Source organism: Mesoplodon mirus (assembly GCF_964341445.2).
Source record: "Mesoplodon mirus genome assembly, chromosome: 6".
NCBI classification, from domain to species: domain Eukaryota; kingdom Metazoa; phylum Chordata; class Mammalia; order Artiodactyla; family Ziphiidae; genus Mesoplodon; species Mesoplodon mirus.
The window spans coordinates 19,633,421-19,777,599 of NC_138982.1; the positions used below are offsets into that span (position 1 = coordinate 19,633,421).

Here is a 144,179-nt window from a genome sequence, read left to right on the forward strand (position 1 = left end):
AAAATTTACATAAGTGGTTTCACATACTGATGTATTTTTCTACAGCTTGCTTTTTTCACTCAACATTTTGAACTGTATCCATTTTACTGCTGCATTATGTTAATTTGCTTGAATGCATCACAAGGTATTTATTTATCCCCCTCCCATAAAATTTAGATTACTTACAAATCTTCACTATTGCCAAGTATCGCTGCAGTGAATATTCATGATCATAGCTCCATATGCTCTCGTGGGAAAGCCTCTGCAGGGATTTGCTAGGTAATAGGGTATGCCCAACAGCCACTTTTCTAGACACTGGTAAAGTTGCTCTTCCTGGCAGTTGTGAATGTTTTATTGAGGGCTGCCAACTTAAATAGATACAAACATAAAAATGTTTTGTTTTATTTTTCTTCAAATCAGTGCTCACAACTATGCTCCTTTGAATCCCCAATGGAATTCCTTTTTCAATAATACAAGTTTTCCAACTTCTTTATTATAATAAGTTTATTCAAATTTTTGACTTATTCTTAACGTCAAATTTAGTAATTTTATCTTTTGCTAGGAAATCATCCTCTTCAAGAAGTTTATAAACTTACAGAGTTAACATACAATATTTTTTGTTTTTATTGAAATATAGTTGATAGTACACTATTTTGTTAGTTTTATGTGTACTACATAATGATGTGACATTTGCGTACATTATGGATTGATCAACATGATAACTCTACTAACCGTCTGTCCCCTCACAAACTTATTACGGTGTAATTGACCATATTCCTTATGCTGTATATTCATTCTTGTGACTTATTATATGCACCTTAATCCCCTATAACTATTCACCCACCCAGTCATGCCTCACCTTCTAGCAACCACCCATTTGTTCCCTGTATCTATGATGTGTTTTTGTTTTGTTTTGTTTGTTTTTGCTCTTTAGATTCGACATGTAAGTGAGCTCATGCGGTATTTGTCTCTGTCTGACTTATTTTACATAGATTAATACACTCTAGATCCATTCATGTTGTCCCAAATGACAAGATTTCACTTTTTAATGGTTGAGTATTGTACTATTTTGTGTGTCTGTGTACACATACATACATATATGTGTCTGTATCTATCTATCTATCTCACAGCTTCTTTATCCATATGTCTAGTGATAGACACTTAGGTTGCTTCCATATCTTGGCTATTATAAATAATGCTGCAGTGAACATGGAGTGCATATATCTTTTCAAATTAATGTTTTTGTTTTTTTCTGATAAATACCAGGAAGTGAAATTACTGAGTCATATGGCAGTTCTATTTTTAATTTTTTGAGGAAACTCCATATTGTTTTCCATAATGTTTGCACCAATTTACAATCCCACCAATAGTGCAAGAGGGTCCCTTTTTCTCCACATCCTTGCCAACACTTGTTATTTGTTGTCTTTTTGATGATAGACATTCAGACAGGTATGAGGTGATATCTTACTGTGGTCTTAATCTGCATTTTCCTGATGATTAGTGATGTCGAGCATCTTTTAATGTGTTGGTTGGCTGGCTGTATGTCTTTCTTGGAAAAATGTCTTGGATATTAACCCCTGATTAAATATATCTTTTACACATATCTTCTCCCATTCAGTAGGTTGCCTTTTGGTTTTGTAAATGGTTTCCTGCACTATGCAAAAACTTTTTGGTTTGACTAGGTCCCATTTGTTTATTTTTGCTTTTGTTTCCCTTGCCTGAAAACACAGATCCAAAAAAATGTTGCTAATACCAGTGTCAAAGAGCATACTGCCCATATTTTTATGTAGGAGTTTTATGGTTTCAGGTCTCACATTTAACTCATTAATTCATTTTGAGTTTCTTTTTGTATATGGCATGAAAAAGTCATCCAGTTTAGTTCTTTTGCATGTAGCTGTCCAGCTTTCCAAACACCACTTACTGAAGAGGCTTTCTTTTCCCCATTATATTCTTGCCTCCTTTGTCATAGATTAATTGAACATATGAAATATGGGGTCATTTCTGGATTCTATTCTGTTCCATTGATCTATGTGTCTGTTTTTGTGCCAGTACCATACTGCTTTGATTACTATAGCTTTGTAGTATGGTTTGAACCAGGGTGCTTGATACTTGCAGCTTTGTTCTTTCTCAAGATTGTTTTGGCTATTTGGGGTCTTTTGTATTTCCATTCAAATTTTAGAATTATTTGTTCTAGTTCTGTGAAAAATGCCATTGCTATTTTGATTGAGATTGTGCTGAATATGTCGATTGCCTTGGTAGCATGGTCATTTTTAATAATATTATTCTTCCAATCTATGAGCATGGTATATCTTTTCATTTGTTTACGTTGTCTATAATTTCCTTCATCATTGTCTTATAGTTTTCTGAGTAGAAGTCTTTTACCTCCTTCATTAAATCTATTTGTAGGTATTTTATCATTTTTGATGCAGCTGTAAATGAGATTCTTTTCTTATTCTTTCTGACAGTTCATTATTAGTATACAGAAATGCAACAGATTTCTGTATAATAATTTTGCATCCTGCAACTTACTGAATTCATTGATGAGTTCTAATAGGTTTTTTGTTGTTGTTGGCATCTTTAGGATTTTCATATCATCTGCAAACAGCGACAGTTTTACCTCTTCCTTTCCAATTTAGATACTTTTTATTTCTTCTTCTTGTGTGATTGCTGTGGCTAGGACTTCAAATACTCTGTTGAGTAAAAGCAGTGAAAATAGGCATCCTTGTCTTGTTCCTGATCTTAGAGGAAATGTTTTGGCTATTCACCATTGAGAATGTTAGCTGTGGGCTTATCATATTAGGCCTTTATTACACTGAAGTGTATATTTCCTCTATACCTACTTTTTTGAGAGTTTTTATCAAAAATGAATAGAATTAAAAGCTTTCCTCACGTCTACTGAGATGATAATATGACTTTTATTCTTTAATTTGTTAATGTGGTGTATCACATTGATTAATTTGTGGATATTGAACAATCTTTGTATCTCTAGGATAAATGCCACTTGATCATAGTGTATGATCCTTTTAATGTGTTGCTGAAGTCAGGTTGCTAATATTTTATTGAGGATTTTTTCATCTGTGTTCATCAGCAATATTTGCCTGTAATTTTCTTTTTTTGTGTGATATCTTTGTCTGGTTTTGGTATCAGTGTGATATTGGCCCTGTAGAATAAGTTTGGATGTGTTCCTTCTTCTTCAGTTTTTTGGAGTAGTTTGAGGATAGATGTTAACTTTTCTATAAATGTTTAGTGGAATTCACTTGTAAAATTCTCTGTTCCTGGACTTTTGTTTTGGGAATTTTTAAATTACTGATTCAATTTCATTACTGATAATCTGTCTGTTCATATTTTCTATTTCTTCCTGATTCAGACTGTACATTTCTAGGAATTTGTTCATTTCTTCCTGGTTGTACATTTTATTGGCTTATAGTTGTTTGAAGTAATCTCATATGATCCTTTTTATTTCTGTGGTGTAAGTTGTAACATCTTTTTTATTTCTGATTTTATTGATCTGGGCCCTCTTTTATTCTTGGATGAGCCTGGCTAAAGGTTTATCAGTTTTGTTTATCTTTTCAAAGAACAAGCTCTTAGTTTTGTTGATCTTTTCTGTTGTTTTCTTAGTCTGTATTTCATTTATTTCTTCTCTGGTCTTTATGATTTCTCTCCTTCTACTAACTTTGGGTTTTGTTTGTTCTTCATTTCTAATTCCTTTAGGTATAAGGTCAGGTTGTTTATGTGAGATTTTTCTTGTTTTCTGAGGTAGGCTTGTATCACTGTAAACTCCTCAAGTCCCTTAGAACTGCTTTTGCTGCATCCTGTAGATTTTGGATCATTGTGTTTAGATGTTCATTTGTCTCCAGGTATTTTTTGATTTCTTCAGTGATCCATTAGCTATTTAGTAGCATATTTTTTAGCCTCCATATGTTTATGAGTGTTGCAGTTTTTTCTTGTAGTTGATTTCTAGTCTCATAGCATTATTGTCAGAGAAGATGCTTGATATGATTTCAGTTTTCTTAAATTAACTGAGATTTGTTTTGTGTTCTAGCATGTGATCTATCCTGGAGAATGTTCCACATGCTTTTGGACAGAATGTTCTATGTATGTATCTATTAAGTCCATCTGCTCTAATGTGTCATTTAATGACAGTGTTTCATTATTGATTTTCTATCTGGGTGATCTGTCCATTGATGTAAGTGGGGGTGTTAAAGTCCCCCTACTATTACTGTGTTATTGTCAATTTATGTTACTGTCAATTTATGTTCCTTTATATATGTTAATATTTGCTTTATGTATTTAGGTGCTCCTATGTTGGGTGCCTATGTATTTACAATTGTTACATCTTCTTGAGTTGATCCCTCTATCATATGTAATGTCCTTCGTTGTCTCTAATTATAATCTTTGTTTTAAAGTCTATTTTGTTTGATGTAAATATTGTTATTCCAGCTTTCTTTTGATTTCCATTTGCATGGAATACCTTTTTCCATGCCCTCATTTTCAGTCTCTGTTTATCTTTAGATTTGAAGTGAATCTTGTAGGTAACATATCTGTGGATTTTGTTTTTATAATCCTTTCATTTATTCTGTGTGTGTTGATTGGAGCATTTAGTCCATATATATTTAAGTATTGACATGTATGTACTTATTGCCATTTAAATTGATTTAGAGTTGTTTTTGTAGTTTGTTTTGGTTCCTTTCTTCTTCTTTTGTTCTATTCCCTCATGATTTGATGACTATCTTTAGTGTTATATTTGGATTCTTTTCTCTTTTTAGTGTGCGTATCTATTACAGATTTTTGTTTGTGTTTACCATGAGGTTTATAAATAGCAATCTATATATAAGTGTGCTTATTTTAAGTTGCTGATTACTTAATTTCCCTGCATGTTTATTCCCTTCTCCCATGATTACTGTTTTTGACATCATATTTTACATTTTTGTTTTGTGTATCTCTTAACTACTTATAGCAGATATAAATGATTTTACTACTTTTGTCTTTTAACTTTTCCACCAGCTTTGTACATGGTTGATTTACTACCTTAACTGTGTATTTGCTTTTACCAATGAGATTTTTCCTTTCATAATTGTCATGTCTATAGTTCTGGTCTTTTGTTTTTCACTTTGAGAAGTCCCTTGAACATCTCTTGTAAAGCTCATTTGGTGGTTCTGGACTCTTTTCGCTTTTGCTTGTCTCTAAAACCTACAACCAAGAATACTCTACCCAGCAAGGCTTTCATTCAGATTTGATAGCAAGATCAAAAGTTTTAGAGACAAGCAAAAGACAAAAGCAGTAAAATCATTGTACCTTCAAAACTTATCTCTGCACTCTTTCTTTCTGGGACTCCAATTACAGTGATATTAGAATTTTCACTGTGTGCTATATATACATATGGCTTGTACCTTCTCTTTCTGTAATAATTCTTAAATAACTCTCTGATGTTTTAGTATGTTGTATTTATTCACTCTTGTGTTCATCCTTAGTCTTCATTTATGAAATAATTTTTGGTTCATTTCTAATTCTTCCCAGAGTCTGTCACCTCTCTTTTCAAATTTTTCCTTTCTCTAATCACTTTGGTTTTGACTTAAAAAAAATTCTAATCTATATTTTTCTTTTATAATTTTTTAAAAGTTTCTTTATTCTCATTTTGAAATATTAGGCTATAAGTTTACTTATAGTTTTCATCTGTTTTGTGGGTATATATGCAGAAACATCATTCTGTTCCTTATTTTTTTTTCCTCAAAACTGCTTTGCCTTGATTCTTTCATATTGCTTATCTTTCATCTACTTTTAGGAGGAAGAGTAGTCAACATAGCATTTATAGCTCCATTCTGCTAGAGCAGGGGTTGGCAAAAGTTTTATATAAAGGGCCACATAGTAAATATGTTATGCTTTGCTGGCTACATAAGGCCTTTGTCTCCTCCTCCTTCTCCTCCTCCTTCTCCTTCTTCCCTTCATCTCCTCCTCCTCCTCCTCCTCCTCCTCCTCCTTCTTCCCACTCTTACCTTGTGGGACCATAGAAAAAACAGTCCACAGGATACATTCACCCACTGGGCTATAGTTTTCTGACCCCTTGTTAAAATATTTCTTCTGTCATTTTTGCAAAGTGATTAAAATATGCCCTCATATTTTCAGAGCTCTACCTCCTTTGTGTCTCTCCTGCAGTTGTATGGATCTCTTTCTTTGTCCATATTTCCCTGTCTTGTCTCTTTGTCCATTTTTACCTGTCCTGTTCAATTTGTATCCTACTAAAAGCAATTTTTCTATAGTGTAGGGTTTTCTATTGAAAAGAAATTTTGATTTGTCAGTATCAAGCATTTATAAGGCCCAGACTGTTCTGGCACCATTATAGTACAGTCCATTGTAGTTTTCTTCGCTCACTGTGAATTTAAAAAGTTTCCACTGTAACTCTTGGATTGGTCCCTTGCACTTCCTAGAGGGTACTTATTCATGATTTTAGGGCTTCCCTGCTCAGGACTAACAGAAGCCTATGTGCTTTCTCTCCACTTCTTCCCACATAAATGCTGATACCACATGAATTTCAGTGGTTTTTATCACCTCCCTATACTTTGTGATTTGTGGATATCTTGTCATCTAGTTTTATTATATACCTTATCTGTGGGTCTTTGTTTTTGCTTTCCTAGTTGCTCTCTCTGTTTTTATGAGGAGTCTTGGGAGATTCACAAACCAAGCCTGTGCAGCCAAAATCTTCCACAGTGCCTCCTCTCTGACTTGCTTTTTCAATAAAAAAATCTGGCTTCTGTGTGAAGAAGAGACAATAAGGAGAACAATAGGAGGTATTGCAATAACACTGACAAGAGAGGATGGTGACATAGAATATGGTAATTGTGGTGGAGGTAGTGAGAAGTACTCAAATTTTGGAATCTCTTTTGGTGCTCTTATTATTACTTTTTAATTCAGGGTTACTTTGTCTCCTCCAGCAGTTCTGTTTCATTGGGAACTTGTTAAGTGATTCTTTTGGCTGATGGCCTCTTTTAGATGTAATTTTTCTTTGTTGGCTTACTACAGCTCAGGTCTTGCTGTGCGGATATTTTAAACTGTGGGATTCCAGAGGTGGTGGGACGTGGCTGATTCGTTTCCATCCCTGTGGTCTTCCATTTTAGGGGTAGGCAGGCTGTCAATTGCCTATTGAGGGACCTGGCAGAGCCTCTTTGATGTTGTTTTCCTCCAAACCTCAAGTGCAAGAAAAATTCAGTTTCCTATTAACTCCTTTTTGGTCTTTCTAAGGTCAGGAACACCCACCACAGTCTTAAGGGGCTCATGGCAACTTTGCCTTTGGAACCCTAAGTGGCAAAATCTTCCCAGTACCTGTCGCTTTCCATTCTTTGTCCTTGGCCTGACACTTGGATTAAGTCCCACATTATTTCCTTATGCAGAGTGAGCTCAAAGTCTCACTTAAACCTGTAGATCCAAGGAGGTATTTGGACAGAAAGACATATAGCTTAATGTCGAGTGGAGGGGGAAGGAACTCTATTTAGGTCACTATGCGCCAAGAATTTCCTCTTGAAAATGATCTTTCTATCTCCAAATAGCTTTAAAATCATAAGACCCTGATTAATCTTATCTTGATATTCATGTGAATTCAGTAGATTTAGTTAATAAATTGCCCTTATTGTAAGTGTTCAAATTCATTAATAAAACTATAAGATTATAAGAGAATAAGTATACTTTGGGAAGAAAGTAGAACTTTATGTTTCAATCTGAGTTTATTTCTTGAACTTTGTGCTTTATAAGAATGTTTGGGATTATAAAGAAACATATGACAGAGCTCCTATTCTCCAGGTGTTTAGAGTCTCTTTAAACAGATGGCATATATCAGATTTAAAAAGAAAGAAAAGAAAAAAAAGAAAAATGTATATAATTTAAGGCAGTGCAGAGTTTCCTATGTGTTTTCTAGGCAAGTGCTATAGAAATTCAGAGGAAGGGCAGCTAGCAGTAACATTAACTTCAGAACTCAGGATATTCTTCATATTTTATGTTGATAAACTTAACCAATGGTTAAGTTTTATTCTACAAACATCTGTTTATCAAAACTATGTGCCAGGCACTGGGGATTCAACAAAAAAGGCAACAGTGTTCCTCCTTGCCAGGAATTCATGATATAGGAGGCTCTAATCAGGAGGGCATCTGTCTTGAGTTGATTTTCTTTAAGGCTTTGTCACAGATTTAGTTTATGACCAACAGCATACATATAGATATTATTGGTCATGTTTAAGTTGCAATGAGGCAACAGAGCAACAAAACTGGTCACTACATAATAATGAAAGAAGCACAAAATAAAACCTTTGGTGTTATAAGCAGGTGCTTTGACCAGTCTATGGAAAACAGTGTCCCAATGGCTGGTGCTTCCAATGAAATCAGCAAATGCAAAAGCCCAGATTTGTCAGTGATTCTTCATGAACGTGTTAGTATTAAAACATAAATTTCTCAATGTTTGGCAATACTAGATATAGAGATAGAACTTCCACTCACTCATTTTTAGAGCTAATCTTGTTGTTAGAGAGTATGTGGGAAATGTAAAACAATACATTTTGAGTTAAAAGTCATGATTCATCCTTCACTGGTACTTAGACATTTTATTTAGATGCAACCTCAATCATGTTTCAACTGAATCATTTTCTAAACTTATTTCAAACAATTGATTTTCCAATAATAGTACATTAATCATTGTGATGTCAAAATCATTAATTATAATAAAATCTTTGTACATAGTGCTCTGAACAATATATAATTCCATTATGGAGCTAGATGACATACATACATTTTGGCTGTTGATAAAAAACATAAAGACAAATATGTGTTTTTTTCCCTTTTCTTTTTTTAAAGGTAAATGAATTCTGTCTTTTTATTCTGTTTAAGAATTTACTCTTATTCTCCTTCAGATGTGAATAAATATGACAAGAAAGGTCACTGAAATAATATTAAGCAGTAAGTTATTAAATCCTAGAGAAAAGATGTACAGAAAGGAAATTTATTTCATTTTTTAGTTTCAGTCATGAAAGCATAATACTGCTGCTTCTAAATCGATTAGTGAATCCTGAAAAATGTTTTTTAGTAAACTCATGCAGCTGTTTTGAGGCCATTGGCCATGGTCTGTAAAAATCAAGGACTGAAAAATCCAGATATTATTTTCAGAGAGGTAAAAAGCTATTCATTAATGTGGTGATTTGTCTTATTCATGGCTTATATAAAGGTATGGAATAAAATAAAGTATAATGTTGTTTTTACCTTTCAACATAATAAATTTTATAAGAGTTTTTATATGTGCAAATTCAGAATACCAGACACGAAAAAAAATATGTCAAGAAATCAAACCTTCTATTTCTACAATTGTTTCATGGTTGCCATGGCTTTAAAAGAAATATTAAAGTATTTCAAATCCCTTCTGCCAGTGGTCTGTGGCTTTTCTAAGAAGCCAGTGTTGCTGCTATAATGGAACCAGGGGCTCTCGGTGGTTGTAGGAGCTTCGTTATTCCTGCCACAGCACATAGCAAATGAAGGTCATGTCTGAATTTATTTACAGAATCCTATCTGCAACAGATCAACTATTGAATGTTTATTCACAGAAAGTGTTGGGAACTCAGAAAAGATTTCTCTGGGGCTTACTTGAGAATTGATGTTTTCCCCGATTTGCTCAATTTTAAAATCCCAAAGAATAATGCATGGATATTTGCTTCAGGAAGACTGTTCTGACTGCCCTCTTTCTTGGGCCTCACTGCATCATAACCCCTGTGCCACTTGGATGCATGCCCATCACCACTGACTAGTCAGAAAGCTCCTCCAGGCAAGAAGCCCTGTCACATTTATCTTTGTACTTTCACTGCCTGGTCAGTGCCTGTATTATAGTGAGGGAAAACATATGTATAGAATAAATCAATCCCAGGTTTATATTCAGGAGGGACAACAAGCAGATTAAAAAGAGGGGTAAGATAATCTTTTGTGTAATCATATACTATATCAGCTTACTTGGATGTATCAATTACTTGTCCTCCATTTGCTCTTACAACTATTTTCATTCCCTTTATGGATTACAGTTTTCTACCAATGTTCTAGAAATACAGAAGACTGAACAAAAGTCCCTAGGGGCTGGAAGCATAGGCTGAAAATTGCAATATTTTTATATTTCTTATTTTAAAAATGTGAAAATTCCTTTCTATTATACATGTTTACTTTATTACATTGTATATAAACATATAATCTCTCCATATTTATTTGATTATAAATATGAATTTTTTTCCTCAAAATCTTTAATTAAATAAGATAGTCCAGGCCTATTCATTATATTTATCCTATGGTTTTTTTAATAACCTTTGACTGATAAATGTGGCCCTGGTATATCTCTCTTCAACAACCAGCCATTTCTAGAAACAAAGGTCACTTTCCAACTGTGAGCATCTTGAATGCTTCCTCACACAACACATCTATACCCTTAGGCTTTTACTGAGTTTGGAGTTGTACTGAAATATTATATTAAAATGAAATTTAAATGACAATAAATCAATTTAGATTTCTTGATTGATCAGTCAGGATCAGGAATATTCTATTTGGAAGACAGAAATTATTAAAAATATAAAACAAAAAACAGCTGAGGGAAAAACAGAAGTATTCTTTCTATTGCATTTGTTAAATGATTCCTTTGTTGTTTACCTCATTCATTCATCATATTATCAGGCATCTAAGGAGCTTATGACTCATTAGGAAAGATAGGCAAGAAAATGGCTTACCATGGTGTAAAACAGAATGTCTGTGCTGTGACAGGGGTGAAAATCCTAGTGTGGGTGTGCAGGGGGAGTTGAACATACAGATGGAGAATGGGTAGGCCTTATGGAGGGAGGTATGTATGCATGCAGCTAATTGGAATGCCAGGATTTAAAAGTTCGGGGTAAAATAATTGCCACCAATCTGCTAGTGAAGGTCTACCAAACCAGTTTATGGCAGCAGATAAAGGGTATGAAATTAGAAAGAAGTGTCTACCATATGTGGGTCCTAACATTATGAAAAATGGAATATTGCAGAGTTTGAGCAGCCTTCAACAGAGCAGTCCAGTATTTAGCTGTCTGGGCCTCTTTTTTTTTTTTTTTTTTTTTTTTTTTTTTGTGGTACGCGGGCCTCTCACTGTTGTGGCCTCTCCTGTTGCGGAGCACAGTCTCTGGATGCGCAGGCTCAGCGGCCCTGGCTCATGGGCCCAGCCGCTCCATGGCATGTGGGATCTTCCCGGACCGGGGCACGAGCCCGTGTCCCCTGCATCGGCAGGCAGACTCTCAACCACTGCGCCACCAGGGAAGCCCTGGACCTCTTTTAAAGTAGCAGTTTTATTATACCATACCTCAAACTTGTGTATTTAATCTTAAGAGGTACAGGCCTTGGCTGGAAGAAATCAGGAACTAAGAGATTATATTGGCACAATCAGTAATGTTCCATCAAGATTTTGAAATAAGTTAACACCTTGTTATTATCTAATAGGCATTGTTCCTTACTGATACTGTAGCTATGCCTGATCTTACTGACATGGCCATCCATCTGTTCCTCATGACACTCAGGGGCAACAATACCAGTAGACTGTTCTGTCATTCTAGGTGGAGCTTTATGGAACCATCTTTGGCCATTTCTAAGGGAGCAAGGGAGACTTATAATAACCAGAGATGAATAGAAGTGGAGTAGGCTGAATGGTAAAATAATAAAGAATGAATTAAATTATGATAGCACATTTTATAGATTTTTCAGAGGTTATAAAGAGTTTTACACAAGGGTCTATGTAAATGGATAATGTTTTTATTTATTTTTATTTTTATTTTTATTTTTTATTTTTTTATATTTTTTGCGGTACGCCGGCCTCTCACTGTTGTGGCCTCTCCTGTTGCGGAGCACAGGCTTCGGACGCGCAGGCTCAGCGGCCATGGCTCATGGGCCCAGCCGCTCCACGGCATGTGGGATCTTCCTGGACGGGGGCATGAACCCATGTCCCCTGCATTGGCAGGCAGACTCTCTACCACTGCGCCACCCAGGAAGCCCAATGTTTTTATTTTTATTTGACAAATAAATAGTCAAGTGATTATGTCATAGTCATTCAGTTAGCATGCAACATAGGCTGCCCATAAACTAAATCTTGCTCCCTCGTCCCTTTGTTGCAATTGTTTCTGCTGAGACAGAGTGGCTGTCAGTCAGGGATACTCTAGTATAGAGGGAATTTATATCCTGGGTTGATTTAGATGCCATTTCATGTCCTTGAAATTTTAAGAATCTTTGGTTCTGTGATAAAAGTTTCAACTCAGGCAGAGGCCTGTGAGTTATGCAGAAAAAGTTTATGGATTTGGAAAATGCTCTGTCTGCAGAAGCAATAGTACTCAGATAGAGACTGGCTATACAAAGTAAAGGAGGAAAATAAGTGGAACATAATTCAGGAATTTATCCTTTTGTAAATTAGTTTAGGAGAGAATTAGAGATGATTCACATTTTAAACATCAGTTAATGATTAAAATAGGGTCTGAAGCCCCATTTGGCAAGACATTAAATAATAGAATTTATTTAAACCTCTCAGCAATGTCCCACTGTAACTCTTCCTCTTTTTTTTTAATGTCTGAAACATTTATATTAACATATTTCCATACAAATAACCCAAAGAAAGTTTACTATTAGTTGTTTTGTTTGTTTATAGTGCAGGTTCTTATTCGTCATCAGTTTTATACACATCAGTGTATACATGTCAATCCCAATCGCCCAATTCAGCACACCACCATCCCCACCCCACTTCAGTTTTACCCCCTTGATGTCCATATGTTTGTTCCCTACGTCTGTGTCTCAACTTCTGCCCTGCAGACTGGTTCATCTGTACCATTTGTCTAGGTTCCATATACATGCGTTAATATGCGATATTTGTTTTTTTCTTTCTGACTTACTTCACTCTGTATGACAGTCTCTAGATCCATACACGTCTCAACAAATGACTCAATTTCGTTCTTTTTTATGGCTGAATAATATTCCATTGTATATATGTACCACATCTTCTTTATCCATTCATCTGCCGATGGGCATTTAGGTTGCTTCCATGACCTGGCTATTGTAAATAGTGCTGCAATCAACATTGGGGTGCATGCATCTTTTTGGATTATGGTTTTCTCTGGGTATATGCCCAGTAGTGGGATTCAGTAGCTGAATAATATGGTAATTCTATTTTTAGTTTTTTAAGGAACCTCCATACTGTTCTCCATAGTGGCTGTATCAATTTACATTCCCACCAACAGTGCAAGAGGGTTCCCTTTTCTCCACACCCTCTCCAGCATTTGTTGTTTGTAGATTTTCTGATGATGTCCATTCTAACTGATGTGAGGTGATACCTAACTGTAGTTTTGATTTGCATTTCTCTAATAATTAGTGATGTTGAGCAGCTTTTCATGTGCTTCTTGGCCATCTTTATGTCTTCTTTGGAGAAATGTCTATTTAGGTCTTTTGCCCATTTTTGGATTGGGTTGTTTGTTTCTTTAATGTTGAGCTGCATGAGCTGTTTATATATTTTGGAGATTAATCCTTTGTCCGTTGATTCATTTGCAAATATTTTCTCCCATTCTGAGTGTTGTCTTTTCGTCTTGTTTATAGTTTGCATGCTGTGCAAAAGCTTTGAAGTTTCATTAGGTCCTATTTGTTTATTTTTGTTTCTATTTCCATTACTCTAGGAGGTGGATGAAAAAAAATCTTGCTGTGATTTATGTCAAAGAGTGTTCTTCCTATGTTTTCCTCTAAGAGTTTTATAGTGTCCGGTCTTACATTTAGGTCTCGAATCCATTTTGAGTTTATTTTTGTGTATGGTGTTAGGGAGTGTTCTAATTCCATTCTTTTACACGTAGCTGTTCTGTTTTCCCAGCACCACTTATTGAACAGTCTTTCTCCATTGTATATTCTTGCCTCCTTTGTCATAGAATAGTTGACCATAGGTGCGTGGGTTTATCTTTGGGCTTTCTGTCTTGTTCCACTAATCCGTGTTTCTGTTTTTGTGGCAGTACCATATTGTCTTGATTACTGTAGCTTTATAGTATAGTCTGAAGTCAGGGAGTCTGATTCCTCCAGCTCCGTTTTTTTCCCTCAAGACTGCTTTGGCTCTTTGGGGTCTTTTGTGTCTCCATACAAATTTTCAGATGATTTGTTCCAGTTCTGTAAAAAATGCCATTGGTAATTTGATAGGGATTGCATTGAATCTGTAGATTGCTTTGGGTAGTAGAGTCATTTTCACAATGTTGATTCTTCCAGTCCAAGGCATGGTATACCTCTCCATCTGTTTGTATCATCTTTAATTTCTTTCATCAGTGTCTTATAGTTTTCTGCATACAGGTCTTTTGTCTCCCTAGGTAGGTTTATTCCTAGGTATTTTATTCTTTTTATTGCAATGGTAAATGGGAGGGTTTCCATAATTTCTCTTTCAGATTTTTCATCATTAGTATATAGGAATGCAAAAGATTTCTGTGCATTAATTTTCTATCCTGCAACTTTACCAAATTCATTGATTAGCTCTAGTAGTTTTCTGGTGACATTTTTAGGATACTCTATGTATAGTGTCATGTCATCTGCCCCATGTCATCTGCAAACAGTGACAGTTTTACTTCTTCTTTTCCAGTTTGTATTCCTTTTATTTCTTTTTCTTCTCTGATTGCCATGGCTAGGACTTCCAAAACTATGTTGAATAATATTGGTGAGAGTGGACATCCTTGTCTCTGATCTTAGAGGAAATGCTTTCATTTTTTCACCATTGAGAATGATGTTTGCTGTGGCTTTGTCATATATGGCCTTTACTATGTTGAGGTAAGTTCCCTCTGTGCCCACTTTCTGGAGAGTTTTTATCATAAATGGGTGTTGAATTTTGTCAAAAGCTTTCTCTGCATCTATTGAGATGATCATATGGTTTTTCTTCTTCAATTTGTTAATATGGTGTATCACATTGATTGATTTGCATATATTGAAGAATCCTTGCATCCCTGGGATAAATCCCACTTGATCATGGTGTATGATCCTTTTAATGTGTTGTTGGATTCTGTTTGCTAGTATTTTGTTGAGGATTTTTGCATCTATATTCATCAGTGATATTGGTCTGTAATTTTCTTTTTTTCTAGTATCTTTGCCTGGTTTTGGTATCAGGGTGATGGTGGCCTCATAGAACGAGTTTGGGAGTGTTCCTTCCTCTGCAATTTTTTGTAAGAGTTTGAGAAGGATGGGTGTTAGCTCTTCTCTAAATGTTTGATAGAATTCACCTGTGAAGCCATCTGGTTCTGGACTTTTGTTTGTTGGAAGATTTTTCATCACAGTTTCAATTTCATTACTTGTGATTGGTCTCTTCATATTTTCTGTTTCTTCCTGGTTCAGTCTTGGAAGGTTATACCTTTCTAAGAATTTGTCCATTTCTTCCACGTTGTCCATTTTATTGGCATAGAGTTGCTTGTAGTAGTCTTTTAGGATGCTTTGTATTTCTGTGGTGTCTGTTGTAACTTCTTTTTCTTTTCTAATTTTATTGATTTGAATCCTCTCCCTCTTTTTCTTTTTTTTTTTTTTTTTTTTTTGCGGTATGTGGGCCTCTCACTGTTGTGGCCTCTCCCGTTGTGGAGCACAGGCTCTGGACACGCAGGCTCAACGGCCATGGCTCACAGGCCAAGCCGCTCCGCGGCATGTGGGATCCTCCCAGACCAGGGCACGAACCCATGTCCCCTGCATCGGCAGGCAGACTCTCAACCACTGCGCCACCAGGGAAGCCCTCCCTCTTTTTCTTGATGAGTCTGGCTAATGATTTATCAATTTTGTTTATCTTCTTAAAGAACCAGCTTTTGGTTTTATTGATCTTTGCTATTGTTTTCTTTGTTTCTATTTCATTTATTTCTGCTCTGATGTTTATGATTTCTTTCCTTCTGCTAACTTTGGGTTTTGTTTGTTCTTCCTTCTCTAGTTCCTTTAGGTGTAAGGTTAGATTGTTTACTTGAGATTTTTCTTGTTTCTTGAGGTAGGCCTGTATAGCTATAAACTTCCCTCTTAGAACTGCTTTTGCTGCATCCCGTAGGTTTTGGATCATCGTGTTTTCATTGTCATTTCTCTCTAGGTATTTTTTGATTTCCTCTTTGATTTCTTGAGTGATTGCTTGGTTATTTAGTAACGTATTGTTTAGCCTCCATGTGTTTGTGTTTTTTACGTTTTTTTCCCCTGTAATTAGAAATGTAATTCATTTCTAATCTAATAGTGTTGTGGTTGGAAAAGATGCTTCATATGATTTCAATTTTCTTAAATTTACTGAGGCTTGATTTGTGACCCAGGATGTGATCTATCCTGGAGAATGTTCTGTGCACACTTGCGAAGAAAGTGTAATCTGTTGTTTTTGGATGGAATGTCCTATAAATATCAATTAAATCTATCTGGTCTGTTGTGTCATTTAAAGCTTCTGTTTCCTTATTAATATTCTTTTTGGATGATCTTTGCATAGTTTTAGTGAGGTGTTAAAGTCCCCCACTATTACTGTGTTACTGTCGATTTCCTCTTTTATAGCTGCTAGCATTTGCCTTATGTATTGAGGTGCTCCTATGTTGGGTGCATATATATTCATAATTGTTATATCTTCTTGGATTGATCCCTTCATCATTATGTAGTGTCTTTCCTTGTCTCTTGTAACATTCTTTATTTTAAAGTCTATTTTATCTGATATGAGTATAGCTACTCCAGCTTTCTTTTGATTTACGTTTGCATGGAATATCTTTTTCCATCCCCTCACTTTCAGTCTATATGTGTCCCTAGGTCTGAAGTGGGTCTCTTGTAGACAGCGTATAGGTAGGTCTTGTTTTTGTATCCATTCAGCAAGCCTGTGTCTTTTGGTTGGAGCATTTAATCTTTTCACGTTTAAGGAAATTATCGCTATGTATGTTCCTATGACCATTTTCTTAATTGTTTTGTGTTTGTTTTTGTAGGTCCTTTTCTTCTCTTGTGTTTCCCACTTAGAGAAGTTCCTTTAGCATTTGCTGTAGAGCTGGTTTGGTGGTGCTGAATTCTCTTAGGTTTTGCTTGTCTGTAAAGTTTTTGATTTCTCCATCGAATCTGAATGAGATCCTTGCCGGGTAGAGTAATCTTGGTTGTAGGTTCTTCCCTTTCATCACTTTAAGTATATCATGCCACCCCCTTTTGGCTTGTAGAGTTTCTGCTGAGAAGTCAGCTCTTAACCTTATGGGAGTTCCCTTGTATGTTATTTTTCATTTTTCCCTTGCTGCTTTCAATAATTTTTCTTTGTCTTTAATTTTTGCCAATTTGATTACTATGTGTCTCTGTGTGTTTCTCCTTGGGTTTATCATGTATGGGACTTGCTGTGCTTCCTGGACTTTGGTGGCTATTTCCTTTCCCATGTTAGGGAAGTTTTCAACTATAATCTCTTCAAATATTTTCTCGGGTCCTCTCTCTCTCTCTTCTCCTTCTGGGACCCCTATAATGTGAATGTTGTTGCATTTAATGTTGTCCCAGAGGTCTCTTAGGCTGTCTTCATTTCTTTTCATTCTTTTTTCTTTATTCTGTTCCACGGCAGTGAATTCCACCAATCTGTCTTGCAGGTCACTTATCCATTCTTCTGCCTCAGTTATTCTGCTATTGATTCCTTGTAGTGTAGTTTTCATTTCAGTTATTGTATTGTTCACCTCTGTTTGTTTGTTCTTTAATTCTTCTAGATCTGGTCTTTGTTAAACAGTTCTTGCATCGTCTCAATCTTTGCCTCCATTATTTTTCCGAGGTCCTGGATCATCTTCACTATCATTATTTTGTATTCTGTTTCTGGAAGGTTGCCTATCTCCATTTCATTTAGTTGTTTTTCTGGGGTTTATCTTGTTCCTTCATCTGGTAAATAGCCCTCTGCCTTTTCATCTTGTCTATCTTTCTGTGAATGTGGTTTTTGTTCCACAGGCTGCAGGATTATAGTTCTTATTGCTTCTGTTCTCTTCCCTCTAGTGGATGAGGCTATCTAAGAGGCTTGATGGGAGGCACTGGTGGTGGGTAGAGGTGACTGTTGCTCTGGTGGGCAGAGCTCAGTAAAACTTTAGTCCACTTAACTGTTGATGGGTGGGGCTGGGTTCCCTCCCTGTTGGTTGTTTGGCCTGAGGCAACCCAACACTGGAGCCTACCTGGGTTCTTTGGTGGGGCTAATGACAGACTCTGGGAGGGCTCACGCCAAGGAGTACTTCCCAGAACTTCTGCTGCCAGTGTCCTTATCCCCGTGGTGAGCCACAGCCCCCCCCGCCCCGGCCTCTGCAGGAGACCCTCCAACACTAGCAGGTATGTCTGGTTCAGTCTCCCCTGAGGTCACTGCTCCTTCCCCTGGGTCCCGATGTGCACACTACTTTGTGTGTGCCCTGCAAGAGTGGAGTCTTTGTTTCCCCGAGTCCTGTTGAAGTCCTGAAGTCAATTCCCACTAGGCTTCAAAGTCTGATTCTCTAGGAATTCCTCCTCCCGTTTCCAGAACCCCAGGTTGGGAAGCCTGACGTGGGGCTCAGAACCTTCACTCCAGTGGCTGGACTTCTGTGGTATAAGTGTTCTCCAGTCTGTGAGTCACCCACCCACCAGTTATGGGATTTGATTTTACTGTGATTGCACCCCTCCTACCCTCTCATTGTGGCTTCTCCTTGTCTTTGGATGTGGGGTATCTTTTTTGGTGAGTTCCAGTGTCTTCCTGTTGATGATTGTCCAGCAGCTAGTTGTGATTCTGGTGTTCTCACAGGAGGGAGTGAGAGCACGTCCTTCTACTCCACCATCTTCCATATATCACCTGTAACTCTTCCTCTTGACTCCAAACTTCTGGAATGATTTTTTTTCAGTTTTCATATATATGTACCTGCACATACACACATGCATACATATTTTGACAACTCTACAAAACACATTTTATCCTTGACTTACTGTGATTCTTTCATTCAATTATAGAAAAAGTATTGTAACTATTGTACCATAATCACTGAGAAATTGTCTGCTTCTATTAATTTTTCAGGGCTTGCTTTTGCAGCCTTCTCTAACCAGTGACTTCAAGGACAGCAGCTCCAAGGACAGTTGCCAGCTGCTATTTAAGTGAGTTTAGCACTACCCTGAATCGAATGACTAAAATGCATGGTCTCAACCAATAAATATTGTGGATCTCAAGGGCTTCAGTCTTCTAAATCTCAGTTTACATGGCAACCATTTGAAGGAGAGGCTGTGGAAGAAAAACGTATATAAATATTTGTATAGTAATTTAAACACTATTAATTATAAACTGTTCATTTTTTTCTTCTTAGTGTCTCATCCCTTTACCTGTGTGATTCCCATACCCCTTCTAATCCACTGTCATGGAATAACCAGTGCTATGGAATGAATGTTTGTGTCCTCCCCCACCGGCCCCAATTCATTTGGTGAGAGATCCTAGCCCATAAAAGTGATGGTATTAGTATTCGGGCCCTTTGGGAGGTTATTAGGTCATAAAATAAAGGTAGAGTCCTCATAAATGGGATTAGTATTCTTTATAAAAGAGTTACCACGGAAGTCCCGAGACCCTTCCACCACATGATGTTACAGAGAGAGGTCGGCACTCTGTAACCCAGGAGAGGACCCTCACCCAACTATGCTGGCACCTGGATCTTGGACTTTCAGCTTCCAGAACTGTAAGAAATAAATTTCTGTTGTTTATAAGCCACCTAGTCTGTGGTATTTCGTTATAGCAGCCTGAATGAACTAACACAACTAGTAATCATTAATTCTGAAAGCAATTGGGATGGTGGAGGTGATAAAAATGCTACTAATTTGTAGTTTTCTTTTTATTAAAAGTACAAATTTAAGGCATTTATAAAACTACTTTGTAGGAAAAGTTAAATACACCCATATAGTCACTTATTTCTGGAGTTCTAGAAGAAAAACTCTTCCTGGTAAACCAGCTTATCTTTTTGTTTTATTCCTGATAAATCTTTTTGGCAGTTCATTCAATCCATGGCCAGAATGCTGGCAGCCTAATCATAACCAAAGCAAAATTCCCATGCCTTTCTTGTTTCAGCACCACCCCTGCCACCTTGCTGCTGGGCTCCTGAATATCCCCCAAGGTCTAAATAAAAGTTGGATAATGGGGTACCAGGTCTGAAAGCTTCTTCAGAAATCATTTGGAAAATCCATTGTTCTGGCAAATGCATCTGTCTATATCTATTTCTAAGACAGTAAATCCAATTCTGGGCCTTCCAAATGAAAATGCTCTATTTCTGATACCAACTGAGAACATCTGTGATAAAATCTTACTCCCCAGGGACGTCACATTGAATGCTGGATAACAATACCTAGCTAGACAACAGATAAAATTATTTCCCCAAGCTATTCATGCAAAGTTTATTTTAAAAACTAGGTTTCCTAGGCCATGCATACCAAACTTGGTGATGCTGTATGGTAATTAGGACAGTGCCTGTAAAGTGTTATTCATGTAAGGATAGCTTCGGTAAAAAAAATCCAGTGACGTTCAACTGAATTTCTTTTATGTTGAGGTTGAGAAGTGAAACATAGGTTAATCTGAAGGGGGAACTCGTGACTGGCAAAGTGGCTTGTCCACTATAGAAGGACTTTAATTTAGGCTTTTTCAGTATAGCGTTTTTTTTCTCATAGAAATTTAGATTGAACTTTACAGGTCAACACAAAAGATTTTAAAAAAATTCTCTATTTTCCTGGAAAAAATTGATTATCTTTTATCCACAAAGCATGATTTTTCACTGAAACGAGTGCTTTTCTCCACATTTCCTAAAGGAAATATCCAAAAGAGTTCATGTCTCCCTTTTATTAACTTACCAACTTGAGGAAAAAATTATTTCCTCCAAAATCTTTGTGACTGAGATCAGTGGCTATGGAAGGAGAATTTAAATCAGGGAAACTTTCTTAGAAGTTGTCTTGAGGTCAAACCTCCATGTCAGGAAGCAAGTACCTGATATTATAATTTTACATGTGGCACAGGGGGCGGAGATACTGGATTATCAATCCAGAGATGTGAGAAAATTATTCTTTAGTGTGTTATCTGAATATAACCCCTGTAATAATTCTAAGGCTATTTAAAATGAAGGGATCTGGAATGCCAGAAAAGAGATGTGTTTAACATATTAGAGCTTGCATTCTGAAAGGCTGGCTTTTGTGCCAAAAGAGGATTGACTTGGGGATTCAGACAGCTGACTCAGGTGAAAACAGAGTAAAAAATTCCAGTGGCTAAAAAGGTAACCTCTTCTTCTCTCTCTCTTTCACTGCCTTTCTTCTCTGTTTTTTTTTTCTCACTGTTCCTGACTGCCCTACCTTATTCCATAAAAGATTGAAATATTTGACAATGATCATAAAGCACGTGCTCTTTAAGAAAAATGTAGTTTACATTCTTTCAACAAACCCTTTTTGAGAATTCTATCAGTCAGGGTCCCAGTGGGAAAGACATAACACACTCCAAAGAGCAATTGAAATAATTTTAATGAAGAAGTTTACAAAGAGTAGGTAGGGCTGAAGGAACCAATCAAAAATAGTGAAAAACCAGGGACTGGCTAGCAAGAGCAGGAAGGTGTTATCATCCTTAGGCTTGAAAGGACAAGGAAAAATAACTGTTACTGGAATCCAGTGGGTGGCTATAGGTACAGGAGCTTAGCAGGAGCTGAGGCCTCAGGAGCTACTCCTAAGGGAGAAAGCTAGTACCAAACTTTGGACAAGCAGACAAAACACAGAGAATAAATGCCATAACCTCTCTGTCTCCTTCTACCCTCTCTCTCCCCTACTGGCATCTCTCATTGACTGAATCCCACTAGAAATCAGAATGTAATAGAGCCTGGCTGAAGCCAGTGCACAAAGCAGAACAGAAAAGGCTGCAGAATTAATTTGCAAGGGCAAAGAATATCCAGCACACGAGTGTGCCAGACAATATGTTAAACTTAGCATCATTTTTTTCTTGGTAGTCTAATTAAAGGAGTAGATTAGGAGGTCATAGAGAGAGTAGACTCTAGTTTCAGGAAAGAATCTACAAATTTTTGTGAACAGAGGTGTCCACGCTCTCTCCATCTCCTCATCTTCATTGTCTGTTCCACCTATTTTAAATGGGTGTGAGTGGGCTTCACTCCCTTACTCTACCCTAGTCAGTCAAGACTGCCAGTGACTCTCATCTCACCAGACCAAATGGCCATTTCTTTATCTCCTGTTGGGATTACGCACAACTGATCATTTCCACCTTCTTGGAACCCTCTCCTTTCTTGTCTTTTGTGACACTTCACACTTCTGGTTTTCTTCATACTTAACTATCCACTTCTCATCCCCTTTGGCTCATGCCTCCTTCCTACCTGATTTCTAAAGACTAAAGGAAGCAGAACTTGGTTTTTGGTCTTCTTCCTTTCCCTAGGTGATATTTTCTGGTTTGATGCTATAAATATTCTAATTCATATCTGCATCCAAAATTTTTCCCGAGAACTCTAATGCCTGACACCCACACTTGGGGGTCTGATAGGCATCACACACACACACAAAGTATATCCAATACCAAACTCTTGATTTTACTCTCTAAACCTGTACCATCCTCAATTTTCCCACCTCAGTAAAAGATACCACCATTATTCAAGCCAAATTCCTAAGAATCTTGATTTTGTTTTTCACTTTCCTTTCCTCATCCATTGGCAAGTCCTGTCAATTCCACCTCTAAAAAGGTTTTTGAATTTAGCTACTTCTCTCTGACTCCATTTGCCACCACTACCTTAGTCCAAGCTGCCATCCTTGTTCAGCTGAATGACTGCATTATCCTCTAATGGGTCTCCCTGCTTCCACTGATTCTTTTGGAGTCTATGTTCTACATAGCTGCCAGAGTGGTCATTTAAAAATCTTCATCTCTTCAGAGAACAGCCTTTTCCTACTCAGACCCTTCATAGAATACGTGCCAAATTCCTCACTCCAGCCCCCAAAGACCCAATGATCTGGCTTTTTCTTATGACTTCAGCCGTGTCTTTAACCATTCTCCATGCTGATGACTCCTGCAGAATGTTTTTCTTTTTTTTCTGGGAACATATCAAACTCTTTCCCACTATAGAGTCTTTGTACTTGGTGTCGTATCTGCTAGAAAAACTCATTAATTAAGCATCACCTAAAATTTCACCTTCATGTGAAACTTTTTTGTTTCACTCTGAGTCAGGCTTAGTTACTCTATCTTTTGTACTCCCACTGCTCTCTGTTCTGATCTAGCATTAAAGAACGTCTTTAGTCACTCTTTTATACAGTGTTCTCCTATTCTAGAATATAAGTTATTAGGGAACAGTAACTTCCTTATTTTTTTTCCTGTTGTTTCTTTAGTGCCTGGATCACAGAATATACTCACTAAACAGATGCAGCGTTTATGAAAGAACTTTAAAGATATTTAGTGTGAAGAAAAAGTTACAGGGAAATACTCAAGATAGTTATTTTGAATGATCTATGTGCCTGTATATAGAAGGGATAGTACATTTGTTTCCTTTTAGGACACACCTAGGTTTAATGGGCAGAAGTTACATGGAAGAGGGGGATTTGTGCAACTTAAGAAACTTCTAAAGATTAGAACTCTCCAGCTGGAGTTGGAAGGGTATGTGAAATAGGAATGACTCTGTCACTGGAAATATACAAAAAACCAGGCTGGCTGTATGCAAATATCTTTAGGGAAGAGATCCCTGCATTGGGTATGAGGTTTTGTTTTGGTTTGGTTTTAATTTACCATTCGATTCTATGTGACTCGTATCACCCTTATTGCTATGTAAACTTCTTTTTTTAAAACATTTTATTGGAGTATAGTTGATTTACAATGTTGTGTTAGTTTCAGGTGTACAGCAAAGTGAATCAGTTATACATATATATATATATATATATATATATATGTATATATCCATTCTTTTTCAGATTCTTTTCCCATAGAGGTCATCATAGAATATTGAGTATAGTTCACTGTGTTATACAGTAGGTACTTGTTAGTTATCTATTTTATATATAGTAGTGTGTATATGTTAGTCCCAATATCCTAATTTATTACTTCCCCTCCACATTTCCCCTTTGGTAACCATAAATTGGATTTCAAGATTGGGTTAGTCTCTTTCCATTTTGTAATGTAAATAAGTTCATTTCTATCATTTTTTATTAGATTCTACAACTTCTTCAGTCTACTGTTATTTTAATTTCTGACAGCCTACTTCCTATGTACTCATGTAGCAGCTTGATTTCCTCGAATTTACCCTTCAATTCTATACTGATCTCTTTACCTATGGAAATAGTTTTGAACTATTCTGTATGTCAAAGCATTTATATTAATAGCTATTTTATCACTGAAATATATTCATAATTATAAATTTCTGCCTGATCTGGCTATTCAAACCTCATCTAAAATTTTTAAATCAATATACAATGTGATTCCTAACAAACAATAGATTCCTTCCCATTTTCAAATAGGTCTTATTATTTCATTTAGCATTTTCAGTGTGAGTCTCTAGGTTTTCTACATGTTATATTCCCAAATCACTGTTGGACTGGCAACCCTCAACACAAAATCTAAAATGTGGTATCCATTTCTAACATGAAAGTGAATTTCTAGTTAAGATTTTAAAATATTTTTATGTCATCCCTTGAGGTTATTTTAAGTCCAACTGAGATGATGTATGATCATAGCTGGGATCCAGCTTCAGACCTTTCTGTTTCTTGGTGCGTGTGGAAGGTGAAATGTAAATTACAAATGCTGTTGAAATTCAGATACACTGCATTTCTGCTGTGTCTGTCTGACTGGGGCAGCTAGCCACTGGAGGCAAATTTTGTTGTATTTAAGTCTTTGGAAATGCAAGTTGATCTTTACAAATCTAGAAGACTGTAAAGTGGTTTCTGGATGAAATAGGTTTCATTTATCCCTGTTCTTGCTTTGAGCATATCAAATCTTATATTCTTAACACTTTAAATTCAAATATAAAGGCAAATATCACTTTGAGACATAGGCCAATTAAATCTATTTAAAAGCATTTTTGAGTAGAATAAAATTATTCTCAAACACTTTGTGCAATTCATAAATTTGGTTATCATACCATTGGATCTTTCTTTTTATTTTCACTTTGACCTTTTTATTATTCTTTAGTTGTGATTATTCAACTTCTGAATTCATTTGAATTGCCAACAAAATTCAAGTTTCCTTAAGCCATGTTTTTCAATAAAGAATAGGCATTGAATATACTAGGAAGAGCCAAAAACTTTATACTTTCACAATTATAATCAGACATGAACTTAACAAAGACTTGTTGAGTTTTTACTAGGTGTTGGGGGTGGTCCAGAAATGAAATAAACTTCTTCCTTTTAAGGGATTGAGAATGAGGGAAGAAAGATAGTTATGATAACATGTAATGAGTTCTCTACCAGAGATTTGCCTAAGGTTTGATTGCAGCCTAGGAGACTATCTGATTCAGCATCAGGACTCAGAGGGCTGGGCCATGAAAAGTGTACGTGGTATGAAAAGTATATAGAGTGATAAAGCTGCACGAAAAGATAACATTTCATTCCTGAAAAATCTTGTATGATGTTGCATTTCTTTCCTCCTGAAATTAAAGCATAGCTGTGAAAGATGTTAAGCAGTAGAATGATGTGATCTGGTTTGTGCATTTGGATATCACTCTGTCAGAATTGTAGAGGGCTGATGAAGAGGGAGCTAGGACATTGTGTAGCAATTCAGTCAAGAGCTGAGAATGGCTGAATTCCTATGTTGGCTATAGGAATGGAACTTTGGGAGTTGGTTTGAGAGGTATTAAAGAAATAGTAAAGTTAGGATTTAGTGACTAATTGGTTGTAGCGGGGGTCAGAGCAAGAAAGGAGAAAAAGGTGGTATCCAGATTTCTCACTTGGGTAACTGGATAAATGATGAGCTGTGTTCAGAAATATGGAACACAAAAGTAGAGCAGATTGATAGGGATGATGACAAATTCAGATTGAATATGCTGAGTTTGAGATGTCAGTTAAACATTCAGGGAAGGTGTTTTGTAGGAAGCTGGGAATATGGATTTGATAGTCAAAAGAAATTTGGGGTAGAATATATTCTGGAGATATAGGTGACATAGTGATCTATATTTTGGTGGTGGTTGAAACCATAAGTGGGAATGAAATGGCCAAGGAAGAAAGGGTAGAGTAAGAAGAAAAGAGTGTTGAGAAGGAAGACTGGAAGGTGTCAATATTTATAAGTTTGGTAAAGGAGCAGAAGTTTGCAAAGCAGGCTGTAAAGGAGTCACTAAAGAGATGGGAAGAATATTGTAAGAAAGTGATTTCATAAAGGGGAGAAAGGAGGGTGGGATGAATTGGGAGATTGGGACTGACATAAATACACTACTACGTATAAAATAGATAATTAATGAGAATCTACTGTATAGCACAGGGAACTCTACTCAGTGCCCTGTGAACTAAATGGGAAGGAAATCTAAAAAAGAGTGGATATATTTATACGTATGACTGATTCTCTTTGCTGTACAACAAGAAACTAACACAACATTGTAAACCAACTATACTCCAGTAAAAATTAATTAAAAATACACACACACAAACACACACACAAAGAAAGTGATTTCATAGACTTAAAACTGAGAACTGAAATTTATCAATTGAATTGCTTATATTGAAGGTCATGGCCAGCTTGGTGAGAACAATTTTGTGGAGTAGTGGGGTTGGGCACTAAATAGACCGGACTTCAGAGGTTATGGGGATGAAACAATTAGTAATGAATTATCTCTTCAGGATGTCTGTGCAGTACTGATGTTTCCATGGAGACTGAAGATCATTAATTTGAAATGCTATCAAATTACAGGTTTAAAAAATTTTTTTAAGTAATCTTCAGTCTCCAAGGTTAGGAGTAGAGAAATGTGGTAGGGAATTTGTGGCATAAGCTCATCAAAAATATGTCTGTAAGGAAGTTGAGGACATTGACATTTTAGATACTAAATGAAACAGAAAACAATAACCTAATATTGGCATAAATGCCCCTCCCCTCAAGTTAGACTAGGACAGGATGAAACCACATTGTTTGGGTTCCAGACCTATGCCTTAGACAGGAAGACTGTTTTTTAATTCTATATACAGCCTTTGGTAAATGCACAAATTCTCAGAAGGTAATGAGGAGGTGCTCTCGGTATGTCAAGGACACCAATACAGTTGACAGCATAAAGGATCCATGGTGTGCTTGCTGAATGATTAAAGTGTGTTCTTCCTCTTTGCTCTTGGGTTTTATCCAGAGAAGCAGACCACTCAATGTGACTTAGGGGTTTTCTGCCTCACTGTTAGATGGGAAGCCCCATCTGTTAGAACATAAATGTCAAGGCAAGCATGTCAAATATCAGTGATGTGTACAAGAGGAGTCACTGTCTATAAATTACAAGGCTCTGGGGCTTTTGTCACAACATAAGACTCTGAAATTTAGCGGCAGAAACAGCTTTCAATTTATTAGCATTTCTTTGAGAGAGGAAGAATGAACCTTCATGAGACACACCAATAATCAAACTATGGATTCAGATTGATGAAAATAACCTACAGGAAGATAGGCAAGTAGCCAATACATAATTTAAGAATGGGGAAGCATCTGAATAACTGAAGGTAGCTAGCAAGTGAATGCAGAAACACCATTTCAGCAGGACTAAGTTGATTGGATGGAAAAGATCTCTCTGCTGTATGAGACAGATATGGCCAAATCTGGATTTGAGATAAATATCTTCTTCATTTTTTTTCTTGAGAACATTATTTTTCAATATGAACAAAAACCCTGATAGCTTTCTTTACTCCAGAGTTCTGTTGTGACAAGCTTTATTACAGCTTATTAAACAACTCCAGGGAAAGGGAAAAGAGAATGTTCATTAGTGGTGAAAAAATTATATATATAATAAACCCAACAGCAAATGCACAGTAAATTGAAAGCCAAGGGCTTAATAACTACTATAACTATAATATATGATATTCTCTTTTGGTTACTTGGACAATTATAGGAGTAATCTGGTACCTATAATTCTGGTTTGTTAAAGTTCATAAATTATGGATAACTTATCTGTCCATCCCTGTTGGTTAAAACAAAATAGCATCACCAAAGCACAACAGTAATTGTTACCATAAGGTCTGAATGGTAGAGATGAGAAATTTTATAGTTCAGAATAAATTAGCAAAGAATTATAAGACCATACAAAATACATAAAAATTAGAAACTGAGAAAAAGAATATAGCTGTAGGCTGCTACATTTATGTATAGGATGTACATTTGGCATCTGCAGTCATTTAGAAAGTAGCTAGAGATGAAGCAGAAACTAAAAGAAAATCCATTAAGGGGACTAAATAGAAAACTCAAGTCAATACATTAAAGCTCATGTGTTGAACTCAGTTAAAAGCAGTACTCTTATTTATACATGATTGTGTATCTCTTTCCCAGCCAGCAGAAAAATTAGAAGTATTAAATATAAAGGAAAGATGTCTGTTGAAGAAGCATTAAATTTTGGTAGAAAAATAGAGAGCAAGACATGGTTGGGAGTAGGCAATAGAGAGGAATAATTCATACACATCTAGTCAATAAGGATAACTTGAGATTAAAAGGAGTTAAGCCCAATGTTACATCTATTGAGTACCACCAGATGTGGGATCTGAAACACAGCATTTTGTGAGACCTAGGTTTGAGCCCTGGCTTGACCACTTACTGGTAGTGTGATTTTATGGTCAATAAGAGATTTACAGATTCTAATTTCCTACCCATAATGTGATGATACCAATGCTACATTTTGTTGATGCCAAGGAGCATTTGTCTACATTTTAACACCTCTGAAATGAAGATGGGTGTCTCAGTTGACGACATCTTGCCACTGCAGCGAGCCAGGCAGCTTTTGTGACATAGTTGTTATTACCTGCCTATGCACAAACTTGGTTCCTGCTCTCATGATTAGACAACTACAACCCATCAATGATTCAGGCAACAAACCACTTAAGGACCACATAAAGAAGAAACATGCATTCTGATTGTTTGTCTAAAACCTTTTATTATCATCTTCTTGTAAGATTAAAAAAACACCTGCATTAAAACTTACAAAATGGGGGGCTTCCCTGGTGTCACAGTGATTAAGAATCCGCCTGCCAATGCTGGGGACACGGGTTCTAGACCTGGTTTGGGAAGATCCCACATGCCACAGAGCGACTAAGCCCATGCGCCACAACTACTGAGCCTATGCTCTAGAGCCCGCAAGCCACAGCTGCTGAAGGCCATGCACCTAGAGCCCGAGCTCCGCAACAAGAGAAGCCACCACAATGAGAAGCCCGAGCACAGAAACAAAGAGTAGCCCCTGCTCGCCACAACTAGAGAAAGCCACATGCAGCAACAAAGACCCAGCACAGCCAAAGATAAATAATAAATAAATAAATAAATTTATATTAAAAAAAACACAGCCTTACAAAATGGGTGTCAATGACTAGGAAGAAAATTCTAAAGACAGAAAGAAGGCGTGCCTCTATGACATGCTACATCACCTATGCGCATGGTGGTACAAAGGGCACATCCAGTGGAAAAACGGGTATTTACAGTGCTGAGTTGGAAAGTGATTCAGAAGAGTCAAGCCAATCATGAAAGTAATTGAAAAAATGCTTTAGCTGATTTACCTAACTTTTATTATCCTTTTAGAATATGCACAGGAGTGATATATATGATAGAAATTTATGCATAAATAATTTTATAGAAACCCTTTGAATAAAAATTGTAAGCGATAAATTATTGTTAGTTTAACTGTCACCTTTTTGTTTCTTAGTGCTACATGAAATAGTAGTTTCTTAAAATCAGTGGTATTTTATATTTAATAAAATATGGTATTTGAGAGATTTGAAGAGATTATAAGAAAAGAAAAAGTGGTTTACAGGACTGAAAAACAATGAAAACATCTGGGGCGATTACAGTGAAAAGAGGTGGTTAAAAGCTGGTTGAGGGAAAAGACAAAAATGAGCTCTTAATTTAGGTACATCTGTACTAAAATACCCAAAATTCTATGCTGGACTTTTATTACATTGTTTTGTACCTTGCCAACAGCTGCTGACATATGAAAAGATATTAAATGTATGTGCATCTGCAGAATGTATATTTATTTTCAGGAGTTCCATATGAAAGGAAATGTAAATCATTATTTGTGTTTTACCTTAAGTAAGATTATACATTTGAATATTAATGTTCACTTACTTTTTTTTTTTTTTTTTTTTTTTTGCGGTGCACGGGCCTCTCACTGTTGTGGCCTCTCCTGTTGCGGAGCACAGGCTCCGGACACGCAGGCTCAGCGGCCATGGCTCACGGGCCCAGCAGCTCCGTGGTATGTGGGATCTTCCCAGACCGGGGCATGAACCCGTGTCCCCTGCATTGGCAGGCGGACTCTCAACCACTGCGCCACCAGGGAAGCCCTGTTCACTTACTTTATAAGTGCAATCAGGTTCAACCTAAAAATTAAAAAATCAATTAAATTTTGTTAAAAGTAAATACCATCTATACTACAACACTTAATAAATCATTTAGTGTTTACATTTTGGAAATAGCATATACAAAGACCTTTATTTCTAGTATAATTTTCTTGGTGAAGTCTAGGCTACATTTATGATTATCAAGATAAATATATATATATATCACAGTATATAAATATATACTATTTTGCAATCTGCTTTTTGAACATGATATATCTTGGCTATTGTGCCATGTCAGTATATATAGAACTATTTATCCCTTTTAATGGCTTTGTGTTCCATTGCGTGGATACGCCATAATTGATTTAACTAATGTTTTACTAATAGATATAAAGATGTCCACCTGCTTGCTCTCATAAATGTTACAATGGACAGTTTTCGCAGCTTCTTTTTTTGCACACACTTGTTTAATTTTTCCTTAGGGTAAATTTATACATATGAAATTGATACACCAAAAGGTATGTAGGCTCATTTTGTACTTGGGAATACAGAAATTTTTTTTCTCCAGAAAGGGCATATTTGCTTACTTAACAGTATACTGTAGAAGTAGAAATAATTTCACGGACTGATTTTGGGTGAAAAATTGTAAATGACAATGAACTTAGTATTGAAGCCTTGTGGATTTAATGTGGAGTAGGTGAAATTGTCTTCGTTGGGTAGACAAGTAGGAGATGGTTAGAAGTTTCTCATGGGGGAACCGCTGGCATTTTGGTTAGAACACTTTTGCGTTGTGGAAGTTGTCTGTGCCCTTCAGGAATATATCATCCTGAACTCTGAATATTAAGTGCTCTGGGCCTCCTAGGACACAGGAACTGTGTGAAATGAGAACATTATTTTAGGACAAAACAGGTGGGGAAAGACCTTATTAAATTAAAAAAAATACAGGATCGGTCTCTTGCTATGCTTATAGAGCAGATTCATTCTGGATAGCTCATCCTGAGCTATTCAGTGCTTAACTAAAAAGTTTTTTCTAATCTTTCAGAAATACAGCTTTTTAATCACAAAGGATAGGAATGCCCAAAGCTTATAAAATATCATAGTGCTCTTTTTAAATCTTTAGGATATAAATTTGTTGTAGAAAATGAATTTGTTTACTTTAGCTGTAAAAGAATTTAACTTTGATCCATCACAATATAAATTGTGTAGGTGGAGTTTTTCATTGTTTGTTTTGCTTTGTTTTTGGTTTTGTTTTTGCTTTGATATTCAGAAAACCTCAGGTCACTCCCAAATCTTATTTTCACCTGTGTCCTGCTTGAAATAGATAGTGCTTCTGGCAAATTTAAGTGCAAGTGTGACTCAGAGCCTCCTTCTGCGATATGAAAGTTCTTCTTTGCCCACACCCTCATAAAATCTTGTTAATTATAGAGTAGTGGTTAAAAGTGCAGCTCTAAAATCAGATTGCCTTCGTTCAGACATTGTTTAATCTTTCTGTGCCTCACTTTCTGTGTTGAAAGTTTCAAGGGTAATACTAGAATTACCTCAGAGGACTGCTGTCAAGAAGCAGACTTGTGCTTGTCACGTAGAAAGCACTCAGTACCTGTTTGTTATCATTATCATTATTATAGTTATCTGTGGTGGTTTTGCAGTGTATCAGCTGAACTGAAAATAACACTGCCGAGAATCCCCTTCCCTGCATCATGTGGGTTCTCTTGGAAATCTGCAAGCCTTTTGAAAAGGGAAGGTGAAGCAGCAAGCGTGTTTGAGACAGAGGCTCTTGCCGTGCACGCACGTGGTCGGGACTCTGCTGGCTCACTTTTTTGGAGCAGGGCACCTACCTTGCCTGTAACCTCTCCAGCTCTGGCTTACATGACTCCTGGGCCCACTGCCACGTTTAGCCCCAGGAGGAAATGTGCTAACATTTTTTTTGTTATGCCATCATTGAAGTCGGAGGTTTGGAAGCAGTTAAAGACCTACATGAGTTATTTACTAGTTGTAGAGAGAGCCATGTGTTCCTGCATGTCCTCATGGATTCCAGTTTTCCTACTGTCACCTCCATCTTCCTTCTGATAGCCCTGCTGACTGCAGACTCTAAAACAGATTTGGGGCAACTCACTCAGCCTGTTTAACCAGCTTGCATAATCACGAGTCCAATCCCTTGTAATAAATTCCTTATAACTCTCATAGAGATTCTGCTTCTTTGATCAAACCCAATACACTGTTCATATAATTTTACTATTGTGATGGGTAAAAATCAAAAACCTAAGACTCCTTTTGTTTAAGTTTATACTTCTTATTAGAAACTCTCAAATATCTTTTAGAGTGTTCACTGGTCATTAGCGTATCATCTATAATTTGCTTATTTGTAGGTGACAAATTTTCTATTAGATTGTTCCTTTTATATAGCTTTATAGGAATACATTATAAATGCAGAATATCAAAACTTTGTAATATGTATTATATGTGTTGTTTTTCTTTTAATTTTATTTATATTTTTTGCCATACAGAGTTTAAAACGTTTTGTAATTAAATTTATCATATTATTTAACTTTGTAAGTTCTAGCCTTGATATTGTGCCTTCCCCCCAAAATGGAGAAATATTTATATATTTTCTTTTTTCCACCAGTCTTATTGCAATATAATTGACATATAACATTGTATTAGTTTAAGGTGTACAACATAATTATTAGATATATGTATACATTGTGAAATGATTAGCACAATAAGTTTAGTTAACATCCATCACCTCACACAGTTACAATTTTTTTTCTTGTGATGAGAACTTTTAAGATCTATTTTCTTTGCGACTTTCAAATACAGTATTGTTGACTGTTGTCACCATGCTCTTCATTATATCTCTAGAACTTATTTATTTTATCACCAGAAGTTTGTATCTTTTGACCACCATCACCCATTTTGCCCATCCTTCACTCCCCACCTCTGGCAACCACCAATCTGTTCTCTTACATCTATGATTTCATATTGGCTATTGTAAATAATGCTGCAATGAGCATGGGAGTGCATATATCTTTTAGACAGTGATTTTGTTTCCTTCAGATAAATACCCAGATGTGGAATTGCTGGATTATATGATAGTTCTATTTTAAATTTTTTTGAGGAAACTCCATACTGTTTTCCACAGAGGCTGCACCAATTTACATTCCCACCAACAGTGCACAAAAGTTTCCCTTTTCTCCACATTGGTGCCAACACTTGTTATTTCTTTTCTTTTTGGTAATTGCCATTCTAACAGGTGTAAAGTGATATATCATTGTGGCTTTCATTTGCATTTCCCTGATGATTAATGATGTTGAGCACCTTTTCATAAATCTGTTGGCCATTTGTAAATCTTCTCTGGAAAAATGTCTTTTCAGGTCCTCTGCCCACTTAAAAAATCAGATTGTTTGATTTTGCCTGTTGAGTTGTATGGGTTCTCTATGTCTTTTGGATATTAACCCCTTATGAGTTATGTGATTGGCAAATATTTTCTCCCATTCAGTAGGTTGCCTTATGTTGCTGATGATTTCCTTTGCTGTGCAGAAGCTTTTTAGTTTTATATAGTCCCACTTGTTTATTTTTGCTTTTCTTGCCTTTGCTTTTGGTGTCAAATCCAGAAATATCATTGCCCAGACTAATGTCTAGAAGCTTAACCCTTGTGCCTTCTTCCAGGAGTTTTATGATTTCAGGTCTTATGTGCAAGTCTTTAATCCATGTTGAGTTGATCTTTATGTAAGTTGTAATATAGGGGTCTAATCTCATTCTTTTGCATGTGCTGTCCAGTTTTCCCAGTACCATTTATTGAAGAGACTATCCTTTTCCCATTGTATATTTTTGACTACTTTGTCATAAATTAGTTGGCCATATCTGTGTGGGTTTATTTCTGGACTCTCAATTCTGTTACATTTATCTACGTGTCTGTTTTTATGCCAATACAAAACTTTTGATTACTATAGCTTTGTAGTATAGTTTAAAATCAGGAAGTGTGATGCCTCCAGCTTTCATCTTCTTGCACAAGATTGCTTTTGCTACTAAGGGTATTTTGTGGTTCCATACAAATTTTAGCATCATTTGTTCTATTTCTGTAAAAAATGTCATTGGAGTTTTGGTAAGGATTGCATTGAATTTGTAATATATATTTTCTAATTTGGAGAAAATTCATCACCAAGCCTTTGATGTGTGATTTATATTATTGTAGGAACTCTTATTATTTGGATAAAATGGTTAGATATTTTGTTTACTAGATGTTTTGTTTACTATATTATTAGATGGATTTCACTCATAATGAATGTACACAGATCTGAAAATGATAGATGAAGACTACACAAGTATTGCCAGCTTTTCAAAATTAGAACAGCAGGTTTAGTAATCGTCTGAAAAAATACTGGGAAACAAATTTATTCTTTGAATTTATGGAGTCAAGTTTGGAAAAAATATTAAAAGTCATATAATCTAAACTCTCAGTCAAAAAAGGAAACTTCTGATTTCTTGATAGTTCATTCTAACTTTATTTATTAGAGATTCTTCTGTAATTCCTATCTGTTGCTTCCAGTTTTGCTGTCTGAAGTTCTGCACGATATGCCTGATATTTTCTCTTTCACCTCATAGCTTTGAAATCTTTGAAGATAGCTTTTGTAGTCCTGTTAAGTTATATCTTTTCTAGTTCTTAATTCATATTCATTTGTTAACTTATGCAACATATATTTGTTGAGTACTTGATACATGCCAAGTAATGTTCTAGACATTGAGTACACTATCGTGAAAAATATAGCCCATGTCATTATGGGGCTTACATTCAAATCATTAAAAATTCATCATATTACATAATTTTTTCACTCTTTATCACTTTACTGAGACTTCCATTTTTGTCAGTTTCCTCTTTTACTGCTTTGTTTAGAATAAGCACAACATGATAGTTACATGATCTAACAAGTGTAGCTATGGTCATGATCCATGTATTCTTTGTTCACATAGAAACATTTTTTTTATTGAAATCAATTACATTCCAGCAATTAAATTCAAATATAGTAGCATGATGGGTTTAAATTTTTAAGCAGCAACATGAAAAAATGTCTGATAACAATTCATATTCTGTCAGGAATTTGCCTAGGAAAAGAATTTGAGATCAGAAGTTATAAGAGAGATGGTTAAACTGTAGAACTTTCTGGAATATTTTTTAGCAAACCAGTTATTAACAGAACTACTGTCTAACTCTTCAAGTACATACAATCTTCAAGAGCCTAGGACAATTACTGGAGGGGACTTGTAAATTGGATGTCTTGTAATTGGATGTCAACCTTACAGTTGACCTGTTTTCTGTCCATGTTTTATGTGCCATTTATATAACATCATGCTGTTTGAGGTTGTAGCCTTTGCATTAAAATGATTCACACAGGTAGGATAGGAATGTGATGAATGTGAATGTGATGTCTTCAGTGACTTGGGTATGAATGCTTATCAATAAATAAATAATGGGCAGTTGTAGTACGAATGGAATTTCCCATTCCATATTGCAACTAGGGCTGTAGTTACATATTGTATTACAAAATTTTTCTTACCTTATTTTCCTCTGATTATGATATTGAAATTAAATTTTAAAAGTCATTAGTTTAGAATGAGTTAAAATGAGAGGCTCATTGGATAAGAATTTGGATGCCTGCTGCCTATCTCTGAAGAGGAAAATAGAGGGCAGTTAACCATAATTGGCAGTTCACTGACTTAGGTGGTAGCTTTTTTGTAATAAGAAACTTCCTTGGGAAACAAATGAAAGCTTCCTCATGTCTACACAGATTCACGACATGCTGATGGAATCTGCTTATATTTCTGTAGAAAGGCTGTGTAATAGAGCAAGCAGTGCTTAGTATTCCCTCAAGAGGCTGTTTTTTACCTCTTGAGCCAGTAACTCCTTTAAATTTCTTATGAAGGAAGCAAAAAATTTTCCTCTATAAAACTGAATAGGCAGTGGTTTTGTTCAATTATGCAGTTATATAAATGTCCATACCACATGCATTTTATATTTTATGTGCCAAAATAAGTTATCCTGAAACTATTTAAGATTGTTTTACAAAGAATAAAATTGTACATTCTCTTAGTAATAGATTCTTAATAAGAATATGTTACTATTTTTTATATTTTTAAACCTATTTAAAAATATAACATTAGGATGATCATTTTAACATTTATTTCCCATTCTTTATTATTATAAAATATTTTTCAATCCTTCATTTTTTATATTTGAATTTAAATTTTTACAATGGCTTGTCTTGTTTATAAAGATAGCCATTTTTGCTCATTCATTTATTTAACAATTACTTATTGAACACTTATGTGCCTAGAACAGTGTTCGGCACCATGGATGCAATGGAAATTTCCAAGTAGGAATAAATAGAACAGAAAAGTATGCAAAATTGTAGAATGCACTGGTAACAGATGGAGTTGTTAAGATCTGGAACTGGAGAGTTTAACAGGAGCTAGATCATGAAGGGGCAGCTAAGAGTTTGTGCTTCATCTTGAGGGCAATGGGGAATTCTTAAGGACTTAATCAAAAGATTGACATGATTAGGTTAGTATTTTAGAAAGATCACTTTTGGCTACCATGCAGAGAATGGATTGCAAAGAAACTGGAAGTATAGCAACTAGTTATGAAGATGTTATAGTAATTCAAGGAAAGATGATGGTGTCCACAGTAGGTAGAGGCAGCTTATAGATGAATCTGCTCATCAGAGAATATGTGTAGAGTTAGAGGGAAGAGAATCTGAAATTCATAGCAAAATAACATGTGAAATTTGGGTTGAGGAGGGAGAACCCAAAATGAAAAGTAGAAAGAGTGGCTAGAGAGATGGGAGTAAAACTGGGAAATGGTTTTGAGGGAGCCTAAAACTAAATGATGCACACATTACTTATGTGCCTGGGAAGAAAAGTGTTTTGACATTTGTATTAGGTGAAAATAGACGAGTGGTTCCCTTTTTAAAACAGCAAAAGCATAGCATCTAATAAGTTACCACTGCTACTTGGTCAATTGTCAAGAGGTTGATAGATTTTTCAGGAAAGGGAATTGGAGCAAACCTCCTTGATGGGAGACTCTCTATGAGACTTCTTGGGATTTGAGTGGGTAATGAGGCTAATCTATCAGCATCATTATGCTATTTCAGGGATGCAGTGATGATAAATGTGAATATGGGGTAGTTCCAGAGACTCTCTAAATTAATTACCACCTTACAGTTATCTTCAGACATTTATTAACAGCATTTAGATTTAGTTTTAACAATCTATCATAGTCCTTTTAAGTAGGAGGCTTCTAAATCCCAGCAGTTTTTTTTTTTTTTTTCCGGTACGCGGGCCTCTCACTGCTGTGGCCTCTCCCGTTGCGGAGCACAGGCTCCGGACGCGCAGGCTCAGCGGCCATGGCTCACGGGCCTACCCGCTCCGCGGCATGTGGGATATTCCCGGACCGGGGCACGAACCCGTGTCCCCTGCATCAGCAGGCAGACTCTCAACCACTGCGCCACCAGGGAAGCCCCCAGCAGTTGTTTTTATTAGCTGACAAATAAAGAGGAATATGACCACGAGCTCTGTGCAAGTCAGAAAAGCTAACAGCACTTCTCCTTTCCCACATATTCCCTTAACTGCAGGGAAAAACAACAATAACAAAATTCAAAAAAGACTACTTTTCATTCAGATCTGTATTTCAAAGAACATTTTAAATATCATCTTTACATTTTTCATTAATATGTAATTGGTATGATCAGATTTTGATTTTTATAGTATATATATAGTGAAATTACAACAATTTAATGAAGTCGGTATTTGCAGTAGCTCCAGTTAACCACTAAGGGGCCAGAAGCCCCAAGCTGTTCCCTTTACACATCTACAAGTGGAAGGACTGGTTTTCAAACTGGTATTCAAATTGGTATTCAAATGGTCTAGTCTTTTGTCATTCGACTTTTCCAATGGTTTTAAAAATGTACTTGTTTGTCTTTTAAATCCACTTCCTGTGTATAAAAAGCCTAGTCTGTAATAGCTCCTGTCTTCATTCCAGGGCCTCTGATGTGCCTTCTCAGATTCTTACAGCTCCACAAAGCTAATTTAAATTATGTGCCAGCAACAAGCCAGCCTCCTAGTTAGAGGAATTGGGGCTCTAGTGTAGGAAAGATGGACAGAAGAAAAAAAATTAACTTAATATTTGGATGATTTTTAAAAATGATTTCTCTTTATTGGATACAATTCAGTATCCAATACTGGAAATTTTTTGAAAAATATGATACTTCTGCCATCACTTTTAAAAATAACATTTAAGGCTTCCCTGGTGGCGCAGTGGTTGAGAGTCCGCCTGCTGATGCAGGGGACACGGGTTTGTGCCCCGGTCTGGGAGGATCCCACATGCCACGGAGCAGCTGGGCCCGTGAGCCATGGCCGCTGAGCCTGCGCGTCCAGAGCCTGTGCTCCACGATGGGAGAGGCCACAACAGTGAGTGGCCCGCGTACCACAAATAAATAAATAAATAAAAATAACATTTAATTTTGAAATAATTTTAGACCTAAGGAAAAGTTGCAAAAATGGATCAGAAAGCTCCTATATTCTCTCACCTGTGTTAAAATCTCTCATAACCATAGTATATTAGTTGAAACCAGTAAGTTAACATTTCTGATTACTATTAAGTAAACTATAGACTGTAGTTTTGCGCGTTTTACCCATCAACATCCTTTTTCTGTTCCATAATCCAGACACACATCCCACAGTGCATTTACTTGTTTGGTTTCCTCACTTTCCTCCAGTCTGTGATGGTTCTTCAGTCTTTCCCTGTCTTTCATCATCTTGATATTACAGAAAGAACTGGTCAGTTATTTTGTAGAATATCTCTCAATTTGGGTTCGTGTAATGTTTCTCATGATTAGATTGATGTAATGTTTTTTTGGCAAGAACACCACTGAAATGATATTGTGCCCTTCTCAGTGAGTCACGTCAAGGAGTGCATAATGCCACTGTCTTATTGGTGATATTGACTTTGGCCACTTAGTTAAGGTGGTGTCTGCCAAGTTTCTCCACTGTAAAGTTACTATTTTTTCCTTTATAACAATAAATATCTTGGAAGGGAGAGCACCTTGAGACTATGCATATATCCTATTTCTGCTGAAACTTTCATCTACTAATTTTAGCATCCGTTGGTAGACATTTCTTGAAACAATATTACTGTGTTGGCTTCAGATGATTTGCATTACCCTTCTACATTTATTAATTAGAATTCTTCTGTATGGAATAGGTGGCTTTATTTATTTATTCAATTATTTATATTTATCAGTATAGATTTATGTATATGTATTTTATTCTATAAGTTATAATCTAGTATCGCTGTTATTGATTTTATTGATCATATGGTTCTAGCTTTGGTCATTGGGGGCTTTTTCAGGTTGACTCCTGTGTCCTTTTGATATGCCCTCATTCCTTTCCTTTTTGAGCACTTTTTTTATTTCCTGAAACCACAAAATGCCCCAGGCTTGTTTTTCATTTTCCCTGCGTCAGTCCTGGACTCAACCCATTATCCAAAGAGTTCTGGTTCCTTTTTTGGAGAATGGTATTTAGAAACCAGGATCTGGGTGACAGGTGTGTGTCATTGTTCCTCGGCCCTCTCAATGGACAAAGCTTGGAAATATATGTATGTGTGCTAATCCACATATGCACACATCTGTATTTCTTTGTGTATCTATCCATTGAACAAACAAGCAAACGAACACAAGTTTATACTGATACCTCAACCATCTGGTGGGCTGAACTGATCATAAAACTGTCCTAATTGACGTCCTTGAAAAATTAAAATTTCAAGTTTTCCAGCTCTAAGAACACTAGGCCCTAAATGAAGAATTTGTGTTTTGTTTCCAAATTTGCCAGAAAGCAGTTGTATCATCTTGATTTCTCCTTTTCTGCCTCCTGACCTGGAAAAGTGGAATAACAATGCCTACCCTACCAGGTTACCCGTTGGTTGCAAGGATTTTATGAAAGTCTTCATTTTGTCTCAATTTCTTTGTTGGTGTCTCTCTGCTTTCCTTCATGGCCAGTCTTCCACCCTGCCTCCAGGCTGGTTCCTTGGAAAGTCCTTCACACTGTGGTTAGAATGACCAATCAGAAATAAAAATTGGACCCCATTTCTCTTCATGTTTAAACTTTCAATGGCTTTTTATCTGCTAAAAAGTAAGATCTAAGGACATGACATGGCAAACAAGACCCTGTATGGGTCTGTCATATCTATGAGTCTCATCTCTTATTTTCTATCCTCTTATTCTATGCTCTAATATTACAAGGTTGCTTGGTATCATCTTCCCTTACTAACAGAAGTTTTTCTTCCAACTCTTTGCTTTTGTGATACTCTTTGGCCAGATTGGGATTGGCATGTTCTTGACAATTTCTTCTAGCTAACTCTTATGTAAATTTCAAGGATCAGTTTGGTGTCATATACCCATCTACCTTGTCATGTGTTTGGTACCTGATACTTGGTCAATACTTGATGAGCTTGAAGAGTTGTCTGCTTTTTCTGTTAACACTTCCTTATTACTTCTGATGCCAGATACCTGAGGCCACTGTAGTGTGCTTTCTGCCTTCATTAGTTATCTAAGATTGCTCTTGATAAGGTACTAATTGCCAAATTCATAGGCACCTTTTAGATCTTATCTAACTTAACACCTAAAGAGTACTGGATATTAGGGGTTACTCATTGTGATTGCCATGCAGAGGGTTATAATAGTGATGAACGAGTGGAGGTGGATTAGTTGGGAGAAGATCAGTACTGAGAAATAAGGCTGGAGAGGTAAACCAGGGCCACTTGTTATAGAAGTCAGTAGGCCATGTTAAGGAGGTCAAATTTATCCTGAAATCAATGGAGAGCCCTGTAAAAGGTTTAAATAAGGAAGGTCGTATTTTAGAAATATAACTGTGCATGAATTTGTCAAGACTGGAGAGCGTGTCAAAAAGAAATAGGGCAATCCTGGAAAGAAGAGAAATCAGGTTGTTGCATACTTCTCGAATAATATCATGGTTTAAATAAACTATGGCAGCCAAAGTGTGAGAAATTGGAAGTATTCAAAAGATATAGTAGATAGAATCACCATGATCTGATGATGAATTGGAAGTGGAGGGTGAGTGGGAAGAAGAAATAATAGATTTTTATTTTCTTATTAAATGATAGAGGAATTCCCTGTGATTGGGATTTTGGAGTAGGAGTGGCTTTGGGAGAAGAAGATGGTGAGTTTACTGGGAAATTTTGAGTTCAAGATGCCTGTGAAACATCTAAATGGAGCTGTCCCATTGGACATATGTGTCTAAAGCCTGACATACACGTAGGCAAAAGATGCAGGTTTTGAAATCAATAGCATGTTGATGGTAAATGAACTGATGACTGTAGATAAGATATCCCAGGATATCTGTGAAATGAAAAGGGACTGAGCACCTTCCATTGCCTTTCCCTTTTCACCTTAGTGAATAGATCCACCACTCACCCATTCACCCAGCTGGAAACCAGGGAGTCGTGTTCAACGACATCCTCTCTATCACCTATCCAGCTCATGCTTAAGTCACTCTCCTGCTTACATCCTCCTTATTCTGACCATCTCTGCCTTTGCTCAGGCTCTTGAATTTCTCTTATGGACTAATTATTATTGTTCTTACTGATCTTCAGGCTGTCAGCTTAACTTCTTCAAAACCACCTATTTTATGCATTGTGTACCCCTAGAATCTACACATTATTTATAAAATATTTGAATGAAGATATTTTTGAAAAGTATAGAGTGATAAAGAAATAGAAACTAATACACTTTAACTGAGGGTGAAATCTCAATTATCTTTAGAAGCTCTGTTCTATAACAATTTATAGGTGAGACTAAACAAGAATATTAATATTTATTTCCTTTGTGGGTACTTAATACCACCTATCACAGGTAAAAGGAAAACTATCTTTCAGAGTAATTTTCAAGAAACATATAATTATTTTGTGGGGGTGTAATATGGAAAGTGATCTGGATAAGGGAATAAAAAAGCTGTTGTTTTAAGGCAAGAGGAATAAAGGAAGAAAGTCAAAGAAAACCTATCAGAGTAATTTTGTCTCACCCCAGATACCTGACATGATCTTAAAGGTTCTAAGCCAAGGAGTTATGATGGCCAGTTTGGGTCCTCTTTAGCTTGCAGCCACTGAAAGATGGTAGGGAGCCTCTGGTACATACCACTTTGCCACACACCAGTACCGGTGATGACACTCACAATAGTCTTTTGATGATATTAATGGCTGATGGTTTTAAGAGAATAGATTAAGCAGTAAATGTAGATGTTCTTAGATACTTAACATTATGCATAGAGAAGGCCAAAGAAGGCCTTCTACCATAGAGAAGATAAATTCTAAAATGGTATACCTGAATCCTTTTGAGACTTTGTTGAAAAGCAGGACCAAAACAAAGGTAAGGGCAAAGAAAATATCAAAACTGATTTTTATTTGAAAACATTTTTTGTGAATAAAATTTCTTAACCAATTGAATAGATTTTCATTTTTCCTGCTACTTTACTCCTTTTCTTTGTTTCAAATGCCCAGAGACAATTTGTTGTTTTTCTCTTATACTGAGAGTTTAGTTTTCATACCATCGGAGAGAGAACACTCTGAAAAGCAGTAGAAGATGGACATTTAATTCAGTCTCTAAATTGCAATAATACTGTGAGTTTTACGATGCTGAGGCCAGTAAACCACCACAGTAGAGTAGTGAATTTGAAGTAAAGAATCATAATGTTTTCCATAAAAGTAGTATTTGTTTGCTTAATGAATAGCATATATTTATTGAGAAATAAATATGCACTGATACTATTACTGATGGAGGAATACAGCAGTGAATAAAGCAAAGTCCCTGTACTTCAATAAGCTTACATTCTACAGAGGGAGCTTGAAAATAAGGAAGTAAACAAATATATATTATAATGTCAGCTAATGATGGGTGCGAGGATGAAAATGAAGCTAGCTTCTGACATAAAGAGTAAAAAGGGAATTATTTTGGAATGGAGTCAGTGTAATTCCCAGTGGAACATCTAAGACCATTTAAAAGTCTCTTAACGTATTTTATCTATATACATGGAGGGGATATCATTTGGCTGGTGACACTGTATTTGGGAATCTATGTAAAAATGAGATACCTTAAAATGCACATTCTAAGATAGTTGGTCCCTGATTTTTCAGAGACCTCATAATTATCCTTTTTGATCTAAACATAATATAAAAGGAGAGAAATTCATTCCTTATATCTTGGAAAAGTCCTCAAAGAGTTCATGATAACTATATAAATTACTCATGGAGTTATGTCATTTTTATTATTAGTAGTAGAAAGACTTTAGCCCAAGGATTAAAATGCTAAGTGCACCCTTAGGGGAAGAAGGGCTAAGACAGGAATTTGTCCCCACACTGACTGCTTCAGGAGAGGCTGAGTTCTAAATTCAGTATGCATATTCAGCTTGGCTACATTTTCCAGCACTTTGCATTTGTAATCATTTAATAGCTATACTAAGGAAGTCTTAGGACTCAGAGCTGTCCATTTTTCCTTTAAATAGGATTATATCCTTTCACAGAGCCTAAGAGGCAGACTAGGCTGTTCAGCAGAGATAATGTGAACCTGGGCCTTATAAGTAATTTTAAGTTTTCTAGTGGCCACATTCAAAAAGTAAAAAGCAAACAAACAAAAATCAGGAAAAATTAATTTTAATAACATATTTTGTGTAATCCAACATATCCAATACATTATCATTTCAGTATGAAATCAATATAAAAATTATTGGGACTTTTTCCATACTAAGTCTTTGAAATCTGGGGTGTATTTTATACTAACAGCACATAATTTAAATCAGCCACACTTCAAGTGCTCAATAACTACAGGTGGCTAGTGGCTACCCTACTGGACAACACAGGGCTAGAAGTGTACAAAAAACACAACTGAGATTTGTATGTTTATCTTGTGCCCTGCTACTTTGCTAATTTGTTTATTAGCTCTAATAAATTTTTTGTTTGATTCTTTGTGATGTCCTGTGTATAGAAACATGACAGCTGTGAATAGAGATATTTTACTTCTTTCTTTCCAATTAGGGTACCTTTTATTTCTTTTTCTTGCCTAATTGCCTTAGGTAGGACTTCCAGGCTGGTGTTGAATAGTAAGGGCAAAAGTAAGCATTCTTGTCTTATTCCTGATATAAGGGAGAAAGCTTTCAGTCTTTCGCCATTTAATATGATGTTATCAGTGGCAAAATCAAGCAATATAAAAGATTCCCACTAGTTTAAATTAGAAAGTGAAGTTTTTTGAATAATACTAGGGTATCTCCTGGAACCAAAAAAGAGATGGATAATGAAGAATCAGGAAGTACATTACCTTACAGACCCTATCTGAACAATTGTCATTTAAAATGACTCAGCTGTAACACTGTTCTGCTTCTGGATCCCTTTATTATGAATATCATAGTCCTGAGAAAGAAAAAGGAATCTAATTGGCTCGGTTCACATCAGGTGTCCACTGCTGGCCCATTCAGCTAAAGTAAGGTATAGTGTGATGTAGTAAGGCAGAGCTATTAGCAGTCCAGCCCTGTTTGCCAGGAATTGTTCTCAGAGAAAGAAGAATTACTGTGGGCTAACAACTTTCTGCCCCAAAGAACAAGAGCTATAGGAAATGCTAACATAGAAACAATGTTTGTATTGCTAACTTCATCCTTCAAATTTTACTTACTATGCCACTAGCCTTTGCCTCATCATCTGTGCCGTCAAGAGTACTAAAAATGGTGGCATTTTTTGTGTTGAAGTCTCTTTGCATTGACTTATTAGACTTAGTTCCTCTGAAGGTGTTGAGCTAATTACATGTCAGAATAATTGAAGTGGAAACTCCATTTAAAAACAGATGTAAGATGCCAAAGAACTGGTATAACTCTAAATAATAAACAAAAATCTCAGGCTATAACAAGTGTAAAATTTGAAAGACTATAGAAATAATACAGATTAAAAATAATTCTAAAAAAGAGGTGTTTGAGATATATTGGAGTAGATTCTTACTTCCTCCTTATCCTGCTAAATATTTTTAGTAGTGATTATGCAACTTGACATTATAGTTATATTAATTTGTGTATTTATTGTCTTCCTACTCCATTAGCACTTAAACTCTATAACAGTAAAGCCTTCTGGTTATTGCCATAACCTCTGCACCTAGAACAGTGTCTGGCACACAGCAGGAGCTAAATAAATGTTTGTTAAATGTCCTAAGTGGTGAAAGAAAATGTTAAACTCTCTGACTACTTTCTTGTTGCCAGGACCAAATAAAAATGATGTGTGGAGACTTAGATCTGAAAATGACCTTGGGAATTATTTCAGTTTTTTTTTGTTTTTTTTTTTAATTTACAACTGAAATCATTGAGGTCCTTATAGATGTATCCTTGACCTAGGAGTCTACAGGAAAAGCTATGGGGTCAGATTCAGAGTCACCTATGATTGGATTTCCTTTAAAATGTACTATGCTAATGTCAAGTGAATCATAAGACATCTATTCATTGGCAAGAAAATTGAATAACCACTACTTCCGTGGCTTCAACTCCCCCCAAAGCACAGTTCTGCTCCCAACCCCCCTGAAGTTCTGAATATAAATGTAAAATATAAATATAAAATGTTCACCAAAAATTAAAATTTGTAGTATCTGAAATGTACTCTATAGAGACTTCAAATATATATTAAAATATTAAATATATACATCAGCATTTTATATGCCTAAGTTTTATTCAGTGCAATATTATGTGAAGCTTCCAAAAGATCAAGACATGATATCATCCTGGACACTGGGTCCATCTGGATAATCTGGGCTAATTAATCTTCCCATCTCTTAATTTAGTCACATCTGCAATGTGACTAAATGGAAAGTAATGTATACCAGGTTTCAGGGAAGGTAATATATACCAGATTTCAAGGATTAGGACGTGGCCATCTTTGGGGGCTGAGAGGCATTATACTGTTTATTTCACATCTCTACTGGGCAAAAGTCCACAGATTAACCTCTTTCTCTACAGATTTGTAAATGGCTCAGTCCATAGAAAGTCTAGCTCAGTACTGTGTTTAAAGAATACTTAGCAATCTCTTTCATCTATTTCTGAGTTTCAGATAATTTGTCTAGTCATTTAGAATCAAGTTGGTTTCTTTTTTTTTTAGGGAAAGGCTGCAAAAGTCACTGAAAACAACAGAAAAGAGATACATTTTTGGAGGATAAGCCTATCAGTTGGAAGAGGAGCTCTGGCTTTAATTTACTAAATAATTTTGTTTAAAAGACCTCATGTGATTCTGCTATGGAGATTTTGTAGCTACCTTTGTTTTACTCCAACTTCAAAAGATAGGATAAATGAGCAAAAAGAGTGAGCAGCGCGTATACAATCCCATGTCTCACACCATCTGAAAAATTATCAGCATATCACAAAGAGAATGCTCATAACAATTGCTCAAAAATATAAAAGGAGTAAATCATACCAGATATTTTTAAAGAGCTTTCTATTTTTGAAAGATTTCTTTAAAAAAGTTTTTTTTTTAAAGTTAAGCAGTTGTGATATAAAGATCCACTATCAATTAAAGCGTTCATTACTCAATGCTGGGTGAAAATTTGACAATTGTTTTGGAAAACTACTACTAAATTTCTAGGATGTGTGACTTTATTTGTGACCTGGCTTGGAATGTTGGCCTTGATTTATATGGTTTATTAACTGCTTATTAGAACATGAGCCATTTGTTAGGTGGAAACTATTCTGTATTTGCACACATAAATATTTTTAAATTGGAATTAAGTGATTATGAAAAATGGGCATTTTATAGTGAGGTTTTATGGATGATAACAATAAAAACCTCATGGGACAGCAATGTATCCTAGTACTTTGTACGTATGTTGTTGGTTTACTGTATTCATTGTTAAAGCCAGTCTTGTGGATCCTGCTACGTTGCATCTACTTATTTATTAATAATTTTCAGCTGATGCTTGGTCTAGTGGTCCCAGGTGTGAGCTTTGCTGCTTTCTCTGATTCTGCTGGAAGTGAGAGAAATGAGACTGGATCTAGGATAGCAGAAGGAACCAATGGAAATGGTCTCTTTCTTTTTTATGATATTCCAGAATCCAGTGTGCAGGATTGTGTGCCCAGCCTTTATGCATGCTTCTCAAGCTCTTGTTAATGGCTGCTGAATATCAGACACTCTAAATCCCCCTAACATTCCTACAAAAAGTAGCTTGTTAGCAATGTAAATGTTCAGGGAGCCATGAAGTAAGTACACAGGGCACTGGGTTTTCAGGCATTTGTTCATTTCAGCTGATGAATATTTAATACTGTTGAGTACTTGGAAAAAATTTAAAAGCTTTGCTAAAAATCCAATTTTAACAATTAGGGCTTCTTGTGCATTCTTGTCCTGAAAGTCTGAAATTTATAATATTGAATGTCTAAAGAGGGAAAATAGGTTTTAAGTCTGTTACTGGAAATTACTTGGGAGTATTTTGGAAGGTGGTGAATAATAAGTGAATAATAAGGCTTGTCTCTCTGTGGAAACAAGAGCCTCTTGGGTCTGCCACTGGCCACTGGCAAAAAGTGCTCTAATGTTCTTATTTTATTCCCAAGTCTCTGATAGTGATGGTAATGGAGATTTTGTAATGAACAGACTAAATGACATCTCTTTTAATCTTCACAATTCTTTTTCTTACTCACAAGAATCTTACAAATCTATTAGTCAGAATTACCAAAATTGTGGACATATAATGGTTTTGAGAGTTCTTCATATATTCTCGATTCAAGGCCTTTGTCAGATATATGGCTTGCAAATATTTTCTCCAGGCTGCAGCTTGTCTTTTCCTTCTCTTCACATAATCTTTCACAGAGCAAAAGTTTTTCATTTTGTTGAGGTGTAAATGATCAATTTTTCATTTTATGTATTGTGTTTTTGGTGTTATAGGAAAGTTTTTAATGTTAAGTATAATTTCTTTATAATCCTCTGAAAAATGGAAAAATCCATGTGAGACATAGATGGACACTGGATGAATAGCAGATTAACCAGAATGCACTTTTCCCTCACTATCTTGAGTAGGTGGGAGCATATGAAGAAATATTTTAAATTATAGAAGTTTAGTATGATATTGTGCTCATTCTTTTTAAAAATTTTTTTCTTGAAGTATAGTTGATTTACAACATTGTGTTAATTTCTGCTATACAGCAAAGCAATTCAGTTATATATATATATATGTATACACATATATATGTGTGTATATATATTCTTTTTTTAATATTCTTTTCCATTATGGTTCATCATAGGATATTGCATATAGTTCTCTGTGCTATACAGTAGGCATTCTTAACTGAATCTTTCAGGAGCATAAAGGAAGAATAATTTAGATATTATTAAATAATATCTGCAAAATCACCATGCTGATTCACTGGCAAAAATGGTAAAAGACTATTTTACAAAAGTATGATTTTTGTCTAATTGTCTATTGAAGAATTATAATAAACTGGTTGAAAAAGTATTAGTTAGGGTACCTGATAAAATATGGAATTCTCAGTTAAACTTGAATTTCAGGTAAATGGCAAATACTTTTTTAGTATAAGCACGTTCCGAACACTGCATGAGACATACTAATACTAAAAAGTTATTTGATGTTTATCTGAAATTCAAGTTCAACTGAATGTCTTGTATTTTTATTTGCTAAATTTGGTAACCTTAATTGTAGTACACATTCTTTAATAAAATAGGTAGTAATGAACTATTTAGTGAAACCCTCACAAATTAGATATGTTGAACAAAATACCCTTTCTATGAATTTAACTTTTCTTCTTATTGTTACATTTTGGGTTTACTCAATAGAAGTGGCATCTAAAAAGCATTTACATGAGAATCAAAGAATAATAAAACTGGAATGAACCATAGAGATCACCTAGTTCAGTCCTTTCAATTTATAGATGAGAAAACTGAGACCTATAGGGCTACTGTAATTCCAGGGAGAGAAGTGAGAATAGATGTCCCCTTCATGACTTCCATCAGAGTTTCACAATTCCCCATAATATCAGAATATATTAAAAGTACAAGAATTTTACAACCCATGCCACTTAAGGACCTAATAATTTTAAACAAAAGGAAATTTTTCAAGAGTTGACGTAACTCATTGTGTGTTTACAGGCATCTGCATTAACACATTAAGTAGAAAAAATACAAATACTAGCCTACATGAAGTTAATGTTTGTTTTACGAGGGGGATAGATATTTAATTGAGAAGAGTTGAAGAAATTACTTGGGGGTTCCAAATATGAGGGCAGAAAACTAAAGCCTTTTTAGTTAGTTTCACCTATTACTATCAGTAAATGGGAGCCCAAATCACCAGAAATAAGGATTCAAGGAAGAATACATACTAAAGATATTTTTTATAGCCAAGGGTATTCTGGGTGGCATATCTACATCATGCTTTGTTATGGGTTTGTCTCTTCTTTTCTTTCTCTTCATCTAATATCTGTTCATTCTTTCTCTTTTCTTCCTTAAATATTAAAAAATCTCTCCATTCTCATGAAAAGCATATTGCCAGAGGACTTCAGAGACATACACAAAATCTCTAAGAAGCACACATATTCTTTTAATATATACTTTAATTATTAAGTCCACCAAGTCTCAGTTCATTAAATGTTCTTTGAAAATACACATAGGTTCACAGCTATGTGGATAATTTGAGAAAGTATCAATTATGTGCAAGAAGAATGCAGTTTGATGGAATGTAGAACTGTAAAATAAAGGCAGCCAGACATTGGAGAATAAGAGGTGATAAAAGAAGCAAAGCTGTAAAGGTCAGATCAGATTGTGAGATGAAGTAATGATGGGTTATTGAGCCTGTGTAAATGTGCAGAGGAAAAGCTCTGGCTGTCTAGTGTGGGAGGCAGTGTTTTCTGCACTTAGCACTCAAAAGAAATGTAAACGTTTACCTCACAGCAAATGCTGAACTCATTTGTATTTATTCACATGATCTTCCCCTGTGTATTTCTATTTTGCATTTACATTCTTTGCACAGAAAATAAAGAACTGTGCTCTCTCTGTGTCATTCAGTGTCCCCTCTCTCCCCCTTTATTTAAGGTAGGAATTTAGCTTTTCCAGCACTTTGGGGAATATATATTGTCCTTGCAGACTGCGACCTAGGTAGCTGAAGGAGCAGTCAGGGTTTTGCCTTTGGCTGATGAAAGGGCAGTTGAAACGCTCAGCAGTTACACCTCTGTCTCTGGGGAGCTGCTTCTCATTCCAATCCATCCTCTTCCTCTGTGTTTTGATTTTTTTAAATTGGAGATTCAGGGGGCACAGAGACACAAAGTTGTTAGGATTCCCAACTCTACAGGGCTTTGGCTATCTGGCCCTTCATCATCTGGATGTTTAATTCCAAAAATGAGACTGGAAAGGATCCTAAAAAAGTCACCTTTCAAATTTGCATATCACCTCTCTCTCTATTCCTCAGTTAATATGAAGCCCTGGGCAAAGCCACCTTTTATTTATTTCAGTGGCAAGAAAGAAATTACTTTATTTAACTCTATCACTAATTTTTCTATCCTGTGGAAAATCACTGTGTGTTTTTAAATGTGGGTGCTGAACATGAAAAGAAAACAGAAAAAAATACTCTTATTATTCCTCCTTTTTCTTTAACTTTCAACATCATGTTTGTTGCCCTCACCACTGCTAAACTGAAAATAAAACTATCAGGAGGGAAGGGAAGGGATTCTGAAAGTAAAAGTTATTTTTGTTTAAAATCATTTTGAAAATTTATTTGACTCTAAAACTCATTAAGCATAATATAAAATGGATTAGCCATAGAAACCACTGGCATGCCTACTTTTCCAGTCTAAAATCCATTTTTTGAAAAAATCAAAATTGTACAAAATTATTGCAAAAGAAATATATCTGGGAGCAGAACATGATTATATTGAAAAGGTAATAAGTGATGAAGAACAAGAGTCAAGAATCCCCTGAAATATGTTTATCTACATAGAGCCACATTAATTGAAATACTAATTATATATCAGCTGAAGTCTCAATTTTGTCTTAATAGGCAAGTAGTACATGATTCAGCTGATTGATGCTCAAAGCACTTATAATAAAACACAGTTATTCTGCTGGCTATGCTAATTTTCTGTTATTTCAAATAAATAGATAAAAATTAAAAATAATATGAGTATTAGCATAAAAATGTGAAAGAGTCCTATCTGGACAAGATATAATCTTATTTTACTAAATTTAGAGTGGATAGTGGGAGAGAAGAGTCATCTAACCCAGTCTTTCTCAATCTTTACTGTGTATACAAATCTCTAGGGATCTTGTTAAAACACAGATTCTGATTCAGTCTGGGGTGGGACCTGAGATTCTGAATTTCTGAAAAGCTCCACACTGATGTCTACACTTCTGGTCCCTGGACCATGCTTTGAGTGTCAAGCATCGAAAATTTAAGATATTTATATAATACCACAAATGTAAAGAAGAACCATAATACAAATAGGCTAACGTTAATACTTGTTTTATTTTAAAGTAACTAAGAATAGTTTAGAAATTCTTCTGTTATAAAAACATTAAAAATTATTACCTAGGGAGTTATTTATTTAGATCAATTTTGCATTGATTGCTCTCTTTAGCAGCTAGAATATTTTGTTCCTTTAAGAACATTGACTGTGAAGAGCAAGCAGCCTTCCAGTATGTTTTATTAGGATTCCAGAGATCCGAATCTACTTCATATGTGTATTGATTGTTGACTGAATAAATTTGACTGAATTATCTAAAAAGAATGTTTACTTCTACTCCAGACTATAGCATATGGTATAGGGCAATAGTTTTTAATCAGGAGTGATTTTTGTCCCCCAAGGGACATTAGGCAATATCTAAAGATGTTTTTGGTTGTCACAACTTGGAGGGCTGTGGGGTGGGAAGATTTGCTACCGGCACCAAATAGGTAGAGGCCAGGAATTCTGCTGAACATCCTACAGTGCACAGGAAAGCCCCTCACAACAAATAATAATCCAGCCAAAATGTCAGTAGTGCCAAGGTTAAGAAATCCTATTGTAGAGGATAAGAGAGGTATGAATATGTCTCCTGCTTATGAGGATGAAAGATTAACCTAAATGAAATAACCGGTGAGTAAGTCTTGAACAGTGTTGTAGATAGGCAAGTAGGAACAGGATAGTGGAAGACATCCATTTGCTGTACTACTGTCAGAACAATTTGTGGAAGAGACAGCTCAGGAAGAAAAGTAGGCAGGATTTAGTTTAATAAAGACTAGTGGAAAAATAAATTGGTGGATATAACGAAAAAGAAGCAGACCCACAGACATAGAGAAAAAAACTAGTGGTTACCAGGGTGGGAGAGGAGAAGGAAGGGGGAGAGGCATGAAGGGGATAGGGGACTAAAATGTATAAACTACTATGTATAAAATGAGCTACAAGGATATACTGTACAACACAGGGAATATAGCCAATATTTTATAATAACTATAAATTGTGAAACACTATGTTGTCCACCTGAAACTTATATAATATTGTACATCAACTATACCTCACTTAAAAAAAAAGACTACTGGAACAAAAGATTTATACTTTTTCTTTTTAACAAAATAAAGATGCTTCTCATCTTTCAAACTGAAATTGTTAGCTTACTTGATAGGCAGTTTTGGAAATAAGCTTTCATAGAATTTTTTACTTGAAGGCAATTGAAGTCCCAACTTAATGAGCATGAAGTTACTGACTACGAGGGTGTCACGAACACATTCAAAGCATTTAACAATATTGCAACTTTCTAAAGAATGTTATTCATAGCAGAAACACCAAACAAATCAAAATATTTACTAGAAGTAGAAGACTGAAGTTTTTAAAATTATACATCTAATTGATTAGTTTTTCATTTTATTTCTAATACCTCCGTGGAGGTATGAAAATCCCAGGAGGAAAAAGAAAAAAAAAAACTGATCATGGTGAATGGGTGGGTTGGTAAAGCTGTACTTTCTTTTTATGTAGTAATTTGTTATTCCTGGGAGATATCATATTGTTCATAATATTGATAAATATTATAAGTAATGAATATTACATAGGATATATAAGAATGAAAAATCCATTTAAAATAATAGATTCATATTGTGATATTATATGTTACTCTCTAAGATATTTCCAAAACATGGTGTGCACTAAGAAGTACATTTAAAGGAATACAGTTGATCCTCCTTATTCACAGATTCCATATTTGCTAATTCACCTACTCACTAAAACTTATTATACCCTGAATCAGTACTCACAGTCCTGGTCATTTGTGGGTGTGTGCAGAGGAGAAAAAATTTGGGTCACCCACCACACATGTTCCCTTCCTAGTCTATTTAGTGTCATGTTTTTTGAGATGTTTTCTTTTTGTTGGTTATTTCACCACTTCAAATGTCCCCCAACATAGTGCTGAGGTGATGCTGGGCAGGCTTCTAAGCACAGGAAGGCTGTGATGTGCTTTGCAGATAAAATACGTGTCTTTGTTAAGCAGATTTCAGGCATGTGTTATAGCACTGCTGGCAGTGAGTTCAATGCTAATGAATCAACAATATATATTAAATTAAGTATTTATAAACAGAAACACAACGTTAGATACTGCTCAGTTGATGAAAATGTTATGAACAGAGGCTCAAATAAATCTAACCCTGTATTTCCTCAAGGGGCAAAATTTCATTACTCACTAATTCAGTACTTGACAATCTTCATCGAGACTTTACAGAATATAACTAACCACAAATAACAAGAATTAACTGCATTAATATTATCTATAAAACCATTTTAGCTAACTGAATATTTTTACTTGATGTTTTCTTTTCATAGAAAAAATGACAAGTTCCATCACGTCCATCATGGACCAGATGATATCATCTTTTGACTGGGTTATTGCAGTAGCCTCCACCCTGGCTCCCTATGCCTGTTCTCTGCACAGCAGATTGTAAGTCATATTCTTTCTTTTTTTTTTTTATTCCCTTTCAATATATCCAGACTTGGGTTTGCTGGATCATGTGGAACTTTTATGTTAAATTTTTTCAGGAAACTCCATACTCTTTTCCAATATTTATTTATTTTTTAAAAACATCTTTATTGGAGTATAATTGCTTTACAATGGTATGTTAGTTTCTGCTTTATAACAAAGTGAATCAGTTATACATATACATATATCCCCATATCTCCTCCGTCTTGTGTATCCCTCCCACCCTCCCTATCCCACCCCTCTAGGTGGTCACAAAGCACTGAGCTGCTCTCCCTATGCTATGTGGCTGCTTCCCACTAGCTATCTGTTTTACATTTCATAGTGTATATACGTCCATCCCACTCTCTCACTTCATCCCAGCTTACCCTTCCCCTTCCCCATATACTCAAGTCCTTTCTCTAGTAGGTCTGCGTCTTTATTCCCATCTTGACTCTAGGTTCCGCATGACCATTTTTTTTTTTTTTTTTAGATTCCATATATATGTGTTAGCATACTGTATTTGTTTTTCTCTTTCTGACTTACTTCAATCTGTATGACAGACTCTAGGTCCATCCACCTCACTACAAATAATTCAATTTCATTTCTTTAAATGGCTGAGTAATATTCCATTGTATATACATGCCACATCTTCTTTATCCATTCACCTATTGATGGACACTTAGGTTGCTTCCATGTCCTGGTTATTGTAAATAGAGCTGTAATGAACATTGTGGTACATGAATTTTTTGAATTATGGTTTTCTCAGGCTATATGCCCAGTAGTGGGATTGCTGGGTCATATGGTAGTTCTATTTTAGTTTTTTAAGGAAGCTCCATACTGTTCTCCATAGTGGCTGTATCAATTTATAATCCCACCAACAGTGCAAGAGGGTTCCCTTTTCTCCACACCCTCTCCAGCATTTATTGTTTCTAGATTTTTTGATGATGGCCATTTTGACTGGTATGAGATGATATCTCATTGTAGTTTTGATTCGCATTTCTCTAATGATTAATGATGTTGAGCATTCTTTCATGTGTTTGTTGACAATCTGTATATCTTCTTTGGAGAAATGTCTCTTTAGGTCTTCTGCCCATTTTTGGATTGAGTTGTTTGTTTTTTTGATATTGAGCTGAATGAGCTGCTTGTAAATTTTGGAGATTAATCCTTTGGCAGTTGCTTCATTTGCAAATATTTTCTCCCATTCTGAGGGTTGTCTTTTCATCTTTTTAATGGTTTCCTTTGCTGTGCAAAAACGTTTAAGTTTCATTAGGTCCTATTTGTTTATTTTTGTTTTTATTTCCATTGCTCTAGGAGGTGGGTCAAAAAGGATCTTGCTGTGATTTATGTCAAAGAGTGTTCTCCCTATGTTTTCCTCTGAGAGTTTAATAGTGTCTGGCCTTACTTTTAGGTCTTTAATCCATTTTGAGTTCATTTTTGTGTATGGTGTTAGGGAGTGTTCTAATTTCATTCTTTTACATGTAGCTGTCCAGTTTTCCCAGCACCACTTATTGAAGAGGCTGTCTTTTCTCCACTGTATATTCTTGCCTCATTTATCAAAGATGACCATATGTGCATGGGTTTATCTCTGGGCTTTCTATCCTGTTCCATTGATCTATCTTTCTGTTTTTGTGCCAGTACCATACTGTCTTGATTACTGTAGCTTTGTAGTATAGTCTGAAGTCAGGGAGCCTGATTCCTCCAGCTCCATTTTTCGTTCTCAAGATTGCTTTGGCTATTCAGGGTCTTTTGTGTTTCCATACAAATTGTGAGATTTTTTGTTCTAGTTCTGTGAAAAATGCCTGTGATAGTTTGATAGGGATTGCATTGAATCTGTAGATTGCTTTGGGTAGTATACTCATTTTCACAATATTGATTCTTCCAATCCAAGAACGTGGTCTAACTCTCCATCTATTTGTATCATCTTTAATTTCTTTCATCAGTGTCTTATCATTTTCTGCATACAGGTCTTTTGTCTCCTTAGGTAGGTTTATTCCTAGATATTTTATTCTTTTTGTTGCATTGGTAAATGGAAGTGTTTTCTTAATTTCAATTTCAGATTTTTCATCATTAGTGTATAGGAATGCAAGAGATTTCTGTGCATTCAGTTTGTATCCTGCTACTTTACCAAATTCCTTGATTAGCTCTAGTAGTTTTCTGGTAGCATCTTTTGGATTCTCTATGTATAGTATCATACATAGTCATCTGCAAACAGTGCAGCTTTATTTCTTCTTTTCTGATTTGGATTCCTTTTATTTTTTTCTTCTCTGATTGCTGTGGCTAAATCTTCCAAAACTATGCTGAATAATAGTCATTAGTCAATAGTCAATAATAATAATCATTGTCATTTGTTTCTAGGTATTTTTTTATTTCCTCTTTGATTTCTTCAGTGATCTCTTGGTTATTAAGTAGTGAATTGTTTAGCCTCCGTGTGTTTGTATTTTTTACAGATTTTTTCCTGTAATTGATATCTAGTCTCATAGTGTTGTGGTCGGAAAAGATACTTGATACCATTTCAATTTTCTTAAATTTACCAAGGCTTAATTTGTGACCCAAGATATGATCTATCCTGGAGAATGTTCCATGAGCACTTGAGAAGAAAGTGTATTCTGTTGTTTTTGGATGGAATATCCTATAAATATTAATTAAGTCCATGTTGTTTAATGTATCATTTAAAGCTTGTGTTTCCTTATTTATTTTCATTTTGGATGATCTGTCCATTGGTGAGAGTGGGGTGTTAAAGTCCCCTGCTGTGATTGTGTTACTGTCGATTTCCCCTTTTATGGCTGTTAGCATTTGCCTTATGTATTGAGGTGCTCCTATGTTGGGTGCATAAATATTTACAATTGTTTTCTCTTCTTCTTGGATTGATCCCTTGATCATTTTGTATTGTCCTTCTTTGTCTCCTGTAATAGTCTGTGTTTTAAAGTCTATTTTTTCTTATATGAGAATTGCTACTCCAGCTTTCTTTTGATTTCCATTTGCATGGAATATCTTTTTCCATCCCCTCACTTTCAGTCTGTATGTGTCCCTATGTCTGAAGTGGGTCTCTTGTAGACATCACATATACAGGTCTTGTTTTTGTATCCATTCAGCCAGTGTATGTCTTTTGGTGGGAGCATTTAATCCATTTTCATTTAAGGTAATTATCGATATGTATGTTCCTATTACCATTTTCTTAATTGTTTTGGGTTTGTTATTGTAGGTATTTTCCTTTTCTTGTGTTTCCTGCCTAGAGAAGTTCCTTTAGCATGTGTTGTAAAGCTGGTTTGGTGGTGCTGTATTCTCTTAGCTTTTGCTTGTCTGTAAAGGTTTTAGTTTCTCCATCAAATCTGAATGAGATCCTTGCTGGGTGGAGTAATCTTTGTTGTAGGTTTTCCCCTTCATCCCTTTAAATATGTCCTGCCACTCCCTTCTGGCTTGCAGAGTTTCTGCTGAAAGATCAGCTGTTAACCTTATAGGGATTCCCTTGTGTGTTATTTGTTGTTTTTCCCTTGCTGCTTTTAATATTTTTGCTTTCTATTTAATTTTTGATAGTTTGATCCATATGTGTCTTGGCATGTATCTCCTTGGATGTATCCTGTATGGGACTCTCTGTGCTCCTGGACTTGATTAACTATTTCCTTGCCCATATTAGGGAAGTTTTCAACTATAATCTCTTCAAATATTTTCTCAGTCCCTTTCTTTTTCTCTTCTTCTTCTGGGACCCCTATAATTCGAATGTTGATGTGTTTAATATTGTCCCAAAGGTCTCCGAGACTGTCCTCATTTCTTTTCATTTTTTTTTCTTTATTCTGCCCTGCAGTATTTATTTCCACTGTTTTATCTTCCAGGTCACTTATCCATTCTTCTCCCCTCAGTTATTCTGCTATTGATCCCTTCTAGAGAATTTTTAATTTCATTTATTGTGTTGTTCATCACTGTTTGTTTGCTCTTTATTTCTTCTGGGTCCTTGTTAAATGTTTCTTTTATTTTCTCCATTCTGTTTACAAGATTTTGGATCATCTTTACTATTGTTATTCTGAATTGTTTTTCAGGTAGGCTGCCTACTTCCTCTTCATTTCTTAGGTCTGGTGGGTTTTTACCTTGCTCGTTCATGTGCTGTGTGTTTCTCTGTCTTCTCATTTTGCTTAACTTACTGTGTTAGGGGTCTCCTTTTCACAGGCTGCAGTTTCGTAGTTCCCATTGTGTTTCGTGTCTGCACTCAGTGGCTAAGGTTGGCTCAGTGGGTTGTATAGGCTTCCTGGTGGAGGCAACTATTTTCTGTCTTCTGGTGGATGAGGCTGGATCTTGTCTTTCTGGTGGGCAGGGCCACGTCTGGTGGTGCGTTTTGGGGTGTCTTTGGCCTTATTATGATTTTAGGCAGCCTCTCTGCTAATGGGTGGGGCTGTGTTCCTGTCTTGCTAGTTGTTTTGCATAGGGTGTCCAGCACTGGAGCTTGCTGGTCGTTGAGTGTAGCTGGGTGTTGGTGTTGAGATGGAGATCTCTGGGAGATTTTCACCGTTTGATATTATGTGGAGCTGAAGGTCTCTTGTGGACCAGTGTCCTGAGGTTGGCTCTCCCATCTCAGAGGCACAGCCCTGCCACCTGGCTGGAGCACCAGGAGCCTGTTATCCACATGGCTCAGAATAAAAGGGAGGGAAAAAAAAGAAAGTACGAAAGAAGAAGATAAAATAAAATAAAGTTATTAAAATAAAAAATAATTATTAAAAAAATTTTTCAGTAATAAAAAAGAGAAAGCCTTAAAGAAAGAAAGAAGAGAGCAACCAAACCAAAAAACAAATCCACCAGTGGTAACAAGCACTAAAAACTATACTAAAAACAAACAAACAAACAAATAAAAAACACAGACAGAACCCTAGGACAAATGCTAAAAGCAAAGCTATACAGACAAAATCACACACAGAAGCATACACATACACACTCACAAAAAGAGAAAAAGGGGGAAAATATATATATCTCGTTGTTCCCAAAGTCCAACTCCTCAATTTGGGATGATTCATTGCCTATTCAGGTATTCTACAGATGTAGGGTACATCAAGTTGATTGTGGAGATTTAATCCGCTGCTCCTGAGGCTGCTGGGAGAAATTTCCCTTTCTCTTTGTTCACACAGCTCCCGGGGTTCAGCTTTGGATTTGGCCCCACCTCTGCTTGTAGGTCGCCTGAGGGTATCTGTTCTTCACTCAGACAGGACGGGGTTAAAGGAGCAGCTGATTCGGGGGCTCTGGGTCACTCAGGCTGGGGGAGGGTTGCGGTGGGAGGGGCACGGAGTGTGGGGCAAGTCTGCGGTGGCAAAGGGCAGCGTGACATTGCAGCAGCCTGAGGCGCTCTGTGTGTTCTCCCAGGTATGTTGTCCGTGGATCATGGGACCCTGGCTGTGGCGGGGTGCACAGGCTCCCGGGAGGGCAGGTGTGGATAGTGACCTGTGCTTGCACACAGGCTTCTTGGTGGCTGCAGCAGCAGCCTTAGTGTCTCATGCCTGTCTCTGAGGTCCGTGCTGATAGCTGCATCTCTGCCCGTCTCTGGAGCTCCTTTAAGCGGTTCTGTGAATCCCCTCTCCTCGCGCTCCAGGAAACAAAGAGGGAAGAAAAAGTCTCTTGCCTCTTAGGCAGCTCCAGACTTTTCCTGGACTCCCTCCCAGCTAGCTGTGGCACACTAGCCCCCTTCAGGCTGTGTTCACGCCACCAACCCCAGTCCTCTCCCTGCGATCCAACCGAAGCCTGAGCCTCACCTCCCAGCCCCCGCCCGCCCCAGCGAGTGAGCAGACAAGCCTCTCGGGCTGGTGAGTGCTGGTCGGCACCTGTCCTCTGTGCGGGAATCTCTCCGCTTTGCCCTCCGCACCCCTGTGGCTGTGCTCTCCTCCGCGGCTCCAAAGCTTCCCCCCCTCCCCGCCACCCCCCCCGCCCCGTCTCCGCCCGTGAAGGGGCTCCTAGTGTGTGGAAATCTTTCCTCCTTCACAGCTCCCTCCCACTGGTGCAGGTCCCGTCCCTATTCTTTGTCTCTGTTTTTTCTTTTTTCTTTTGCCCTACCCAGGTACGTGGGGAGTTTCTTGCCTTTTGGGAGGTCTGAGGTCTTCCACCAGTGTTCAGTAGGTGTTCTGTAGGAGTTGTTCCACTTGTAGATGTATTTCTGATGTATTTGTGGGGAGGAAGGTGATATCTGCATCTTACTCTTCCGCCTTCTTGAAGCTCTCCCCCATATTACTTCTTGTTTCAAAGCCCTACAGTGGTTTTATCGTTTTATTCAGAGTAAAACACAAATTCCTTAGAATGAATGCTGAAGCCACACACCATTGCCTATCCCCCCCTCCCAACTCTACCTATCTGACTTTATCGCCTATTATTTTCCCCCTTGCTATGCTATCTCTGCTCCATCCTCACTGATTTCCTTGCTTTTTGTCTGGAAACATCTAACCCTGATATCTACATGGCTCACTCCCCCACCTCCGTGAAATCTTTGCTTGAAAATCTTCTAAGTAAGACCTCCTCTCACCACTCTATTCAAAATTACAACCCCTCCTCTCCTACCCCACATTCCTACTCTCTTTCTCTGATTTTTTAATAGCACTTAGCCCCTTCTAATGTTGCAAGCTTTTAAAATTTGTTTACTATCTGCAGCTGAAATATAGAAAGAATATATCTCTGAAAAGAAAATAACTTTTAGTGTTTTCTTAAATTTTAGTTTTCTTAATTTTTGCCCAGTTTTGGTAATCTGAGAAAAATTAGACTCTTTAATGTACCAGCTTGTAGCTCTAGCAACAATCACAAATAATTGTTGCAGTATTCAAATAGCAAATATTTATTGTTCAAATTATACTTTTGCACCAACTGTATTTAAAATACCATATTGTTGTAATGCACAAACCATATACATAATAGGTTTTTGCCTTCCTGAAATAATCATGTGATGTTAGATTGGTGAATAGAATAATCACCAGACGTATATTAAACACGCCCAAATCCGTATTTCTAGGTAAGTGACCTCTGTTGCACACTAGACCTGTATATTAAGCTGTTTAATGGATGTTGTCATTTGGAATCTCAGACTCCATACCACATTCCTAACCGCTCTATTTTTTCCTCTTGCCACCTTGAACGAGACATGGGCTTTCTTGACCACACACCTCTGCCTGGAACACACATTTTCCTTTGCCTGGAATACAATCCAGAAATCCCTCAACACAGATTGTTATCTCCTACTTATCCTGCAGGTCTCAGCTTCAATGTAGCCTGATTGTCCTAGAGTAAGTTAGGTGGGCCACTGTTTCCCTAGCATCCTATAGCACTCATTGCACTTTACCTGCACCATTTGTTGAATGTAAGCTCTCTGCAAGAGCAAGTATTTCATGAGACTGGGTCTAGCGCTTAACGTATTATCTAGCATATAGTAGGTACTCAGTATATATTTGATCAACTGAAAACAGTAGAAAAATGGTAGCACAAATGCAGTAAAACACATCTTCAGAAATATTTAATGACATGGGAAAATGGTCAGATATGATAAGTAAAAAGTATATGCTATGAGATTATATATAATATAATTTCAATTTTGTAAAATAAGAAATATGCAAATTTTTACACTGAAAAAAGTTAGAAATATACCAAAATGTTTTGTTGGCAAAAAATTATGTAATTGAAAAAAAAACTTCATTTTTATAATGAATGTATATTTGGTTTATGATCAGATAAAAACAAAGTCTTCAAAAAGGGAAATCACGGCTTCCCTGGTGGCGCAGTGGTTGAGAGTCTGCCTGCCAATGCAGGGGACACAGGTTCGTGCCCCGGTCCGGGAAGATCCCACATGCCTTGGAGCAGCTAGGCCCGTGAGCCATGGCCGCTGAGCCTGTGCGTCCGGAGCCTGTGCTCCGCAACGGGAGAGGCCACAACAGTGAGAGGCCCGCATACTGCAAAAAAAAAAAAAAAAAAAAAAAAAAAGTTGAAAAGAGGGAGAAAAGAAATTATAGCCTTTATAGAAAATCTGTTTTCAATCAATTTGTACTGAATTCATGCAGTCAGTAAAAGAAAAGCTGATTTCTAGCTGAAAAGCCCTGCCTAAGATCTTGACAGTTATTTGTTGGTATAATTATATGTTACTAAAGTAATAAAATTTAATTTTTAAAAATTGGTGAATTCTTTAGATGAACTAATTTTGGAGTAGTCTCAGCTAATTGCTCTGCATTCAAGATAATTACAATAATATTAAAAGAAATCATATAAAATGGAATGTTACAAGGATATAGTCTTTAGTTTCATAAACTTCTGACATTCTAGAAATCTTTGGTTCCTGATGGAAGGCACTAATAAGAGCCTTTAGTCTCACTAATAGCTAAAGCATGTTCTGTTGGAAAGATACATTAGAGACACATTAATTATTTGAGGCAACTGGAGCACTATTATTTCACTGAAACATTTCAGTGACCTTAAAAAAGGGAAATGGAAACAATGGACTAGTAACAAAACCCTGTGGCATTAAATGATTTCTGCAAAGTCTGGAAGAATTAATGGGTGCATAAGTGTTCAGTAGTCATATAAGTTTGGTTCCTTCTCAAAATTAATTCAACGTGCTGCATCCACCAAGTATGATCCTGAGCTCTCTACCGAGGAATCAGCATTCACGGTCAAGACGGCCGTAGCTCTGTCTCTCAGTGACACTTAAAGAAGTTAACTTTGTTAAGGAAAAAAAGGCATAAATGATGATGATAATAAAGATCTATTTGGAATTTTAAAAGACCCAGGGCTCCTCCCACTCTTCCCTGGAGAAGTTATCCAACTGCTAATGTGATTTGCAAAGGAGTCTTTCAAACTGCCTGCCGCCTAATTAGCTTTATGAAAAATACACATCAAACTTGTTTTGAGTGGTGGGTTTATTGTGTGGAAAATGATACAAATACACAACTACTGAATGAAAACAAGTAAACTTATCATCAAAGATGTTAGAATTAATCCAAAGAGCAGATGAGTAAGCTGGTCTTTCCTCTCAAATTGCCAAGCAGGTGGGAGGTATGAATTGGTGTCTTTTATGAGCGCTTGGTTGAAATGAAGAGAGTGTGAGCTCTCCGCCCCCGATTATTTTATGTTCATTTTAATTTTCAGTTCTCAAAGATATTTCAAAGTGAGATACTGTTCTTTCCTTTCCTCTTACAGAGTGTCATCAATTAGTGTTTGACGTGTGTATGAAACGATAAGCATTAGCTAACATAATAAAGAAGCAGGAAAGCAATTTGTCTTTTATAGCCATATATTTGAAAAAGTAATCAGTGCTTATAAGTTCTTCCCAACTCCTTTTTTTCCCTAACAAATGAGTTTTTGTTCTGAAATTGTGAGATTAAAGAATAATTGGAGTATAAACTGAAAATGGTGCATATGGAAGGGTTTGGCTGAATTGATTCTATTTAGCATTTGGCCTCCTGTTTCCATCATTGCTAATTAAATGAACTCAATCTAGGCTGGAGATGAGCTAGTGTATGCAACATTGCTGTGGTATCTTTAAGATGCTCTAAATTGGAGAGAACCTGTACAGTAGGAAGATCCCCTCTGGAGAGACTGGGGATCATATGCCAATTCTGTCACTTTTTGTGTGGCATTGAATAAACAACTTATCTTTTCTGAATCTCTGTTTCCTCATTGTAGCATGGATATGATATAACATTAGAAATGACTGGAAGGATTATGGAGTATTGTTGCATGATGCTTCATAATATTAGGACTTCATCTTGATCTTCTCCTCTTCTATATCTGTTTCATCCTCCAAAGGACCAACACTGACATTTTGATGCAGATCAGGACATATAACAGCTTCTCTCTAGTGTAATTGTCAGATAAAAAGTATAAACGCTGGTGTCTGATAAATGCAAAATGTGCAGTTTTTGTGTGGTTATATCTTTGAAAACTCTGTTTCTTTTGTCTCTATGGGATTATTCTTACATAAATCTGAGTTCACTTGAGGAAAGTTTTCAAAAAGCAACAGGAATATTTTTCAATTTAAGGTAGTCAAAGCTCTGACTAAATCATAAAAACAATAATTTTCTTCCCTAAGATATTAGTGTGGTCGGAAAGGCTGGTTGGACTACTTGGATGAATATGAAAAAGCTTAAATGAAAATATGAGGAGAAAACACTGTCATACATATGTATTCTAGTTTACTTATAAAATGTTAGCCTTCCCTAGCTTCATAAAGAGTAAATCCTCTAAACTGAGAGTAAGTTAGCACAAGATCCAAACAACAAATACCATTGCTTCATTAATATCACAATTCTCCCATTCTTCCTGTATGTTCACAAGTCCTTCATACAACCCCAAAGTAAAGCAAAGAAAAACAAAACAAAACAAACAACAAACTAACCTCCAATGTAAATAACGAAAAAAAACCAAACTACTACCAACATCATCACCACCAACTACACCAAAAAGCCAAGTCCAAACCATAACTAGCAGATATTTAGAAATAATTGAGATCATTAACATTACCATGTCTCAACAGCATAAAGACTCAGTTCAACTCCCTAACACCATACACAAAAATAAAATCAAAATGGATTGAAGACCTAAATGTAAGGCCAGACACCATCAAACTCTTAGAGGAAAACATAGGCAGACCACTCTATGGCATCAATCACAGCAAGATCCTTTTTGACCTACCTCCTAGAGAAATGGAAATAAAAACAAAAATAAACAAGTGGGACCTAATGAAACTTAAAAGCTTTTGCACAACAAAGGAAACCATAAACAAGATGAAAAGACAACCCTCAGAATGGGAGAAAATATTTGTAAGTGAAGAAACTGACAAAGGATTAATGTCCAAAATTTACAAACAGCTCATGCAGCTAAATATCAAAAAAACAAACAACCCAATCCAAAAATGGGCAGAGGACCTAAATAGACATTTGTCCAAAGAAGATATACAGATTGCCAACAAACACATGAAAGAATGCTCAACATCATTAATCATTAGAGAAATGCAAATCAAAACTACAATGAGATATCATCTCACACCATTCAGAATGGCGATCATCAAAAAATCTAGAAACAATAAATGCTGGAGAGGGTGTGGAGAAAAGGGAACCCTCTTGCACTGTTGGTGGGAATGTAAATTGAAACAGCTACTATGGAGAACAGTATGGAGGTTCCTTAAAATCTAAAATAGAACTACCATACGACCCAGCAATCCCACTACTGGGCATATACCCTGAGAAAACCATAATTCAAAAAGAGTCATGTACCACAATGTTCATTTCAGCTCTATTTACAATAGGCAGGATATGGAAGCAACCTAAGTGTCCATCAACAGATGAATGGATAAAGAAGATGTGGCACATATATACAATGGAATATTACTCAGCCATAAAAACAAACGAAATTGAGTTATTTGTAATAAGGTGGATAGACCTAGAGACTGTCATACAGATTGAAGTAAGTCAGAAATAGAAAAACAAATACCGTATGCTAACACATATTTATGGAATCTAAAAAAAAAAAAAAAGAAAGGTTCTGAAGAACCTAGGGGCAGGATAGGAATAAATATGCAGATGTAGAGAATGGACTTGAGGACACGGGGAGGGGGAAGGGTAAGCTGGGATGAAGTGAGAGAGTGTCATGGACTTATATATACTACCAAATGTAAAATAGATAGCTAGTGGGAAGCAGCCGCATGGCACAGGGAGATCAGCTCAGTGCTTTGTGACCACCTAGAGGGGTGGGATAGGGAGGGTGGGAGGGAGCCGCAAGAGGGAGGAGATATGGGGATATATGTATATGTATATGTATAGCTGATTCACTTTGTAATAAAGCAGAAACTAACATACCATTGTAAAGCAATTATACTCCGATAAATATGTTAAAAAGAAAGCCTCAGTTCATATGTAATTAGACAATATTAGAAGAAAAATAGGAAGAATAAAATTCTAAATGCCAAGATTTAAATTTCTTATACACTTCTGCTATGGCTTTCATATACTACTGAAAGTTTTGAGGGCGCCAACATTCATTCCTTAACTGAAAATTGCATTTATTGAGAACTGTTATTTAAAATTCTTCAGCACATCCTTATAAGTCAACTACCATTTTGAAGAATATCTTTACTTTATTCTTATAACATCGCATAAAAAAGCATACTTTGTTTGACCAATGAAGAAATCTAGTTTCAGAGAATTTAAGTTATATGCCCAAGGATCAACTACCATTTTGAAGAATATCTTTACTTTATTCTTATAACATCGCATAAAAAAGCATACTTTGTTTGACCAATGAAGAAATCTAGTTTCAGAGAATGTAAGTTATATGCCCAAGGAGTCAAGCTGATAAATGGTAGGACCAGCTTCGAACCCTAATTTTAAAACTGGTGTTCATTTCATTCCACTATGGATTTCTCCCAATAATAACTACCTTGCTTACTGTATAGGATTATTGTAAATAATGTGTTTTAAAGCATTTTACAAAACTGTGAAATTCTGTGCATATATGTTAAATATATATGTGAATTCTCTGTTTTGGGGAGATTTGATGAGAAACTAAGCCACATGTAAACAGTGTGGTATAATGGAAAGAACTTGATTTTTAGGATCAAATAGGGGGTTAAAATATGGTCCTTCTGGGATGTTATTTTACACCTTATATCACACTGGAAAGGGATTCATGGCTTTGCCTTTGGTATTTTCTTCATTCACAGCATAATCTATGACAGCCATTTCCTCTTTGTGATTTATATCCCAGCCCTAAATTCTCAGAGATCCCTTTCCTGAATACCCTATTTAATATCCTCATTTGCATTATACTACTCCCTACCATCTCCTTCAATTTCGACCTTTTAATCACGTTATTATTTAAATTACTGTTTTTTGCTATTGTTGTTTGCTTGCTTATTGTCTTCTGGGAATCTTGTCTTTCTTCACAACACTGTAACCCTTGGTTTAATAAGTACCTGTTAGAAGAGTATTAGGGTATAGGAAGTCTTCGTTCCATTTTAAGGCTGGCCACCAGCTAGCTATGTGACATAGCAAGTTACTTAACTCCTGTGGACCTCAGAATTCTCATCTTTTAAAATAATAGCAAAACTATAGAATCCACAAAGTTTTCAGATACATTATTGTCTTAAAATAAGGAAATGAGAGAGTCAGACTAAAAAAAAAATTAAATTCTTTTCAATTCTAAAGTTTGATGTATCTCAGTCTTTGATGTATAGCTTATACTCAATTGGCCTACATGTAATCACATAGAAATATGTACAAATATGTACAAAAATATATTGGGATTTGGAAAACTTATACGTTGTTTCTTTTCTTCTACTGACTATTCATACTATCTATGATCTAGGTATTCCATGGCTATTATATCTGTATATGCTAGACATTGCAAATTTTTAAAGTTGAACAATATAATATTTTTTAAATAGTATTTTTTCTTAGAATTTTAGTCAAGACCTTGATTGGAATTATGATCAGCGCTCCACAGTGTAAGCCTCTGAAGAATTCTGCCCTTTGGCTGCCTTTGTCATTGCATTTCATATTTCTCATGGCTTGGAGTCTATTCAGATAGTAATCATCAACTCCTCATTATTTCTTTCAGTCAGAATCATTTGCATATCACCCTCCCTTTCATTTTTTCTTTTTTTTCTAAAATAGCAAGTTAGGCTTCTGTAAGGATAACACTGTGTTTAAAACTAATTAAATAAAGTGAAGAACATGAGATTTTTGGTGATGACCCTGCTGAAATGATTGCTAAAATGTATTTCATTATTGAATTAAAGGATCATGCCCTAGAAGAACAGAAGGACCAGACAGGAAACTCAGTGAATCTAATTTCATTAATATTTACTTTTCAAGTTTCCACTGCTAAATTATTTTAGGATTTAGAATGTTATCAAGTAGCCTTTGGAGTAAACTCAACTTTTTCTCCTTTAGGTGCTGCAACAATTTATCTAAAAGAAGTCCTTGGAGGGATTAGTTGAATAGAAAATTGCATTTTTGTTTTCAGTCATTTCCTAATTTAAAATTTTCTTTACAATTCCTACGTCTCCAAAAATACTATTTATTTTAAGTGTACAAAATTAGGATAATCACAATTCTTGTTTCATCACACATTTGCATCACTGGTCTATGACTTAAGGTATTTATTTATTTATTTGTTTGTTTTTTTATTGGGTTGGCCAAAAGTTTCATTTGTTTTTTTCTGTACGATGGCTCCAGTAGCACTTAGTTGTCTTTAACTTCATTTGAAACAATTTTGTTAGATTGTATGTGATAGCTGTCATATCAGCATGCATTTAAAAAAAGACATCAAAATTAGTGAATTTTTGTGTAGCCATTTTAATATTGAAGATGGAAGAAGACAACATTTTAAGCATATTATACATTATTTCAAGAAAGGTAAAAACGCAACTGAAACACAAAAAAAGATTTATGCAGTTATGGAGAAGGTGCTGTGACTGATCAAATGTGTCAAAAGTGGTTTGCAAAGTTTCATGCTGTGGAGATTTATTGTTGGACGATGCTGCACAGTTGGGTAGACCAGTTGAAGCTGATAGCGATCAAATTGAGACATTAATTGAGAGCAATCAATGTTACACCATGCAGGAGATAGCCAACATAACTCAAAATATCCAAATCAGGCGTTGAAAATCATTTGTACCAGCTTTGTTATGTTCACCGCTTTGATGTTTGGGTTCCACATAAGTTAAGCAAAAAACCCTTCTTGACTGCATTTCCACATGCGATTCTCTACTTAAATGTAATGAAAATGTTCCATTTTTAAAACAAATTGTGACAGGCAATGAAAAATGGATACTGTACAATAATGTGGAACAGAAGAGATCGTGGGGCAAGGGAAATGAACCACCACCAACCACACCAAAGGCCAGTCTTCATCCAAAGAAGGTGATGTTGTGTATAAGGTGGGATTGGAAGGGAGTCCTCTATCATGAGCTCCTTCTGGAAAACCAAACGAGTAATTCCAACAAGTACTGCTCCCAATTAGACCAACTGAAAGCAGCACTCGACGAGAAGCGTCCAGAATTAGTCAACAGAAAACACCTAATCTTCCATCAGGATAACGCAAGACCTCACGTTTCTTTGATGACCAGGTCAAAACTGTTACAGCTTGGCTGGGAAGTTCTGATTCATCTGCCATATTCACCAGACATTGCACCTTCAGATTTCCATTTATTTTGGTCTTTACAAAATTGTCTTAATAGAAAAAATTTCAATTCCCTGGAAGACTGTAAAAGGCACATGGAACAGTTCCTTGCTCAAAAAGATAAAAAGTTTTGGGAAGATGGAATTATGAAGTTGCCTGAAAGATGGCAGAAGGTAGTGGAACAAAAGGGTGATTATGTTGTTCAATAAAGTTCTTGGTGAAAATGAAAAATGTGTGCTTTACTTTTACTTAAAAACCGAAAGCACTTTTTGGCCAACTCAATATTTATGTTGTATTTACTTATGTGTGTATGTATTTACTTATTTTAAAATAAGCATTCGAGAACCCATCATTCAACACAAAAACTAGAATATTGATAATAACTAACATCCACCTATAAAGTCGTCCCCTAGCCTGTCCCAAATGATCTCGAACCTGCTTGTATCATAAATTTATCTAACTCCTCTACCCACCTACTCTTTGTTACCCTGATTTTTATCCTTACCATAAACTTCAGTCTCATCCACTACCCTTGGTCCACAAGCTATATCTTGCTAAAATGAATGATCTTTTAAGGTTCTTTGGTTCCAAACAATGGAAATTGATGCTAGTTAATCAGAATTAACTAGAATTAAGCAGATTTAATAGAATTTAATGGAATTAAACAGAATTAACTAGAATTAACATCTAGTCAATCAGAAAAAATATTGTTTTGAATATGAGAGAGTTTAAGCAATGGAAGGAGAGTTTAGGAATCAAGCTTTAAAGGACAGGAACTAAAGTAACAACTGCAAAAATGCATAGACAGGTTTTGTTGGGGGTGGGGTGGGGCATGAATCAACTCCAATGCTTTCAAATGTGTGATTGGTCTGGCTTGAATCATGTACCACCCTTCTCTGGGAAGACAGAAAAAAACATCTTAATGAACTGTCCCACCAGACTGTATCCAATGGAAGAACAGATCTCCCAATGCAAATTTAGGTTATTTCATAAAGAAGGAGTTAAACACTGGGGCCAAAGGTAACATAGGTTCATACCAGAAGTACTTTCTTCACTCCAGACTTTGGGGCTAGGCATTTTAATACATGTTTATAATCCCCAGCTGAATGTAACATTGCAATCTTTGACCTAGAACTCAGGTCCCCTTATGGCACGCCTATTAATGTTGAATTATATGTCATTACCTATATCTATTTGTGACCTTAAAAAATGGACATTTCACATGGTTTAACTAAACATAGCTGCATAAGGAGCAGAAGTGACTCCCACACAGAAAGTTTCCTCTTTCTAGTTACTACAAGAAGAACTCATTGTTATTTTTTTTTTTTAATTTTTGAATTTGTAACTTCTGTGGTTAGAGTTTCCATTATGATGTACAGCAAACAACCTCAGATAATAGGATAGCATGGGCTATTAGGCAGAAAGATTTGGGTCTCAGTGCCCATAATGTTTACTAAGTGTGTGACCTCAGGGAAATTCCTTAACTTCTCTGAAACTTGATTTCTTTATCTACTAAGCAGGAACAGCTAATGTTTCTTTTCTCACATTGTCCTGCTGACTGAATGGAGAATATGCATTTAAAATGCTTAGCATAGAGCCTGGCGCAGAGAAAGCATGACATCAATGTTAGTTATTGCCATTTAATAATGACACATAACTGCTGCAATTGAAGCTTCAATCAGCTCAGCTAATCTAGGTTAGACAACAGAATTTATTTTGGGGACAGACATTCTCTTTTCTTCAGGTGAGTACATTTTGGTTGAAAGTATAAATTATAAACACTGCTTTGGGGAATCCTCCTTCAGACTGAGAATTTAAATATTTTGTTAAACAAGAAGAATAGTTCTATTCACAGGGCAGTGCCCTTGTAAAATTAGGGAAATGTGTGCACCTGTATGAGACACCTGAGAGACAGCATTTTCTAGTTGAGAGTTTATAAGGGACCAGCTCTGAAAATTATTGATTGTGGTTGGGAACTGTGCCTGTGCTCTGTTCAAATAATGCCCTTAGGAGATCAGGGACAGATCTTTACTTTACAGATCTTTACATTACTTTATTAATCCCATACATCTTTTATTTCGCCTCACGTGTGGAATATTTTTTTCTTGCCTTTGCTTATCTAAAAATTCAAAACTTCTTAACTGTAACACAGGAATAACATGGTCATGTGTAATTCACAGAGTAGTTGTAAAAGTCTGCAATAAGGGAATGAATATAGTGACATTTTGTGCACCATAAATCACTTTATACAACTAAGGCACTATTATTTTAATTATGTTTATATTGTTTAGGGCAAAGGCAACATCAAGTAGTAGTTAACAGCATGAACTCCAGAGCCACACTGCTTGAATTCAAATCCCAACTCTACCACCGTGGGCAAGTGACTTGAACTGTAAGTGGCTTATTTTCCTGACCTATAAATTGAGGATAATAATGCTGCCTTTCTCACTATTGTTTCTAGAATTAAATGTGTTCATATATGAAAAGTACTTAGAACAATGCCTGGCACAAAATAAATGACACAAAATAATGATAACTATTATTATTATTGTTGTCTTCCTTGTTAAAGCTGAGGCAAGTTCTACTTTTCACATTTATTTCAAGACTTGTACGTACAGCTCTAATCACACTTCTAGGCCTTATTTATAAGTTGTCCTGGAATTATATTGTTGAGTGAATTATTCATATCTTTATATCTTGTTTTTGCATCTGGATTATTTGGTCCTTTGGGGGTAGGGCACATTGTCTGAACTTTGTTATTTCCCAAAGGGACTAATAACTCTCACGTGAATTAAACCCCTCTTCCATTCTTTTTCATTTACATATTGGTTTCTCTCAACCATTTTGCATTTTTTATTTTGGCAGAAGAGCATGGAAAGCTGCTGGATTACACTGAAAGCACTTTTGGTATCACTTCCCAGTTCAGTTTCTTTGCACAGTGAATAATAGCTAGGGCTGTTGGGCCAACGTGAAAAGGTGCTCAAATTGGGTTCTGTTAGGACGAAGTTGGCTACTGCTTTCATGGATGAGGTTATCAGAACATATTTTAAAAGTCTGTACCTCAAACATTCACTGTGAGGAGGACTCAGTTCTTGGCAACATACAGTCTCTCTCTCTGCCTCTCTTTCTCCCTCCCTCTCTCTCTCTTTCCCCTTCTCTCTCTCTCTCTCTCTCTCACGGACACACACACACAAACACACACACAACCAAGAACAAAAAGGTATATAAATGAATTTTCAAACAATTATTTCCAAATAATAGCTGAAAAATTTGGCCTGAAGTGTTTGTCATTAACAAGGCATATTATCAAGCTAGAAAGGTATATTATATATTAACATTTTTACCTTGTTTAATAACTCTTAAATGTTTAGACATATGACAAGTCATCCTCCATTTGTACTCTTTTATTGTGTTTAAAATGCTTTAATTCTTTAATGACAGATAAATGGGTTATACTTAATGTAGATATAATTTGTAGGGAACTGATTTCAGAGAGAAATGTCATGCTACATCTGTAGGTTGGAGTTTCATAAGTATTAATAAGTGTTTCTATTTACAACAATGAATTCATTCATCTAACAAATATTTATCAAGTTCCAACTGTGTCCAGGTATTCTTATAGGTACTGAAGTCACAGTAGTGAGCAAAATAGACAAAAAGTCCTTGCTTTGGAGGAGTTTATGTTCTAATGGGGGAGGAAGATAATAAATAATAAATATATTATGGGATCATTTAGTAATAAGTGCTATGGAGAAAAATAAAGCAGTGAAGGAGAGTATAGGGCTGGCAGAGAGTGTTGCTAGTTTATATGGTAGCCAGGGAAGACCTTCATGGGAAGATATCATTTGAGGAGAAGCCTGAAGGAAATGAGGGAAAGCTGCAGATATCTGAGCAAAGAGCATTCCAGGCAGGTAGAGGCAGTGGTGAGTGCAAAGGTCCTGAGATGAGAGTGGAAGAGGCATATTCAAGGAACAAGGTGCTGGAGAAGAGTAAGTAAGGGGGAGAGAGGTAGGAGTTGAGGTCAGCAGGGGGTTGTGAGCAACAAGACTCCAATGGTCTTAGTAGGGCATTCTAAAGACTTTGGCCTTTATTATGATTGAGATGAGAAGTTACTGGTGTTTTGAACAGAGGAGTGACATAATCTGAATCAGGTTTAAACAATACCTCTGGCTAATATTGCACTGAAGGATGGGAAATCTACAGGCTGAACTATCTGAATGGTGGAGTTGGGCAGGTATTCAATCTGAAGACATTAGTCCAAGCAAGAATCATCATTTTAGACAAATCTTAAGGAAAAGCTAAATCTTTCTTAAAAGGCAAACACTTAGATATTAGAGTATGAGCTACGGCTCCTCAAAGTATTTCATATTATACCAACATCTTTATAAAAAATTATATTTTCCCTCAAGGAGAAAAGATGCTGGATATAAAAGGTTTGAAATAAAGGTTTCCTGATGTTCTAAAACACAGTAGTAACATGTCGAGTCACACAAATTATCACATTCAATTTTTCTGATGAAACACAAACTGTATATACTCTAGCTTTTAGAAAATAGATATATTCTGTCATAGAAGCCAAAAAATAAAATATTAATGAAAACACTTTAAATATGGATTTTGTAAAAACATAATTGTGAAATTGGGACAGATTTAAATCCAAAATTAAAATGACGGTTCTGTGGTTTTTATAGTGTCAGTATCACAATATAAAAAAGAATATTCAAGTTAAGTCAATAAAGAGTGACTCACTGGTAGCTGTAAATATAACTTTGGCTTACATTGTTGGCAAATCCGAATCAATATGGAAGACTTCTGACAAAATCAGAATTCCCTTTTCCTGCCCATTCTTACCCCAACCCTTTCTTTTTGCATTTTGAGAATAAATATTGACATATTCATTTACCATTTGTCATAAAAACTGCAGTCTCTTGAGCAGATTTCAGTTTCTTTATTATGATCCTAGAGACTGTGGCTCATTGATTCTGTATGTTATTGTCTGTTATGTGTAAAAATTGTGATGCTATTTAAGATAATAATGCACTAAATAAACAGAAGTCCTAATTATATGCTCTCGTATAGTGGATGCTGACCTATAATTCTTCAGGTATATATCTGCTTAGCTGAGCAAGCAGATTACTATTTGCCTTGAAAAATAGAATGATTTTAGATACATACTCTTTTTCTCATATTTAATAGCATTTAATTCTGTTTCTTATTGTGCATCCATGGGCCAAAAAATAAACTTTTATTAAATTTCTACTGTCAGGCACAATGCTGGGTGCTTAAGAGAAAAAACATGACTCAAAGGTCCTTGCTCTTAGGGTTATTGTATAATTTTTTTATCTTTATTAGAGTATAATTGCTTTACAATGTTGTGTTAGTTTCTGCTGTACAACAAAGTGAATCAGTTATATGTATACATATATCCTCATATCCCCTCGTGTTATTGTATAATTTGGAGGAACCATTTTTCTGACAAGATTTAAGGTTTTTCTCCTTACTCTTTATAAGTTATAAATATATTTATAATTTAGAAACTCTGTTGTAGAATTAAATTTAATTAGCATTAATAAGAACCCATTTTTGCTCAGGGACATGCGAGGTGCTAGTTATAAAGACAGGAGATTCCTGTTCTCATGAAGGTTACCATGACTGACTAGAGAACCACATAGGGCAACTATACCGGAGTTTGTGAGTGGGTTGTCTGATTCTACTGTAGGAGCTCAGAAAGGGGTGAGACAATTATGGACTTGGTTTGGTCAGGAGTCATGAGGGCATGGTTCTGGAACTATGGCCTGAGGTATGAAAAGTCTGTGAAATGCAGGAAAAGTGTTTCAGAGATTCAGTCCATTGAGAATAAGAAACTATGGCTTATGAATTAGAATTAAGGATTTGAGGAGAACAGAGAAAAACGCACTTGGACTTAGGTTGCTTTTGAAAAGAAAACAACAACAAAGAATCGATACATTCGCAGGAGCAGTAACTGACTATTGACTGGAACACTGGATGCGGGTGCCTTAGGAGGATTTGTACTCCAAAACAAAAAAAAAATTTTTTTTAACTGCACGTTGATAAATATTGAGTGTTTTTGAGTAATATCTTACAGAATGTATTTAGTGTCTTCATTGCGGAAATTTCTTAAATGTTCTTCAGAAGACAATGAGGTCATTCAACCAGGTTTCATCAGCCCCAGGCGGGGCAAGCAAAGGTGGTGAAGAGCCCGGGAAGCTGCCAGAGCTGGCCGAGGAGGAATCCTAGATTTTGCATGGAACTGGCCACTGTAAGTGGTTCAACGTGTGAATGGGATTTGGATTCATCTCCATGATAAACCGAGAGGGAAGCCCCGTGGATATTCTAGTTGATGTATTTGTACACCAAAGCAAATTATTCATGGAAGGATTTAGAAGCCTAAAAGAAGGAGAACCAGTGGAATTCACATTTAAAAAATCTTCCAAAGGCCTTGAATCAATATGGGTAACAGGACTGGTGGGAGCCCCTGTTTAGGAAGTGAAAGAAGACCCAAAGGGAAGACACTACAAAAAAGAAAACCAAAAGGAGACCGATGCTACAATGGTGGTGGCCTTGATCGTCATGCTAAGGAATGTAGTCTATCTCCTCAGCCAGAGAAGTGCCATTGCCGTCTGAGCATCACGCCCGTGGTGGCGAACTGCCCTCACAGAACTGGGTGCAGCCGCCCGCCCGTTCTCAGGGAAGACCGGAAGCAGAGCCCCAGCCACGCACTTCGACGTTCCCTCGAGAGGTGGGGGGAGGGCACGGCTCTCCGTCACCACCGTTTCCTCGGGAGGCGAGGTCCAAGGTCTCAGAGTGGCCAGGCACGTCACCTGCAGAAGCTTCCTCCACAAAGTCATCTGCAACACCAGAAGATCAAAGCAAAACGGGGCCTTCCATTCAAAAATGGAAAAAGACATGACCCTTTTTCTTAACGTATCGTTTTCTCTCCCCGGTTGGGAAGTCTACCTCATGCAAATACAGGGGAACAGTATTGCACGAACAGCAGCTGACCTGGGATTTTTAACTCCTGTTGAGGAACAGTGAATTTTTTTAAACAGACAAATCACTCTAAGCAAATTACCTTTGAGCAGGGTGTCATGTGTCACGTGACTCAGAGGATGCGATGCTCTGTGTATCTGTATGTGCATGTGTGAGAGGGAGAGAGCCTGAGTCTGTGTCTGTGTAGGAGGATTTTCTATAGAACGTAGACATATATATAAAGAGGGTTTGTCTTTATATATGTGTGTATAGAGATGTAAGCACACACCCTCCCTCGCAGAATTGGACATCCCCAAGAATTGAAAATTCAGGTGAAGCATTTTAGATGGTTTTGAAAATAACCCTTGGAGTTTTTCTTGAAATACCATTCCCTTTAATTGCATTAGGGAAAAAAATGACTGTTACCTTCTGTGTGAACAAAAGGATACTTCAGATCTCAGAGCTGCCAATCATATGGTACTAAAGGTTATTAAGACATCAGTTCTCCCAAATTTGGGATTGCCTCTTTTTCTTAATATCTGTAGAATGTGTCCCCCACCCCACCCTCTTTGAAGGCAGTACCTTAACTCCATATGCCTCTGACTGCCATAAGCTTTTTTGAATCTGGGATACATAACTCCAGAAAAGACAATGAATGTGTAATTTCTATGCCGATATTTCAGTGTTTTTAATTCATATGTTTTGATTGTAAATTAGATGCCTATTCAGAGAAATGAAGGGGAGGGCAATGTATAAAGGTAGTGACTTGATTGTTTTCAATGGTATTTTGATACTCGTTATAATCTTTTACCTGTTGTGAGGTTTTTGAGGGACTGTGGCAACAGCAGCTTCCCTTGACTGAGTCAGTCCTTCCAACCGTCGCTTCGAGCGGAGGCCTCCTTGTTTACAACTGAAGACCTTGGAGGAAAACTGCAGTTGTTTGGTGTATGTTTTTGGTGGCTGTTTTTATTCTCCCTGGAGAGTTACCTAACTTGTTTCTAAAACAAACAAACAAAACAGCACAGATGTGAGTAAAATGCCAGGGTTGAGAATGGAAATTAAGTGGATGCTCACAATTTCCCAATTACATATGACCTTGAATAATATTAAAAAGCACCGTGTTTGATGGCGGGCGACTAGAGTGATGAGCCTGGGGCAGGAGGTTCCCAAACCTCTCCTACCAGAGAGCTAGGAGTATTTTATACAATACAGTTCATCTTAGGGGAATTCCCTCAGTACTGCTACTGAAGGGACCTATGTGGGAGATTCAGGATGAACATTCAGTGATGGGGACAGAGATGCTTCTCAGGTTGGTCCTCAGTTATATTAATAAACTGGCTGGGGGCCAGTCGTAGTATTGGTCCCTTCAGGTTTCAGTCATGAAAAACATTCATTCTGGTGTCATCCTGGTTCTAGATGTTATGGACACTTTCGGAAACATCTCCAAGAAGGTACCAATTAGTGGCGATGCTTAACGTTGGCAATAAATATAGTTGTGTATGAGCCTGTTGGTGTAAGCTCAGATAATCAAAACCGGAAAATAGCATGATTCAAATGAGACACGTTCTGCTGAACAGTTTCTGCTCCCTCCCCAACTTGTCCTGCCGAGGGAGGCTTGTTGTATGGTTGCTGCCATTTCAGCAAGCAAGTCACCCAGAAGGAGAGCGAGCCTCTGGCTGGGCCGCCATATCACTGTTAATGCAGCTTGAGTTGACAGTGTCTGTGAGAATCTCCATGGGACATACTGAAATATCAGTGTGCTGTGATGCAAAGCTTACCTTTGATGATATTGAATGTGATAAAGAAGTACTTCCTTGCCTTCTGTGAGGATCGTAAGCTTATTTAAATTATGTAGACAAATCAAAGTGGCGTTGCTTAATTTTTAGCAGGTATAATAAGCAGGTTAACAGTAAAAATACAAAACATAAGCCACTTTGAAAATTCAAACCAATGTTCCTTGACCTTATTAGAAACAGGAAATTATGGACTTGAGAATTGGACATTCCCTGTTTACATATAAAAAGTTCAGAGCTGAGATCATGGTTTAAAAAATAGACAGACAGAAAGAAACATGTTATAACTGTGGACTTTATGGGTGCAACTTGAAATCATTTTTCAGCATCTCACCAGACTGAACTAAGCACATACCAAACCTATCTTAGGATTAAAAGTTGGGGTTTATTTTTTATATAAGAATATTATCACTATTACATAACACACTCAGGACAAAGAACTTTGCTCAGGGAACATACCATATAGTATTTTTGTTTCTTTACAGAATAGTCTACAGTGCTGCTTACTCAAACCAAATAACTTAGACCTTTATATAAGTATTATGTACTGATGTTAGTAATAACTAACCTCTGAGTTTGACATAGATCAAAATTTCTGAATATCAGATATCAGTTCTCCTATTTTTATTTCATGTGAAAAGTACTCTAAAGGAGACTTTCTCACCTCCTTGCACATGTGAATATCACTGACGTAAGCACAGTGTCCATTTACATGGGTGAAATATTATTCTGTTTACAGCAAAAGGCTACCTCATAGTTGATGCACAGCACACCTCTATGCTGCTCCAGCCTTACAGTGGCTGATAATGCTCTGGTACAGACCTTGTTATCTATAGTATAGATAGGAATTCACAACTGCACCTTTCTGACAAACACTTGTGAATAATGAAGCATCTCATCTAGTTAGCTGTCTCCCAGCATTTCCTTCAAGTTATCATGTATTTTGTTTGAAGACTTAGAGGGACTCTTCTACTGAAGCAAAACAGAACACACAAGCAATCTTGGAAATAGCTACTTTGCCCAGAGGTCGGTCGGTAGCGGGAAGAGGTTGGGAAGAGAGATTGGTTGTATGAGTGTTTTTGTGCTGGGCAAAAATTATCAGAGAAAGATGCCAATCTCCTTCATTTGTGTCTGTGCTGCCCTGAGGCCAAGTGTATTGCAGCATTATAGCCCAGGCACATAATTAACTAGCACTGGCTGCCAAGGAGTGAACATAAAGTAGATGTGCAATGCCATTTCTAGCTACTGAGGGGTAGGGTCTGTGTGAAGCATCAGTTTACAGGAGTTGCTAATGGGTTGGGCAGAGGGTCTGTGAATTAGTTGCCCCTTGACCTCACCCCCCATGTCAACACAATTGTAATTCCTAAGAAAGAGGCATTACCGTTCTTTTAGCCCTGTGAGATATTCATTGCTACATGGCAGATTATAGTAGATATACTTGCATTTCTAGTCTTTACTAGAAGCCTTTGGATGTATTTTTACAATTGAAAGATTTAGAAGGATTTTCACCTGCTTATAACTTGGAAGTTTGGCATGCAGTGTAGGGGAAAAGATCAAGAAACATCATGTTATTAGCACTGGTCCATCTACAAATAAATATAGGGTGGTTTTTTTGCTGATATTTTTTTCATATTCTGGCCCAGTTTTATTTTGCACCAATGTGATCCCAAGTTACTGCTAGTTGTATTTAGTTTATGAATAGAAGCCCATAAGTGTTAATAGACTTTGTAACATTTGCTGTAAGATGAATTATACAGGACATGGGAGATCTCATTAAGTCTTAAAGTTAATTTAATTTAACTGTTTTCTCTAAGAAGTGTTTATCATAAAATATATGTGTATCTCCTCTTTGGTTATAAAATTTGGGGAAGTATGTACAAGTGCAGCTGCACAGACATTAACTTTCCAGCTGTCTTAATGAGGTTTCTTTGTTTTAGGGAAGAACAACTTGTTAAAAGCATCGAACTCTGTCTTACATTGCTGTCAGCAGCCTCTTTCAGATGTGGTGGTTGTGTGATCTGTGTCATAGTTGTTCAGTTAGAGTGAGAGGTTGACCTCTGAATCGTTGTTAAATTGTCTACTTGGAGCAAAGCTGCAAAGTTATGGTGAAATGCTGTACTGTGAGAAACTATTAGGACATTTAATACATCTGTGGCTTCACACGTGTGAGTTACCAGCTTGAAAATGATGGTGTTGATTACCTCCTGAATTACAGCTAACAACCACTGGCATCCACCACCAGCTGGCTTTAATTAGTATGTGTTGCTTTTTGGTATTAACTTTAACCATAATAGAGACCAAAGTGAACACTGATTTCTATATGTCTTTAATATGGTGTTTTATCTAGTGCTTTAAAATTATCCTGTGTAGTATTTAGATGACCTCATTGTCCATTTTGGCTCATGTTGTTTACAAGTGAAAATAAGAAACACTTGAACTGTATGTTTCTAAAGGGCAAAAAAGGAGTTGATGGTCGGAATGGCATTTCACTCATGTACAGTCATCCTGATAGACTAAAAGTACTGTTTGCCTTCCTGCAGACCGTGGATTTTATTTTCACATCTCATGCCTAATGTCTTATTCTGCCAATTATGGTTATTTTGAGGTTTAAAGAAATTACTTGATTAAAAATAATGTTGGCATTAAAAAAAACACCAAAACTATGGCTTACACATGGATGTAGTAAAAATGGATGGGGTATATAAGCCGCATAATGAGTAACAAGTGGCTTGATATTACTCCTACCCCATTCCAGCCTCCCAGCCTGGGAGCAAACTGATTTTTCTTTTCTGGTACCAAATCAAATAGTTATTTTGGCTTCAGGTGGTCATTGCAGAAGTTTTGACTCTTACCTTTTGTCACTTTCCTGTGACTTAAAAATATGGAGCACAAGTTATCCTGACTGCTTTCCATTTAATAACATTTGTAAAAGCAATTTGCCCCAAGCCACCGCTAAGATACAGAACATAGTTTCAGGCAACCCACTTCTGGCAGAAACTGGAGAGAAGCCAAGAGAAAACTCAATCACAAATATTCCAAAGTGAAGGTGCACAATGTGCTCTTCACATTTTTATCTATGAGCTCCCTGAGAGCACGACAATGTCTTACTCACCTTTGATTCCCTCGGTGCCCAGCACTGTGTCCTGCAAAAACATGACGTAAATGTTCGCTAAATAAATACACAAATAATAAGTAAACTTTGACATTTATGCCAGGAAATCCAAACATTTGTCCTTTTACTCACTAACTATATCTGGTATTTTCCTCCTATGTGGTTTGAAGTATATTAATGTATGAAGTCGTCATAATTTTTTTGTGTGTCCTACAAAGTAAAAGCTGAAATAAAAGCTCTGTTCACAGGATTGATTTAAAATTTCAGATTTCTATCCCACATACTCTGAAATATACTAAGGTGGCTGGCTGCTCTGTAAACAAATTCATTCTCTCAGGGAAGTTGCTAAGAGAGACAGAACTTTGCCTGAAGTTGCCCTTTGGAGTAATCTGGAATGTCTTTTGGAGGTGACCTTTGGAATCAAAAGGTGAGAACACTCACCCATAGGGCAAAGAGGGGACTCCACCACAGCGTCCTCACGTTCTGACAGACACATATCTTTCTTGCTTCAGGCAGTATCTAGGACTGCTGCTCTTAGGCGGTTGTCCTTGTTATTCCTGAGAGTAGCTGACCTCCCAGAGGTTTTGCCTACACCTTCCTTAAGAAGAATGTCAGTCACTAAAATTATCTTTGTCCAAGAATGCCGATTTGCCAAAGTTGGGAAATAATATGTTTTAGTAAATGGAATTCCATGTGGAGATTTCTGACATTTGAGAAAATGGAATACATAAAATGTACTTTAAACTTCAACTAGGTGAAAGCGATTTACCCCTCTGATAATTGAGAAAATTTTTCATATTTCTGCATTCTTCAGGATCCTGAAACATCTAATTCATTATCATTTTACTTATATATGCATGAAGAAAGTGCAGGAGGTTACACTGAATCCATAATAATTCTGTGACATAACCACAAAAACAAGTTATTTAAAAAAATAATTGCCATAAGCTATTTACTGACTTTTTCCTCTGGAAATATGTAACTGCTTAACTTTAACCCTATTAGTTGAAATTCACTCCTAGTTGATAGGTTATTGAATAAGCCTGGATGTTAAAAGAAAGACCATATTTCTTTGTTCTTCCATGCTTCTTGGCTTCTACTCCACAACCATGTAAGGACTTGAGGATATAATACAGAAAAAAAGTCATATAGAAAGATTATGTCTGAACAGTGAGAAAAATGAGCAGTGAGTGAAATTTAGAAATGAAAGTAACATCTGCAAAACCAACTTGATCACTTGGGGTGACCATAGAGAAAACAATAAGTGAAAGCACAGCTACTCAGTGTAGCACCTTGTTTCAAAGGTAGTACTTTCATCTGACTTTTTTGTTAGAGAATGAGAATAAGCTCATTCTCAGCTGAAATTTATAGTTAGTGAGCCTTTTCACCTGGATTAAGGGACGGTCTCTCCTGAAAGGGTTTGCATTTGTTCTGCCTAGAGTTCTAGGAGTATCATTGGTCCTAGAATGTATTTTATTTATTTATTTATTTATTTATTTTATTATTATTTTTTTTTTTTTTGCGGTTCTCGGGCCTCTCACTGTTGCGGCCTCTCCCATTGAGGAGGATAGGCTCCAGACGTGCAGGCTCAGTGGCCATGGCTCACGGGCCCAGCCACTCCACGGCATGTGGGATCTTCCCGGACCGGGGCTCGAACCCGTGTCCCCTGCATTGGCAGGTGGACTCTCAACCACTGCGCCACCAGGGAAGCCCTGTAGAATGTATTTTGTATTAAACCCTCTGCTACTTAAACTTCACTGACCAGATGAGTGCTGTAAACTTGAACCCAGGCCTGAGATGACTCATTCTTCAGTTGTTTTCCTTTGGCCCCTGGACTTTTTTCTTACTTTTTGCAAGCTCACCTATGCATTTAAAAGGATGTTTATTATATTTTATTCAGCGCATTTACCTTTTCTATGATTTTTCTGGAAATGAACATTGATGCTTTTTATTTCATAAATAAATGCTTTAGTATGCTTTACCATTTTACATTCGGGCCTTATCTTCTCATTTGTATAATAATTTAAGATTCTCAGATATTGAAAAAACTTTCTGAATGCTACTAAGGTCTCAATTTTGGACATGAATTATTTCTTGTGATCCTCCGAAGTTTAAAAATCCATTTATATTTAACTTGCTGGAGTATGCATTTTTGAATGTTGGTTAAGTATCTTAGTAAATACTTAATAAATACCTTCCATGGGCACATATTACTCTATTCACTTTGGTTTGATCATGTGTTTTCTTAAAGGTCCTAGATATCATATGCTTGCTGATGGTATTACTATATGAACACTGGTAAATTCAGTGGGTAAAAATTTCCAGGTTCCCTTCAAAAGTTGCATCTCTGAATCTATGGAAAAGTAAGGAAAGTCAATTGATGATGTATACCATGATGACAACTATCTACAGGGAAGTGTCCTAGGAGTAACTCATCCTTCATTTTGATTTGGAATGAACTCAAGGGAAAGATGTAAATGATACTAGCCTGAAAGAGGATTACTTTTCATCTCTGAGAAATGAACTAAGATTAGTGTAAACTCACAATAACCGGTAATAAAACTATCTTAGATTGAAAAGGGATGATGATTTGATTGATTAATGGATCCCAAAAATTGAGACCAGAGGGAGTTTATCTGACATGCTACAGAAGAAAGGATGCTCTAACAGATTGACATCACATCTGCTTTTCCCAGAGGCAAGGACTTTATTCTGCCATAACATGATTAAAATAAACTAGTCCCTTATTTATCTATGATTTTCAAAGATGGTATAACCAAATATATTAATTCTCTAAATTAAAAAAATGTATGCCCCCCAATATTTATATATATAACACATACATATGTGTATATTCATACAAACACAAAGTGTGTAAACCAAACATATTAAACATAAATTTGTCCTTGTTTCAGGGTCTCTATTAGGCCTTAGAGAATCTTGAGGTATGAAGGCCATTTGTCTTTAATTGAAATGACTTGTTTTTTGAGATCTTATGTCTGCTTTATTTTGAATGGGAGTTAGCTGTTTGTGTCTCTTCTCTGTGTTAGCTCTGGTTTCTTGCCTCTGGCGTTGTGACTCCTTTTAGCAATCCCCTTTACTTTTAATTCTCTATTTATAATCACCTGTGGCTTGTTTCAAACTGGGTAATCCCAGTTAGAATTAGTGTTCAAAATCAGAAAACATATTTGAGTGTATAATTTTCTTTTTTCCTGAAATTGGTAAGAATGACTCAATTTGCCAGGTTTATAAAATCATAGGTGAATTTGCAAAACTGACGTCCAGACTCTAAATGACAGGACTGTAAAACCCAGACTGAAATTTCCTCTTGTCTTACTCATTATATTACTTTTTATGACATTTGTTTTAGATTAGAAAAGAGTATGAGAAATAAGCAAGAAAAACAAAAAATCCCAGAACAATCAAGATGATAGTTTTGCTGAATAAATATGCTGAGTCTGCATCAATCATGATGGACAATATAAACCTGACATCATTCATCCTGTTTCACTATTTGACAGATAGTTGATAAGTTTTAAAAATTTCCTTAGATTTTATGACAGTTTTGCTGATGTGGGGATACAAAAACTTCAAGCCTAGGTGATGAAAATATAAACTTTTGAAGTGTGAATGTGTGCAGCATTGAGATGGTTATAATTCCTGAAGTTTCTTGATGAACATTTATTTATTATTATCTTGGAGGCCCAGGTTTCACTTTTTAATTTAAATCCAACTATGTTCAATGTTTTGAACTCAGTCCTGGGTTTAACTAATGAAAGAAGTGAGGGTTGAGTACTGTGTTTCTCAAGCTTGGCTGCACATTAGAATGACCTAATGAGCTTTTAAAATTCTTAGTACCTCAGACCGATTAAATCAGGGTATTCTGGGATGTGCACTCAGGCGAAAGTGCTTTCTAAAGTGCCCCAGGTGATTTCATCATGAAACCAGAAAACCGCTGCTTAGTGATAAAGCCTTGTGGGGTTAGAGTCACCAAAGGGCCCAGCAGGTGCCATTGTAAACACATCTGGAAGCCCAGCTAGGCCAACTGGGCTGTTAATATATTCTTATTTAACTCCTTCTCACATAATATCATGGAGGTCTGTTCTAAAACCTTTATAAGTCTTCTTTATCAAATCATTTCACTCTTAATGTCTTCACTCTTAGCAGATGATTTGACTTCCTACCAAAAACAAAGCAAAAGACAAAAAACAAAAAAGAGGCAGTCACCTGGTATGACATAGCTTAATTGTTCCTCACTACCTGTGGCCTCCTGCATTGCTACTTCCTTCTTAATTGCCGGAGCCAGTACCCTTGACTGCATCCTCTTTTGTCTTCTAGGACTTTGCCCAAGTCAATCCCCCATTCTCTTGTCTCCACTCCTGCTTCTATGTGCTGCTTCTCCTTTCCTTGGCCAACCTTCCTCTCAAGCTGCCACCCTAATTCTTTCATTCTCTTCTCCTCCAGACCATTTGAATGCCTAATCTATAGTCAACATCTCAACTTCCTCAACACGAACTCTAGTCTGGCTTCTACTCTCACACTCTACCAAAAAGACCCTCTCGAAGGTCACCATCGATGATTTCCAATGGCCAGTTCCAACGATCCCTTTCACTCTTCACCCTCCTGGTGCCCTTTCTCTTGCTAAAACTCTTGACCTCTCCACCTCTCCATTGCTTTTTATGTGCTCTCTATCCCTAGCTGCCACAACCTCACTTCTCAGTCAACATCTTTCTTTTTCTCTGCCTATACTTTAAGTAGTTTTGTTCTATGGGGCTCTACCCTTAGCTAACTTTTAGTCTCTGTCTTTGGGCTTCAGCTAATACTTACATGTTGTTGGCTGATGACCCAACCTCTTTCCTAAGTGCTGGGCTTTTATATTCATCCACAGATATTGCAAAAATCTCAAAAATCTTTATGCTTGGAACGAACCACTGCCACCTCTGCAAAACTAAATCCCAAACAAATGAAGTGAATTAAAACAACAAAAAAAAACCACATCAAAGAGACTCCTTCCTTCTCTGTTATTTGTGTAATAATTTCCCCAGTCAGCTAATCCCCAAACTGCTGTATTTTTAGTCACTCAGTGAGATGTTCTAACACTATAATGATCCTTTAACTCCAACTCTCTCTGTATTCTAATGCCTGAGCTAAAGGAAGGAACTCTTTTTCTCCCACACAAATTATTAAGGTGTCCTTTTACAGTGCCACCAAGGTGATTTAAAAAAAAACAAATTTTATCCTATTAAGTTTCTGCTAAAATTTTTCTGTGGCTGTCTGTTGCTTTCTAAGCTTCCTCATATTTTTCCCACAGCACTGACTCTTCCTTCGTCATGTGTTCTACCCATCCTTTGCAAGCTCCTTGCTGGCAGAGCTTTCAACTCCTCTCACCTCCCACTCTATTCTCCCTGTATCTGCCCTACCCTGGCACTACACTGCACTGATCCCTCCGTCATCCTTCTCAGATACTGCTTATTATCTCTAGATTTCCTCTCCTTAAAGAATCCTATTCTTTAAGATTCATACCAAGTATTATTTCTTCTCTGAAGTTTTTTTTTCTGAAAGTCATTCTCTTTTCCCATTTCTGCCTGTACTATGGAGTTAGTCACTTCCTAATTTGGGTTCACGCTGAGAGGATGATAGAATTCATCACATTTTTTTGTAATTATTTTACCTTAAATTTCACTTGTGAGAATAAGTGTGCTCTCCTTGTATTGATTAAACTACAGATAATGAAAAGCTCCACTTGGATTACTAACCCCAATTCCATTCTCTTTCCAAGAAGTAACCATGCTTTTCGTTCTAATATGAAAGCTTATAGATGCTTTACTATAATTTGCATGTACACATAGGAAAATACAGAATTAATTTTAAAAGCTTTCTTGAAATCTAATTGATTTATGATAAACTGCACATATGCTAAGTATATAACTTGATTAATTTTGACATACATGTATACCTGTAAAACTGTCCAAGTTTCCTCCTGTTACTTTATAATTGCTCTCTCCCAACCTTTCTTGACCCTTAATAGCCAGACAACCACTGTGTTGTTGTTTTCTGTCATTATGTTTACATTTCCTAAAATTTTATATGAATGGAATCATACAATGTGTAGTATTTTCTTTTCTAGCCTCTTTCACTCAGCAAAATTATTTTGAGATTCATCTATATTGTTGTATTCTCTTTTACTGCTGAGTAGTATTTCATTGTATAGGTATTTATCCATTAACACATTAATGGACATTTGGATTACTTCTGCCTTCGGCTGTTACAGATAAAGCTGTTGTGAACATTTGTGTACAAGTCTGTAGGAGCACATGCTTTTATTTCCCCTGGGTAGATAGAGAGGAATGGAATGGCTAGGTCATGTGGGTCACATGAGTCTTTTTAAGTTTGTTTTACATATAATCTCCAGAGTTTTTAATTGTGTGGAGTGAAAGGAATGGGTAAATTACATGTACTTCATCTTCCTGGAAGTGGAAGTTGAGCCCCGAATTCAGTTTTTATATCTGTGGTATCATAGAAAGATACTTGGTCTTTGTCCCTGGTTCCTGATACAGACCTCCTAAAACCTTGGAATTTCTAAGTGAGTAGGAGTAGAAGGAGTACTTGCTGAGCTGTTGAGATGACTATTGGTGAGCCCCTAGATAATTTCCAGATGGGGACTGGTTGCCAGAGAAACCAAGACTTAATCAGAAGCCTGGAACTTTCAGTCTCATCCTCCTCCCCATCTCTGGAGAGGGCAGAGGGACTGAAGAGGGTTAGTGATCGATCATGCCTACGTGACAAAACCTCCATAAAAACCCCTACAAGTTTCTGGGTTGGTGAATACTTTGAGGTGCTGGGAGGGTGATGCACCTAAAAAGGATGGGGAAGCCTTGTGCCCTCCCTCCATACCCTGCCCCATGCGTCTCTTCCATGTGGCTGCTTCTGAGTTGTATGCTTTATAATAAACCAGTAAAGGTAAAGTCAGTGTTTTCCTGAGTTCTGTGCGTCATTATAGTGAATTATTGAACCCGAGGTGGGGTCTGTAGTCAGCTAGGCGGAAATACAATACAAGTAGCTGGGCACCTCATTTGTGGCTGGCATCTGAAGTGGGGGCAGTCTTGTGGGACAGAGCCATTAACTTGTGGGGTCTGATCTAACTCCAGGTAGTTAGTGTCAGAACTGAATTGAATTGTTGGACACCACTTGATGTTGGACAATCAGAGAATTGGTTGGTATCAGGAGGAAAGCCCCTGTAATATCTCTTTAGTTCTGTGAGATTGTCCAAATATCTACCGAAAGCTCTGACTCTTAGCTGCAGTTCCTCTGCTTGGTTTCTCAGTCCCTTGTTCTATGCCTAGAATTGGCAAATGCCTTAAGAGAAAAGGTGGCTCACAAAATGTCAATTCACCTCTCTGGAGATTCCCTTCTCTCTCTGATCTTGTCCTCCCACATACTGGTTCTCTTCTCAGCTTTCCCTTTTCAAACAGATGTGGATTTTTTATTGTTTGTTTTACATCTAGCTGCATAGTACAGATATTAGTCTGCTTCAGCCTACTCCATCAGAGGCAAAAGTGGAAGTCTGAGATCAAAAAAACATTATAGTAATGTCAACTTGTATTATTAAGTGAAAATATTTGCTAATCTGGTTAATTTTATGTGTAAGAACTCTGCCAGATACCACCATGGCAATGCAGCAGTTTCTTAAATAGACCCAATTCTGCCTTTATGGAACTTCAGGTTGGAGAATCAGATGTTAAATAATGACATGGATAAATATAGAATTATAAACTGTGATAAATGCTAATAATATAATACCTAACTGATGGATTTTTTTACACAAGCAGGTCTCTGCTTAAATGTCATCTTATAGGTATGGCCTTCCTTGCCTGTCTTACCTGCAGCATGTCTTAGGCCCCTTACTCTGCTTTTTATCCCCCATTATTTGATAGATCTATCTATCTATCTATTTATTTTTAAATTGAAGTATAGTTGATTTACAATGTCATGTTAGTTTCAGGTATGTAGCATGGTGATTCAGGTATATATATATATATATATATATATATATATATATATATATATATATATTTATTATTCAGGTATATATATATTATTTTTCAGTTTTATATATGTATATATATTCTTCTGCAGATTCTTTTCCCTTGTAGGTTATGTCAGAATATTGAGTATAGTTCCCTGTGCTATACAGTAGGTCCTTGTTAGTTATCTATTTTATATACAGTAGTGTGTATATGTTAATCCCGTCCTCCTAATTTATCCCCCCCCTTCCCCTTTGGTAACCATAAGTTTGTTTCCATGTCTGTGGATCTATTTCTGTTTCGTAAATAAGTTCATTTGTATCTTTTTTGTTTTTTTTCAGATTCCACGTATAAGCGATACCATATAATATTTGTCTTTCTTTGTCTGGCTTACTTCATTTAGTATGATCATCTCTAGGTCCATCCATGTTGCTGCAAATGGCATATCTCATTCTTTTTTTACGGCTGAGTAATATTCCAGTGTATACATATACCACATCTTTTTTATCCATTCATCTGTCAATAGACAGTTAGGTTGCTTCCATGTCTTGGCTATTAAATAGTGCTGCAGTGAACATTGGGGTACATGTATCTTTTTGAATCATAATTTTCTCTGGATATGTGTCCAGGAGTGGGACTGCAGGATCATATGGTAACTCTATTTAAAAAAAAAAAAAGCTGTTTACTTTTGGTTGTTTGTCTCCCCCACTAAAATGAGACCTCCCTGAAGAGAAGGAGTTTGTCCATTTTTTTCACTGATGTATCTGTACATTTTTGTGCATGGTTGATACTCAACTTTTTAAAAATGTTGAATGCATGACTTTTTACTACATGCTGACCACATTTGTGCATTTAATTTTCACTTACCCTACTGTTGTTCGCTGAATGATGGCCAACCACAGATACCAGGTTCTAATCCCTGAACCCTGCAAATGTTACCTTATAAGGGAAAAGGGTCTTTGAAAATATGATTAACTTAAGGATCTTGACATGGGAATATTATTCTGGATTATCCCAGTGAGCCCTAGTTCCAATCACAAGTATCCTTATAAGAGAGAGTCAGAGGGAGATTATGTATCAAATCTGAGATTACAGAAAAGGAGGGGGCATTGTGACCATGGAAGCAAGAGGTTGGAGTGATGCGGCCACAAGTCACAGAATGCTGGCAGCTACCAGAAGGTGGAAGAGAAAAGGAATGTATCCTCCCCTAGTGCTTCCAGTGGGATAATGGCCCTGCCAACACCTCAGTTTTGCAACAGTGAAACTGATTTTTGACTACTGGCCTCCACAACTGTGAGAGACCGACTTTCTGTCGCATTAAGTCACCAAGTTTGTGAGTAATTTGTTACAACAGCCATAGGAAACTATACACCTATGACCGTGGTATTGTTAATCATGATTCCCATTTTACCAGTGAGGAAACTAAGACATAAAAAATTTAACAACTTCCAAAAGGTAATATGTCTTTACTTGATAGCATCAGTGTTCAAACCTTAACAAGTTGTTAAGTGTCTAATTGCATTGGTGGGTCATAGAAATCTTAAATTAAATATGTAGCAGTTTAAGTCAAGACTTGAAGGATGAGTAGGGATTAGTCAATGAAATGTGGAAGAAGAGAGCTCATGCAGTGCAAAAGCGCTCAGTCAAGAAATTTAAGTGTAGCTCATTTGTAACCTATGTAGCACAAAGTTGTGGAGGAAGGCTGGATCACCTTGTAAAGTTTCTAAAGATTTTGGATATTATCCTAGTGCAATAGGAACTAGGGTTATATAGTGGAACTGTATAATCAGATTTTTATTTTAGTAATTACTATGATTTCTATATGATGAACAAAAACACCAAATCAAGGCAAGAACAAGCTAGAGAATATTATCAGGATCCATCACAGTAGTCTAGGCAGAAGGTCATTTAGTCTTGGATTGAGATGATGATAGAGGAGATATAGAGAAGTGAACATATTTGAGGAAAAAAATATGTAAGAGATAATTTAGATGTGGGAGATGAGGGAGAGAGAGCAAAGTCAAGAATGATTCCTAGGTTCCCAGCATGAGCATTTGTATGAACAGAATTGTTAATTTATTAGAAGGGGAATATTGGGTGGAGGCCCTTTGTGTGTGGGAGGGAGATCAAAAGCTCAGGTGTAAACCTGTTAAGTTTGAAATGCCTTGGAAACAAAGAATAGAGATGGCACACAGGTAGTTGGTTAAATTGTTCCAGACTTAAGAGGAAAACTATATGTCAGAGATGTATATTTGGAAGATCAAAATCTAGGGAAAGGCTATAGAATGAGAACATGGAGAGTCTAGTCTTAGGTCCAAGTCCTGGGGAATTCCAAACCTTTGCTGTCAAGGAGAGCTAGCTAAAGAAATTGAAAAGAAGTGTCCAGAGGATGGAAGAAAAGCTAATAGAGTTTTTCATAAACTGAAATCATAGACTCATGATAATGTTAATATTGTTAACTCTGTTGAATGCCGCTGAGAGTTATAGAAAGATAAGGACTAAATTCTGGTGTTTGGATTTAGTAACTTGGACCTTACAAAGAAGAATGCATAGAACAGTGTGGGCAGAAACCAGAAGTGAATGTGCTATGAACACCATCCGTTGTCTAACCAGCATCCTCACCTTTTTTTCCTTGATTTTGTTCTAGTCTACCATGTTCTTTCACTACCTGCAACAGCCCATGTAACTCAAGAGATGCTTACTCCATTTTCAGCCCCAGGTAAAGTTATTCAAAGTAAATTGTGGTAATACTGCGTTCCCCATCTCTACTGGTTTAGAATTCAGATTTAAGCTAATCATTATATAGCATTCCTCTGGTGACTGTTAACGGTCCAAGATTGGACACAGGATCTTATTTGTCCAATCAAACTGAAGAGAACTTTTATCCATTGGCTGAAAGAGAGGTCCACCATTTTTCCTGATGGATATGAAAAAGGAAGCATGTTTTCCTAGTTGATGCCAGAAGCTGTCTTATGACAAAGAAGGAAGTCTGTCCAGGTCAAAGCTAAAACACAGAGGAGAGAAGAGCTCAATGGATTTTAGAGATACTAAATTGTGGCCTATGCATGCATGAGATCATACTTTTTATTATTGTTTAAACCAAAGTCATCCTCATATGAATAATGAAGAGATGAAGATGTAGAGTCAATGTATCTGGACATTTATTTCAAGGTGATTAGCCATGGAGGAGAATACAGAGATAGTGTGGGTGGTTGAATGCTAAAAGGAAGAAGAAAATGTTAGATGAGACAGAAAATAATTGAGCAAGGTCCATGAGCTGATAAGATGAACAGATCCAAAGCGCATGGGAATGAAAAAGATGATTCCTCAATTATAACAAGAGAGTAAAAGAATAGATGTAGATGCAGGAGGTTCTGCATATTTATTGGAGAAATCAAGAGAGATTTTGCTATTAAATAGCTTTTATTTTCTCAATGAAGTTAGATAACATGTTGTCTGCTGGAAGGTGGAGCTGGCATGGAATGGTGGTTTTTAGGAGCTTGAAGAAGTCATGAAATAGTAATTACAGAGAGTGGGTATATTAGATTGTATTAATGTCACCAATTCTTCACTGCTTCATATCTTTACACTCTTTGTCACATAACTTTGCAGTTATTTCCACAGAAGAGGCAGATAATATATCTACTTTCTGACTTCAGGTATGACTGTGAGATTTGCTTTGGCCAAAAGAATGAGGTGGATGTGACTTTATGTCGGTTCTTAGCTTAGATCCTAAAAGGCCTTGCACATGGATGCTTGATTGCTTGGTTTGCAGCTAATGCCTTAAGAACATGTCTAGGATCGCTTGCTTATTCTAGGAGGAAGATGAGTCATATGTGGGGCAGAGCTGCCACAGCTGAGCCGTCCCAGATGGGTCTGGCCTATATTAGACAGCCCCCAACGGATTTGCAGATTTTGTATTTCTTTTTAGGTAGTAACAGGTAACTGATACTCTGAGAAAGTCAGCTTATTAGGGAAACTTAATATTAGGACTATTTGAAGGCCCAGTTAAAGCTGGAGATTATAAATTAATAGTGATATTTATCTGTCCAGTTAGGGAATTTTCTCCTGCAGAGCTGAGCTTCGGGGTATAAGAATATGGAAGGCAGATGAATGAGTTGGCAAGTAACAAGAAGTGCCTGATGGATATTGAGAAGTCAGAGATGTTAATGGGTCAGATAATGCATTGGCATTAAAAATAATGTAGCCATGGGTATACTTAAATACAGTAAACTAGTGAATATAACAAAAAATAAGTGAACTCATAGACATAGAGGACAAACTAGTGGCTACCAGTGGGGAGAGGGAAGGGAGAGGGACAATACAGAGGTAGGAGATTAAGAAGTACAAACTATTATGTATAAAGAAGCTACAAGGATATTTTCTACAATAAGGGGAATACAGCCAATATTTTAAAATAACTAAAAATGGAGTATATACTTTAAAAATTGTGAATCACTATATTGTACACCTGTAACATATAATATTGTACAGCAACAATACTTCAATTAAAAATAATAAATAAGTTGGAAAAAAAGAAAGTTGTGATTAGAAAAAAGGTAACATTTGAATATGTGATAATGAATACCAACAGTTCAAGGTTGTGACTACAGAAGTGGGTAGCTAAGGTAGAAAAGAAGATCCAGGGGATGAAGAAGTGTAGGAACTGAGAGGTTAGGGATGACTAATCTGTGGCTGTCAAGTCACTCAGGATGCTTGGCAGAAGCTGCAGTAGAGAAGGAGACTTGGTTTGGAGGAGGGCATTGGAAATTGTTTTGAATTTTATAGCTCCTATGTTATTAGGATATACTTCTGAATTATTTTAAGCAGTAAGAATCTATGCTAACCAAAATCTTTCATCGCTAACCTTCAGTGGCTCAGTGTTATATCCACCAGAAATTTTAGTAGGGTTGCATATTTGTATATTTAACAATAGTTTAGTAAATTCCTAATAGGGAAAAAAGCTTAGAAATTACTTCTGATGATAAAAGTTAATCTCTTCCTAGCAGTGGAGGGTCTTGTGATTGTATAAAATCTATAACCTTCACTTAGTAATTCAACACATGCTGGAACAATACCCAACTCAACATTCTACTGAATCATATGTCAGTCCTTGGCTTTTAAAACTCTCAAGGGGTGATTTTCAAAGGCTTTGGTTACATATAACAATATCTTTTTCTTGGTAAGTGTTTCCTTGGAGAATTAGGTTCTACAAAAGTAAATTTCTAAAGTAACTGAAAGTTAAGCTTTTCAAGAAAAAACTGCTTTAATTTCAGCCATATTTGATGGAAACATTTATAAAAGGAAATATATATATTATAGTATAGTCATACTTATGTCTATACATCATAGTTATGAACATCAGTTAGGTAATTGCTGTGGTAGAGTGACTCTGAAGACAACTGAATGAATTTTGTTTAGTTTCTTCTTTCATTGTCAAAATATCTCATTTCACCACTAGTATATACATCTACCTTTGGAAGTCCTCCCTTTCTTCCTAATTGTTTTTTTGCTTCTAATTTATTTCAGGACTGGGAAATCATATAGCCAAACTTATTCAATTACATGTAAAGTAGAAATAAATAGTCTTTAAGTAAGTACCTAAAAGAACTTATTCATAATATTTGTTAGAAATATTTTACCTGCTAAGGGGCTTTTTAAAGGTATCTGGTTCTGAACACTTGAAATTTCTGTTACATGACTTCAAGATCAGCAAGATATTACTATACCTTTTATAAAGATTTTGATTTAAACTTTTTTCTTATGTATACTCAAGATGAATAGAATTGCTATTAATATTAATCAACTGAAATCTTCATATCTTAGATAAGCATAGCCTCATGACATTTTAAAGCTTCAGAAGGCCTTAGAGAACATTGTTCCAAGTTAGGTTTAATATCTTATTGTCAAAAAATATTTTGAGAGAGTCATCTATAAAGGATATTGAATATCTTACTCTAAGAACGAGGGATATTAAAAAGTATGATATGAATCTCTCACTCAATCTGATTTTCTTGATTTTGGTTGAGCAGAAATTGAAACTGGAGTTTCCTAATATTAAAACTAAATATAGTTTTTATACTTCATTTATTTAAAACTCATCTTCATAATCTTCAGTAAACTGTCTTAAGAGTATATAGCTAAAGAAAAAGATACCCTCAACTCACACATGAATATATTCATCACTGTTTAATATCAAGCATAGTTAGGAACCTACAAATGGGTCATTAAGCATTTAATATTAATGACAGATATGGTTCCTAAATTTAGAAGACATAGTCAAACTTGTTCAAAACAAGACTGCTTTATATTTGAATTTATAAAGTAGTTTTACCGTCATAGTAATATACAAGATAAGCCACTGAACTTTAGAGGAAGAAATGATGCTGGTGATAGTCCAATTACAGACTTACTGAGCTTTGAAATAATTTAATCTTCTTCGGAGAAATTGAATCTTAGAACATTTAAGTAAATTTCCCATGGTTACATGGGGAGTATTTTCTTTCTTTCTTTGTTCATTCATTCATTTAGTCCTCACACATTTATTGTATATCTAGTGTGTTCCAGGAAGTATATAAGGCCTTTGGACTACACAACTAAAAAAAAAGACTTCTAAGAAGTTCATAATCTAATGGCAAAAATGGGACTATTATCCAACATTAGAACTAGACTTCTGATTCTTGTTCTTGGTTGCTTTCCAGTATATACTGTCACACCTCATTCAGTTCAGAAAACCTTGGTTCTATTCTGAGGCCTCTAACTTTGGACGAATTATTTTCAGGTCTTTAGGACCTAATTTCCCATTTTTAACCTAAAAATAAACTTCTCAGTCTATCTACCTGGGCTACTTTAATAATAATAATATAATATGTGTGAAAACATTTTGAATTGTGCATATAGAGTAACAGGGAAGGGAAGAAAAGTTAAAAGATTTATCTAAGTTCACTCAGCTAGAAAAATATAGAATCCAGATTTCCTGACCACTGTGTCAGGAAGGTATTGTTCTTATTCCATTGCTATTGTCCTTCTTTTGGTTACTATCTGGATAACTTGAATGAAATCTGTACAAACAATGGCTTCTGAACTTATTAAATAAAATGTTAGTGTATTAGTCAGGGATCTCCGGAGAAATAGAACCAATAAGATGTGTATATATAGAAAGATTTATCTTATGGAATTGTCTCACATGATTGCAGAGGCTTAGAGAGTCCAGAATCTTCCCGGGGGAAGTGGCTAGCAGGCTAGAGACTCAGGAAAGAGTGGCAATTTGAATCCAAAGGCAGTCTGCCATAGAACCTATGGTTCTATGCCATAGAACCTAAAGATCCTATGTTGCAGATAAATTCTGAAGGCAGTCTTTTTTCTTTTTATCTTTATTGGAGTATAATTGCTTTACAATGTTGTGTTAGTTTCTGCTGTATAACAAAGCACGGAGCTGATCTCCCTGTGCTGTGTGGCTGCTTCCCACTAGCTATCTGTTTTACATTTGGTAGTGTATATATGTCCATGCCACTCTCTCACTTCGTCCCAGCTTCCCCTTCCCCGCCCCCACCAGGGTCCTCAAGTCCATTCTCTACGTGTGCGTCTTTGTTCCTGTCCTGCCCCTAGGTTCATCAGTACCGTTTTTTTAGATTCCATATATATGTGTTAGCATACAGTATTTGTTTTTCTCTTTCTGACTTACTTCACTGTGTGTGACAGACTCTAGGGAAGGCAGTCTTATAGAGAAATTTCTCTTTCTTGGTGATATCAAACTTTTGTTCTATTCGGGTCTTCAGCTGATTAGGTGAGCCCCCCCCTCCCCACATTATGGAGAGCAATCTGCTGTACTCAAAGTTCCTAATTTAAATGTAAATCTCATCCCAAAACACCTTCACAGAAACATCCAGAATAGTTTTTGACCAAATATCTGGGCACTGTGCATACAGGCAAGTTGACACATAAAATCAACCTAGGTTATAAACATGTATTAATCAATTGTAAATACATGTTTATAACCTGGATTCTAGTCTAACTTACTTTAGAATAAATGTAGGAGACATTATGTTACCGTTCCAGGTCAGTTTTTCAACTGAAAATTAAATATTCTGAATAGATGGTATCATATTCTATTATTCATCTTGGACCCTGAATTAAAACTAATTAGAATTTGACTTAAAACAGTTTAACAAGGAAATAATCATACAATTTATTCATCAACAAATATTCATTTAATAAGTTAATTTAGAGATTCTACTGTTAGGTGCCACCTCAAGCATTAATCCACATTATGAATTCAAATTAAACTCTTAAAAAGATTTTGCTTTCTAAAAGTGAAAGTTGCAAAACTCAAGATTCCATATTTGCTCATTTCCTATTTATTTCCCTTTGTTCACCAGTCATATTCCTTTTCATTAATCTTACCTAGACCTGTTAATGTATTCAATTTAAATTCCAAATAATCAACAAATCTACTAATAAACCAGCCAAGCAACAAATATCCATCTTGCACAAGCTATTTGACGAAGCAATTCAAAGTCTTGAAATATACCTCAGATATGTGCTTCTATCTGGGGGAAAAAATGAGACTTCAGTTCTCAAAGGAACACTTCTCATTATTTTAGATCAAACAATCTTTTACTAAACAGAAAGGGCATAAAATGCCATCTGCCTTAAGTAAATAACTTTAAGGGAGGTTTAAAAATTTTTCAAAACAGCAAAGCTATGAAGCACTATGCATAATAAATGCTCATTTGTATGATGCAATATTAAAAAAGTACAAACATTTTCATGTCTGAAATCAGGCCAGTTTCCTGAGCAGCTTTGAAGAGTCATATCTTAAGTATTTAGTTTAAAATTATTCTAATTTTATTCAAAACTATAATGTTATAAGCACAATGGCCATGCTTGGTATTAGAACAAGAGCAAGGTTAAGTAGTTTTTGTCCTGGTTACTTTACTCACTAGCTGCATGACTTTGTGCTGTCTTTTTACTCTTTTTCTAGACCTTAGAGCAGAATGAGTTTTCCGCTGTAACTTGGGGATAAAGGTAAATACCTTAATGAAAGCAAAATGCCCATTCAACACACTGAGGATTCTAAGCCAATCACACTCAAGGTATATGTCCTGAACTTGGGGTTGCCTTATATCATACAGTAGCATAGGGTTATGGTCAATTATACTTTGTAGGAAATGACATTATAAATAGAGGTTTGGATTAAATATAATTTTAGGGATTTGACTATACATGAAATTCAGTAGTTTCATAGACATTAGATAAAAATTCTCATAAACACAAGTAAAAGAGCTACTAAGAAAATCAAATTTTACCTATACAGTTTCAAGCTTTAAAATACCTTCTTTTGTAGAGTTAACAGTACTCCCTACTACTTGGCTCCATGGCTTTCAAAGAAAAAAAAAAAGGAAAAAAGCTCTTTTAGGTGGTTTACATTGCACATATGACAATTTAAAAATACTTCTTTCCTTTTGTTTACAGTACATAAATTATTCACTTTCATCCCTTTCCACCACTTTAGCCTATCATACACACCCCCAGGAAAGTGCATCTTGAAAGTGCGTCTCTCTTTGGTTGTCCCAGATTCCTTTATTATTTTACTTGTTGTATTAGACTGAAAGTACTGTTTCTGTGTTTTTGTCTATTCTTGTCTCATTCTACCCTTCCTTCCTGTGCAATCTTGTTCAATCCCAAGGCTCAAAATACAGTCCTTAATTCAGTGATCCTATTTCATAGACAGGGTCTAGATTTCTTATCTGAGCTCTAAGTCTCTGACCTTTCCCTTCTCCTGCACTTTTCCTTCATTGTCCCCCATCAGAGGAAACAACACCATTCTTTCATCAACAACAATAACAAAACCAGTTTTGAGTGTTTACTGCATGCAAGGCACTCTACAGAACCTATAGTGTTGAATAGGAAAGCCATGGTCCCTTCTTTAGGGGAATTTGTGTTCCAGCAGGTAAGAGAGATAATAAACAATTAGTTACCCAGTAATTTCTTTAATCACAACTATATGTAGCATGTATTCCTGACATTCTTTACTCAATTGTGGTCCAAGAAAGGTCAGTTTATTCATATATATATCATATATATGCAGACATACCAGTAGCTGACTCCAAGTGCTGTATCTTTAGAGCTCTGATCTCTGCAGCTACTGGTGCTGATGTGCTGGAGGCTGGCTTGCCCTTGCCGCCCAATGCATTGTTGCTAAATGGCCCAGCTGACCTCAAAGAAGCTTAGGGTATCGCTTGCTCCTCTCACCGTGACATGCTGGAGGACCTGGTGTGTGTGTGTGTGTGAGTGTGGTATGACAGGGGCAGCCAGTAATTTGCGACATGCTTTAATTCTGGTTTCCATGAGAAACTTAAACTCCCTGCTCCTCCAACTTTGCCTCAGGGAAAAGGGGGAAAGTTTGCTGACAGTAGTCATCAGTGTGCCATTCACCACTTTTTATGATCCTGCCCACCCTTCAGTTGGACAGCGACACATTTGCAGTACTCACTCAGCAAACTCCAGCTGAACTGTAAAACTTTTTCCTTTGCTGCAGATGACTCCAAACTTTGGAGTCATATGAAGAGAGAGAAGGGCAAGCAGCAAATGTGCCAGAGTCTTAGATTCCCCAATGCTCTCTCAAACTTTTTCTCATTCTGTCTCTGGCTGCACTGAACTCTTTTAGTTCCTGGAAAATACTGGACTCCCTTTTAAAAACATGACCTTTGCAGATGTTCCACCCTCTGTCTCAAATTTTCTTCTTAAACTCACCACACTTCCCTTCTTAACTCCTACTTATCCTTGACTTTCTAATATAAAAACCACTTTCTGGGGAAAGGTGTCCCCTCTTCCTGTCATATGGTTTTACAGCAACTCATGTGCCATTTTTGGTGGACCTTATCTACATAACAATTTTATTATCTTTGTGTGATTTACAGAAGTCTGTCTCCTGTACTTATCCTTGACATTAGCATTTGAGAGTCCCCAATAACAGAAAGGACACCAGTAGCCAGCCATATATATATATGAATACATATATACTTATATATTTTTAAGAAAAAATAGACCTTCCTGTTTGCTCATAATTGAGTCAAAATTTTCAATAAAACATGCTACGTATACTTTTGAGGGCTGGGACATATTTATGCTAATCATTGAATATCAGTGGTGCTGGCATATAGTAGATACTCAATAAACACTTGCTGAGTGAATAAATAAATGAATACTAGCCCTAAGGAGTTTTCACTAAAAAAGGGATATGTACACCTGCAATCCCGATAGCCTATGCAGCCTGCCACTGCCAGGGTCCTATGATCCAGGGACAACTTCCCCGGGAGAACACGCAGCGCGCCACAGGCTGTTACAACGTCATGCTGGCCTCTGCCACCGCAGGCTCGCCCCGCATTCTGTACCCCTGTCTCGCCCCAGCCTGACTGAGCCAGAGCCCCCAAATCAGCTGCTCCTTTAACCCCATCCTGTCTGAGCGAAGAACAGATGCCCTCAGGGGACCTACATGCAGAGATGGGGCCAAACCCAAACTGAACCCCAGGAGCTGTGTGAACAAAGAAGAGAAAGGGAAATCTCTCCCAGCAGCCTCAGGAGCAGCAGATTAAATCTCCACAATCAACTTGATGTACCCTGCATCCGTGGAATATCTGAATAGACATGAATCATCCCAAAATTGAGGCGGTGGACTTTGGGAGCAACTGTAGACTTGGAGCTTGCTTTCTGCATCTAATTTGTTTCTGGTTTTATGTTTATCTTAGTTTAGTATTTAGAGCTTAATATCATTGGTAGATTTGTTTATTGATTTGGTTGCTCTCTTCCTTTTTAAATTTTTTATATATATTTTTTTTTCCTTTTTCTCTTTTTGTGTGTATGTGTATGCTTCTTTGTGTGATTTTGTCTGTATAGTTTTGCTTTTACCATTTGTACTAGGGTTCTATTTGACCTTTTTTTAATTACCTTTTAATTTTTTTAAATTTTAACAATTTATTTATTTTAATAACTATTTATTTATTTATTTATCTATCTATCTATCTATTTATTTATTTATTTTCTCCCTTTTCTTCTGAGCCGTGTGGCTGACAGGGTCTTGGTGCTCTGGCCGATGTCAGGCCTCTGCCTCTGAGGTGGGAGAGCCGAGTTCAGGACATTGGTCCACCAGAGACCTCCCAGCTCCACATAATATCAAATGGCAAAAGCTCTCCCAGAGATCTCCATCTCAACACTAAGACCCAGCTCCACTCAATGACCAAAAAGCTACAGTGCTGGACACCCTATGCCAAACAACTGGCAAGACAGGAACACAACCCTACCCATCAGCAGAGAGGCTGCCTAAAATCATAAAGAGGTCACAGGCACCCCAAAACACACTACTGGACATGGTCCTGCCCACCAGAAAGACAAGATCCGGCCTCATCCACCAGAACACAGGCACCAGTCCCCTCCACCAGGAATCCTACTCAACCCACTGAACCAACCTTAGCCAGTGGGGGCAGACACCAAAAACAATGGGAACTACAAACCTGCAGCCTGCGAAAAGGAGACCCCAAACACAGTAAGTTAATCAAAATGAGAACACAGAGAAACACACAGCAGATGAAGGAGCAAGGTAAAAACCCACCAGGCCAAACAAATGAAGAGGAAAAAGAATTCCTAAAAAAGAATTCAGAGTAATGATAGTAACAATGATCCAAAATCTTGGAAATAGAATGCAGAAAATACAAGAAATGTTTAACAAGGACCTAGAAGAACTAAAGAGCAAACAAACAATGACGAACAACACAATAAATGAAATTAAAAATTAATATCAGAATAACTGAGGTAGAAGAATGGATGAATGACCTGGAAGATAAAATAGTGGAAATAACTACTGCAGAGCAGAATAAAGAAAAAAGATTGAAAAGAATTTAGGACAATCTCAGACACCTCTGGGACAACATTAAACGCACCAACATTTGAGTTATAGGGGTCCCAGAAGAAGAAGAGAAAAAGAACGGGACTTAGAAAATATTTGAAGAGATTATAGTTGAAAACTTCCCTAATATGGGAAAGAAAATAATCAATCAACTCCAGGAAGCACAGAGAGTCCCATACAGGATAAATCCAAGGAGAAACAAGCCAAGACACATATTAATCAAACTATCAAAAGTTAAATACAAAGAAAATGTATTAAAAGCAGCAAGGGAAAAACAACAAATAACATACAAGGGAATCCCCATAAGGTTAACAGCTGATCTTTCAGCAGAAACTCTGCAAGCCAGAAGGGAGTGGCAGGACATATTTAAAGTGATGAAAGGGAAAAACCTACAACCAAGATGACTCTGCCCAGCAAGGATCTCATTCAGATTCGAGGGAGAAATTAAAACCTTTACAGACAAGCAAAAGCTAAGAGAATTAGGCGACACCAAACCAGCTTTACAACAAATGCTAAAGGAACTTCTTTAGGCAGGAAACACAAGAGAAGGATAAGACCCACAATAACAAACCCAAAACAATTAAGAAAATGGTAATAGGGACATACATATGGATAATTACCTTAAATGTAAGTGGACTGAATGCTCCAACCAAAAGACTTAGACTGGCTGAATGGATACAAAAATAAGACCCATATATATGCTGTCTATAAGAGACCCACTTCAGACCTAGGGACACATACAGACTGAAAGTGAGGGGATGGAAAAACATTTTCCATGCAAATGGAAATCCAAAGAAAGCTGGAGTAGCAATTCTCATATCAGACAAAATAGACTTTAAAACAAAGACTATTACAAGAGACAAAGAAGGACACTACATAATGATCAAGGGATCAATCCAAGAAGAAGATATAACAGCTGTAAATATTTATGCACCCAACATAGGAGCACCTCAATACATAAGGCAAATGCTAACAGCCATAAAAGAGGAAATCGACAGTAACACAATCACAGCAGGGGACTTTAACACCCCACTTTCACCAATGGACAGATATCCAAAATGAAAATAAATAAGGAAACAAGCTTTAAATGATACATTTAACTAGATGGACTTAATTGATATTTACAGGACATTCCATCCAAAAACAACAGATTACACTTTCTTCTCAAGTGCTCATGGAACATTCTCCAGGATAGATCATATCTTGGGTCACAAATCAAGCCTTGGTAAATTTAAGAAAATTGAAATCATATCAAGCATCTTTTTTGACCACAACGCTATGAGACTAGATACCGATTACAGGAAAAAATCTGTAAAAAATACAAACACATGGAGACTAAACAATACACTACTAAATAACCAAGAGATCACTGAAGAAATCAAAGAAGAAATTTAAAAAAATACCTAGAAACAAATGACAATGAAAACATGACAACCCAAAACTTATGGGATGCAGCAAAAGCAGTTCTAAGAGGGAAGTTTATAGAAATACAATCCTACCTCAAGAAACAAGAAATATCTCAAATAAACAACCTAACCTTACACCTAAAGCAATTAGAGAAAGAAGAACAAAGAAAACCCTAAAGTTAGCAGAAGGAAAGAAATCATAAAGATCAGATCAGAAATAAATGAAAAAGAAATGAAGGAAACAATAGCGAAGATCAATAAAATTAAAGCTGGTTGTTTGAGAAGAACGTAGCATTCCTGGGATAAACCCCACTTGATCATGGTGTATGATCCTTTTAATGTGCTGTTGGATTCTGTTTGCTAGTATTTTGTTGAGGATTTTTGCATCTATGTTCATCAGTGATATTGGCCTGTAGTTTTCTTTCTTCGTGACATCTTTGTCTGGTTTTGGCATCAGGGTGATGGTGGCCTCATAGAATGAGTTTGGGAGTGTTCCTCCCTCTGCTATATTCTGGAAGAGTTTGAGAAGGATAGGTGTTAGTTCTTCTCTAAATGTTTTGATAGAATTCACCTGTGAAGCCATCTGGTCCTGGGCTTTTGTTTGTTGGAAGATTTTAAATCACAGTTTCAATTTCAGTGCTTGTGATTGGTCTGTTCATATTTTCTGTTTCTTCCTGGTTCAGTCTTGGAAGGTTGTGCATTTCTAAGAATTTGTCCATTTCTTCCAGGTTGTCCATTTTATTGGCATAGAGTTGCTTGTAGTAATCTCTCATGATCCTTTGTATTTCTGCAGTGTCAGTTGTTACTTCTTTTTCATTTCTAATTCTGTTGATTTGAGTCTTCTCCCTTTTTTCCTTGATGAGTCTGGCTAATGGTTTATCAATTTTGTTTATCTTCTCAGAAGAGTTTGTCAGTGTGAAATAACCATAAATCTGTCTTCATTCTGAACCTATTAAAGTTGGGAACACTGCCACCTCATCTTAACCCTGCCCTGAGTGCACAGAATTGCAGCAAGATGGCAGGAACCTGGGCTTTGAGCCAAGAAACCTCAGTAGAGAGGCTATCACCCTCTTTTCATCTTATCTCTCAGCCTGGCTTCAGACAGGACCACACCTGAGCACTACCTTCAGTCGAAGACCCTGTTCCCTTAAAGACATTCACATTATAAAAGGTGATTACACAACATTTTTAAAGTATATTTTTAAATGAATATTCAACTGAGACTTGAGACACAGAGATTACTTCTTCTGGCTCTTAGGTTATCAGTCTCTAAGTAACCATTTAGTATATACTAAAAATCATATTAAACTAGACTTGGTATTTGTTTTCTAACAGAATGAATGCAGTTCTTTTCTAGTGTTTTGGTGATTTTCAGGTGTCAGGCTACCTACAAGTACTTGATTAAACCAGTATTTTTTAAGCATCTACTACTACACATGGTTTTGGGCTTTTTGGAGTAATTTGATTAAAACTGGACATTATGTGGATGAGTTCAATCGATAGAAACCTCTAAATATCAAGCAGCTGAATACATGAACAGATAAGCAGAGGATTTTTGACTTTCCAGAACTCACCTAATAGACATATATGGCAGCTGTCTTTTCAATTTCCATTTTTCCCCATTATAACTCCTCAGAATTGAGAGCTAAAAGATGGTGTCTAATTGGGAAATATGGCCCTTCCCCCAAGTGAAGCCCAGGTCCTTTATCCCCTATCTCCTTTGGCTCTATTGTTAGTGTGTGCACGTGCCCACAGTTGCACTCCCCCCCACACGTATGCACACACAAATAAAATAGTGACCTTGAGAAATCAAAAGTAATAACAAAATTTGGCGCATGTAGGATCCATTATAATTTCATGAGCCTGAGGGTAATATTATTATTTTAAGTGTTTCAGCAGATCCATATGGCAGTGAAAGCTGCATTGTGCATGCCAGATTAATTTACCAGCTTTAGGCAGAGTTAATTGATGTCCTGCTATGTAGTGGGGAGAAATGGGTATAGGGAAATGTATCAGGAAGCAGCTGCAGTGAAACAAGCATGAGCGAATAAAGGTCTTTTCTGATTGATGTGATGAGATGAATAGAAGTTGAAGGACAGGAAGAGGAAGAGATGTTTCTATGTTTGTGAGAAGACAGTGGGAGGTGACGTATGGGGTAGAGGATAAAAAAGATTCCTGTTTTTAGGCATGTTAGTTTATAATACTGGCCTGAGTGAAGATGTGTGTGAGCAGCTGGAGATGCTATGACTGAAACTCAGGAGAGGGAAGGCAGACAAATTAGTGTTTGAAATACAGAGCTGTGGGATATTTTCTATCAATTTCAGCATCTTATTCAGTTCAAGGCCTCACTGCCTTTTTTTGATTCTTACCTTTCTTTCCATCATCAGTTGGTTAGAAAGCATTTGAAAGTTTCTTCATTCTGCTACTAATTATACCTTGATTGAACTATGCCTTGTGAATTTGTCTCTTCAGTTTGTTCTTTACCTTGCTCCAGTACATCATATATGACTTTACAAGCCTCGCTTTTCCAAACCACTCTGCACAAATAATGTTTTTGGCTTCCTATTGCCTACAAAATACAAGCTAGACTTCCCTCAGCCTCATTTTTCAGCTCCAATCTACTCTTTGCAGCCTAATTTTTCATTATTGTCCTTCATGAAACCTATGCTGTAGCAAATTGATCTACTCATTGGCCATCACACATACTTGATGCTTTCCTATCTCTGTGCACTGCTTATGCTGATCCTGAATGTCTTTTTTAAGTCAGCATGCCTAAATCCTAAGCATAGGGCAAATGTTTGTTCTACCAGTATTGCCCCAACTGGAGATCCCTTTCCTCAGTTACCTTGGTGTTTTACCTGTATCTCTTATGCCATTAATCTCATTTTAACTTGAATTAAATTTACTTGCCAATCTTCCTTATCTCCCTAAAAATATCTTAAGTTGCTTGAAGACAAGAACTGTATCAGAGATAAGTTTTAAATTTTTTGGTACTCGTTATTGGTTTTTGCATATAGCAGTACTCAATAGTTACTAAAGTAAATATGCTTTCTCATAATTGCATTAGATTTTCAATTTTTTAGTAAGCATTCTTTGGTTGTAAGCAAGAGAAAAGGACTCAGCATAACTTATGCCAAAAAAAGACTTTATTAAAAATCTATGATGCAACTCAAAACAGTAAAGAAAAAGTTGAAGAAACATCACTCGAAAAGCAAAGAAAGCAGGGTGTCCCAGGGATACAGGGAGCAGGAATTAAGGGAAAATTTTCTTAGTGTGTTGTTATTGACATGAACCAGCTCCAACAGTTTTGCTGTCTCAACATAATTCTGGTCAAGATTGAAATTTCCTGAAGAACTCTTGACTGGCTTACACTAAGCCAGAGGCCAGGAGTGGGTGGGGCTCCTCAGCTGACAGTTCTAACAAGATTTCATGAAGACTGTTACTTTCCAAAGCAGAATCAGAGGGAATAGATACCCAGCGGATGAGGAACAACAGACTCTAATCCATCCATCCAATAAAACCTCATGCATTAATAAAGCGTTCGTGCATTTATTCAACCAACCAGAATTTATTGGGTGCCTGTTCTATCAGGCACTGTGCTAATTGCTAGGGTTACAAATATGAATCAGTTGTCATCCTATCTTTAAAGAGTTTATAGTACAGTATATTTCTATTACTTTTCTAATTCATTTAATGATTTTATTAAAATGAATGGTCAAAGAATTAAATGTACACATCTCTTGGGAGCTTTTCACTGCATCATAACTCACTTATGTTCTATGTGACTTCAGCCCTGGGTGAATGACCCACCCTACATCATGATTTCTCAGTTAATTGACTTCATCAGTAATAAGCATGCTAGGAGACAAAGATCAGAAAAGTCTGCAGGCAAAGATTATCTAGAGACTTGGAGACTTTGGTAAGGAATTTAGATTTTATTTAAAGTGTTTTTGGGAGCAATTAAGAGAATACTAAACTCAGAGCACCCCCCTCTGGCTTCTAAGTAGAGACAGCACTATGAAAAGAACAGGGAGACAAGGCTGGGAGCAGGACATCTGTTAACCGATGTCACAGTGGTCAAATTGTACATTAGATAAGTGTGTCAGCAGAGGATAGGTGAAAAGTGGACAGGCTCAGGAAATACTTCAGTTGTGGAGTTAACAAAACTTGCTTATGGAGTAGGCATGGGGATAAGGGAGGAATCAAGGATGCTCTCTAGGTGTATTGAGATGCCATGTCCTGAGATCCTTATCTCCTATTCAATTTACTTTCAATATGCCAATTTTCCTCTCTCATTTTGACCACGGATCCATTGATCCTTTTATTATTTCTCTATCAGTTCTATCCTGCATTCATTTCCTGTCCTTAAAGCTTGGATCAATGGTTCATTATTTCTATCACTCTTAGGAACATCTCAGACCCCTTACCTCAGTCTTCTCCCATTGTACTTGTCTGATGAAATGGTCACAAGACTGCTCATACTTTATGAACTTTGACTGGACTTTGGAAATATCACACAATGGGCAGAAGTGGTGCCCACCAATTCTTCCATCTCTGGAGAAAGTTCGACCAGATCCATGTCCCTCTGGTATATGCCCTAAACTTAGTCAATGAATCTCCTTCTCATATGGCTCAGGTGCTTTTCAAGCTGCTGCCCTGTGCTAAGAGTGATACAGTTTGTGCACAAACCCTTCAAGAGTAGTCTCTCAGTTTCTTACAGTCTTTCAGCTCTCCTAGAAGTAAGCCCCACTGGTTTTCAAAGCCAAATATTATGGGGACTCATCTTCCCAATGCAGCTCCCCCAGGCTGGGGAGCCCAATGTGGGGCTTGGAACCCTTGCTCCTAGAGGGGACCTCTGCGGTTGTAATATCCCTCCTGCTTGTGGGTTGGCACACCAAGGGTGTGGGTTCTGACTAGACCATGTCACTGCCCCTCCTACCTGTCTAGATACGGCCTTTTCTTTATATCCTTAGTTGTAGAAAAATCTTTTCTGTTAGTCTTCGGGTCATTCTCAGAGAGAGTTGTTCTATATGTAATTGTAGTTTTGCTGTGTCCATTGGAGGAGGTGAGCTCAGGATCTTCCTACTCTCCCTGTTTGATTTGGCCATGTTTACTTTCCTGGTGCTTTTACTGCCTCCCTCACTTGTTCTTTCTTCCTTTTTTCTTTCTTCTCTCCCTCCTTTCTCTATCTCCCTCCCTCTCTCCTTCCTGAATTCCCTCCCTCCATCTCTCCCTCCCTCCCACTATCCCCTCTCCCTTCCTTGCCTTTTTTTTCCTTGAATTTCATTTTTTCTCTCAGTTCCTTGTGTTGCTCTCTTTTTGAGTTTCTCTTCTAAGCTTTGTTCTCTTTTGGTAACAGACAAATCTTAAGTTCTTCTGTCTGGACCCATGAAGTTTCTCTAAAGAGAACTCTTCCAGTGATCTGTGATCTGCTGCTGCTGCTGTGTGTGTGTGTGTGTGTGTGCACGTGCGTGTGTGCGCGTGTGAGTGTGTTGGTAATAAGCTTAGCTGCCTGCATTCTTTGAGCCAGGCAAGGAAGTATGCTGGTTGGGGGTACAGGACGGGGCCTACTGTTCAGCCTGCAACTATTCAATTATCCCCCTCTTCTTGGTCTGGCTCCTCACCTTTGCCCTCTGCCAGGCTTGGTACGCCCAAATCCACATCCTCTTCTGTTCAGTTTGCCTCAGGAATAAATTTTTTACCTCCTTTGGGGTGAGGGGAAGGAATTGTCTTCTGACTACTTTGGTTGAAGTGGGGTTTCTAATAACCTTTAAAAAGAGAGTATCTCAGCAATATTTTTTAAAATGAAGTCAGCTTTATACTTGAAGTCATTCATTAGGATGAGAAATTGAATTTTAGAAATTTGGAAAAACAAAAGATTATCTTATGAACTAATTAGTGACTATGTAAAAGAGAAGGCTTGGAGTCTTTTTTATTTAATTGCTTGATGTCTGGGAGTATTTGCCAAAGATATTGCTGTATTATTATGAAGTTATTTTGGCTCAGAATATATGAAGTTCATTGCCTATATTAGATACCAAATTATTGGTCTTACATATTAACCTTAACAAAATTGCCCTTAAAAACAGCCATGGCTTCAAATTATGCCTCTGGAGACTGTATTTTCACAATATTTATGTGTGCTAACTGAAGAATTTTCTCAAGGTTTGCATTTCCAATTTCTACACTTAACAGCTGCTCTTTCCACTACCCACCCCCACCACATTTGCTTTCCTCTAACCCCTGATGAGTCAATCCTTTCTTCATTACCTACAGAAAAGTAAATTGCATTTTATTCAAAACTGTATTTTTCAGAAGGTTGGTTGCCCAGCTGAGGACCGTTAGTAACACCACACTGTGAGATTTTAGTCTCTTTTCATAACAGGCATATGTGCCTTGGAGTTCTTGTAAATGTTCCCTGTTTGTTTTTCACTTTTGCTCAATGGAATATATCCCAAAGGCTGCTAGTTAGTGTAGGATATTGTCCTTAGTCAAAACACAATTGTATATAGAGAAAATGGAAATAAAAATAGAGCTTATACTCAATGAATATACAGCTGCAGTAAGGTATTCTTTTTTTTTTTTTTTTTTTCTTTTTGCGGTATGCGGGCCTCTCACTGTTGTGGCCTCTCCCGTTGCGGAGCACAGGCTCCGGACGCGCAGGCCCAGCGGCCATGGCTCACGGGCCCAGCCGCTCCGCGGCATATGGGATCCTCCCAGACCGGGGCACGAACCCGTACCCCCTGCATCGGCAGGCGGACTCTCAACCACTGCGCCACCAGGGAGGCCCTGCAGTAAGGTATTCTTGTTGTAAAACATAATGCTTGATTGTCAGATAAGGGAACAGATCTTATAATTTTTGATTTTTTAAATTGAGGTAAAATTGGTATATAAAATTATATTAGTTTCAGGTGTACAACACAATACTTCAGTATTTGAATACATACAAAGTGATCATCAGAGTAAGTCAAGTTACCATCAGTCATCATATTATTGACTCCCTTTACCTTTTTTGCCTACCCCCATCTCCCTCCCCCTCTGATAACCACCAATCCATTTGCTGTATCTGTGAGTTTTGTTGTTTTGCTTGTTTGTTTGTTTTGTTTGGTAGATTTCACATATAAGTGAAATCATATGGTATTTGTCTTTCTCTACCTGACTTATTTCACTTAGCATAATGCCCTCAAGACCCATCCATGTTGTCACAGATGGCAAGATTTCCTTCTTTTTTTATATCTGAGTAGTATTATATATAAAGTTTTACATATATGTATATATACTATTTTCCTTATCCATTCATCCATTGATGAACCCTTGTGTTATTTCCACATCTTGGCTATTGTAAATAATGCTGCAGTGAACATGTGTGTACATATATCTTTTCAAGTTAGTGCTTTCGTTTCCTTTGAATAAATATCCAGAAGTGGAATTGCTGGATCTTGTGCTAGTTCTATTTTAAAGTTTTTTAGGAACTTCATACTGTTTTCCATAGTGGCTGCACCAATTTACATCCCCTAATTGTGGAGTTTTAAAATGTAAAATGGGGTCTCAGTAAATTGTAAAATGCTCCTGCCATCCTTCTCCTCCCCTTGTCCTTCTCCTTCTCTATTCAAATTGGTGTGAGAGTTGGTTATGTTTCAGTTACTTAGGAAAACTAGTCATTTGAGCAGCAACGTCTGTATCAATTCAACTTAAGTTCAGATCAAGTTAAGAGTGCCTGTTCTGCTCCAGACATAGTGCTAGGTACTTGAGGTAGTGAGTGGTGATTAAGGCACATGAAGTCCCTGCCATAATTTCCTAGATCAGGAGGTAAAGATAAACAAGTAAACTAAGAAATTAACATGTTCATCACTGGTTGTGGTAAGTGCTATCTATGAAATAGGGTATCGAGATGGAATCCACTTTGGAAGTTTGTATGATCTTTTCTGGCAAGCTGACAATTGAGCAGAAACTTTAAGGATAATAAAAAGCCAAGCAGGGCTTCCCTGGTGGCGCAGTGGTTGAGAGTCCGCTTGCCTATGCAGGGGACACGGGTTCGTGCCCCGGTCCGGGAAGATCCCACATGCTGCGGGGTGGCTGGGCCCGTGAGCCATGGCCGCTGAGCCTGCGCGTCCAGAGCCTGTGCTCCGCGACGGGAGGGGCCGCAGCAGTGAGAGGCCCGCGTACCGGAAAAAAAAAAAAAAAAGCCAAGCAAAGAACTGGGGGGACAAGGATTCTAAGGCAAAGAGAACAACAAATGCAACCTTCGCATAGAGGGTAAATGTTTAGAAGAGTCAAAACAAAACTGAAGTCCAGTAGGGCAGAAGCATCACAAGCAGAAAGAGAAAGGAAATGGGCTTGGAGGGAAATGGGGGCCAGCCCTACAGAAACCCGCAAGTCATGGCAGGAGACTCTGCATTTTATTTTAGGAGCAGTAGTCATTGACATGTTCACATTAATGCATTCAACCTAATTAACAGATTAGAGAAAAGCTAATATAAACATAAAAGAGCTCTAGTCTTGAAGGAAAAGAGGTTATTAAGGTAACAAAAAAAAAACTACTAAAATAATTGGGTTAGTATTTTCAGAAAGATTTGTGAAAATATATTGCAGCAATAAACCAAGAGAAGGACATTCAGCACAGTAGTTAAAAGCATAGGCACTGGAGCCAGCTGTGGTCTTGGACAAGAAACTTAATTTTGTGTTTCTATTTCCTAATCTGTGAAATGGGGTTAATAATGGAACTTTTCTTTCAGAATTGTGATGAGGATAAGTGAGTTATTACACATAAAACATTTAAAATATGCCTGACACATAGTTAGTCCTATTACAACTTTTAATATTATAACATCTCTGTAAAAATTATAATCATGTAACAAAAAATATATTGGAATTTAAAATATGACTGCTGAAATTTAAAAATAGTGAATGAGTTGAATAAAACAATCGACAGAGCTTAAAACTGGGTCTGGAAGATAAATAGGAAAAATTGCTTAAAATGTAGGCACAAAACAGAGAGACTGAAAATATGAGTTAACACGACATGGGGAAATTACTTCAGATGCACTGCCATCTGCTTAAAGGAGATCCAGAGGCTGGGGGCAAAGAAAATGGAGGAGAAATAACATTTTAAGTAAAGGAAAAGAAAAAGGAAGTAGTGTGTAGGTAGAAATAGTCTACTAAGTGCCAGGCAGGACATATGAGTAGCATAGGTATATCCTGGGAATTTTAGAATACCATGAATAAAGGGGAAAAAACCTGAAAGCATTCAGAGATAAAAATGGAGATTCACTATGAAGGAGAGAGAACCAGAGGACATCAAACCTCTCCATTCTATTCCAAACTCTCAAATATGTGGGAAATTAATATTTTGAAATGCAAAGGCTCAACGTTAATCATTATTTGCCTTGCGAGAAAAAAATACTCTGTATGAAGATATTCCTATAAAATGAAACAGGAATACCAAAAAATAAAAAGTTAATGTAGAAAATTTTTGGGGAAAAAAAACTGATGAAAAGTAGACAAAACATATTACTTCACTCTCTAACACTTGGAATATTCACATGTAAGTAGTAAGGTTTTATTGAGATAAGATTACATTTATTTCTTTTTTGTCCTATTCATACGGCTTGATTCTTGAGTGAATAAAATTTATATCATCATAGATTTGAAATACTCTTATATGTGTTTACATTTATAGAACCAAATTCTAGACAAAACAAGTAAGACTAATTATTGTTGAGGAACAGAATGTAAAGATATTTATAATGTAAAAATAACAATATAACTAAAATATATATCTGGAGGTGGAGATAGGGAAAGGAGGAGAGGGTAGTACAAAAATACTAAATTCCTTGTCTTTTATATCAGAGAATCAAGAGATATTTCTAAAGCTGATAAAACTAGCACTGAAGTATGTATTAATATCAAGCTAATTGTCTTATAACTACCAGCTTATTATTTTAAAAAAACCTGCTAAATATGGTTGTATCTTGGTAATGGGGTTGCAAAGTATCTTATCGTAGACACTTCTTTACCATAGTAATTTTTTTTTTTTTTTTTTTTTTGCGGTATGTGGGCCTCTCACTGTTGTGGCCTCTCCCATTGCGGAGCACAGGCTCCGGATGCGCAGGCTCAACGGCCATGGCTCACGGGCCCAGTCGCTCCGCAGCATGTGGGATCCTCCCGGACTGAGGCACGAACCCGTGTCCCCTGCATCGGCAGGCGGACTCTAAACCACTGCACCACCAGGGAAGGCCTACCATAGTAATTTTTGCAACTGCTCACAAGCATAACTTTAATTTACAAAACTGTTTTAAAATTGAGAGCTATAATTATAATTATAAATAGGAGATCAAGTATATAATATGTAGAGCAACCATATGAAGGAAGACTATGCAGCCTTAGTAAAGAATCAGGTAAGTCACAGGGACATTTAGGGAAGCATGTCCAGGATGTAATTCTGAATGAAAAAATGAAAAGAAGGTCATGGAAAAACCTGCTTAGTACGATCCCCTTTGTGTATAGAAAGTGACATTATGTGTAAATGTCTATTAATAGGAAGATCTTTAAAAAAATTGTTGGTTCATACTTGGCCCAAAAAAGGGAATCAATTACTGATACACGTGACAACAAGTGGTAGAAACCCAAAAGCATTATACTGAGCAAAGAAATCATAAAAGGTATACAAAGTTTAAGAAAAGGCAGAACAAACCTATGATGTTTGAAATCTGAACTTTATCTTTGGGGTGGTGAGGAGGGGCTGTTGGAATTGACTAGAAAGAAGCAAGAGGGAACTTTCTGGGGTGATGGGTATGTTCTATATCTTCATTGGGGTGATAGTTATTCAGGAGTATACATTTGTTAAAACTCATTAAATTGTACACTTAAAAATGTGTGCATTCTATTTTATGTAAACTATAGCCCAATTTACAAAAATTATATGAGTGCACAGATGTATGTATGTATATACAAATGTGAATACATATTCGTAAGATAATGCTGGAAAAAGACTGCATATCACACTGTTTAGATTGGGAGAGGATGCAGGGAAACAATTTACATTCTATATTTATTTTAATTTTTATGAGTATATTATTCTTATAATAAAATCAGGAGAGAAATTTAAAATGCAATTTGAATCCTAAAAGCCACTGACTTTCAGTCTTTTAAGACAGAGGTGCTCCCCACCAACACTGCATTTCTGCCTCCCAGCTCTAACATAGTTGCCTTTTCCAGGGACCTGTCATTTGGCTTTGTTTCCCCCCTCCCCCCTCCCCCTGAGGGGCTGCAGAGGCTGTGAAGAATAGAGCAGCTACTGGGCTGGCTGTAGGTTGTCCAGAAACTGAGCACGCTGGAAAGAAAACAGCAGAGGAGAGGGGGTGGGTAAGAAAATCAGTTCTGAGTTTCAGCAGAAATGTATAAAGGGTCAAACACAGAAAGGAAAAAGTATTCTGCCAGATCTCCGTTTTCAGAGTTTTCTGCCTGTTTCTGCAGCAACTTTCCATGTGTATGTGTATACCCATTTTCCAAGGGTAGCTTGAAAAAATGCATATTGGGTACACATGTAAGGTCAGCAGTGAACTGCTAGCTCTGCAGGAGAATAAAAACCAAAAAAATTGAATGCAACCATGAGGCATGTTGTTAGCTCTTTTAAAGAAGCCAAACCCAGAGGCCTTTTAATGATTGCTTTGCTCTAAGCCCTCCTGCTGCCGCCAGCTTTTCCAGCATTCCCTTGGGTTATTTTCCCTTTTCATCCTTTCATTTAATATAAAATATCTGCAGCGCCAGAAGTCAATTGCTAGTTCATGCTAACAAGCTTCACTTACCTGTCCTGGTAAATTGACCTTCTGGCACTTAGAAATTCCAGGAGTTTCTAAACTCAGTCAATTAGTGTTTTGAATTTCTAACTTTGACATGCCTTGTAGAGAGCAGAGAAAACCTGGCTTTTCATAAGAGAATTAACTTTTTGCATGCTAACTCCCTGCTATTAAATTATTCTTTGACCACCATTGGCTCTAGGTTTTGTTGTTTTTGTGATTGTTTTTATTTGAGCCATAGAGATTATAACTTTTAATTTCTTAGCAAACTAAAGCAGATTCAAATTTTCTGTAACTCATAGATGGGTAGATAGATAGATAGAGATGATAGATTTTTTAAATGTAGATTAAAGAATAGGTTATGCTGAACTATAGACCTCCACAATTTACTACTGAAAAAACACAGACTATGCATTGTTTTTGAGCAAGATAGTGGACTTTTGTATATTTTTGTTCAAGACTTGTCCTATTTTGCAAAGCATTCTGAGATATTCCCAGAGAGGAGAAAGACCTTTTAAGAGTTGCAGTTTTGTATATGATTAGCCTAGAGGCAAAATAAATGATGCATTATTTTTTAGCTCTGTTTACCTGGGGATATAAGTGGGTATAGCCTATAGTTAATTTATCAATTATAATGAGGATCAAGGACCCCAAGATGGCAGGCACAACTAGAAGAAGCCTATATCTTGAGTCATCTTAGGAAGTAAATCAGTAGAAGATCCTCCTGACCCATACCATACTTTGTGAAAGGAGGAGATAAGACTCTTAACTGAGTTAAGAAACTGAAATTTGGGGGGTTATTTGCTTGCTAGCACAGCCTACACTGAGACTGTCTCACTGGTGATAGGCATGACTGATTTTAGCAATTTCATAAAAGGGAATATACTTTTGTGGTCAAATGGAATCAAACGTTGTCCAGAGTTTTTGAACATACCCTGAAGTTTCAGAATTATTCTTGCAGCCATAGTTTGACTCCAAAATTTTGGAAACACTTTATCTTTCTAAGCTAATATGATAAATATTTTTCTTGTTTGAGTTGTTAAAAGTCTTAGCTGGACTATATTCAAGAAGTGAGGGGAGTTTTCTTTGATATTTTTGACTACTTGTTGGCCACAAGTCTGTATTCCATAAACGAAGGAAGAAAAGAGGTAGAGGAAAAACAAAAAAGTGGATACCAGATAAGAAAGAGAAGGAAGGAGATTTTACTGAACATACTTTTAAAACTCACACTGGCTATGGGGTGGGAAGGTGAGATCAGTCAGTTAAATAACATGTTTGAGATTTTTGTGATGAGCATTCTTTATTATTTTTTTTTGAATTTTATTTGTTTTTTATACAGCAGGTTCTTATTAGTTATCTATTTTATACATATTAGTGTATACATGTCAATCCCAGTCTCCCAATTCATCACACACCCCCCACCCTCCACGCGCTCCCCCCCCGTGGTGTCCATACGTTTGTTCTCTACATCTGTGACTCTATTTTTGTACTGCAGACCAGTTCATCTGTACCATTTTTCTAGATTCCACATATATGTATTAATATACAATATTTGTTTTTCTCTTTCTGACTTACTTCACTCATTTTCTTTTTTCTTTGCGATACGCGGGCCTCTCACTACTGTGGCCTCTCCGGTTGCGGAGCACAGGCTCCGGACGCGCAGGCTCAGCGGCCACGGCTCACGGGCCCAGCCGCTCCACAGCATGTGGGATCTTCCCGGACCGGGGCACGAACCCATGTCCCCTGCATCGGCAGGCGGACTCTCAACCACTGCGTCACCAGGGAAGCCCCTCTTTCTTTTTTTTTTAAACATCTTTATTGGAGTATAATTGCTTTACAATGGTGTGTTAGTTTCTGCTTTATAACAAAGTGAATCAGCTATATATATACATATATCCCCATACCTCCTCCCTCTTGTGTCTCCCTCCTACCCTCCCTATCCCACCCCTCTAGGTGGTCACAAAGCACTGAGCTGATCTCCCTGTGCCATGCGGCTGCTTCCCACTAGCTATCTATTTTACATTTGGTAGTGTATATATGTCCATGCCACTCTCTCACTTCGTCCCAGCTTACCCTTCCCCCTCCCTGTGTCCTCAAGACCATTCTCTACATCTGTGTCATTATTCCTGTCCTGCCCCTAGGTTCTTCATAACCATTTTAAAAAAAATTTTAGATTCCATATATATGTGTTAGCATACGGTATTTGTTTTACTCTTTCTGACTTACTTCACTCTGTATGACAGACTCTAGGTCCATCCACCTCACTACAAATAACTCCATTTCGTTTCTTTTTATGACTGAGTAATATTCCATTGTATATATGTGCCACACCTTCTTTATCCATTCATCTGTTGATGGACACTTAGGTTGCTTCCATGTCCTGGCTATTGTAAATAGAGCTGCAATGAGCACTGTGGTACATGACTCTTTTTGAATTACGGTTTTCTAAGGGTATATGCCCAGCAGTGGGATTGCTGGGTCATATGGTAATTCTATTTTTAGTTTTTTAAGGAATCCCCATACTGTTCTCCATAGTGGCTGTATCAATTTACATTCCTACCAACAGTGCAAGGGGGTTCCCTTTTCTCCACACCCTCTCCAGCTTTTATTGTTTGTAGATTTTTTGATGATGGCCATTCTGACTGGTGGGAGATGATACCTCATTGTAGTTTTGATTTGCATTTCTCTAATGATTAATGATGTTGAGCATTCTTCCATGTGTTTGTTGGCAATCTGTATATCTTCTTTGGAGAAATGTCTCTTTAGGTCTTCTGCCCATTTTTGGATTGGATTGTTTGTTTTTTTGATACTGAGCTGAATGAGCTGCTTGTAAATTTTGGAGATTAATCCTTTGGCAGTTGCTTCATTTGCAAATATTTTCTCCCATTCTGAGGGTTGTCTTTTCATCTTGTTTATGGTTTCATTTGCTGTGCAAAAGCTTTTAAGTTTCATTAGGTCCCGTTTGTTTATTTTTGGTTTTAATTCCATTTCTCTAGGAGGTGGGTCAAAAAGGATCTTGCTGTGATTTATGCCATAGAGTGTTCTGCCTATGTTTTCCTCTAAGAGTTTGATGGTGTCTGGCCTTACATTTGGGTCTTTAATCCATTTTGAGTTTATTTTTGTGTATGGTGTTAGGGAGTGTTCTAATTTCATTCTTTTACATGTAGCTGTCCAGTTTTCCCAGCATCACTTATTGAAGAGGCTGTCTTTTCTCCATTGTATATTCTTGCCTCCTTTATCAAAGATAAGGTGACCATATATGCGTGGGTTTATCTCTGGGCTTTCTATCCTGTTCCATTGATCTATATTTCTGTTTTTGTGCCAGTACCATACTGTCTTGATTACTGAAGCTTTGTAGTATAGTTGAAGTCTGGGAGCCTGATTCCTCCAGCTCCGTTTTGCTTTCTCACGATTGCTTTGGCTATTTGGGGTCTTTTGTGTTTCCATACAAAGTGTGAAATTTTTTATTCTAGTTCTGTGAAAAATGCCATTGGTAGTTTGATAGGGATTGCATTGAATCTGTAGATTGCTTTGGGTAGTATAGTCATTTTCACAATGTTGATTCTTCCAATCCAAGAACATGGTCTAACTCTCCATCTGTTTGTATCATCTTTAATTTCTTTCATCAGTGTCTTATAGTTTTCTGCATACAGGTCTGTTGTCTCCTTAGGTAGGTTTATTCCTAGGTATTTTATTCTTTTCTTGTAATGGTAAATGGGAGTGTTTCCTTAATTTCTCTTTCAGATTTTTCATCACTCACTGGTATATAGAAATGCAAGAAATTTCTGTGCGTTAATTTTGTATCCTGCTACTTTACCAAATTCACTGTTTAGCTCTAGTAGTTTTCCAGTAGCATCTTTAGGATTCTCTATGTATAGTATCATGTCATCTGCAAACAGTGACAGCTTTACTTCTTCTTTTCTGATTTCGATTCCTTTTATTTCTTTTTTTTCTCTGATTGCTGTGGCTAAAACTCCCAAAACTATGTTGAATAATAGTGGTGAAAGTGGGCAACCTTGTCTTGTTCCTGATCTTAGTGGAAATGGTTTCAGTTTTTCACCATTGAGAATGATGTTGGCTGTGGGTTTGTCATATATGGCCTTTATTATGTTGAGGTAAATTCACCTACTTTCTGCAGGGTTTTTATCATAAATCAGTGTTGAATTTTGTCAAAAGCTTTTTCTGCATCTATTGAGATGATTATATGGTTTTTATCCTTCAGTTTGTTAATATGGTGTATCACATTGATTGATTTGCATATATTGAAGAATCCTTGCATTCCTGGAATAAACCCCACTTGGTCATGGTGTATGATCCTTTTAATGTGCTGTTGCATTCTGTTTGCTAGTATTTTGTTGAGGATTTTTGCATCTATGTTCATCAATGATATTGGCCAGCAGTTTTCTTTCTTTGTGACATCTTTGTCTTGTTTTGGTATCAGGGTGATGGTGGCCTTGTAAAATGAGTTTGGGAGTATTCCTCCCTCTGCTATATTTTGGAAGAGTTTGAGAAGGATAGGTGTTAGCTCTTCTCTAAATGTTTTGATAGAATTTGCCTGTGAAGCCATCTGGTCCTGGGCTTTTGTTTGTTGGAAGATTTTTAATCACAGTCTCAATGTCAGTGCTTGTGAATACTCTGTTTATATTTTCTATTTCTTCCTGCTTCAGTCTCAGAAGGTTGTGATTTTCTAAGAATACATCCATTTCTTCCAGGTTGTCCATTTTATTGGCATGTAGTTGCTTGTAGTAATCTCTTATGATCCTTTGGATTTCTGCAGTGTCAGTTGTTACTTTTCCTTTTTCATTTCTAATTTTATTGTTTTGAGTCTTCTCCCTTTTTTTCTTGATGAGTCTGGCTAATGGTTTATTCATTTTGTTTATCTTCTCAAAGAACCAGCTTTTAGTTTTATTGATCTTTGCTATTGTTTCCTTCATTTGTTTTTCATTTATATGTACTTTAAAAACAATAACCATTTTGTAGAGTTACCATGTGATCCAGCAGTCCCACTCCTGGGCATATATCTGGAAAAGATGAAAACTCAATTTGAAAAGATACATGGACCCCAGTGTTCATAGCAGTACTGTTTACAAGAGCGAATACATGGAAGCAACCTACATGTCCATCAACAGATGAGTGGATAAAGAAGTTTGAGATATATATATATACACACACACACACACACACATACATACATACACACACACACACAATGGAATATTACTCAGCCATAAAAGAGTGAAATAATGCCATTTGCAGCAACACATATGGACCTAGAGATGATCATACTAAGTGCAATAAGTCAGAGAAAGACAGATATCATATGATATCACTTATATGTGGAATCTAAAAAATGATACACATGGGGCTTCCCTGGTGGCGCAGTGGTTGAGAGTCTGCCTGCCGATGCAGGGCACACAGGTTCATGCCCCGGTCCGGGAAGATCCCATATGCCACGGAGCGGCTGGGCCCTTGAGCCATGGCTGCTGAGCCTGCGCGTCCGGAACCTGTGCTCTGCAATGGGAGAGGCCACAACAGTGAGAGGCCCGCGTACCGCAAAAAAAAAAAAAAAAAAGATACATATGAACTTATTTACAAAAAATAGATAAACAGCAAGGGTCTACTGTATAGCACAGGGAACTATATTCAGTGTCTTATAATAACCTATAATGAAAAGAATCTGAGAAAGAATACATATCTATCTATCTGTCTCTCTATCTCTCTATCTGAATCACTCTGCTGTACACCTGAAACTAACACAGCTTTGTAAATCAAACTATATTTAAATTAAAAATAACGATTTGTATTATGAAATAAATATTATTAAATTTGATCATAGTATGATAAACAATGAAAATGTTAAATCTTTCCTATTTTTTGTTGCAAAAGTGACATAAATATAGTTTCTTAAAAGTTTTAAAGGAATCAATAAATAAACAGTGATATTAGGTCAAGCTTCTCCTTGATAAATTTAATTATGATTTGAAATCTCATAGTTAGTTTGGATATATTAATGTGAATAAACCAATGACTACTGACCTTGCTAAATTTCAGAATCCCCTTCCATGCCTATAGCATCCTGCATGACCAGACGCTGTTACCCTTCAATCTTACCTCCTCCTCTCCTTATTTGCTATGCTTCTGCACTGTGGACTTTCATTTTTATTCATTGATTCTCCTAAGCCCTTTCCTCCTTCAGGGTTGTAATATTGCTTATAATATTTTTATCTGGTTCTAGAAGCAAGGTTATGTTGCCCTCCTAAGAAACAGTTGTGACGTTTTCTCTCTGTTTCTATTATTTGGAAGATTTTGAGTAATACTGGTTTATTGTTCTTTTCATGTTTGGAAGAATTCACCAATTAAACTGCCGATAATTTTCTTTATTGGAAAAATGTATACAAATTCAATTTGTTTAAAAGATATTCATTATTCAGGTTTTCTATTTCTTTTCTTGTCCGTTTTGGACAGTTGTATGTTTTTAGGAATCTATCCATTTGATCCAAATCATCAGGCATAGCTTTATCTTTTTAACATATAAAAATACATACATTATCAATCAAGTTGGATTTATCCCAGTTATGTAAATCTGATGCAACATTTGAAAATCAATTAAAGTAATCCATGACATCAACGGGCTAAAAAAAATTATCATATGACCATATCAATAGATGCAGAAAGAGAATTTGACAAAATACAAAACCCATTCATGATAAAAATTCTTAGTACACTAGGAATAGAAGGTAACTTTCTCAACTTGTTAAAGAACATCTCTCAGAAAAACTATAGTTAACATCATAATTCATGGTGATAACATCAAATCTTTCCCACTAAAATCAGGTACAAGGCAAGGATGTTCCCTCTCATCACTCCTTTTCAGCATTGTAGTGGATGTCCTCACTAATGCAATAAGATGGGTAAAGGAAATAAAAGATATACAGATAGAGAAGGAAGAAATAAAACTGTCTTTGTTCACAGATAACATGATTGTCTATGCAGAAAATCTGAAAGAATCATCAAAAGAACTCCTGGAACTAATAAGTGATTAGCACAAGATTGCAAGATACAAAGTTAATATACAAAAATTAATTGCTTTCCTATACACTAGCAATGAACAAATGGGATTTGAAATTAAAATCACAATGCCATTTACATAGCACTCCCCAAAATCTAACAAAACGTGTACAAGATCTATATGAGGAAAACTATAAAACTGATGAATTAAAACAAAGAACTAAATAAATGAGAGATATTCCAAGTTTTTGAATAGGAAGACTCAATATTGTCAAGGTGTCAGTACTTCCAACTTGATTTATAAATTCAATGCAATCCCAATCAAAATCCCAACAAGTTATTTTGTGGCTGTTTACAGACTCTTTTTACATATTATTTGGAGAGTCAAAAGACCCAGAATAGTCAACATAATATTGAAGGAGAAGAACAAACTTGGAGAGCTGATACTGTCTGACTTCATGAATTACTGTAAAGGTACAAATTCAAGACAGTGGGTGTTGGTGAAAGAATAGAAAAATAGATCGATGGAACATAATAGAGAACCCAGAAATAGACCCACACAAATATAGTCAACAGATCTTTGACAAAGGAGCTGAGATAATACAATGCAACAAAGATATATTTTTTTCAACAAATGGTGCTAGAACGGTTGGACATCCACCTGCAAAGAAATGAATCTAGACGCAAGATTTATACCCTTCACAAAACTAACTCAAATGGAGCATAGACCTAAATGTAAAACACACAACTATAAACTGCAGAAGATAACATAGGAGAAAACCTCGATGACCTTGGGTATGGCGATGACTTTTTATATACAACACCAAAGACACAAATTGCAAGAAATAGTTCATAAGCTTGACTTATTAAAATTAAAAACTCTGCTCTGGAAAAAGCAAAGTCAAGAGAATGAGAAGACAAGCCACAAACTGGGAGAAAGTGTTTGCAAAAGACACAGCTGATAAAAGACGGTTATTCAAAATATACAAAGAACACTTAAAACTCAACAATAAGAAAACAAGCAACCTGGTTGAAAAATGGGCCAAAGACCTGAATAGACACCTCATCAAAGAAGATATATAGATGACAAGTAAACATATGAAAGATGCTCCATATCATATGTCCTCACGGAATTACAAATTAAAACAGTGATGAGATACCACTACACACCCATTAGAGTGACCAAAATCCAGAACACTGACAACACCAAATGCTGGTGAGGATGGAGAGCAACAGCAACTCTCGTTGCTGGTGGGAATACAAGATGATTCAGCCACTTTGGAAGACAGTTTGATAGTGTCTTAAAAAACTAAACATACTCTTACCATATAATCCAGCAATCACATTCTTGGGATTTACCCAAAGTACTGAAAGCTTATGTCTACACAAAAACCTGCTCATGGATGTTTATAGCAGCTTTGTTCATAATTCTTGATAGTGACCAAGATGTCCTTCTGTAGGTAAATGGATAAATAAACTGGTACATCCCGGCAATGGAATATTATTCAGTGTTAAAAAGAAATGAGCTATCAAGCCATGATAAGACATGAAGGAAACTTAAATGCATATTACTAAGTGAAGGAAGCCAATCTGAAAAGTCTGCATAGTGTATGATTCCAACTATATGACATTCTGAAAGAGGCAAACTCTGGAGACAGTTAAATTATCAGTAGTTACCAGCATTTGGACGGGGGGAGAAAAAAAACAGGCAGGCCACAGAGCATTTTCAGGGCATTGAAAATACTCTGTATGATACCATAGTGATGGATACATGTCATTATATACTTGTCCAGACTCATAGAATGTACAACACCAAGAGCGAACTATTATGCAAACTATGGACTTTGTGTGATTATGATGTGTCAGTGTAGATTCATCAGTCATAACAAATGTACCACTTTGGTGAGGGATGTTGATAATATGCATGTGTAGAGGCAGAGGGTATATGGGAAATCTCTGGGCCTTCTCTTCAATGTTGCTATGAACCTAAAACTGCACTAAAACATAAAGTCTTAATTTTAAAAATAGATATTTATAATAGAGAAGTGATCACCTTCATCCAATCATAGACTAAATTCAGGTTGAGATGCAGTTTGGGTAAGATTCAGTCTACCTCTGGTTTGTATTTGTCCCTATGGTTGCCTTCCATAGACTTTTAATTGAGAATTTAGTGTCTTTGTCTCTTTAGTACTAAGAAATTGGAATTTCCACTCTGCTTTTCAGAGTTATTTGAATTATCTCTTTAAGTTTTCACTCTACACATCTTCAGAATTTAGCAGTCTTGAGATGGAATGAGTTGTGTGCTTGGATTTCCAATTTTGTCTTTCTAACCCACATAACTTCCAAAACTGTGATTGTTTATCTGTGCCTTAGCAGCAGCTCTCTGTCTACACACCCATATTCTTAGCCTTTTTTTAATACCTAGAATCAGCAAATATCCCCAGAGAAAAAAGAAACTATCCTCAGTCTACCTCTGAATTTACCTCTGTTTTCTCTGAAATTCAAGTCCTTCTAAATCTTTCTGCTTAAGCAGCTCTCTGACATCTTAAAAAATTTATAATTTGCCTGGCTTTTCTAACTGTCATGAATATTTCATCCTTCCGTGAAGCAGAAATCCTGATATACATATTGTATTTATTTAGAGGACTCCTAAAATTATACAATCAAATTTTCTTTCTTATGCTACAGATTTGTTTTTCGAAATGCCTTCAGAACATTTTTATTTTAATGTGTTTAAACTTATCCCTTTATTCTCCTGTATCTGTGATGACTTCATCAGATTTCTGATCACCACTATATTTGGGGTTAGGGATGGTTGCATATTAAATACGGGGGTTGTGGAAGTCCTCATTGAGAAGGTAAACTTTGAACAAACACCTGACAGAGAGAAGGACTGAGCTATGAAAATCTGGGGGCTGGGGTGGAAGATAAGTGGGAATAGCAAGTTCAAAGGCACTGATACAGAAGTGTGCCTGGTGTTTTTGTATAATGACAAGAAGGTCAATATGACAGGCTGAGTGAGCAAGGGGGAAAGTAACAAAGGGTAAATTCAGACCAGGACTGATCTAAACATTGTCTTTAACTTTTCATTTTCTTTCAACTCTTCATATCCAATAAACATCATGTCCTTACTTACCATGTCCATCATTTAGGTTTTACCAATGAAATATTCTTCATGTACATGCCTCATTTATAATTCTGTTACCACCACCTTCATGTATCTCCTTGTTATCCATAGATAATTGCAAATCAGAAACTGATCCTCTCAGTCTTGGAACTCCCCACTCCAATAAATTCCAAATAAAACATTCTCTTCAGCCATAACCAGTATCATGGTCACAAGATAAGATTTTTTAAATTCCTAACTCTGGATTTTTCCATTACTATACTTAAATAGGCCTGTTGAAGAGGAAATACTGCCCGTTTTCTACAACAGGTATTGGGATGTTTAAATATGAGTAACTCCTCTATTTTAATGCCTTCCACAATGCTAGAAGAAAACTGAAATTTTTGAAATCTTTAGATCTATTCAAAAGCCAAATGGATTTGGTGAGTATAAGACTGGGCTAGTAAATAAATAAAGTTTGCAACTTCCTGTTGTTGGGAAAAATCTAAATAAAATAGCCACTTGGCCTCATGACTTCTTGACAGAAATTTCATTAAAAAACACAGTACTCTGCTCCTTCAGACACCTGCTACCTAGAAAGCATCTTGAATTTCACGTTGATGTCAGTTCTTTTTGCACATACATTATGCTGATGCATACAGCTTTTACAAAATACCCAAACATTTTTTCTAGTGAAAAAGTAATTTTTAAGACATACAATAATAAGAGGGTGTATTGTCTATATAGCCTCCACTTTCTGATTCTTTCACTAACACAATTAAAAATTGGTTCTGCAAACCCCATCTATATCCTTTGGGAAAACATCTGTTGTTTTCTGCTTGATGAAATAACATCAATATGCCTTTTCAGCCATGGGCTTGGATCATCTGCCTTTAGTTTGGCACGTTTGTGAATCTTATCATTCCTCTGTGTGCAGAAAAATAAAGGTTCAAATACTTAATAAATAACACTAAATTATTTGTAACAGAACATCACAGAGCCAAAAACTATATTTGAAAACAACAGTAATACAAATCTGATTTTCTCAGGGAAGTGTTAGAATACTTCAATTTTTTTTTTTTTTTTTTTGTAAGAGAGGCAAAACATGGCTTCTGTGGTTAACATTGAAATTTTTCCTTTGGAACAGGAAAATGGAAGCTGCTATAGCAAGGGAGGGAAGGAGGAAAAAGATGAAAAAGTATAGTGGGTAAATTTTCATACCAGGTATTCTGAATGTTAGGTTCAGAAGTATCTGCAATATATTGAAGGAAACATCTGCAGTTTATTTGCAGGATGAAATGTGACAGGAGGTAAGCAAGGGAAATGGAATATTTATTAGAGTAAGTAAATTAAAAATCTCGTGTTTTTAAAAATCTATGGTTGATGCAAATTAAGTGAATCTATTAAATTAATAGAAACACTTTTTAATCTGTTTCTCTCTTGAGTAAGTGAAATTAACACTTGGATTTTTCTGTAAAGAACTGTGGCAAAAACAATGGTCACTGCTATTATTGTAGGCACTATACATATACTTTGTGTATAAGTATACAAGTATTGATATAATGTAGAATATAACATTCTAACATAAGCTATATTTTAAAGGTTGCATGAAAACCATGACTGATTTGTTAATTCATTTGCTTGTTTAGATTTTCAGAAAACGTTTTCTGAACCTGAAGAAAAGGGAAATTTAATTTTTCAGGTGAACTTTAACTTTTGTGATTTGAAAGTCTGCTTAAATCTTAAATTTTAAAAGTGTGTTAGACATTTCATAAGCCTTGGCTTATGAAAAAGATAAGTAGGGACTTCCCTGGTGGCGCAGTGGTTAAGAATCTGCCTGCCAATGCAGGAGACATGGGTTCGAGCCCTGGTCCAGGAAGATCCCACATGCCGTGGAACAGCTAAGGCTGTGCTCCACAACCACTGAGCCTGTGCTCTATAGGCTGCGAGCCACAACTACTGAGCTCGTGTGCCACAACTACTGAGCCCGTGTGCCACAACTACTGAGCCCGTGTGCCACAACTACTGAAGCCCACATGCCTAGAGCCCATGCTCCACAACAAGAGAAGCCACCGCAATGAGAAGCCCGCACACCCCAAGGAAGAGTAGCCCCTGCTCGATGCAACTAGAGAAAGCCCGCACACAGCAATGAAGACCCAACGCAGCCAAAAATAAATAAACAAATAAATAAATAAATAAAATGATATGCAAAAGTGTGTTCTCCTCTATTGAAAATATCTCAGTTTAAAATCTTTCCCTGTCCTGAAACACGCCTAATTTGCTTTACTTTGTGATCACATGTAAAACCCAAGACCACTGATGAGGAAGGAGCTATTGCATATATGTGGAGACACAACAGAGAGCAATAATGTCCACGCTGAGGCTGGATGAAATAGGAAGAGAAAGAGCACAGCAGATTCTGAAGGGTTTATACTTCTCGATTCAGGGAAGCTGATTTGGGGAAGTTTTATGAAGGAGGTGAGCCATTAGGAGAATTTTCAAGGATTGATGCATCATTGGGCAGAAAAGAGTGGAAAAATCATTCTAGGTGAGAGTGAAGAAGAAATGTTGTCATGTAGGAAAAATGCAAAGCAACTGGGAGAAGATAAGATCTTGGAAAATGATATCTCCTCTTTGCCATGTTTATTTAATGTTGAATTTAAAAAGCACATTAAAATGGAGAAAGTCTCGGGCTTCCCTGGTGGCGCAGTGGTTGAGAGTCCGCCTGCCGATGCAGGGGACAAGGGTTCGTGCCCCGGTCCGGGAAGATCCCATATGCCACGGAGCGCCTGGGCCCGTGAGCCATGGCCGCTGAGCCTGCGCGTCCGGAGCCTGTGCTCCGCAACGGGGGAGGCCACAACAGTGAGAGGCCCGTGTACCGCAAAAAACAAAAACAAACTACAGATAATGTTTTGGTTTGGTATCTTAGCAAAAAATAAATGAACTATAGATCAACTATATTTTACCTTCTTTATAAACATTTTATTAATAATCACAGAAGTTATTATCAAGAAATGAGTTAGCAAATTAAACACTTTAAAACCATCATGTGTGTATACACACGTACACTTCAGAGACAGAGACAGAGAAAGAGAGGAAGGAAGGGAAGAAGGAAGGGAGGGTGGGAGGAAGGAGAGTGGGAAGGAGGAAGGAAGAGAGGAAAAGAAAGAAAAAGAAGGAAAGAGAGAAGTGACACTAATTCTGACAAGAGTGACAAAAAGAATAGATCCTGTGCTGGTCTAGCTTTGTTTTCTTCATGTCATCCCATGTTATTCTAAGTCCCCTGAAGGCAGGTGACAGAAATGAGTACAGCAACCATTGTGGTTGACTGTGCATTGCACAACTCCAGGGAGCTCCATTCACATTTAAAATCTTTGTAGACTTTTCTGGATGATGGTGATAAATTATCTTAAGAAAAGGCAGCTCTTTATAATTTGCCCAGGGGAATCATTTGGACTAGTTGTAGAGTAGGGACTATGGCTAATGGGAAAGAGGGTATCCTTTATATGCGGCAGCTGCTACTCAATGGCAATCAATCATTTTAGTGCAAAAATATCATTCTGTGATTGAAGAACATGAATTGTTTTCAAAAGAAACTAGAAATATGGCATTTTATGTGACTTCTAATTTTTAAATACTGTTCAATTAAACATATAAAGTAGTTATGCCTATAAGCTGGATGTAGTCCATGAGCCACTGATGGCAGACCTCTGCCCTTGACCCTCACAAACCCTTTGGCCTGGATGCGTGCATTTTGCTTCAGACATCTCTGCAGCGGTTTCTTCTGAGAAACTTTGGTCTAAGCTCCCTGTTAAAGCTGTTTTCTCTGTAGAGTTACTGTCTTGTTCTGCTTCATTCACTTCCCTTCTCTATCATGTTTGAAAGCCCTCTGGAATGGAATAATCTCTCCATATCTACCCAGCATGGTATCACTTCCTGAGTCTTTATTACATAACTCTTTCTCTATTCCCTTCACACTAGTTTCACAAGCTACTGTTGAACAACTGCAGGCACAACATTGTGGAAAATTCACTAAAATGGTATGAGCCAGGAAGTGGTTGTAATTTTTTAACTTAACAATGTGGCAATTAAAAAAAAAAAGGTTTCTCCAAACCATCAAATATTGTATAGGTTGTGATATTTTATCTACAGTCAGCTGTATTGAGGTGATGACTGCTCTGAGAACTGGGAGTAGAAATATTAGTACTTTTTCTTTTGTGGTAAAAATTTGAATGAAGACTCAAGAATGACTTTGTTATTACATTCAGTGTTATCAAATCCACATGATATACAGAAAACAGGCAATGCTGTTGGTTATTTGGAATCCCTTATATGCTTCATAACTTTTCCATTATATCTTTTTTCTTGCTTACAATACTAAATGTTAAATTCAACTATTTCTTATAGTCAGTTTAGTGAAAAGGTAGCACTATAATTACAGATTAGCATGCTGTGCACAGAATACAAAAGTTGTCATTCAGATCAATCTTCAATTATTTATTTCACTAGAATGAAGCTAGATTGAAGCAGATGTTGACCAACAGAGAGAATATATATAAACAAGATTTAGAAAAGTCTGCCAGTTGTAGTAAAAAACATAAGAGTGATCTAATACTTCTTTATTTCTTATAAATACATACTATTTTTAATGCTTTTGTCTTTTGAGGGTTTTAAATAATTCTAACTAAAAGGAATTCTAAAAATCTGAAATTCTGACAGTTTTTTTTAAGTTTCCTAAGATTTTAAAAAACTTTCTGAAGACAAGATTTGACCATAGAAATTTATATGATACTTTGCCATTAATCCATTCACTCAGATGTACACATTTGCTATCTTAGAGGCTATTCATAATATAAGTTTGAAATAAATTTCATGGAGGACCAAATAATCAACTAGACCTCAAAAGAATTTGAACAAACTATTCCTCATGCAAATGACTCACAATGTGTGTAGAACTGTAGGTTTATATCTCTCCAGAAATGTTTTACATATAAGTAAATGTGGGCATCTGAGTGTGCGTATGCTTTCAGGAAAAACAAATGTTTTTTGTTTTTTTTAAAAAACAAAAACAATACCTATTCTTTTGAACCTAGCTTTTCAATTAATAATATTACTAGGACATTTTTCTATATCATCTTTTATATCTACTTTGTTCTGTTAAATTCTGTATTATGCTTTGTGATTTATACCAATTCTCAATACTTAGGTTGTTTCAAGGGTTTTTTGTTGTTGTTATTAATCACAATGCTTCATGGAACATCTATGTATACACATATTTTTGTGTTCTTGTATAAGCATATTTGCAGAATTTCTAAATTAGGTAATCACGACTAAAAGAGTGTGGAATACTAATTTTAATAAATAGAGCCAAATTAGTCTTCAGTTTGCGCCTCTGTGCATGAAAGTGCTTGCTTCCTGACATTAATATGGTAAGTTTATTTAATATTTGGTATACTTTTTAATATATTTTAATTATAAACATCGTTTCATAAATTTGTTAATTTTTGAGCTATCACATGCTCATTTTTCTATTGAGTTGTCTTTTTTCTCCTTAATTTCACTCAAAATTCATTCAATAAATATATATTTATGGCCTATAATGTGACAGGGTCCATTAAAGATGCTAGAAGCATAGCAGTCAACAAAAACAAATGAAAACCTTTTCCCCATGAAACTTTCATCCTAGAAGGAGGAAACAAAAGTGAACATAATAGATATTACAGTATTAAAATGTTAGCTGGTGATAAATTCAACAGTGAAAAATGAATAAGAAATCTGGGACAGGGAATTCAGGGCATGAGTTTGGGCTATTATATAGCACAGTCAGGGAGGCTTCAGAGAGAAGGTGACAGTTGCATAAAAGACCTGAGGACGTGAGGGAGAAATCCATGTGACATCTAGAACAAGAACATCCATACTGAGGAGTGAGTGGCAGGTACAAACGACCTGAGGAAATATGGATCCAGAATGCCAAGTGGCTGAAGCTGAGCGAGCAAGTGAAGGGAGTCTTGTAGGACACAAGATCAGCTTGATAATGAGAGGCCAAATCAAGAAGGATGCTTTAGGATGTTGCAGGTCATTGTAAGGAACCTTGACGTGCACTCTGAGTATGGTAAAAAAAAGCCCTCTGTTGGTTTTGAGAGAGAAGTGACCTTTGGTTTTAGCAGGATCACTTCAGTTGCTGTATTGAGATTTGACTTTGGGGTGGAGGCAGTGTGGGGAGCATGGGCAGACAGTCTAATGAAAAGGTATCTGCAGTAATTCAGGGTGGGGTCTCTAGTGCTTTGGACCCAAGAGGTAGGAGTGGAGGTAGTAACAAGTGGTCAGATTTTGAATATAATTTAAATGTGAAACTGGCAGGATTTGCTAATGGATTGGATATCAAGTGAGAGATGATAATGAGGATGACTAGGAAGTTTAGTAACCTTTTTGTGTAAGAAGGAAATTAACTTATTGTCAGTCATTTGTGTTTCAAATATTTTTCCCACTGTTTCTGTTGAGTTTGATTATGGTAATTTTCCCATGAAGAACACTTTAATATATAACATAAAACATATCTTTCATTTCTTTTATACTTTCTAGATTTTATATCATGTTTAAAAAGACTGACCCTATTCCAAGAATTAAAAATAAAATTGTCTATATTTTTCCAGTATTTTTAGAATTCCATTAAAAATTTTAAATTAGTATATTTGGAATTTCTTTTGATGCTATTTCCTGATATTTTAAATGTTTGTTGCTCTGGCTTCTAAGCAGTATTCATTTCTTGGTTGCTCTTGAAACTTAATTTCTATGTAATGGCTTGTGGGTTCATCATGACAACATTGTACCGCTATAGATACCATCCCATGTAAGACTTGAAGCTCTCCTAAGTGTCTTCAAACTGCAAAGCCTCACACTGTAAAAGGCCTCTCCTTGAAGGCCTAATCCATTTACCACCTCATTCTTGCAATGTTCTAATCTTTGTCATTTTTTCCTTTTCCCCATATGACTTCACATTTACCCTTAAATTAATTTGTATTGCTATACATTTTGTTGTTTGGTGCTGATCACCTCCTTTGGACTGACTCTTTTGATAATAATGACATCTAATGCAGAAGTTTTTATATGGTAATAGTCAGTATGTATTGTTAAATGACCTCCACCTCCAAGAAAAATAACTTTTAAACTAACACTCTAGCAATTAGCAGGTTGCTATTGTCATGCTAAGGTAATGAGAACTTTATTCATGGATTCATTAGATACGTACTGAATGTCTAACAAGAATGGAAACACTGCTAGGCTCTGGGGTCATAATTTTCAGCAAGATAGATAGGGTCACCACAATTGTAACACACGTGGACCAGAAATTATGATTATTTACTTATATTTATATTTTAAAATAACTGCTCATTCCATAAAGACATTTAAAAAACAGGGGCTTCCCTGGTGGCACAGTGGTTGAGAGTCCGCCTGCCGATGCAGGGGACACGGGTTCGTGCCCCGGCCCGGGAGGATCCCACATGCCGTGGAGTGGTTGGGCCCGTGAGCCACGGCCGCTGAGCCTGCGCGTCCGGAGCCTGTGCTCTGCAACGGGAGAGGCCACAACAGTGAGACGTCTGGGTACCGCAAAAAAAAAAAAAAAAAACCCAGTTAATACCACTATAAAAAAATGTAGAAATCATTTTCTCTTCCTCCCCTGTATCTCTTTTCTAGAGTATGCTAATTAAGCTCTCTCTTTCCTAAGGCCATGAGCCCCATCAAGCTGGGATAATAAGGTGAGGGAAGGGTAGGAAACCTTAGCAATACTTTATAAGGAGTAGAAGAAAGATAGTCAAAGTGAACACAACCATGCTTCTAAGTTATGCTATAAGTGGCAGACAAAATCAGGAAAAAGATTTTTGATTGTCTCATAGACTAGCAGTTGTCACTGGGGGAGGGAGCAACTTGCCCCCCAGGGGACCCTTGATAATGTCTATAGACATTTTTGGTTGTCACAACTGGGCGTGGGGTAGCGGTTGCATGCTACTGGCATCTAGTGTGTAGAGGAATGGGACAGCTACCTGCAATGAAGAATTATCTGGCCCCAAATCTCAATAGTGCCAAGGCTGAGAAACTCTGCCCTAGATAAATGTTCTGTCAGATAAAGTCTGATTGTCATAAATTGGCAAATAAAACCCTGCAACTATTAATACTGGTTTATCTAACATATTTTATCTTTATGATATTAAAGTCAAAATATTGAAGCAGATTTAATGAAGAATCAATTCTGAAATTACATCATCATCATAAAATTAAATTTGAGATGAAGCCCAAGGTCACAAGCAAAAAAGAAAAAGGTACATCTAGAATACATGTCAAGATGTTTGGACTATACAGGCTGATGCCAATGTTATATAAGCCATAATATTTACTTGTGTTATACTATGCAGTCTAACCATGTAAGCAGCGCTGCATGGGAACTAAATTATAACCAGAAAGGAACTTCATGAGTGTGGAATCAAACCGAAAAAGGTTTATTACTTATCTGAATGCTTCATGTGCATATTGCTATATAATACCTATTAAGTAAACCATGTTATTTATCCTTAAATCATAGTTGTTTTATCTATTAACATAGGTGTTAAACATATTTCAAATGCATGACTATAAACAAGCAGTTATTAAAGGAAACATTAACTAAGATATATAACAAAGTATTCTATGTCATTTAGGATGATATTTTGCAAGTAAAAAAAGCAACTAATCTCAAAATGTCATGGACAATTAGTGGGTTTGTTCTTTTACATAAAAAGAAGTTGGTTAAGTTGCATGATTTCTCTGTGTCTGGTTTTCTTCATCTAAAATGGGGAATAATAATAGAACTCCTTTCCTGGGGTTCTATTAGGGTGGCTGTAAGACATTTGAATAAAAAATGGTTTTTAAGCATGAACGTCAGAGTGGTCCACCTAAAAGGCACTCCTAATAAAATGAAATAATTTTAAATAAGTAAAAAAAAAAAAAAAACAGTCAGGAGATGGTTTGTTTCAAGGATCCAGGGTCCTTCAATCTTTCTGCTCTGCCGTTCTCTACCTGTTGGCTCCTGTCCTGAGGCTTGTCTTCTCAATGTCAAGAGCACCAGCACAAGAACAGGTTCTCATATAACAATATAAAGTATCAGAAAGGGAATTTATTTTCTTGTGTCCCTTTTAAAAAGAAAGAATATCTCTCCCAGGAATTTTAAAGTAGGAAATTTCCTCTTATCTCATCAAACAAATAAGTCATATGCCCATTCGTAAACCAGTCATTTTTAAGGGACTGGAATAACCATGATTGTTCTACATCAGTGATTCTCAAATTTTTAGTCTTCAAACTCCTTTACCTCCTCTTAAAATCTTTGTTAATGTGGTATATCTATCAATATGTACCATCTGAGAAATTGAAACATCAATTTAAAAATATTTATTTACTAATTGCTCTCAATAGTAAAACTGTTGTTACATGTTAACATACATAACATATTTTTATATTAAAAACTATATTTTTAAAAATATTTAATGAGGAAAGTAGCATTATTTTTCACTTTTGAAATCTCTTTAATGTATGGCTTAATGGAAAATATCTAAATTCTCATGTCTGTTTCAGCATTCAGTCTTTTGTGATATGTTGTTTTGATTGAAGTATATGAAGAAAATCCAGCCTCACAGACATATGTAGTTAGAAAGGGAGGAGTACTTTAATAGCTTTTGTTTTTAGATACTACAGCATAAGTTTTAGTATCTTAGAGGTTATTTTTAATGTGGAATCTGAAGCCTTATCAGTTAATTTTCCTTACATTGTTACGTTAAAATCTGTTGGTCTGTTTTGCATTTTGAATAGATATTTTACACATGCATGATTTTGTAATATGTCAGATTGGACATTTATAAATTATTTGCTCTCTGATTATACAGATCTTCCAATGTTGACACATTTCCTTATACAATATCAAAATATCATATCCTCACATTTTTAATATTACAACTGATCTTGTCATAAATCTTTTAAGTCTTGGGAAGCTGTGCATGCTCACAGCAGAGGGTATGCTTTCCAAAATTTGAAAGTGCACTTGAAAGTTCAAATTTTATAATTGACAATAAATGTTAAGAACCAATTTCCTTGAAGTGAGAGACCCACTTGATTTATTATTGAGAAAATGTCTGCAAATACCAAAGTCTGGAAACCATAGTTTGTGAGTCATCTTTCAAAATGCTGTTCCATGAAAAAGGTGGTTAATTCAACTCTCCACTCAGTCACACAAATGCTTTTCTTTGAACAAATCATTGCACTTTAGAATGCAGCAGAAGTGCTTGATGTGTATAACAGTAAACCCATTACATATTAATGGTTTATTTTGTCACAAAGAAAGTTAAAATGACAGGTATTCAGGAGTCAAAATTTAATAGAATTAATAATTTTTACTACATCATATAGGAAATTCTCAAGTGAAACAGATTTTCTTTTTGATTCTTTCTTTTTTTACTTTGAGTGTTTGGTGGTGAACAATAAAATGGTTTCTGGCACAGTTTGGGCCATTGCCTTGCTTTGTGCTGAGGTGCTTACAAACCACCACTGCTTTTGCACCATCAGTTCATATGTCAACACAGTGAAAAAGGTAATTAGTGCATTAGTACTTTTATGAAAATAATTTTGATGTTTTTAAAGTATTCTCATACTAAGTGAAGAAAGTCAGACAGAAAAAGACAAATATCATATGATATCACTTATATGAAGAATCTAAAAAAGAAAATGATACAAATGAACTTATTTATGAAAGAGAAACAGAATCACAGACTTAGAGAATGAACTTATGGTTACCAAAGGGTAAAGGTGGCGGGGCAGGATAAATTGGGAGTTTGGGATTGGCATATACACAGTACTGTATTTAAAATAGGTATCTGGGGATTCCCTGGCAGTCCAGTGGTTAAGACTTCTCCCTGGTCAGGGAACTAAGATCCTGCGAGCCATGTGGTGTGGCCAAATAAATTAATAAATACTTGAATAAAAAAATAAAATAGATAACCAACAAGACCTACTGTATAATTCAGGGAACTCTGCTCTATATTCTGTAATAAGCTAAATGGGAAAAGAATTTGAAAAAGAAGAGATATATGTATATTTATAATTGAATCACTTTGCTGTACACCTGAAACTAACAAAATTGTAAATCAACTATAGTCCAATATAAAGTAAAAAATTTTTATAAAAGTATTCTCATGTTACTGATATTTATTTTTATAACATTGGACATTGTGACATCACCTTGATAACCACTACTCTAAATTAATTGAGATTCATCCTTGGGGTCTAACCCTCCTAGAAGCCTATGAACAAACCTGTGATTCTATTAGCAGGAAGTATGGCATGATTGATGAGTGGACACCTAATGTTCAGTGTCATAGTTTTATAGTATTTACATTCAAGAATGGTTTAGTTTATCAAGTGAAACTATTTTCTGTTGGATGAAGTAAGTCCTTACATGTGTCTATAAAAATGTGTGATAAAATAGGTGAGGATTAGAGTGTAATTTGAGAGGAGAAATCATACATAATGTAAAAAGTGTTTTACATTTTATGTATTCAATAGTTAATAATCTATTTTGTACTATTCCTGATTTTATTACCTACTAACTGTGGATTTGGGTAAATTACTTAGCCTCTTTAGGTCTCAATTTCATACCTGTTCTACTAGATAATTTGAGGTAAGCATATAGGTTTGTTTGTTTTCCTAGCAAGAGAATAACTTAGTGGTTAGAGTAATTATGCTTAAACTGAAAAATTGGAAGAAATATTTCTCTAACATGTTTGGGAGGTATAATGGGGCCATCATTAGTTGCTCTTGACATGCATTCTCTTTGAATTGATCAAAACTTACCTTCTATATTGTGTGCTAATTTTGTGCTGACCTGCTGTGAGTGTAAAAATATATTCAAGTCTTGGATGATTTGCATAACGATTTCCTTCGGCAGTGTGTTCAGGGAGAGACTCCATCTTTAGTCTTATTTGAAATACGTGGTTCACTTTGGTTTTTACTGAGAAGAGCTGGTGTTTCTGCAAGAGAACAACAGATGACCTTTAAGAATATGATGACAGAGGGACTATATGTACTCAATGAAATTTGCATAATTTAATATTCAGAGATTAATTCAAAAGAGAACTCCTAAATCTTCATATCTCTTTAGTTTACTTTTGAGAGCCCAGGGATGAAGCATTGGGAAGTATATCCCAAACAAAATAGTAAGAGGAGATTTTTACTTATTAACCTTTATAGAATCTAGTAAACTGCCTAAGCTCTTCCCTATTCCTTTTATCTGTTCAGATTTGTCTCATCCTTTAAAATGCCAGTTTGAATCTCTTCTCTTCTAAAGTTTCCCCTAAATTTTCCAGACCTCAGGAACTTAATTCTCCTCTGGATGCGTACAATCTGTGCCAAATATTTTAACTGTTATTTAACTGTTAATTCCATTGATTCTTTTAGTATTGTCAACTGGATTAGATCAAAAGTTTCCTGTAGTCAGAAATCTTGATGTATATAGTTCTTTCATTATTCCACATTGCTTAACACAATGATGAGTACATTGTTGATAGTTAGTAAATGCTTATTTTTAACTCCTTATTATGGAAAATTTCAAAATAATGTAAGGGACCCATGAATCCATTACCAATTTCAATAGTTATCAACTCATGACCAGTTTTTTTCATCTTTATCCCTGCACATTCCTTATCTATGGATCATTTTGAATTATATGCCCCACATCTTATCATTTTATCTTTAAATATTTCAGTATGTATCTCTAAAGGTAAGAATACTTTTAAAGACATAGGTCACTATAAGATAAAATTATACATGCATACCTTGTTTTATTGCACTTTGCAGATATTGGTTTTTTTTACAAATTGATAGTTTGTGGCAACCCTGTATCAAGTAATTCTACTGGTAACATTTTTTCCAACAACATTTGTTCACTTTATGTTTCTGTGTAACATTTTGGTAATTCTTGCAATATTTCAAACTTCTTCATTATTATTATGTTGTTATGTTTGTTATCACTGTGATCTGTGATCTTTGATGTTATTATTTTAATTGTTTGGAAATAAAGTATTTTTTAAATAAGGTGCATACATTGTTTTTTAGATATAATGCTATTATTGCACACTTATAGACTACAGTATAGCATAAACCTAACTTTAATATGTACTGAGAACTAAAAAATTCATGTGGCTCACTTTATTACAGTATTCACTTTGTTGCAGTAGTCTGGAACCAAACCTGCAATACCTCTGAGCTATGCTATGCTACCTAAAAATAATTAAATATAATTACATGATATGATAAATAGTATTTAATTAGTGTTGAAAATTTCCTTGATTGTCTCATTTTGTTTTGCAGATTGTTAGAATCAGGATCTATACAAGATGCAAAATTCCAATAGACATAGGGCTCTAACAATCTCTAGTTTATCCTCTTCACATGTTTGTTTTGTTTTGTTTTTTTATCTGTGATTTACTTGTTGAAGAAAGGGAATGCTCTGTCCTGTGGTGTTGCCAACATTTGGTTTTTCTTGAATGTATTCCTGTGGTGTAATTTAACAAGTTTCTCTTTATATTTTCAAAAACATTGTACTTAGATCTAAAGGTTTACTAAGACTTTTTTTTTCTTTTAGAAGAATATTTTAAAGGTGCAAGGTGTGTTCTTCAGTCTGGAGATACATAATACCTGGTTGCCACTTTTTTTAGGATTTTAGCAGCCTTTGACATTCATTGCATAAATCTATTCATTCATTAGAGTGAATGAATCTAAATCTTTCTAAATTTCTCATTTATTAGTTGGAATACTTATCTAAAAAGAAACTTCCTGACAACAACCCATCCCCACAAAAGGGCTTGATTTCATTTGGATCTCACTGTGTAACAATTGATTCAACAATTATTTTTTTTAAATAGAATAATTAGCTAGCAATTTGTAGAGGTGAAGAGTGGCATGTGATACCAATACAAAAAGACCAGTGGGAAAGAGACAGTCAAAGAGAGCAGGCAGAGATCACAATCATCCCTCATACTGAGGAAGACTGTATGTGTATCCCAGAGAACACATACAGAAGGGTTTGTGCTTCCTTAAATGTGGTGTCAAAAACTGCGTACTATGGGGAAAATAGACTTGACTACATTAGTCTAACCATGTTACTAAAAAGTTAAACAAACAAACAGCATCAATAAACTTTGGGGATGGAAATCGGTATTCAAAGTGGTTACAATATATTATCAAGAATTTCCAGCCTTTGGCAAAGATTATGAGACAGGCAAAGAAACAGGAAAGTGTGACCCATACTCAGGAACAAAAGCAGACAATGTAAACTCCAAAGAATACTTAGCAGGTCTAAATATCAGACTTATCAGATAGAGAATTTAAAGAAGCTATATTTTAAAACTATAGGAAATCATGTTAAAGAATTAAAAAAAGGTATAATGGCAATATCACATCAAGTGGTAGAAATCATTTAAAAAGATCCAAATGAAAATTCTAGAGTTGGAAAATATAATAACTGAAGTGAAGAGATCACTGAAGGGCTTAACAGGAGATTTGAGCTTGTGGAAGAAAGAATCCATGAAGCTGAGGATAGATTGATAGAGATTGTGCAGTGAAAGTAACAGAGGGGAAAAGATGATAGAGAAAAATAAAGAGAGCTTCAAAGAAATGTGGGATGCCTTTAAGTGCATCAAGATGTGTGAAATGGGGATACGTGAAGGAGAGGAAAAAGAGAAAGGAGCAGAAAAAAAATGAAGAAATAATGGCTGAAAACATCCCAATTTGATGTAAAACACCAATCTGTATATCTAAGAGGTTCAACAAACTTTGATAACCACAAAGAGATCCATATCCATGCACACCATAGACAAAAAGTTGAAAGACAAAGACAAAGGTAAAATATTGGAAACAGTAAGAGAAAAGTGTCTCATCACATACAAGGGAACACCAATAAGATTAACAGCTGACTTCTCAACAAAAAAATATGCTGAAAGAAGAAAAAAAGTGCCTACTAAGAATCTTATATCCATCAAAACTATCTTTGAAAAATGAAGACAAAATAAAGATATCACATAAAAACAGAAGCTGAGCAAATTCATTGATTATAGAACTACCTTACAAGAATCACTAAAGGAAGTTCTCTAGGGTGAAAGCAAGAGCTGTATTAGACACTAGATGGCAACTCAAATCCATAGAAACAAATAAAAATAACCAGAAATAGTACCTACGATGGGTAATACCACAAACTCTATAAATATACACTCAGGTTCTCTAAAAGGCATAATATTATATAATGTAATGATTTTTGCAATATATTCTTGGGTTTGTCACAAATATAATATATAAAAAAACAGGAGATAGAGCTATATAAGAGTGAAGTTTATATACCTAACTAGAATTAAGTTAGTATTTATCTAAAGTAGGTTTTGATAAGATAATGTATATATTATAAGCCATAAAGTAACAACTAAGAAAATAATTTTTAAAATATAATTTAAAAACCATTAAAGGAATTAACACTACAAAATATTTTTAAAAGGTAAAAAAGGCAAAAGAATATACAGAGGAACAAATAGTAGAGAAAAATTATACAAAGCAAAAACCAAAATGGTAAACTTAAATCCAACCATATCAAAATAACGTTAAATGTGAATGCATTAATCAATCCAATAAAAAGTCATTAATTGTCAATTTGGATAAAAAGATGAGAGTCTATTATATGCTGTCTATCTATAGAAGATAAACTTTAGATTAAAAAATGTACAAATTGAAAGGAAAAGGATAGAAAAAGATATAACGTGCAAACTGTAACCATAAGAAAGCTGAAGTGGCTATACTAAAATCAGAAAAAACAGACTTTAAAACAAAACTTGTTGGAGATAAAAAGAGACATTTTATAATGATAAAAGCGTCAATTCGTCAAGAAGATAATAATGATTACAAACATATATACGTGTGTGTGTGTGTGTGTGTGTGTGTATATCAACAATGCCTAAAGCAAGAACACAGAAATGAAGAACTAGATATTTCAACAATAATATTTAGAGACTTTCATAATCCACTTTCAATAATGGATAGAACAACTAGAGAGGAATAGAAGAATTAAACAACAAGAAAAGAGGAAACTTGAACAACATTATAAACCAAGTGGACCTAATACATATCCATAGAACACTTCACCCAACAACAGCAGAATACACATTTACCTCACAAATATATGGAATATTCTCCAGAATAGACCATATGTTAACCCATAAAACAAACCTCAATAAATATAAAAGTGTTGGAATTATATAAGTATGTTCTCCAACTACAGTGGATTTAAATTAGAAATAAATATTAGAAAAAAAAACTTTGGGACATTCATAAATATGTGGAAATTAAACAAAATATTCCTAAATAACCAGTGGGTCAAAGAAGAACTCACCAAGGAAATAAGAAGATACTTTTAGATGAATAAAAACAAAACACAGAAAGAAGGCCAGAAACAGTGAGATGTAGCTAAAACAGTACTCAGAGGGAAATTTATACTTGTAAATGCCTAAATAAAACATAAGAAAGATCTTTAATATGTAACCTAACTTTCCACCTTAAGAAACTATAAAAGAAGAACAAAACACATCCAAAGATAGGAAAAAGAAAGAAATATTAAAGATTATAATAGAATAAATATAATAGAAAATAGAACAGTAAAAAAAATCAATAAATTCAAAAATCGGTTCTTTGAAAAGATCAACAAAATTGACAGAGGGAAGACTCAAATTATTAAAGACAAAGAAAAAATAGTGGAGACATCATTACTGATCTTACAGAAATAAAAAGGATTGAAAAGGAATACTTTGAACAGCTAGTTAGATATGCCAACAAATTGAGTAACTTAGGTGAACAAATTTCTAGAAAGACAAACTATGATACTGAATCAGGAACAGATAATGTGAGTAAACAAATAGCAAGTAATAAGATTGAACTAGTAATTAAAAAAAAAATCCCACAAAGAAAAACCTAGGTCAGATGTCTTTACTGGTGTATTCTACCAAATATTTAAAGAAGAATTATTACTAAACTTTCACAGACTCTTTCAATCAATAGAAGTGGAGGGAATACTTCCCAACTCATTCTCTAAGTGCACTATCAGCCTGATATCAAAACCAGACAAAAATAACAGAAAAAAAGAAAACTATAGAACAGTGTATCTTATATAGTTGCAAAAATCCTCGACAATATACTAGCAAGCTAATCAAGCAAGATACAAAAAGAATTATATACCATGGTCCAGGAATACAAGGTTGTATTACCATTCCAAAATCAATTAATGTAATATACCCTATTAATGGAATAAAGAACAAAATTACATGGTCATCTCAGTAGATGCAGAAAAAAAGCACTTGACAAAATATAATACTCTTTCATAATAAAAACATTCAACAAACTAAAAATAGATTGGAACTTCATCAGTCTACTAAAAGACATCTATAAAAACCAGCTAACCTCACCCTTAATGGTAAAAGACTGAAGACAACAATCAGAAACAAGACAACAGGGCTTCCCTGGTGGCGCAGTGGTTGAGAGTCCGCCTGCTGATGCAGGGGACACGGGTTCGTGCCCCGGTCTGGGAAGATCCCACGTGCCGGGGAGCGGCTCGGCCTGTGAGCCATGGCCACTGAGCCTGCGCACCTGGAGCCTGTGCTTCACAATGGGAGAGGCCACAACAGTGAGAGGCCGGTGTACTGCAAAAAAAAAAAAAAAGAAAGAAAAAACAAGACAACAAATCAAGAACAAGACAAGAATGTCTCTTCTTGTCACTTCCATTTAACATTACACTAGACATTGTAGCAAGGGCAATTAAGAAAGAAAAGAAATAAAAGGTATCCAGATTGGAAAGGAAGAAGTAAAACTGTCTCTGTTCACAGATGGCCTGATCTTGCATAGAGAAAATCCTGAGGAATCCACAAAAAGAAAAAAAAAAACAACATAATGAATGAATAAACAATTTCAATAAGGTTACAGAATACACACAAAAATCAATTGTATTTCTATGCACTTGCATTAAAAAATCTAAAAATGAATTAAAAAATAATTCCAGTTATAATACCATCAAAAAGAATAAAATACTTAGGAATAAACTTAAGGAAAGAAATACAAGGCTTGTATACTAAAAACTAAAAAATGCTGAATAAAATTTAAAAAGATCTAAATAAGTAGAAAGACATCCCATTGTTATGGTATGGTAGACTTATTAATATGGCAGTGCTCCCAAAATTGATCTCTAGATTTAATGCAATCCCTATGAAAACCATAGCTGGCTTAATTTTTTTTGCATAGATTGTGAATTAGGTCCTAAAATTCAAATGGAAATGCAAGAGACCCAGAATAGCCAAAATAAATCTTGAAAGAAGCATAAAACTGAAGAACACAGTTGTTCCTGATTTCAAAACTTGCTACAAAACTACAGTAATGAAGAAAGTGTGGGATGGGTATAAGGATGATACATACATCAATGGAATAGAATTGAGAGTCTAGAAACAAGCCCT

General features: G+C 36.2%; 1 pseudogene across 1 annotated transcript; it reads left to right on the plus strand.

Moving 5' to 3' along the window:
- The first annotated feature begins 75,643 nt into the window (after nt 1-75,643).
- On the plus strand, nt 75,644-76,415 carry LOC309806501 (protein lin-28 homolog B-like; annotated as a pseudogene). The gene has a single exon. The product of its transcript is annotated as a protein lin-28 homolog B-like (transcript).
- Nucleotides 76,416-144,179: the final 67,764 nt, after the last annotated feature.